Genomic DNA, 115,140 nt, shown 5'->3' on the forward strand with positions numbered 1-115,140 from the left:
TAGCAAATATGTTTATTTATAGGAAAAGGTGGGTGACAAACTTTCATTATGGGATTTTTCATTAATATAAAAAAACTACAATGTAGCTTGAAATCTCTCTGGGGGACTTCTATGACAACTACACTGATCTCTCAGAGATCAATGCAGTACATATGTATGGATCTATGAGATCAGTGCTCGATTACTATGGGTTGCTGGAGTGCCGAGCCGGGATGAGTGGCATTATGAAGGCTCGGCCACAAAAAACAGATTGCCCCTCCGTTATCGCATAGTAGGGGGCAATCCACCCACTAGACCACTGCATTTAAATTGTTAATTAGCTGGGTGCAGCAATTGGCCCATGGCTGCTGATAGCAGATGGAAGCAGGGTCATGGTGTAACCCCTCTTTGACCCCCCCCCCCCAAACGCAACCAGGACATATGGATAAGGGTTAAATATTTAAATGGGGAAAATAAAGGAAAAAAAAAAGATGTTCCAGGTACCCCCCCCCCCCCCTCTCAAAACACTGCCTCTGTCTGGGGGAAAAAAAAAGAAAGAAAAAAAGATTCAATCTTTGAAGGCGACAAACCTCATTTACCATAAGAACAGTAAGTCTGCGAAACAGTCTACCCCAGAATCTAGTCACAGCAAAACAGTGGAGGGCTTTAAAACAGGCTCACACAAGTTCCTAGACCAACATAACAGATACATATTCATAAAATGTAGAATTTATCCATCCCCTCCTTGATTGAAGTAGATTGACATGTGTCTTTTTTCAGCTGTACTATGCAACATGTCTTTCTAGTCCTTGCTTTAAAAGGATAATATCCCTGGATGAGGCTTCAGTAATCCAACTGAAAAACAGAACCCACCCTGAAAAGGATTTATCATGAATGTAAAGCAAATGTATCTCTTTGCTCGAAAAATTTTTTTTATTCTACCTGATCGGCACCGTAATGTACATCACAGTGGTCAATTATTGAAAATTCCACCTGGCTCCTGCGATCTGCGCAGCTTCATGTGCACTGCAAGCCGCTCTACACACTGGAGATGGGCCCAGCGCTCAGATATCCCCTTCCAGGGTTTTAAAAACTGCACTGCGCCACTTATGTAAGCACCGACGCCAAACAGGTAGTATAAATTAAAATTAAAGTATAAATTAAAAAAAAAAAAGTTATGTGGTACATTTGCATTAATGAGTACGAGCTACACAACCAAGACAAGGTTATTACATATTTATGTACAAGATTATATTAATAGCCCATATAACAATTTGCAAGACGGGTTGCTACCCCATTCTTACAGGTTTTGCGTTTCTGCAGTCACAGTGATGCTATTGAATACGAATCTGTTGTTGTATTGTATGCAAAAGTGTGCTACACAAGGCACAACTTGTCTGCAAAGTATAAAATCAGTCTTAAGTCCAATATAAAAATTAAACAGTTTTCTTCTTTTTCGATCCCTTTTTTGTTGATGCAGCCTCCACCCTAAGGTCCTGTCCATCTTTTCTCTTTTTGGAGCTACTTTTGTCTATGACAGTTTCCATGTTATTCCAGACCTCATCCTCTTCTTTTACATCCTCTACTTCAACTGGGGTCAAGCCTTCTTCCTGAAAATTTAAGAATAAAATAGATTAAAAATGTACACACAATCTCTATTCTGTAATAAAGAATGCATACTTTGTGAATTTCTTTCTACAGTAAGTGACATTTGCCGAAACCAGAGTACTCTTGTAAAAATTACTAAGAGTAGCGCATCAGTATCACATCAAAAATATCACTATTCCCACATTTACTAGGGGTACTCACACATATTGCAGGTACTTTTTTGCTTGTGCTACAGCCAAATGTCCAAGACGAAATGTGAGTTTATTGACCCAAACTCATAGCCTAGATACCTATGGTGCTATTAGTACTAAAGCAAGACTGGCCCAAATTTTTATGATTGCATAGATCAGTTGCTTCATAGACCTGCTTCTTTTCAACAAGCTCCTGTTTTAAAAATTTTAGAAAAAGATATTGCTATAACTAAAAAAAAAAAACAAGTAGTTAGGGGGGAACAGGGTTCACTAGATCATTTATAGTGCTAACCGCCGGCAGAACAGTCCAACTATTAGTGGACGGGATGGTATTGTTGGTATGCTTAGACAGCTAGTGGTTGTAGGGAATTCCCCAATTAAGACGACGCACAGAATAATTTGTCGCCAGGACTGCCTCAACATTCAGTTTGCTGTCTCCCTGGTGTCAGGGTTTGGCATGTGGTGGAAGGGCAGATTTTTTTATTGGACTACAATCTGTTTTCCACAGATAAACTGCACCTGAAAAGGAAGGGGGTCTGCTGTGCAGGGGGAGAGAATCCTAGAAGGGGTGGAAGGGTTTTTAAACTAGGGATGGACAAATCAAGCAATGTAGAAAACAAAGTAATAAAGTGGCTAATAAGAGCAGAGGGTAAGGATTTATTGCAGATGAAAATCATTGTACCCATAGCATTTCAATAAATCCCATTTTTGATATTGAAGGTGTTAAACTAGATGGCAATATAAAATGTATATTACTAATGCCAGAAGTCTAGCCAGCAAAATGGGGGAGCTAGAGTCCTTGGTTCTGGAGATATCCATTGATATAGTTAATGTGACTGGTGGCTAGACTCCTCACATGACTGGACTTTCAATATTCAGGGATTTACATTGTTCAGAAGGGACCGGGTGGGCAGAAAGGGAGGAGGAGTATATCTTTTTGTTAGAAATAATATTAAGGTGAGTCTAAAAGATGCAATAGCGGGTGATGACTGAGGATGTCGAATCATTGTGGGTAGAAATACAGAGGGAAGTAAATTATTCTCGGTGTAATCTATAGACCCCCTAACATTACTGAGGTGATTGATGGTCAGCTGCATACACAAATAGAACAGACTGCCCGGGAGGGGACAGTAGTGGTAATGGGTGACTTCAACCATCCAGATATAGATTGGGATCATGGTTCAGCTAAAACCACAAAGAGGAGAGAATTCCTGCAGGATAATTTTCTTGGCCAGTTAGTGGAGGAGCCAACAAGAAGTGATGCACTGTTGGATCTGGGTATTTCTAACAATGCAGAGCTGGTTGGTCACTGTCCATTAACACCTGGGTAATAGAGACCACAATATTAGTGACTTTTAGCTTGACGTGTAGAAAAAGGGCAAATTTTTCTGGGTTAAGGGCTGAACTTCAGGGCATAGCCAGAGAGCAGCTGCTGTCAAATACAGATAGATAATAAATGGGAAATATTCAAGTAACTGTACTGCTAAATTTATTTCTATGGGTAACAAATAAAACAATTAAAATCAAACCCTACATGGCTTACAACTGAGGTTAGAAGGGCTATAAGTGACAAAGAGGGGCATTCAAAAAATACAAATCTGAGGGGTCAGCTGTAGCCTTTTACGATTACAAAGAGGTGTGAAAAAAAAAAAATGTAAAAAGGGTAATAAAAAATTCACAATGAAGGTAGGTGGCCATAGATAGCAAAAGAAACCCCAAAGAACTCTTCAAATATATTAACGCAAAAAAAAACCTAGGTCAGAGCATGTAGGACCCCTAAATAATGGTGACGGGGAGTTAATAATTGCAGATCAGGAGAAAGATGAGTTACTTAAAGGGGTACTCCGGCCAAATTACATAATTTAACACTGCACTTACAAAGGAAAGTTATATAACATTGCCATTTACAAGTCCCACAGGAAGTTCTGTAGTTCAGATAGAAGGAAACACATCACGTCTCAATGCTGTTCCACAGGTGCCATATTGAGACGTGATTTATTTTCTGTCACAGTAAAACCCGCCCCACTCCTCCTCTGCCCGCCCCACTCCTCCTCTGCCCGCCCCACTCCTCCTCTGCCCGCCCAGTTTTACAATAGATACTATATTATCTGTCGGGCTCCCTCCTCTGCACGATCTCAGTCTCCTCTGCTTCTCAGTCATCCTGGAGATCGGCAGCTGCTTGCAGCATCAGATGTCACAGATCTAATAGGAGGCATTTGGCACCCTTTCAATGCCAGATGCCTGCTAGGAGATCACTGGTGTCTGATGCTACAGGATTCTCCTCCAGAATGACTGAGAAGCAGAGGAGACCTCGGACACCAGATTCAGCTATAACACATAGTCCATATATCTATTATATATAAAATCTATCTATCTCCTAATCTATCTATCTCCTATCTATCTATCTATCTCCTTCCTATCTATCTACAGCTTGCATAAGCACGACCACCATCATCAAGTATCAGCATGGCATGATGGTGGGGGTTGTATGTGTGCAAGCTGGAGTTGCACAGCTTTCAGAACTACCACCATCATTGTCTCTTGGACAAGATGTTGGTAGTAATTTTTCAAGCTGTGCAACTCCAGGTTGCAAAACCACAACCCTCAGCATCATGCCATATTAAAAGTAGACAATGGTGGCTGCAGTTTTTATTCACTGGACACCCAAATAAGGGGGCTGGGTTGTCTGAATTTACAATTACTGCTTGTGTAGGGACTAAGCTGTGCAGTGGGAGGGGAATAGATGGAGGGAGGCAGGGAATAGAGGAGCTAGGGATGGAGGGCAGGGTTGTGGGCATGTTTGTGGGTGGGAGGAGGAGGAGGTGGGAGGTTTACAGAGGCAGGTCAGGGAAACAAGGCATTGTGGGGACTGTAGGAATATGCAGCACACAGACACTGGTCCAAACAGGAAGCTGGAGATGTAATCAGCAGCAACAGAGAACAGTGCAGGGGGCAGCCAGAGCAGCCAGAGTGGGAAGAAATGTGACAGAGAGGAAGCCAGTAACCATCCGCCAGTGTTTGAGTAGTTTAGATTTTACAGGGGGTGCCTGGAGTACTCCTTTAATGATTCCTCAGCTCTGTATATGCAAAAGAATAGGATAGAGCTGTGGTAGGCAGGGTCAGTGCTGCTAAAATACTAAACTGAGTTACTATAGATATGGTCTAAGATAAGTTAAATAAACTGAATGCAACCAAAGCTCCAGGGCGTGATGGATTACACGCCCGAGTTCTTAGGGAACTCAGTTCTGTAATTTCTTTACCCTTGTATGAAATATTCAGTGATTCTTTTGTGACTGGTATTGTGCCGAGCGACTCGTGTAAGGCAAATGTAGTGTCATCTTCAAAAAGGGCTCTAGGTTTTCCCTAGGTAAGCTAAACATCTATTGTGTGGAAACTATTTGAGGGGCTTATAAGGGACTACATCCATGAATATGTAGTGGTAATAGTATTAAAGGTGATAACCAGCATTGTTTTACTAAGGATAGAAGCTGTCAAACCAACCTAATATGTTTCTATGAAGAGGTGAGTAGAAGCCTGGATAGGGGGGCAACTGTGGATATAGTGTACCTAGGATTTGCAAAGGCATTTGACACAGTCCCTCGTAGGTGTCTGATGGGTAAGTTACGGTCTATGGGTCTGGGAAGTTTAGTCTGTAACTGGATTGAAAACAGGCTTAATAATCGTACCCAGAGAGTGGTGGTGAATTATTCCTACTCTGAATGGTCCCCGGTTATAAGTGGTGTACCCCAAGGGTCAGTACTGGGCCCCCTTCTGTTTAAATTATAATAATAATATTGAAGAAGGAAATAACATTGTTTCTATCTTTGCAGATGACACCAAGCTTTGTAGTACATAGGGAAGATGTGAGGATGTTACAAGCTGACTTAAGACACATTGAGCGTTCGGGCGTCCACTTGACAAATGGGGTTCAACGTGGATAAATGTAAAGTTATGCACCTAACAACACAAATGCATATGTCTGAGGTGAAATTACACTGGGAGTGTCATTGGTAGAGAAGGATCTGGGTGTACTCTTAGAAAATACACTACAGAACCGCTGCTTCTAAAGCCCCTAAAGTCAGTCAGCTACTTCTAAAGCCCCAATTACACAGGGCGACACAGGAGCAAATGAGCGCTGTCAGCGTGGCGGCAGCGAGCGGGTAAGTGCAGGGGAAGCCGTGGGGAGCCGCCCGGGCGATCGCTAGATTGGCTGGGCGGCCCATAGAGGATAGCAGCAGTCTGCTGTTTCAGCTGCTATTCCGCGGAGCGACAGCAGCATATCACTGCTATCACAGTTGTTTGTCTTTCAACATGTTGAGAGACAAACAACAGCAACGATCAGCTAACATCGTCCATGTTGGCCGATAATAGTTTAGTGTAATAGGGCCTTAAGGCCAGCAGGATATTGTCATGCATTAAAACAGGCATGGACTTTCGGGACAGGGATATAATTTTAACGCTTTATAAAGCTTTGGTGTGGCCTGATCTGGAGTATGTTGTTCAGTTCTGGGCACCAATTCATAGAAAGGATATTCTAGAGCTGGAACAGGTACAAAAGGTGGTAACTAAACTAATAAGGGGAATAGAGCATTTTAGGGTCCATTTACACAGAAAAATTATCTTACAGATTATCTGCCAAAGATTTGAAGCCAAAGCCAGGAATTGATTAGAAAAGAGGCGAAATCTCAGGCTTTCCTTTATGATCTGATCTCTGTTTATAGTCTGTTCCTGGTTTTGGCTTCAAATCTTTGTCAGATAATCTGTCAGATAATCCTTCTGTGTAAATGGATCCTTAGTTGTGAGGATAGATTAAAAGAATTAAAATTGTTCAGTCTTGAGAAGAGCGGTTTGAGGGGAGATATGATTTATTTAAAAACTATATATAATGACCCCAACAAGAAATATGGGAAAAAGATGTTCCATGTAAACCCCCCCTTAAAATACAAGGGGGCACTGCCTCCGCAAGGAGGAAAAAAAAGGTTCAATCTCCAGAGGCAACACACCTTTACCATGAGAACAGTGTATCTGTCTACCCCAGTGAAACAGTATACTCCCAGATCTGGTCACAGCAAAAACAGTGGAGGGCTTCAGAATAGGTTTAGACAAGTTCTTAGAACAAAAGAGCATAAATGCATATGTATAGAATCTACCCATCATCCCTCCCCTCCTTGGTTGAACTTCATTGACATGTGTCTTTTTTTCAACCCTACTATGTAACTATATATAAAGTAACAAAATCTAAAACCATATCACTTTATTGTTTCACTCAATTTGTACAAATTGAAAAGCATACCTCCCACTTGTCTCGGGATGTTAACAGTAAACAGTTTAAGCGTGATTTTAGATACACCTAAAGAAAAAAAGAAAATTTCTGTGACAGAAGGCTTCAAGAAATAAAATGATGACCAAATATCCAGGACACAGTGTAGATTGAGATATGAATAACTTGCTGTATTTTTTTTAACAAACTATTTAATAATTTTTCAAATAAAATACATTACAAGAACATAAAAATTATCAAAAATGACAAGCCATTTGAATTGGAGCAAAAGTTCGCTCACATAAGAGTCAGTCTGCAGGTATCTAAATACAATCCACAAATGTAAAGAGGAGAACCCTACAGTTGTCCCTGAGAAGAAAGGACATGAAGCAGATGAAACAAATGAACCATAAACATGGAGAACAATCAGGAATAACCCAAGAAACAACAAAGGGAAGGGCAAAGATAAAAAGGGAAGAAAAAAGAAAAGGGAAGGGCTCATGTTGAACCCACTGATCCATTCCAAGGGTCCTCAACCACCTGAAATTTGTCCTTTTTTGAATTATGCGTTGCTGACATGTATTCCATCCACCTAACATCCCTAATTTTGTTGATTAATGCCTCTACTGGCAGAACATTCATGCTTTTCCAGTTAGCTGTGATCAAGTATTTGGTCGCCGAAAGAATATGGAAAAGCGGCTTAGCAGCTAGTTTACGCATACCCTTGGGTGGGACATTAAGCTCATAGGTGTATACATCCAACGGAGGTACCACATGTAGTACTCTAGAGATAAGAAATCTTGCTTTCAGTCCAGTACTATTTAGGCTTGAGGCAGTCCCAGAATATGTACTGTAAAGTGCCAGATGAGTGATTACACTCAAAGGAAACCGGAGGAAAGATGCGAAGAAGCGTGTCTGGTGTATGGTTCCAGTGCAACAATAGATTTTAAACTGATTTTCTTTATACGTTGTAGGATACACAAGCTGAGGACTTTGCTGCTCTGGACAAAATTGTCTGCCACACTTTATATGTCAACTCCCTTTCCAATGACTGAAACAGCGCGATTGCCACTTAATTGTGCAGACACCAGCTCAGTTCCTGAGCTTGTGTTATATTGATTCCCCCCTTCGGTGCAGTACATATACTGCGCAGACGGTTAAGGGCCACCTAATGTGGTGCATCTGACAATTGTCTCTTCACATTGAGCATGTTTGTTAGAAGAAATCTCTGAATCAGTTGCCCAGAACAATGTAAGTGATACATCATTCTGTACATCTTCTCTGTCACTAGTTTATGCTACCCTTAAATAGAACAGTATGAACCAACTGACAAGTCTCCAACATTGATTTCAGTAGGCAACTTGTGTTGCCTTTTAAACTTTTTGAAATAGTTTCTAAGCAAATTTTAGTGAAGCACTGAAATATTTGTGAAAATTTCTGTGTGAACATGTTCAAATACTATACTATTTCTGTATGTTTGTATTTTACGCACCTTATGTATCAGCTTCCTGTCATTTAAGCTATGAACTCTCATGAACCTGTCCAGGCCACAGGATGCCACAACAGGCATAGACTTGTGACACTGGATGGCACGCACAGAGCCAGCATTACCCTTGAGGGCATTTAACAGGCGACCTGGTGGTAAACAGAATAAAAATAAGCTAATAATATAGTTAATAAATATATAATTCATCAGGTTACTGCAACAAAAGAAAACAAATGTACCTGTCCTCAGATCAATCACACCCATATTACCGTGAGAGCTTCCAACCACCACAGACCTGCAGAGAAAAGGACATGGATGTTAAGAATGAAGCAGAAGAAGATTTAACACAGATGTGAACAAATGTAAAAAAAATTAATAGAAAATGGCACCAAGTGTTTATTTCACTGGAAAAACTATTTTAGCAAAACAATGATTATTAAATTAAATTTCATGATTGGTGGCAACCTTACATTTAAAAAAAAGTTTATCTAAATGATAGCACCATGACCTTTATTAATTTCCAATTTAAAAAAAAATTGTTTTACCGAAGCTGCTTTTTGACCTTTAATCAGAGTACACTGCAGCTGTCAGGGCATGATGGGAGTTAAAGTTCTGTAACAGGTGGATGGCTAACATGGAAGAAACTGCTATAGCCACAGACTTTAGTATACTACTGATGTAAAATTTTAACCCCTTGCCCCGAAATGACATCCTGGGACGTAATGAAACGTAAGTACTTAAAAGGAGAAGTCCGGCGAAATTTTTAATAAAGTATTGTATTGCCCCCAAAAGTTATACAAATCACCAATATACATTTATTACGGGAAATGCACAGAAAGCACTTTTCTCCCTGCACTTAACTACTGCATCAAGGCTTCACTTCCTGGATAAAATGGTGATGTCACGACCCGACTCCCAGAGGTGTGCGGGCTGTGACTGCTGGAGAAGATGATGGCAGGGGGACACTGAGGGACACAGGGCACTGGAGGGACACTGAGCATCCCTTTGCCATCATCCTCTCCAGCAGCCACAGCCCACACAGCTCTGGGAGTCTGGTCATGACATCACCATTTTATCCAGGAAGTGAAGCCTTGATGCAGTAGTAAGTGCAGGGAAAATAAATCATTTTATAAGCATTTCCCGTAATAAGCGTATATTGGTAATTTGTATAACTTTTGGGGGGGGGGGGGCAATACAATACTTTAATAAAAATTTTCACCAGACTTCTCCTTTAAAGAAGATGTACCATCAGGTACATCCTCTTTAATATGACCCATGGATAGAACAGAGCTGTCACAGGGAAGCCGGTGCCGCGGTTCGTTTTTTGAATCGCGGCCTGGTTCCAGTGTACGGCGCTGTTCTATTTATGGGTACGGGGCTGGGGCTGAAGCACTGGAGGTAGGCCGGCCTGCCCCCAGTGGGAGGAAACCCCCGTCCCTCTATGACACAGCTCCATTGATTCTAATGGAGCCGCATCATAGAGGGGAGGGAATTCCCTCCCACTGGGGGCTGGCCGGCCTGCCTCCAGTGCTTCAGCCGCGGCCCGGTACCCGTGTAAGAGAAATGCTTAACAGACCGGTGTATTACCTACAATTTGTTCAGCTATTCTCCTAATATTCAGGAGAATAGGATTTTTGCAACACCCCTCATGGAGAGGACTACTTATTGTCCATGTTCGTTAGAAGGAAATATCTGAATCAGTTGCACAGAACAATGTAAGTGATACATCTTCTCTGTCACTAGTCAAATTGCTAATTTGGTCATCTTAACCCTCAAAAAAACATAATAAAAAAAAAAAATAAAAAAAAAATAATGATCAAAAGATTACACGTATCACAAGTTTGGCATTAACAAAAAGTACAGCTCGTCCCTTAAAGGGAACCTGTCCCCCTGTGGCCCCAGGCAGAAACGGACAAACCCTGCAATAAAGCTCAATATACTTACCACATCGGTCCCGGTCCCGTCCCGGATCCAGCTGTTGACACGGAGAAAAATCGCTGAATCTTCTTCTCGCGCCCATTATGGTAATGAGCCGAGATGAGTCCAACGTCCATAGGAATTGACGAATGAGTCCAGCTTATTCATGAGGTTCTCTTCTCATTGCCGCCCATCCACACCTCCTGGAACTTGATTGACGTCTTCAGTCTTCTCACAAATTCCCGCGCAGGCGCCGTTGCGAAGGTCTCGTCACTTCTGCGCATGCACGGTAAACGGTGGAGCTGCTTCAATTGTGAACTGCGCATGCGCCGAGAACGTCCGTCATGGCGCCTGTGCGGGAATCCATCGAGAAGACAGAAGACGAGGAGGAAGACAAAAGGAGTCAATCAACTGTCGGAGGCGTGGAGAAGGCTGGACTTCGGGCCCGGCGGCGCTCATTACCATAATGGGCGCAAGACGGTTGTTCGGCAATTTCTCCATGTCAACAGTGGGATCCGGAACTGATGTGGTAAGTATATTGAGCATTATTGCAGGGTGTGTCCGTTTCTGCCTGGGGCCACAGGGTGACAGATTCCCTTTAAAAACAAGACCTCATACAACTATAAATTGGCCCAAAAAAAATAAAACAATTATAGCTGTCAGAATATGACAGCACAAAAGCATTTTTTTCTCTCAGGATTTTCCAAAAATTATGATTTATGACATTTCCACAGATAGATGACAAAATGATTGGTGGGGGTCTGACCACTGTGACCCTGACTGATCATGAAAGTGGGGGTCCTAAGTTCACCAGTGTGAACAGAACTGCTCAAGACAGCTTGATGCTGTATTCCGCCATCTTATCCACTATCTCGGTCAGACCCCTAGAGCTTGAATGGAGCAAAAAAGCGCATACAAGACTACCACTTCACTCATACAAGCATTCAGGCCACCAATACTTGTTCTCAGAAGGGTTCCAGTACAAAAATATATAAAAAAAATAAACATGTAATACATTTATAGAGAACCATATAAATCTGCCACCTCAAATAGTCCTAAATTTATGGGTTGCCCACATATCTGGTGGCACAAGTGGGGTGTAACATATGATGCACTGGAATGGCGTATCTGCAAGAACTGCAGCTTTCATTTTGTACCATATGACATGCAATAAGCTCAACTGTGGAGTCTAAATGCTCTGTCTATTCCTAGATCACGTTCTCTGAGAAGTTTAGTTTAAAAAAAAAAAAGGGGGTAATCTTTGGGGTGTTTCCACTGTACTAATACCATATGGGGCATTGTAAGTGTATATAGTACTCTAAAAACATTCCAGCAAAATCTGACCTAAATATGGCAACTCCTCTCATTCTGAGCCCTATCATATGGTCACATATGGGGTATTGCCGTATTCGGGAGAGACTAAGTAACACGCTTTGGCATATTTATACTCCTGTGTTCCTTAGGAAAATGAGAAATTATGAGCCAAAAGTGAATTTTATTGTAAAAAAAAAAAATTATATATAGATTTTAATTTCCATGGCAAAATGCTAAAGACTTTCCTCCAACATCTATTTTTCAGATATGGCCGGGGAGGGGGTGGTTATGGATGCCGGAGATCACTTAGCTCCCTGATTCCACTGGCGGGTCCCAGATCGCGGCGCCCCGTAACCTCGTCCCGCGGCAGATTCCTGGTCTGAGCTGCCACACGAGACGTGATGTCTCCAGTAGAGATGAGCGAACCGGGTTCGGGTTCGAGTCGATCCGAACCCAAACTTTCGGCATTTGATTAGCGGGGGCTGCTGAACTTGGATAAAGCTCCAAGGGCTTTATCCAAGTTCAGCAGCCGCCGCTAATCCAATGCCAAAAGTTCGGGTTCGGATAGACTCGAGCATGCTCGAGGTTCGCTCATCTCTAGTCTCCAGGCAGCTCAGCCATTCGGCCGCCGTAGCAGAGTCCCGCAGATACAAACGCACATGGTTCCCAAATAGAAAACCTGTGGTAAATAAGCAAAAAGGGCATCTTTCCCTTCAGACCCCAAATGGGGCACGCCATACGTTCTACAAACACCTGTAATGTTACAATGCTCACTATAACTAACTCTCTTCGAAAACCTTGAGGCGTGCAGTTTTTTTTGTTTGTTTTTTTTACACAAATTCGTTAGAAACTTTTTTAGAAGCAGAAATTCATACTCATGCAAGTTTTTCATAAAATTTTGCTTTTTGTTTTCCCCAAAACACCAAATATACTGACCAATTGAAGTACAATGTGTCACAAGAAAACAATCCCAGAATTGCGAGCATACATTAAAGCATTGCAGAGTTATAATGACCAAGAGAGGCCAGATTATGAAAAACAAGCTTGTCATTAAAGAAGTCCAGCAAAAATCTTTACTATAGTACTGTATTGCCCCGCAAAAGTTACACAAATAACCAATATACACTTATTATGGGAAATGCTTATAAAAGTGCTTTTTTCCCTGCACTTACTACTGCATGAATTCTTCACTTTCTGGGTAAAATGGTGATGTCACAACCCGACTCCCAGAGCAGTGTTGGCAGTGGCTGCTGGAGAGGATGATGGCAGTGGAATGCTCAGTGTCCCCCAAGTGCCCTGTGTCCCTCAGTGCCCCCCCTGCAATCATCCTCTCCAGCAGCCATAGCCCGCACAGCTCTGGGAGTCCACCCTGGTGGTTATTACCAGACCAGACATATATCTTGGACCAGGGTAATTGATTGTTTGCTGCCTCACACCTGTCTGATTAGGGCATTCATGACCCTCCTGTAAATACTCTGTTTATCCCCCATCATGCACCTCCTTACGAAGGGCATGACTTGAAACGTGCGTTGGGGTGTTCCTTGGGTAAGATCACTTCACTGCATCTCTAGTACTTTTTTATAACTATTCGCCCATTTCCAGCTCTAATGTCCACTTTGTGTGTCAAAACATTTCCTACATGCTGCATGCCCGGCCATTGTTAGAGAATCTTCCCTTGTATTTACCTGCACTTGTGGGGATGCTCTACCGGGTTTGTCAGCCATGTATACAAAGTCTTTTCCTTAGTTATATGTTTTGTACTGGATTTTATAGGATGTAAGGTTTCACACTTTGCCTATGAGTACTTTTATTCGTTGCACTAAGCACATGCAAATTGCTTATATGAATCTCTGGCTAAAGTGTGGATGAAATTTTGTTTTATTTTGATGCCGTGTAGTTCCTCTTTCCTTGCTGTGTACTTTGTCCTGCCTCCATATTATATTAAATACATGTATATGTACAACAATATCTTTTTGTCTCTAATAAACTTTGTTATAATTTTCAAAAAAATTATTGTTGTGGTTCATGTGTTTGTTTGTTGTTACAGGTTCACATGTAACGCATTACATTTCCCACTGCAAATTCCGCAGCAAAATCCGCTGCAATGCTCTGTAGTGTTATTTCCTATGAATCTACATTCTCGCATTCCACTGCAAGAATGTAACCCCTGCCCACCTAACCCACCACTGCCGGGCAAATGCATTACTGGTCTGCTTCTCCAGATCGTGGGTGTCCCATGATGTTCTATATTTGTGTTCTATATTTCTGACAACAGAGGTCCAGGGTTACCTATGGCCCTCTCTCCCAACATCACTGTGTGTGTCGGGAACTGCACAGCTGTCTAAGCCTGGACCCCTATTCTGATCAAGTGCTATATAAAGCAAGGCCCCATCTCTCCACCCATGCTATATGCTATCACCTCGCTCTACTTCCAGCATAGTAAGCAGTGACAGTAATCACTGTTCACTGTGAAGAGGCTGTTGGATACAGAGATTCATGTTTGCATGTTAGGTGCAGGAGCCCAATGTCAAAATGAGAAAAGGGGGGTTGTTGCAAAGACGGTCAGACAAGTATAGCTGGAAACCAAGAGCCAGTTAGGTGTTAGTCTCTTGGTTTCCCATAGGTGACAGCTCCTCTTAAAACATTACCTGCCATCCGGAGGGATGCTTACTGCAGTCAATGGATCCTCACCAAACAGGACCTCTAAAACTGGTCGCCTCTGTGGGGAGCAGGGATCATATACCCTTATCTGCAAAAAAAATGAAGTCAATATATAGTAGTACTGTACTAACCAGTACTGAAGTACCATCTAGATTTTCTTAGATTTTACTAATTGTACAAGTTCAACCAAGTAGGGGATGGATAAAGGGAAGGGGGATAGATAAATTCTACATCATATCAAGCCAGGACGCGAAACGTGCGTTGGAGGTGATTTCTACACATAGTGTCACAGGTAATACCGCCAGCCATTACTCTGCAATCCTTGCTTATGTTTTTCTATTTTGGACACTTGTACTTTGGATTGTAGGATATAGAGGAGGAAGTGTTGTTATTTTAAACCAGGGGCAGTGCAATAGATACCATGGTCTTTTATAGGTTATACCCACTGGGGTTTTCATGCCTGCCTGATTAATATATACCTTCCTGTAAACACATCATGTGGCTGTGATATCCTAAGTGAAGAATTTTTTACTTTGTTCTGTGCATAATTTTAATTGCTATATATTGTTGGATTATTTAATAAAACATTGGATTTTTGAATTATATGAGTGTTATAGCCCTCTGTTTTGGTGGGATATCATATAAAATATATATATATATATATATATATACATATACATATACACACACACACACACACATTAATGTTATTTTGGTCTAAGAACTTGTCTAAGGGCCCTATTCCACCAGACGATTATCATTCAGATTATCGTTAAATCGTTCGAATCTAAACGATAATCGTTCGGTTGAAATGCAGTTAACGATTAACGACCGAACGAGAAATCGTTGATCGCTTTATAAGACCTGGACCTATTTTTATCGTGGCTCATTCGCAAAACGTTCGCATTGAATAAGACATCGTTCGGTCGTTCGCAATAGATACGAACGCAATAGCGAATAAATAGCGAAGAAAAAAACTATCGCAATTACGATCATAAATAACGATTATCATTCCATGGAAATGAGTGAACGTTTTCAGGTCTTTCGCAATAACGGTCATTTGAGATCGGTAATCATTAACGATTATGCAAACGATCATCGTCCGGTGTAATAGGGCCCTAAGCCTGTTTTGAAGCCTCCACTGTTTTTGCTGTGACCAGATACTGGGGTAGACTGTTCCATTGATTTACTGTTCTTATGGTAAAGGCGGCTTGTCGCCTCCGGAGATTGAACCTTTTTTCCTCGAGGCGGAGGCAGAGCCCTCTTGTCTTTTAAGAGGGTTTTACCTGAAACATCTTTTTCCCATATTTCATATGGTTAAATAAATCATATCTTATCTTAAGGGTGCCTTCACACGTACCGGATGCGCAGCAGATTTCGCGCTGCGAGTTTGCAGCGAAATCCGCTGCAGATTCTGGTATAGTGAAGGCCTATGGGGTCAGATACCCGCAGCGGAATATTCATTCCGCTGCAGATGTGTGACCCAGCCCCTTTAACCCCTGGCCCGATGCATACATTACCTGCTCGGCGCCGTGGCTGTGTGAAGCTCCCCGCTCCTCATCAGCCAATCAGTGCTGCCGTGCACTAATTGGCTAATAAGGAGCGAGGGGAGCTGGGAGCTTCACAAAGCAGCGGCACTGAACAGGTAATGTATGTCCGGGCCGGGGGCAGCCCTGGAGCATACATCACCTGCTCCAGGCTCCTGCTTGTTTTGGAGCCTCCCGGCACCTCCAGGCGGTCAGCAAATCAGCTGGGAGATGCTGGGAGGCCCCGAAGCAAGCAGGAGCCTGGAGCAGGTGATGTATGCTCCGGGCCAGGGTTAAAGGGGCCATGTTACATATCCACAGTGGAATTTTCATAATTTTGTAACCCATAGACCTTCACACTACATGGATCTGCAGCGGCTTTTGTGCAAACCCGCAGCATGAAATCCGCTGAGGATCCGGTACGTGTGAAGGCACCCTTAATGTTTCTTCTCAAGACTAAACAGATTTAATTCTTTTAATCTATAACTCATAACCAAGATGCTCCATTCCCGTTAGTTTACTTGCCCTGTTCTGTCTGTGGTTATAAGAGGAGGTTGCTGTAAAATTATCTGTACAGCATTACAGCATCAGATGTTCTTTTATTCTAATCTGTTTCTATATTACTGTAATTTTATTTATTTAACTTTTTGCACATTGTTTTGGAGACTGCCATCTTGCCTGAGCTGTTTTTAACATGTGCTTTACAGCCAGGCTCATGGACATAGACGACTATAGACAGAGTCTGTCTCCTTGACATTAATGAAAGGTGAATCCACAGGGAGCTGCTATTGTATTGTATTGATTTTATCTACTGGCATCACCTGAGGCTGTAATGCTGTACATTTCACTTTACAGCAACCCCCTCTAATAACCACAGGCAGAACAGAAAATCTCAGCTTAGTTTTAGCCCCAGTGGAAAGAATGAAAACTGAAAGATTTTAGTATTATTTTAAAATATTAGATAGAAAAATGGGAAATTAAATTTCCTAAGGAAAATCGAAAGTAATTTTCTGATGACACATTCCATTTAAAGTACGAGCAATACTTAACACTCACCTGATGATGACTTGTGCATGTAACTACTTTTTCTGACTCTGGGATAAAATCCAGGTCCCGAATCCATACAGGCACCCGAAGATCTAGCCAGTCATTCCTCACCTGAAGAAAATAGGATTTTGTGAGTACTTACCATAAATTTCTTTTCTTTATTAGGGTACATAGGCAAAGTGGGTATAGGCTAGTTCTACTAGGAGGTGAAATTTTGCAAAAAAAAGAAGAAAAAAAAAGAATTGTTAGCCCTTCCAAAACAGGCTACACACTGGCTGCGGGAACTGCGCTAACCAGTATATTTGCAAGCAGTAAGAGCAACCACTGCTATTACACGCAGCAGGAGAGAGCGGGTGAGTGCAGGAGGGGCCGCAAGGAGCTGCGGTGGGCGGGAGGGTGCCTGGGTGATCGCTAGATCGTCCGGGCAGCCCATAGAGGATAGTGGCGGTATGCTGCCGCCGCCACTCCTATTCCACAGAGTGACAGCAGCAGATCGCTGCTATCACAGTCGTTTGTTTTTCGATATGGTTCAAAGACAAACGACTGCAACGGTCAGCCGACATGAATGATGTCGGCTGATCATTGCCTTCTATTCCACAAGACTATTATCGGCCACAACAGCCGATCGTTCCATGGAATTGGGCCTTAAGGTGAGCAGAGAAGATTAAAAAGCAGTTGGATGCACCTAAGCAATAGGAGACCTATGACAGATTGGCCATAAGGTTGTCAGGACTGGGGAGAGTGGGTGGCGAGAGGTAGCTGTCTGGAATGTGGCAAACTGGGCAAAAGGCCATCTGAAAGATGAAACTGTAGTCTTAAATGGACAAATTACTGACGGAGTCTGCTACTAGTTCTCCCCCACGTAAAAGATCAAGAATAATGGATATTTCTTCTTTCGACAGCCGTCATGAATCTGGTGCGGTTTCAAAGGCAGAGATCTCTAAAGAAGATACTGAAAGGAAGTATTTCTTTGAGTCTAGGGTGTTATAGATAGCTTTTAATAAAGTATCTGAAACACTAAACATTGAAGAAGTTAAATAGGCCAAGACAGTACGGGATGAACTGTCTGGTAGTTTGAGCTCTTAAATGAAAAGTCTTTCCAATTAATCCGAATCTGAAAGAAATGATTCTGGAAGAATGGAAAGATGCAGAAAAAAAGACTGTCTGCTACTAGAGAGTTTAAGAAAAGGCTCCCTTGATGAAGAGTCTAAATTTTGAAATGAGGTTCCTCGTGGGGATATTCAAGTGGTAAAAGTTGTTTAACGCACCTCTATTGCGTTTGAAAATGCGACCCAGCTTAAAGATCCAATGGATCGTAAAGCAGAGGGGCACCTTAAAAAGTTTGGGAAACTTCTGCCAATACAATATCCACTAACATAGCAGCGTCTTCCGTCGCCAGAGCTCAATTCAAATGGCTACAACAAGTAGAGAGCCATCTTGAGGGAAAAAAAAAAAAAAAATAAATTTAGAAGCCTATCCCCTGTTAAAAATGGCAACAAGGTTTTTGGAAGACACCTCAGCCGAATCGGTCAGGTTCGCAGCTAAAACTGAGGTTCTGTCTAACTCTGTTAGGAGACCACTCTGGATGAAACTATGGACTGGTGACACTTTGTCTAAAAATGAGTTATGTTCCATCAAGTTTCAGGAAGATCGTATCTTTGGTCCAGAGCTTGACAAGATACTAGAATGTGTGTCTGACAAGAAAAAAGAATTCCCAGTGAAGAAAAAAAATCCTAAAAAGACCCAGCTCTTTCAGAAGAATTCAGCCAATATGGCAATATGGACTACAAGGGCAAGGGTAAAGAGGGAAGATGGAGCTACCCAAAAGGAGGAAAAGGTAAAGGCTTCATCCTCAATTCCAAATGCAGCGCTAATAACGCCTCCACCTCTGATTAAAAAAAGACTCCTGAATTTTGCTGGGGTTTGGGAATCGGTAACTTCAAATCCCGAGGTACTCCAGCTAATAGCTGTGGGGTACTAGATGAGTCTTCCTCCTGACCGATTTCTCATCCTGAGACCCTCCTTAACATCGGATTTATCTATTTATTAATTCAACAGGGGGTTCTGGACCTCATCTCTCAAGGGGCAATAGTCCTGGTACCATCTCATCAGGTGGGGAAGGGACATTACTCCACATGGTTTCCTGTAAAGAAACCGAATGGATCTCACAGAACTATAATGAATCTAAAATATCTAAACCAATAAATCCTGTACAAAAGGTTCAAGATGAAGTCCATCAAGACCACCGTCCCCTTAGATGCATCGAACTCAAAAATGCCTATTACCATGTCCCCATCCATCAGTGGAATCAGAGGTTCCTGAGGATCGCGGTGGAGATATGGGGGGGGGGGGGGGGGTCATGAAACACTATCAGTTTCAATTTCTACCCTTCAAGAGCGTCGGAGGCACGCAAGCTCACCCATAGAGACGCAGTTTGTCACTGAGGCAGGCGGGATTCTGCGACTGAGAGAGCTCTGTCGCGGAATTCCACCGATTTTGCTCAGTGTGAACATACCCTTAAGGGAGAGAAGTGTCTGCCCCCTACAGACACAAAGCTAACATTGATTAGCTCACTTACACAAGTGTGGTATTGCTTGAGTAGGAGGCGCTAACACTTTTTTCTTTGCTTAGTGTCACCTCCTAGTAGCACTAGCCTATGTCTATTGCGCCTGTGTCCCCCAATGACTTGAGTGAGAACGAGGCATGCTTGTGTATTACTCTGGACAATATTTAGTATATGCAAACTAGAAATAAAATAAATAAAAATAGAGGATTTCGATTAGTGCTTTGACTACTGACCATATCAGAAGGAATAGATTAATAACAATTCCTTCCTGCTCCCCTACTGACCCTAAATCAAAATTCTACAAACTAAAAAGGAGCAAGTTCTAGCTGTACATTACCGTATTACTAAAACTTTGTTACGTTGATTGGCCCACATTTACTAATACTGTATTTCGAAGGGTCCTTTCACACAGACAGATTTATCAAAACAGATTATTTATGCCAAAGCGAGGTCATAAAGAAAAGGCTGAGATTTCTTCTCTTTTCAAATCCATTCCTGACTTTGGGTTCAAGAATCTGCCAGATAAATGTGTCTGAGTAAAAGGACCCTTAGATATAGACAGTATTAGTAAATGTGTGCCAATCACGTTACAGAGAGATTTATCTGACTCTGAATTCTCAGTCTTCCCTTTATGACCTATTCTCTTTTTATAGTCTGTTACTGGTTTTGGCTTTAATAATCTGTCAGATAAATCTGTGTGTAAGAGGACCCTTAGGGTGTGTTTAGACAGATTTATCTACCTAATTTTTGAAGCCAGAGTCAGGAACAGACTAGAAACAGAACAGGTCATAAAGGAAAGACCGAGATTTCTCCTTTTTTCAAATCGATTCCTGGCCTTGGCTTCAAAAAATCTCTCACCATTAGAACCAGTTCACACGGAGTAAAAGCAGCTGAACTCTCCGCTGCGGAATCCCGCCTGCCTCAGTGTCATACAGTCTGCCTATGAGAGGGCTTGCGTGCCTCCACTCTCTGCCCCTCTCCGCTCAAAGAGTTGATATTGAAGCGGAGTGTTCTGCCACGGAATTCCGCCCTTTTTATTCCGTGTGAACTGGCCCTTAAGACTGTGTAAACTTGGACTAGATAACCTAATTAGGTGCTTTATTTATCACATTGGCTCACGCTAAGGATTTGGTAAATATATTGAGACTTTGTCTAAGGGTGCTTTTACACGTGCCAATTTTCAGCAGACAGGAACAGTCATTGACAATAATAGGCCAATGTAAAAGGGCAAGTGATCCGCCAAACAAACAAAAAATCTAATTTGACAGCGAATCATATCTTGTCTTGGTATTTAAAGCATTGCCAGTCATCTGTACATTTTCCTGTGTAAATGGGACTGTGTGGGCCACTGACTATCATGAAGTTAATAGGCCTAAGGAATGATCTAGCGATTGTTTGTGCAGCCCAGATGAATGATTGATTGAGCCTTGTAGAGGCTCTGCAAAAGAGCATCGATCACACTGATGGCCATTGTAAAAGGGCCCCAAGTTTAGACCAACTATTAGTTGTCTTCCTGTACTCTAATGTGACGATAACCATGTAAGGTAAATTTTTGGACTAATTAATATCAGTTTTAGTGCATATGCTATAGTAAATCTGTCCCATTGTAATATGACAAAAGAAAGAGGAAGCTTTAAAATTAACAGCTGCGTGCCAGAGGGCAACTGCAAGGACAGGTCACCTTCCATCAATTTCTATTGAGGACTCTTGCCATTGACAATTTTTCTGGGACAGCGTTTCATAATGTTATTACTTATAGTTTAGTCCTTTCATGCTTCAAATTTGTATCCCACATTACATACATTCTTGGCTTTGAAGATTGGCTCTTCTGGTCTCTGTAAATCCCAGATCTTTAAGTCATTCTCTTTGCCTCCAGTCCCTACTTTGTGGCGCTGAGCATCGCAGAGTCGCATTTTCTCTACTCCAGGACCAACCTGCACTTCCACCTGGTACATATAAACACACAGATATTACAAAGACTTCAACATGTTACTACTGGACAGTAAATGTGTTTCTGGTACATTAATACAGTTTTGGAACAAGAAGCCCTAATCTTAAAGGTTTTCGCAAGATACATCTTTTAATACCTAATGGTGCTTAGAGTGGTAAAGAAATGAAATAACTACACATGTACTCACCTGATGCAAACCCACGCCAATGAAGTGTTGTACCTGGATGTGTGTCAGTGTGTCTGAATTCTCTCAGTGGCAGGGACAGCACTAAAAGTGGGGTTGGCAGCAGGAAAGGACATATGCATTTGTAATAAAAAAAAAAAAAAAAAAAAAAAAAAAAGGGGGTTCCAATGGGAAAAATGCTAAATATCCAAGAACTGTATGATGAAAGAAAAAGCACCTAGAGTCTAAGAGGTTATTCATGTGAAATAAATAATACACAGCTTCAACTCACATTTTCATTTGAGCCTTCTTTCCACACCTTCAGCAATCCTGACTCTACGCAAGTTACAAGAGCACTGGGGAGAGAAAGAAGGGGGGGAGAAATAGGATTACCCATGTGAAATTTCCAGTTACCTGCCACCAGAACTGCAAGACATGCCTTGACTTAAAGCGAGCCTGTACCAACAATCTGCCCCCCCCCCCCCCCCAAACCGCTTGTACATTCAGATAGCTGCTTTTCATCCAAGATCTGTCCTGCAGTACATTCAGCAGGTGATGCAGCTATTGTCCTAGAAAACAACTTTTAAACCGGCAGCCCCGTGCCCAACGGGCATGGCTTAGATTGTGTATGCATTAGGCTGGCACAACCTCTCTGTCCCTCCTCCCCACCCTCTGCACCATTAGGAATGCTCCAGGCAGATTGTCTCCTATTCCCCACCTGTGTCAGCCCAGCACATGGGCTGGATCATTAGGCCACTTGTGCAATGTTCAGCATAGAAAAAAAAGTTCCAGTGGCATTCCTAATGATGAAGAGGGTGGGGAGGAGGCACACAGGGGTGGTGCAAAGTTAGGGCACGGGGCTGCAAGTTTAAAAGTTGTTTTTTTAGGACAATAACTGCATCACTTGCTGAACGGACCCCAGGACAGATCTTGGATTAAAAGCAGCTATCCGATGGTACAAGTGGTTTGGGGGGGGGGGGGGAAGATTGTGGGTACAGAGTGGCTTTAAACTTTAATTACTATTAAAGTTAAGTTTTCTTATGAGCACCACTCGACATATTTTAAAATGGAGCAGAGTATGCAGTAACCATTTCCGCGCAGTTTTACTGCCTAATGTATTTATAGTGTATGAAGAACATAACTCCTGATATAAATTTTTCCCACTGTCCTTATTTCCTATTACTCAGTTGTAAGTCAGCACCCACAGAAATCTGTGGCTCTACTTTAACAGTTTCGTACAATTTATACTCACAAATATTGAAGTCTTTAAAATACTATAGATAACTTTAAAAAAAACACATTTTGTATAGCGGAGTCATATTAAAAAATCACAAGCAAAAGACTATCAAGAAGTGTGTGAGTGCCTGCAACTAAATAAAGGGTAAAAAAGTGGAAAGGGCGCCATAGGGTGATAACGTAAACAACAGATTGTAGGTCGAACAAGTTGATAATAAAACTGCTCACCTGATGGTGTTGTGCTAAGAACACAACACCTGTATGCAGGTATGCACCTGTATCAGTGAAGAAAGAGGTAGTAGCCGTAGCAGCCAGGCTCCAAGGGTAGATGCCGAGATCCCAAGCCAGTAGATCAGGGATTGGAGAATAGTAGACGAACTGTCGGATCCTCGGGGTAGGCAGGGACCACAGGAGCCAGAATGACGGCGCTTCACGGCTTCAGGTTTAATGAAGTAAAACAATGAATTTTAATGGTCTCATAAACAACGTGTTTAGAGGCATAAATTGCCCCTTTGTCAAGTAGGAGAGACATAGTGCTATGTCTCTCCTACTTGACAAAGGGGCAATTTATGCCTCTAAACGCATTGTTTATGAGACCATTAAAATTCATCGTTTTACTTCATTAAACCTGAAGCCGTGAAGTGCAGTCATTCTGGCTCCTGTCGTCCCCGCCTACACCGAGGATCTGACACTTCATCTGCAACTAAATAAAAACATCGTGACTAGAGTTGAGGGAGTCTACAGTATTAGTGAAGTGTCGGCTTGTCAGCAGGCTGCCTTTTAACTCCGGGTGCCTGAAAAACTTCTCCCAGGACTGCATCCAGCTTTTCCAGGCACCCGGAGAAGAGCAGAGTTCAAAGGCAGCCAGCTGACAAGCCGAAGCGCTTTGTTAACACTGTAGATTATTCGGGGCAGGGCGATAATCCACCAAAATTTAAAGCGGGCCCTACCACTGATGCTACAATGTGCTGTAGCTGCCAGTCCCCTTGTGAGCATTTCAGATCTCAGGTTTACTACTGTAATGAAGAGTCATAGGCGAGTTGTAGCTCAGCTTTTGTGCCGCAATCTAGCACACCTCACCCCTCCTTCTTTATGAATAATCAATGCTGTCCGGCCTCCTGCTCACTCAGCAAACAGTCAGTATAAAGACCTATATTAAATTTCCATCAAGGTACTTGAATCAAAGAAAGAACTGCTGCAAATCTCTAGACAAATGATGTACGAGGTAAGCCATGGGACGCCAAGGGGTTAAAGAAAAATGTTTAAAGAGGACCTGTCACCCCCCGTGCCGGGGTGACAGGCTCCCGATCCCGTTAGATCCCCCTATACTCACCTCATCGCGCCGGGTCCCGCTTCCTGATCCGGTTGGGTCACGGAGATTTCAGCGCCCGAAGCGGCGCGCGCTCACAGGAGAGTCCAATGTTCATAGAGAATGAAGGAGCATCGGACTCCCCATTCATTCTCTATAAGCGTCGGACTCACCTCTGAGCGCGCCGGGCTTCGGGCGCTGAAATCTCCGTGACCCGACCGGATCAGGAAATGGCGCTGACCCCGGCTCGGCACTTGGTTGTTTTCGGCTGCAGCAGCCAAAAGCAATCAAGTGCCGATCTCATCGATCTATGCTGTATAACTATATACAGCATAGATCAATGAGAGATCAGAGTGTATATACTAGTAGTCCCCCAGGGGGGCTTCTAGATATGTGTAAAAAAAAAAAAAGAAGAAAAAAAAAAAAGTGTTGTTGTTAGTAAAAAGCCCCCTCCTCTAATAAAAGTTTGAATCACCCCCCTTTCCCTATGTTATAAATAAAAATAAATAAACAAACATGTTTGGTATCGCCGCGTGTGTAATTGCCCGAACTATTAATCAATCACATTACTGATCTCGCACGGTAAACGGCGTAAGCGCCCAAAAAATCCCGAAGTGCAAAATTGCGCATTTTTGGTCGCATCAAATCCAGAAAAAAATTTATAAAAAAAAGTGATCAAAAAGTCGTATATGCGCAATCAAGGTACCGCTGGAAAGAACACATCATGGCACAAAAAAATTACACCTCACACAGCCCCATAGACCAATGGATAAAAGCGTTATAAGTATGGGAATTGAGCGATTTTAAGGAACATATATTTGTTAACAATGGTTTTAATTTTTTACAAGCCATCAGATAAAAGAAAAGTTATACATGTTATATATCGTTATAATCGTAACGACTTGAGGAACATGCATAACAAGCCAGGGCGAATGGCGCAAATAAAAGAAATGTGTATTTTTTTCAATTTCACCACACTTTGAATTTTTTCCTGGTTTCGCAGTGTACTTTATGCAAAAATTCAGCTTGTCATTGCAAAGTACAATTAGTGACGCAAAAAATAAGGGCTCATGTGGGTTCCTAGGTGAAAAACTGCAAGTGCTATGGCCTTTTAAACACAAGAAGAAAAAAACGAAAACGCAAAAACAAAAATTGGCCCCGTCCTTAAGGGGTTAAAGGGGTATTCCCCCCAAAAAATGTTTTGCATCATACGTTGCCCACCCGTAGCTTTCCATCTTTTCAATATCAATTTATTATGGATTCTGCACAGTTTTGCTGTTATCTAGGTGCATGAACCCCCACCCAAACACATAGAATCATCAGATCTCAGTCCAACCCGACACCACTCCCTGCTCCAGGCGCTCCCACCCTCCGTGTCGGTATCACGTGTCCTCAGTCTCTTTAATGGGCTGGCTTCTAACCCTGCCTATTGAAGTGAGGGAGGACACTGATCCCCCCAGGTCACCTGTGTGCCCACTCGCCCCCTGAGCTCACCTGTGGCCCCCACACTTAGCCCCCTGACGTTTCTGCCCCTCCCAGCTCACCTTGGCAAGCACCGCCCCCCTCCCCTCCCCCTCCGGGAATCACCTCCTCGGCACTCCCCCCCGTATCACCCTCCGCACCCTCCCCTTCCGTCTCACCCGCAGCACCTCGGCACACGCCCACCCCCGTTTCACCCTCGGCACCCCCCTCCCGTCTCGCCCACGGCAACTCTGCCTTCCACAACCCCCCCGCCTCACCTTCGGCACCAATCTCCCCCCATCACCTCCTCTCTCCCTTCTCCATCTCCCCCATCACTTCCTCTCTCCCTCCCTCCTCCATCTCCCCCATCACTTCCTCTCTCCCTCCCTCCTCCATCACCTCCTCTCTCCCCCCCTTCACCATCTCCCCCCATCACCTCCTCTCTCCCTCCTCCATCTCCCCCATCACTTCCTCTCTCCCTCCCTCCTCCATCACCTCTTCTCTTTCCCCCTCTTCACCTCCACCATCTCCCCCCCATCACCTCCTCCATCTCCCCCATCACCTCCTCTCTCCCTCCTCCATCTCCCCCCCTTCACCTCCTCTCCCCCCCCCCCCCCCTTTACCTCCTCTCTCCCCATATAGATATATAGGATCATTGTACTTCGCAACTCACCAGCTGCACTACACGCAACCCTCCAGCCTCCCCCGCAACTCAATCCACGGTCCGCCTCACGCTACACTCTCAACTCTGCTATGCTCTCAATTCTGCTACACTCTCGTAAGCATTGCATAATGGGAGATGTAGTTTTCTGGCCGGTGCCATATTGGATATAGATTGGCTTTCTAAAAAACTTGTAACTTAGGAACAGAAACAGCTGGAAAGACAGGAGACGGTCAAAATACTCAGGGGGATTTGGTGTGGTTTGGGAGCATTTTATTTTTTTTAGCTCTTGGGGGGGGGGGGGGGGGAATACCCCTTTAAACATACTGACTGGGTGCTGACAAAGTCTCTCTTTTCTTATAATCTTCTAATGACACATTCCCTTTAAGGCTGCTCTTACCTTCTGTAGTTGTCTGAAGTGAGTGTCTTAAAGCAAATGAACCATTAGGTAATTTTTTTTTTTACAGTAGCAGATCATTGCAGGCGTGGGGATCCTTGTGGCGCAATTCTTTATTTTTTTTCCTTCCCCAAACACTGCCAGGTTCCTGTTCTCTGTGCCATTCTTTGGCTGTGCACCAGCCTGGCTATATGTACTGGAGGCGGGCTCACCGCCCTCCACTACAACCATATCCCCTTCCCTCTATGGTGCTGCTCCCTTAGAATCAATGGAGCTGCACAAGAGCAAGAATAAATTAATGGGTACAAGAATGTCCCAACCTTGTGATTAGTGGGGTTCCCAGCAAGTTAGATCTGCATTGATCAGACCAGGGCTGTGGAGTTGGTATTTTGCAGCTCCAACTCCTGAATTTTATCAGGTACTCACTCCAAAAATGGCCCATCAGACACCAGGAGAATTATTAATTACACTGGCTCAGCAGAATTTCTTTGTAATGTCCTACGTGTTTCTGGGGCAACTTCTGAGTGAAGGCAAAGATATAAAGATAGGTGTGATGGTAGGGGATAGGGGTTACCTTCTGCTGCTTTCTCTTCAGTTGCCAACAGTCCCAGTAAGCCCCACCCCCTGGCGATAAGCCAAGCCCCCTGCAACACCTGCGGTCAGTACAGGAGAGAGGCATACCGTCGCAGGGGGGCGGGGCTTGCCTGGACATACTGCGACTGCTGGCAACTGCAGAGAAAGCAGCAGCAAGTAACCCCCAGACCCTACCACCACCCCTCTCCCCCCATGGAGAACTCACTGCATCTGCCCCAGCAAGGAAGAGGAGCATTTAACACCTTTCCTTGCTGGTGCAGTGCCAGAACAGTCTGGTCCTCAGGGGGTTAAAGGACAACTCCGGCACTGATTAAAAAAAAAATAAAAAAATAAAAAAAGAACTGAAACTCCAGTTGGTGTCTTAATTTTTTCTTCACTTCCTGGTTTGGGCTTTCCCATGATGACTCTATAGAACTGTTAGATGGCTTACAGCTTGCTCAGCCAATCAGAGCTGAGCAACCTGAGTCATCTGACAAAGAGAGGCTGACCTAACAGGACTTAGACCAGTTTCCATCTTGATGATGTCACTGATAATTCTCTTCTTGACCCCCTTCAGTCTGGTTTCCGTCCTCTTCACTCTACAGAAACTGTCCTTACTAAAGTCTCTAATGATCTCCTCTCCGCCAAATCTAAAGGCGACCATTCTCTGCTCATTCTCCTGAATCTATCTGCAGCTTTTGACACTGTAAACCACCAGCTCCTCCTTTCCATGCTCCGCTCTATTGACCTCAAGGACTCAGCTCTCTCTTGGTTTTCCTCCTATCTTTCTGACCGTTCCTTTAGTGTATCATTTGCTGGCTCTACCTCATCTTCTCTTCCTCTTACAGTTGGGGTTCCTCAGGGATCAGTCCTGGGCCCTCTCCTTTTCTCACTTTACCCATCGGACAAATCATCAGCAGGTTTGGTTTTCAGTACCATCTCTATGCTATCTATGATAATACCCATCTGTATACCTCCTCCCCTGATATCACCCCTGCACTTCTACAGAACACCCCTGCAATTCAATCTTGCTAAAACTGAGCTGCTTGTATTCCCTCCCTCTGCTAACCACTCTCCACGGGACATCTCCATATCTGTCTGTGATGTAACCATAACACCTACACAGCAAGCCTGATGCCTTGGGGTTATGTTTGACTCTGATCTGTCCTTTAATCCCCTATATTCAATCCCTTTCACGTTCGTGTTACCTGTATCTTAAAAACAACTCTAAAATCCATCCCTTCCTTAGGGTACGTGCACACTGTGGAATTTGGCCATATGACCCACGGCAGATTCCATCGCTCGTACCCGCACGCGGAGGCGTGCATCTCCGCCCATGCCGGCGTGCATCTCCACCCGTGCCATAGACACTATTCTATGCATGGGTGGATTCCGCCGAAAGAATTGACATGTAATGGAATGCATTACCCAAGACTGTTAGACTCATCTCCAATACACAAAACTTCAAATGTGCCTTTAAAACTTCTGCTCAAGCAGGCTTACCAGGTTCTGATCTGCTATGCTAAATCTGCTATGATTTGGAAGGTGAGGGAGACTTCCTGGGTCAGAGGACAGTGCTGTAGACCATGCCCTTCCCCCACTCGCGCTCCCACCCAGCACAGGGAGCTCTTAAAGTGACTGTACCACCAGGCCCAGACTGAAGCACTGGAGGCGGCCAACCCACCTTTAGTGGGAAGAAACCCCAGCCCCTCCGTGACGTGACTCCATTAGAATCAATGGAACCCTATTATAGAGGGGCTAGGGTTTCCTCCCACTAAGGGTGGGCCGGCCCACCTCCAGTGCTCCTGCCTGGGCCTGGTGGTACAGTCACTTTAAACCAAAGCAATGCTCTTAAACAAAGTCACAATTTTGAAAAACTGTGAGCTCTTAAACCAAAACACTCTTAGGGTATATTCACACGGGCGGGCTCGCAGCGAGATTCTCGCTGCGAGCCCGGCAGTTCCCATACACTACATACTTTCTGCGGTCTAAACGACCACAGCGAGTATGTAATTCTGCCGCCCTTAACCCCTTCTGCTCCCGGCCGGCTCCCCCGCTGTAAGCATACTTTACCTGTCCTTGCTGCACGGGTCCGGCGTCCTGCTCTCCCGTCCGGCCAATCAGTGGCTGCAGCTGGGCAACACACTAATTGGCCGGCCGGGAGAGCAGGACGCAGGACCCGTGCAGCAAGGACAGGTAAAGTATGCTTACAGCGGGTGAGCCGGCCGGGAGCAGAAGGGGTTAAGGGCGGCAGAATTACATACTCGCTGCGGTCGTTTAGACCGCAGCAAGTATGTAGTGTATGGGAACTGCCAGGACCTGCCGGGCTCGCAGCGAGAATCTCGCTGCGAGCCCGTTCGTGTGAATATACCCTTAGGGTGCCTTCACACCTACCGACTCGCAGCGTTAATAACGCTGCAAGTCGTCTAGGTCCTGGCAGATCACTGTCAGTACATACACGCAGCGGTCTGAACGACCGCTGCGTGTATGTAAATCTGCCGGCTGCTTAACCCCTTTTTTTTTTTTTTAAACATATTTTTATTGTTTTCATATATGAACAGAAACAAGAACATTGCCAGAGTTATAAGGTCACAGTAAGCACATCAGAAAGTGTTAAGACCCAGTAACACGCCCGCCCCCACTGTGTCCCTGTTCCGAAGGAGAATTACCAGAATCTGAAGGCAGGAATGAGATCCAGTTGCTTGGCATTCAAGCTGTGGTTAAAAAGTCTCGAGCTCTACTAACGAAGAGCATGTTGCAAGGCCATCCTGACGCGCACGGCATGTGGCAATAGCCGAAGTTAGCAAGTCAATACCAGGACCGACCTTCGCTGCTGAGTATTGTGCGGTCATGGTTTAGAATAAATCGCAAACAGGTGCTTAATCTATCAACAAAACATCTTTTTTTTTTTTTTTGGACCAGAATGTAATTGGAACCCCATAATAGAACAACCCCTCCCCCGGCAGTCACCCAGCTCTCTGTATCTCTAAAATTCCCAATGTGCCTTTCAGTGCCTCTGTGTTATACCAGCCAGTGCTTCTAAAGTTGTGCATTAAGTCATCAAGTTCCGTACGCGAGAAGTGGTGACAAATAAAAGCTTTCCATTTATGAAAAAATTTCTTCGTCTCCGCTTCTTTGTGTTTCAGTGTCATAATCTGCTTAACCCCTTCTGATGCCGGCCGGCCGCCTCCCGCTCAGCTCTGTATACATTACCTCCTCGCTCCACGGGGTCCCGGCGTCCTGCTCTCCCGCCCGGCCAGTCAGTGGCTGCGGCAGGGCAAAACACTGATTGGCCGGGCGCGAGAGCAGGACGCCGGGACCCCGTGGAGCCAGGAGGTATGTATACAGAGTGGAGCGGGAGGCGGCCGGCATCAGAAGGGGTTAAGCAGCCGGCAGATTTACATACACGCAGCAGTCGTTCAGACCGCTGTGTGTATGTACTGACAGTGATCTGCCAGGACCTAGCCGACTTGCAGCATTATTAACGCTGCGAGTCGGTAGGTGTGAAGGCACCCTTAAACCAAGGTACCATTGTAATGAGGAACATTCATAAAATTCATATGAAAGTTCAGCCCTGAATCAGACATTCAGTACCCATACTGTGGAAAGGTGATGAGCTGCCATTATAGGCAAAACAATGCAGTTACTTACTTGTCTAGTACACCGAGTCCCCGAAACACACCCTCTCCTCCTCGACACTCATGAAATTCTGTAAATTTGGCTTTTTCAGTGTTGAAGACTCTCACAATGCCATCTCGGCACCCTAACAGCACCTAAATATACAAGAAGGGTATAAGACAGTAAGAGAAAGCTACATCACAACCAACAACATAACCCATACAGCACCACCAAGGACTGTCACACAGCTTTCTAACAATCCTGCATGGCAAATCAGTCTGCAGACAGCTATACATCCCTGGACCCTTCCAGATCGCCAAAAAGTGAACAGCCACAAAGTGGGGAACACAAACCAGCAACAGAGTACTGTATACCCAAATCATGAGACAGCAGCTCCCCTACCTCAGACTCCTGGGGGTCTCCAAAGCACATGACGTGGACCTCCTGGTCTCGGTTGAGAGAAGACACCTCTGTGTAGTTAGCGGCCTGCTTCTTTACCAGGTCTATGCCTGTAAATGTGCAGAGTGAGATACAGCCGGCATGAGCCCACACACACTATACACGGTAATACCGCTCCACATACAACCACTCACTACTCGTATCTCTCTAGGACAAAACAAACGTCTCCTCTCCTCACCCTTAAGGATCCCGGTTTCGGTAGCGACCCACACGTGGTTCCGTACAGGCGCCGCCATTTTCACTGATCTGGTATGAAAACACACACACGTCCGCTCCGCAACTTCCTGCCTCGCCGAGGAGGCTGGTGGGAAGTGTCATTCGCCTTCTTCGCCTTAGCGGCCACGTCTAGCAAAAATATCTGTTCGCGTGTTTGTTTGTTTGTTTGTTTTGTTTGTTTCAATAAAGCAGAGAGTTCTGAGCATGTGGGAGATCAGGGAACAAGGAAAGGAACAACAGCGGGAACTTAGGCATTCATTCTGTAGGGTGTCACTGTCGGGGCAGCACATAGCCCTGTCTCTAGGTATAGCTGTAGTCATAATACTTCCACATTATAGAAGGTAGAAGGGCATTTACATGAGAAAACTGGAAGTGTCTGAAAACAATAGTGACTTTCAGAGTGGCCCTTTAAGAGAAACGTTAACCTTTTGACAACCCATGACAAGTCTAGGAAATAATATTCGTTATAGTATGCTGTATTACGTTTGGGAAGAGAACAATTTATTCATGAGGAGTCACTGACAATGATTGGCAAGTTTCCCTCTATTTCTATATAAGAAGAAACCTGCCAATCAAGTGAGTGGGCCTAGAGACTCCTCATGAATTTTGGGGAATGGACTGTACCACCAGGCCCAGGCTGAAGCACTGGAGGCGGCCGACCCACCCTTAGTGGGAAGAAACCCCAGCCCCTCCATCACGTGACTCCATTAGAATGAATGGAACCCTATCATAGAGGGGCTAGGGTTTCCTCCCACTAAGGGTGGGTTCACACCGGGCAAACACGGTGTTTGTCCGCTCCCTCTCCTCTCCGCTCAAAGAATGAACACGTCCATTCTTTGAGCGGCGACAGCGGACAGGCGCGCACTCTCCCATTCACTCAAAGCAGCACACTGAGCACGGCGGGAATTGCGCTGTGTTTGCTCAGTGTGAAGCGGCCCTTAGGGTGGGTCAGCCCGCCTCCAGTGCTTCAGCCTGGGCCTGGTGGTACAGTCACTTTAAAAGTATATAGTAATCTCTGCATAAATCCACTCCTACATGTAGCGACAGCTGCAAGTGTCTATGCCATGTATTACTATGTAGGACTGGTGTTGGTATGCGTTATATTCTGGACGTTTAAGAGAAACTTTGCTAACAGGCCTCTAAGAGGACCTTTTTGCTGGTTCTTTAAGAGCAACTGTAGTTGGTAAATTCACACGGGCGGATCTGCCGCAATATTTACGCTCAAAATCTGCAGCTAATCCGCAATACACGTAAGTGCGTGTTTGATTGGGGGTAAATCGCATGTAGATAGATTTAGATTTACATGTAGATTTACCCGCAATCAAACACGCACTTACGTGTATTGCAGATTAGCTGCGGATTTTGAGCGTGAGACTCGCGGCAAATCCGCCCATGTGAATTTACCCTTAGGGTAGCTTCACACGTACCGGATCCGCAGAGGATTTCATGCTGCGATTCGGATCCATGTAGTGTGAATGTCTATGGGGTTACATATCTGCAGCGGAATATTCATTTCACTGCGGATATGTAATCCGGCCCCTTTAAACCCCCCCCCCCAGCCCAGAGCATACATTACCTGCCCGGCACCGCGGCTGTGTGTGAGGCTCCTGACGGTCCCCATCAGCCAATCTGACGTGCACTGATTGGCTGATGGGGAGCAAAGGGAGCTTCACACACAGCCGCGGTGCCGAGCTGGTGATGTATGCTCCGGGCTGGGGGCAGTTAAAGAGGCCAGGTCACATACTGGCAGCGGAATGAAAATTCTGCTGCGGGTATGTGACCCATTCAACTTCACACTACCAGGATCCACAGTGGATTTGGCTGCAAACTCGCAGCTTGAAATCCGCTGCAGATCCGGTGAAACTACCCTGAGGGTGACTTTGGAGCACCTTTAGTACCGTCTCTTTAAGAACAACTTTGCATAAAATCTGTATTTATGTCAGTAAGGCACAATCATAAGGACCCAGTGTCGGACTGGGGTACCTTGGCCCACCAGGGAAATTGATTCTTGGGGCCCACCCAACATATAAAGACATAATCAGCGCCAAACCTTTCACGTTAGTACAGCGACTTTGCATAGAGCTGTGTATGTGACCAGCAACGCTAGTGCACTGCCAGTCACTTATACAGTTGTTACTGATTCATGCATTTGTGGTAAAACTGCACCATTTATGTAGAAACTTTAATGAAATTCCAACAATATTGCTGTAAAAACACATAAAAAATGTCATGTGTGAACACAGCCTCAGAAGATGAAGGAAAAAAAGACCATCTAGTCTGCTCCTCTATTACAATCTCCAGCAGAGGAGACCCATGACGGTTTTGCCTCACCATAAGCTGTTGGGCTGGAATAAGACTTTAAAGGACCATCATGAAAGGCATATCAGTGGTCATTAAAGCGTTAAAGAGGTACTCTGGTAAAAAAAAATATTTTTTTTTAAAATCTGATGTCAGAAGTTACAGATTAGTAAATTACTTCTAATTGAAAATCTTCAGTCTTCCAGTACTTATCAGCTGCTGTATGTCCTGCAGGAAGTGGTGTATTCTCTCCAGTCTGACACAGTGCTCTCTGCTGCCACCTCTGTCCATGTCAGGAACTGTCCAGAGCAGCAGCAAATCCCCATAGAAAACCTCTCCTGCTTTGGACAGTTCCTGACATGGAGAGAGGTGGCAGCAGAAAGCACTGTGTCAGACTGGAGAGAATACACCACTTCCTGCAGGACATACAGCAGTTGAAAAGTACTGGAAGACTGGAGATTTTTTAATTAGAAGTAATAAACAAATTTGTATAACTTCCTCACACCAGTTAGTTTGAAAAAATATTTTTCACTGGAGTACCCCTTTAAGGTCAATACAAAATGTCAGACTGATTAAAAGATTAATCTGTCTCAGGGGTGAGACACCCAACAATGGCCAGAATGTCACTCAGTCCATCATAATGCAAGTGAGGGGCTGAGCACTCATTATAGGAGATGGGTTCCATTATAGTCTATGGGCCCGTCATGTGTAACATGACTGATGGAGTGATGATCTAGCCACCACAGGAGGTCTCAGCACTGACACTGACTGATCAAAACATTTTACATGTCTGCATGATGTCAAAAGTTTTTATCATTGCAGTGGAAAGAAAGCGGTAAGCATGGTGTCACACCGCTAGGTTCACACAGTAGTTTGGCCAAAACCGGGAGTGGATTTGAAGCACAGAAAGGCTCTGTTCACACACTGTTAAAATTTAAAATAACGCCAATTATTTGCCATTAAATGGCGGTTGTGCAGGAGATCCGTGAGGCTTGGGCGCTGATCAGCTGATTCAGGATTCTCACATCAAAGATGATAGGTGTTGTAGTAGACGTAGGAGTAAGATTTAAATCAATGGATAATGTGTTTCTAAGGGAATCCTCAATAGATCTGATGATCTCATTTGATGAAACCCGTCATCCATTGATTAAAGTCTTACTGTTATATCTACTACAACACCTATCATCTTCGATGTGAGAATCCTCAGCTGATCAGAGCCCAAGCCTCACGGATCTCCGGCACAACTGGGACCTCCAGAGTGTGAACTTCTCATCACATACATACAGTATACATATATACACAAATAGACATACTGCAGACATACACACAGTATACATATATACACAAATAGACATACTGCAGACATACACACTGTATACATATATACACAAATAGACATACTGCAGACATACACACTGTATATATATATACACAAATAGACATACTGCAGACATACACACTGTATACATATATACACAAATAGACATACTGCAGACATACACACTGTATACATATATACACAAATAGACATACTGCAGCCATACACACTGTTTACATATATACATAAATAGACATACTGCAGCCATACACACTGTATACATATATACACAAATAGACCTACTGCAGCCATACATACTGTATACATATATACACAAATAGACATACTGCAGACATATATACTCAAATAGACATACTGCAGCCATACACACTGTATACATATATACACAAATAGACATACTGCAGCCATACACACTGTATACATATATACACAAATAGACCTACTGCAGACATACATACAGTATACATATATACACAAATAGACATACTGCAGACATACACACTGTATACATATATACACAGACATACTGCAGCCATACATACTGTATACATATATACACAAATAGACATACTACAGACATACATACAGTATACATATATACACATAGACATACTGCAGACATACACAAACATGCAGACACAACACACCTTACATATATACATCTAATCATACTAACACACACACAGACTCACCAACATGGATACACAGATACAAAAGCATGCAGATTACACATAATATATACACTATATACATGATAGAAAACACACACACATATATATCACTCACATGCATAAACACATGACACATGTACAGACACACACTGATGACAGATAGACAAGTATATACACACACACTCACATGTTCAGCAGGGCAGGAGGCTTCAGTCTTCTTGTCTCCATCTTCTCTTCTCCCAGCCAGGCCGGGCAGCCTGCAGCCTCTCCCCATCTCCTGTGCACCGACTGCACACATAGCAACAGGAGAGTCACGTGATTGCAGAGGGGAGGGGGATGGAGGAGGCCCTGCTGCTGCACAGGCAGGAAGAGGGCAGCGCTGAGGCCCAGAGCTGATGTAAGGAGCCAGGTGAGCAGGGGGGAGGGGAGGGCCAATGATTATAGAAAGAACAGGCCCTGATGCCGTGCTGAACTCACCCCAGCAGTGTGGGAGCCAGCAGGGGGCCCCCTTGAGCTCCCGACACTAGGCAGCTTCCAAACGGGAGGCCCCTCTCTGGCTTAGGGGAAGGGCCCTGCAAGAGGGAGGAGGGGGAAGGGCCCTGCAAGAGGGAGGAGGGGGTGGGGCCCACCGGGGGATTCCCCGGCTCCCTGGTGGCCCAGTCCGACCCTGTAAGGACCTGTCATCTTCTATTATCCAAAAGGGGACATATGACTGCATGGATGTTGTCATGCATTGAGTAAATGACCTGCGAGATTCTATTGGCTGCTAGATTTCAGCTATTTGCATGTGTGCTGCTATTGACTGGTTAGTGCTGTGCTATGCTATGTGATATTTTTGCATTTCTGAATATTCCAACAATCATTTCCATGGGGAATTTTTGGTCTTTAAATGTAGATTTCTTAAAAAAAGACAAATCCAATAGAATCCAAAAATACATAGCACACCTGTCAGCGCCTAGGGCTTCGTAACACAGTTTGACCGTAGTACTGTTATTGTAGTCGCCTATCTGTTGGAGCACTGTTATTGTAGTGACCTATCTATTGGAGCACTGTTATTGGAGTCGCCTGTCTGTTGGAGGACTGTTATTGGAGTCGCCTGTCTGTCGAGGAATGGTTAATTGGGACCCTTCCCCATAATTTAAAGAATTTCTAAAATGTCATACTTTACAATCTTCCTCAATTCTCCAGAAGTATTCAAAATATATAAAAAAAAAGTTTATTTAAGTTTTAGATGACAGTCTTTAGTATCAGGAAGGGAAAGTACATTTTGTTCACGCATTGTTACTGGAGTCACTTTTCTGCTAGGGTGCTGTTATTGGGCTCACTATTCTGCAAGGGTGCTGTTATTGGGGTCACTTTTCTGCTAGGGGGCTGTTAATAAGGTCACTTTTCTGCTAGGGGGCTGTTATTAGGGGTCACTTCTGCTAGGGGCTGTTATTTGGGTCACTTTTCTTCTAGGAGCTGTTATTGAGGTCACTTTTCTGCTAGCGGCTGTTATTGGGGTCACTTTTCTGCTAGGGTGCTGTTATTGGGCTCACTATTCCGCTAGGGTGCTGTTATTGAGGTCACTTTTGTGCTAGGGTGCTGTTTTTGGGGTCACTTTCCTGCTAGGGCAATTTTTATTGGGGTCACTTATCTCATGGGGGGCTGTAATTGGGGTCACTTTTCTGCTAGGGTGCTGTTATTGGGGTCACTTTTCTGCTAGGGGGCTGTTATTGAGGTCACTTTTCTGCTAGGGGGCTGTTATTAGGGGTCACTTCTGCTAGGGGCTGTTATTTGGGTCAGTTTTCTTCTAGGAGCTGTTATTGAGGTCACTTTTCTGCTAGGGGCTGTTACTGGGGTCACTTTTCTGCTAGGGGGCTGTTATTAAGGCCAGTTTTCTGCTAGGGGGCTGTTATTGAGGTCACTTTTCTGCTAGGGGCTGTTATTGGGGTCACCTTTCTGCTAGGGGGCTGTTATTGAGGTCAATTTTCTGCTAGGGGGCTGTTATTGAGGTCAATTTTCTGCTAGGGGCTGTTATTTGGGTCACTTTTCTGCTAGGGGGCTGTTATTGAGGTCACTTTTCTGCTAGGGGGCTGTTATTGAGGTCACTTTTCTGCTAGGGGCTGTTACTGGGGTCACTTTTCTGCTAGGGGGCTGTTATTAAGGCCAGTTTTCTGCTAGGGGGCTGTTATTGAGGTCACTTTTCTGCTAGGGGCTGTTATTGGGGTCACCTTTCTGCTAGGGGGCTGTTATTGAGGTCAATTTTCTGCTAGGGGGCTGTTATTGAGGTCACTTTTCTGCTAGGGGGCTGTTATTGAGGTCACTTTTCTGCTAGGGGGGCTGTTATTGGGGGTCACTTTTCTGCTAGGGGGCTGTTATTGGGGGTCACTTTTCTGCTAGGGGGCTGTTATTGGGGGTCACTTTTCTGCTAGGGGGATGTTATTGGGGTCACTTTTCTGCTAGGGGGATGTTATTGGGGTCACTTTTCTGCTAGGGGGATGTTATTGAGGTCACTTTCCAGCTAGGGCACTTTTATTGGGGTCACTTTTCTGCTAGGGGGCTGTTATTGGGGTCACTTTTCTGCTAGGGGGCTGTTATTGGGGTCACTTTTCTGCTAGGGGGCTGTTATTGGGGTCACTTTTCTGCTAGGGGGATGTTATTGGGGTCACTTTTCTGCTAGGGGGGCTGTTATTGGAGTCATTCACAGTCTGTCACAAACATAAGAAAACAGCATGTATGCAGTTATAATGCACAGCTAGATGTTATCAGCCTTTCAGTCCATGCAACGCCGCCATCTTACTACTCCCAGCCTCAGCTGCGCTTGCACCAAAAGAGACTCCGCCCACTTAGACGCCTTTTCTCTGCGCCTTAGAGTCAGCGTTGTACTGGGGCGGGATATTGGAATCAGTATGGTGGTTCTGTGGTTGCTAAGAGACGTTCGGTTCTTCAGGAAACCTCTATCTTTTAGGATCACTCGTTTTTTCCAAGCAGATCCGGTGCCCCGAGACGTAGTACTGTTCCAGCACAGCAGACCGCGCTTCTTCCGCCTGCTCGGCATATTTTGTGTGGCGCAGGCCGGCTTCTGGGCATACCTGGCTCACTTTGGTTACACATCATTGCGGGATATAAGACAGAGCGACCCCGGGGAAGAAAGGGAAAACAAGGGAAGGAACATGGGCTCCCCCTTGTGGAGGACGACGTTCACGCTCAGCTGCCTGTCAGTCGGTACGTGTACAGTGACCTCTATGGAGACTCCGAGGTCACCGGGAAGAAGGGTCAGGACGAGGAGACAAAGCAGCTCATATGAGGGCCTAAGGCCACATCACAGCAGAGCCTAGTAGTATAATCTGCATGTGATTTCTTTATGTATATTTGGGGAAAGGATCTGCCCCTATCAGCCCACCATTATTACAAAGCTTCAGGGTCTCCAGGAGACACCATAAGATTTATTTTTTTTTTGCTTAAGGAAGGGATCACTTAGCACATAACAAACCACTCCATTCAGTAATGTGGAAGACTGTCCATAGTCTATAGAATTTTTTTTTTTTTTATCCATACAGACATCACCCAGGCTACTGTATTGCACTGATAATCTGCAGATTAAAAATTAAAGACTATGGGGGACATTTATTAAGTCCGACGTTTTCTGTACCAGACTTAAAAATGTCCCCGCAGCTCCGGCACTACGGATATTTATGTAGAGGCAGACTGCCTCTACATAAATCCTGTGCGCACGGCAGGAAACCTACGCCAGCTGAGAGCTGGAGTAGGTTTTCTGCGTACCTTTAGGCAGAAACAATAATGAATCGCGCAGACTCTGAGTCCGCGCCCTTCGTTACATCCCCTCCCCGGCGTATGCGGTGGAAAATGCTGATTTGTGAATATTTTATTCGCAAATGGCTGTTTTGTGAATAAAATATTTGCAAATCAGCACTTTCTGCAAAAAAAGTATGCCTTTTCTTCTTGATACATGTCCCCCATTGTCTCAACAAAAGAAAAAATCTCTATGGTTGAGAATCCTGTGAAAAAAAGAAAAAAATGTAACTATGTGCCCATATTACAATTTTAAAAAGAGATGTTCACAGACGGCGGCCGTGTCACAGAACAGCCACTGTCTTACAGTGTCTTAGCGCGGCCTAAACATGATTACTTTCTTCCACATGGAAGAAAACAGAAAAATTTGCGTACACTATAATTATGCCCAACACTGTTCTGTGTAGCATACCTTTCAGTCATGGGTTCATCTTGGATTGTGCATAGGAACACCTGGAGACCTTCAGGTTGCCAAATGGAAAAGAAAAAGGAGAAAGTCCAGCACGAAATCCATAACTGAATTTGTAAAATTACATGTAGTAAAATAAAAATACAGCTAGACACATTTCAGCCGTTGGCCTTTGTCACAGCAAAGGCCAACGGCCGAAACGTGTCTAGCATGTGTATTTTCATTTTGGACTTTTACTTTCTTCCACAAGCAGCACCACCCTCATTCCATCCGTTTGGGTGGGGTTTTGCAGCTCTGTTCCATTGAAGTAAATGGAGCTAAATTATAATAATATACACACAACCTGGGGACATGTCGATGGTGCTGTTTTTGCTGGTAGCTGTGCTTAATCAAATCCTGGATTTCTCCTTAATGGTGCGTTCACACCTACAGGATCTGCAGCTGATTTTCTGCAGCAGATTTGATGCGGTGTTCAGTTATTTAAATGAAATCTGCTGCAGAAAATCAGCTGCAGATCCTGTAGGTGTGAACGCACCATTAAGGAGAAATCCAGGATTTGATTAAGCACAGCTACCAGCAAAAACAGCACCATCGACATGTCCCCAGGTTGTGTGTATATTATTATGCTTAATCAATAATAATAATGCTTAATAATGCTGTGCTTAATCAAATCCTGGATTTCTCCTTAATGGTGCGTTCACACCTACAGGATCTGCAGCTGATTTTCTGCAGCAGATTTGATGCGGTGTTCAGTTATTTAAATGAAATCTGCTGCAGAAAATCAGCTGCAGATCCTGTAGGTGTGAACGCACCATTAAGGAGAAATCCAGGATTTGATTAAGCACAGCTACCAGCAAAAACAGCACCATCGACATGTCCCCAGGTTGTGTGTATATTATTATGCTTAATCAATAATAATAATGCTTAATAATGCTGTGCTTAATCAAATCCTGGATTTCTCCTTAATGGTGCGTTCACACCTAAAGGATCTGCAGCTGATTTTCTGCAGCAGATTTGATGCGGTGTTCAGTTATTTAAATGAAATCTGCTGCAGAAAATCAGCTGCAGATCCTGTAGGTGTGAACGCACCATTAAGGAGAAATCCAGGATTTGATTAAGCACAGCTACCAGCAAAAACAGCACCATCGACATGTCCCCAGGTTGTGTGTATATTATTATGCTTAATCAATAATAATAATGCTTAATAATGCTGTGCTTAATCAAATCCTGGATTTCTCCTTAATGGTGCGTTCACACCTACAGGATCTGCAGCTGATTTTCTGCAGCAGATTTCATTTAAATAACTGAACACCGCATCAAATCTGCTGCAGATCCTGTAGGTGTGAACGCACCCTAACAGTACTTTCACACATAACGACTTGCAGCGGAAATCTCGCTGTGCCCGTTATCCCCTCGCTGTCCCCTTAACCCCTTCATCGGCTCCTGGGGCGGCATTTACATACATATGTCTTCTCATTCAAAATAACTAACAAGGGATCCACAATAGATTTCACAGCGTAAAATCCACTGCAAATCCGGTATGTGTGAAGCCACCCTTAGGGCTGTCGTAGCACATATTAGTTTTTCCCCCTTGCCTTATGATGGCACCTGTGGAGAGTTCCAACTCCCGCTCCATTGGACAGAAAACAGCAGGTGGATCCATAAAAAAAGAGATCGCCCCATCATTGCAAGTTCTGTGTCCGATCCGTTAAGGAAAAAGGGAACTGGGGTAACCACTTACGTTAGTGCCGGCATTCCTGCTGCAAAAGTCTCCTATAGGAACCACCACTGTGCCAGGGGCGAATGGCTGTGCGCTGCTTAGTGTACCCCCCCCCCCCTTTCCCCAATTCTGTAACTGTGGCAGCAAGAAAGTTGCGTTCACAGCACAGGAGAAATAATGCTATGTATAAAGTTTACCTGTAAAGGTTTAAAAATTTAAATCAGCCAGGGATGTGAAATAAAGCAAGTTTGCATTATACATTCATTATTTTTTGTTGTTATCTTGCTATAAACCAAAGCTGAACTACCAGAAACCCAGGTCCAGTCTCCTGAAGGCAGATTTTTTGACTTATACTGGTTGGAAAAAAACAGACTAAACACAGGAATTCCGGCCAGTACAGAGAGTCACAGCTCAAAGTGTCCATCAGTCACATGACTGCCTTCTCTCTGTGAGCGCTCAGATGACCTGGAAATCACTGAACTTCCTGTTTTCTTAGGGTAGCTTCACATGTACTGTATCGCTGCATATTTATCGCTGCGTTTTTATCGCTGAGATTTTTACATGCGAGTTTCATGTGAAAATCAAAACTCGCATGTAAAAATCGCACCAAACACGCAGCGATAAATACGCAGCGATATGGTACGTGTAAAGGCACCCTTACTCTGAGTATATATATAAAAAAAAAAAGTCAGAAAACAGGAAGTGCTCCATAACTAAAAAAATTAAAATAAAATAATGAATGTAAATTGCAAACTTGCTTTATATCACATCTACTATTGATTTAGATTGTGAAAGTTATAACGACAGTGACACTTTAAGAATAATAATGCAGCTCTGTGCACAAGTGTCATGTTTCCCCCATTTTGAATTTGGTACTCCCCATAACCACGCACGACACCCAGGGCCATAGAATCACATTAAACTGGGTCTTGTGCTGGGGACAGGTGCTGTAGAGATGGAGCAGGGAGAATGGTATCTCTATTAAAGGGGCCACTCTCTTCCAGAGATAGCACCACATTTGTCTCTAGTTTGGGTGCGCTTTTGCAACTCTGTTCCATTGAAGTGAATGGAGCTTAATTGCAAACCACACCTGAACTGGAGACAAGAGTTGTATTGTCTCTGGAAGAAAGTGGCCATGGTTTTCTGACACTGAATAACCCTCTTGAAGGTATTAAGTTGCCAGATTCAAAATGAAAGTAGTTTATTAAAGGGAATCAGTCAGCATGATTGTGTTGATATGGTTCACAGCTACACAGTATAGATCTACTGTGCAGCTCCCCTAGGCTACCAGGGAAAAAGAAGCTTTATTTTGGCACATGAAGCCGGGAGAGGGGTGGCATCTAGTCATCTGGGTGGAGAGCCACCCATGACTAGTCACGGCTCTCTGCCCTGTCAGGATGATTGACAGGCAGACAGACCCGTTAGTGGCCTCTCTGCCTGCCAATCATCCCAGCAGAGTGCGCTAACAGGCAGAGAGCCTTGACAAGTCAAGGACGCCTCTCCGCCCAGATGACTAGTTGCTGCCCCTCCTGCGGCCTTGCACGTGCAAAATAAAACTCCTTTTTTCCCTGATGCAAAGCTGCTATTGCATACGTGGCTGGTAGACTCAGGTAGCTGCACAGTAGATTTATACTGCTTGATAATGGGTCCTTTCATTTTTGAGGAATGAAGCGTTGCATGGTATACTTCTTTAGGCTAAGGCCTTTTTTTTTTTTTTTACATGTTACTTAATTTTCCCCTGATCATTGTGTGTGGACAACACTCATGTTAATATATTAACAATTCTTGACTTTCTTACTAGGCTCCCTTATAATGGCTGCAGGTTTGCTGTTCTCCCGTCGATCTGTCAGTGCTGTTACTCTGCACGTAGGAGGGGACCAAGTGACTATTTTCACAGCAGGAGTCTTTGGCCTTGGTTCATCCTTCACCATCCCTTTGAGGCACGTTTCTTGCATGGCTCACCGTTCAGAGGTTCCAGCTTTTATACCCTTGAAGGTTAAAGGTCGACCTCTCTACTATTTGCTAGACAAGCAAGGACAAGTTTCTAATGCCAAGCTGTTTGATCTCACAGTAGGAGCATACCGTACTCTTTGAGATTGCGTCCATAAAGCTTATGTATATATGTTTAAATAAAACACTTATTCTGTATGTACAGGATGGACAGCTAGGACTCCAGCAGCAAAATCTTTAATAACCAAAACAACACAGTTACAAAAATATAATATGTACAAAATCAAATAAACTGTATTGTTTTTAATAAGCTTGTTGGTCAAAACAAAAAACTGTGACAGATTAGGTTTTATTCACTTTTTTTCTATTTTTGCTAGGGTGCAGTTAATCTAGCAGAAGGTTAGACAGACCAAACCTGCTACTAGATACTAATAGGGCATTTTTTTTCCCCCAAATGTAAATTCAGTGCACCATGGGGCAGTCCTGTAGCCCCCTGATCTGCCCCCGACTCCTGCTCACATGTCCATATGAAGGTGATAAGGTAGAGTAATAAAAAGGACAGAGTAATAAAAAGGAAAAATAAAGTGTAGCCAACCTTAGAAGTATGGCCATACTATGTGGCCCCTGCTCTTTTAGAATTTGGAAAAAAAGATGTTTTCAAATCAACTGGTGCCACAAAGTTATACAGATTTGTAAATTACTTCCATTTAAAAATCCTAGTCTTCCAGTACTTATTAGCTGCTGTATGCCCTGCAGAAAAATATCACCATCTCTGACCAGCCATTCCAGCCTTCCAGGTAACTAATGCCCCTATTCCACTGGTCGTCAGAGGAGCAAACGAGCGCTCTCAGCGCTCGTTTGCTCCTCGTTCCCCGCTCGCTGCCGCCGCTATTCAGCGCGGCAGCAGCGAGCGGGTGAGTGTGGGAGGGGCGGCGGGGAGCTGCGGGGGGGCTGTCCGGGGGATCGCTAGATCGTCCGGGCAGCCCATAGGATATAGCAGCATCTGCTGCCGACGCTCCTATTTAACGGAGCGACGGCAGCAGATCGCTGCTATATCAGTCGCTTGTTTTTCAACATGTTGAAAAACAAGCGATTGTAACGATCAGCCGACATGAACGATGTCGGCTGATCGTTGCACTCTATTCCACGGGACGATTATTGTCCGTAGCGGCCGATATCGGCCGAATACGAACGATAATCGTTCCGTGGAATAGGGCCTTAAGCAAAATGCTTAGTTATCTCTGAAATATGCTAATTAGCCTGCTTCCATTTAACTGACTGATACTCCCTGTCGCTCCTCCTGGGGTGCTGGGAAAAGCTCAGTTTCCAAGGACTAGATCCAGCTTTTTCCAGCGCCCTGGGAGCAGCGACAGTTTGCTTTATTACTGTAAATTCACTCATCTCTAATATACAACTATATTTTTATTGGGACTTTTCAATGTGCTACCTTGTACCAAATGATGTTCCAGGAAAAAGTAGACAGGGAGTAGACATTTTAACAGATTTTTTTAAGCCAAAGCCAGGAATGGATTGGAAAAGAGGAGAAATCTCAGTCTTTCCTTTATGACCGGTTCTGTTTATTGCCTGTTCCTGGTCTTGGCATCAAAAATCTGTCAGATAAATCTCTCTGTGTAAACGCACCCTAATACTATGCAGTGAAATAGATTTTTCTACAACAGCTTTGGGTTAGGAACTCCCAGAGCTGTGCGGGCTGTGGCTGCTGGAGAGGATGATGGCAGAGGGATGCTCAGTGTCCGTCCAGTGCCCTGTGTCCCCCTACCATCATCCTCTCCAGCAGCCACAGCCCGCACAGCTCTGGGAGTCGGGTCATGACATCAATGCTGAACCATGAAGTACAACCTCCAAATCAACAACAAATTTATTTTTGGTGGTTTTAGAACTAGCTGATAGGTGAGGTGCAGCACTCCAATCTAAAGCCATGGCTTTTTAAAGCACTACAAGATTGGTTTTAACTAGAGATGAGCACAACCAGAGCGTGCAGCATTTGATTACCAGCAGCTGAGGTAGTTGGATGGAGCCCTAGAAAACATGGCTGTATCCATGCTTTCTAGGCAGAAAGTTGCATCCAACTTCTGCCGCACGCTTGGGATTGGATGGACCTGATCATGCTCAAGTGAAACCCTAGCCTAATATTAATGATCTAGTCTAAGGATAGGCCGTCTATATTGAAGTTCTTGTATTTTAGCAATTCATTTCATTACACAAAATACTCAGTGATCTGTTTTCTACCATGTTGAGTAATATGTGAAGCTGGCAGTACAGGTCAGGTAAGGCAGCAAATTTTTCAGATGTAGAGATCTGAACAAGACTTCAGCCATGAGCTCAGGTTTTACCTGTGCACTAAGCTTAGGTTGTTCGCCTGACTGTCTTCCTGTAGATAGTACTTTAGCTCAGGGTTTAAAAAAGGGTATAAAGAATTAGAAAAACAAGGTTGCTTTCTTACAGAAACTGCACCACTCTTGTCCTCAGTTTTAAGCAGTATTGCAACTAATTTCTATTCGGAGTGAATGGTGCAGAGCTGAAATACCACACACAGCCTGATGATAGGAGTGGAACTGTTTTTCTGAGAAAGCAGAAGTGTTTATTTTTTTTAATCTTGGGTAATCCCTTTAATGCAAAGGTCCACTTTGCTTAATCCACAAGTGTAACCTCTATCATAATGGTAAATAAAGTGAAAGTTCTGCCTGGGCACCTCTGCGTCCAGGCTTTGTCATTCTTCCAATCATTGGCAATTTTTGGGCATAGCGACTAGCTGTGGCTGTTGGACCAGTGTGGAGCTGAAAGACACTCTGAAATTTCCGTCCATTGCCCCCACGACCTGCTTGTCTACCTCCAATAAGGAAGGTAAAACAGGGAGAACCACGCGGTGCCAGTCTACTCCTTTGAAATGCCTCTCTTACTCCCTGTCCCCTCTGCCCCTGCCGAGAAGCTCCACGAGGACGTGATGATGATGATGCTAGAGAAATCTGAGGAGGGCGTTGAGGTTGTCTGCCAGGGTTTGTCATTTCTTCCTCTCCATGGGCTGTCAGCTGTGGCATTTTCCTTGCCCCATCCACTGAACAATCCTTTTTTGGCTCCTGTTGACATCTAGAAATTGTTACTGATTGTTGTGATGGAGTTCCTCCAGTCCCAAAGCGAACAGCTAAGCTGTCTCCGAAAAAACAATAGAGCTCATTGTACATCTCCAATAAAGACACAGTCTGGGCAGGTTGGAGTGTTGAATATGAACCATGGGGCAAGGGACTTGCATCCTTCTCACAGTATCTAGCTTTCATTTTCAGAAGACGTTCTACAGCAACCTAAAAGGTATAACAAAGCTCCATTAGTTTTACATAACAATATATTCATTTATGTTACCACTGCTCTTCTGCTTCATATGTGTGTCAGCACCATGTGCATATTAATAAGGCAGGGGGAGTGAGCACCTCTGACACTGTCCTAAAGAATAAAAAAGTTTGGCCAGGAAAGATCCATTATGTGGATTTCTTTGGGACAGCTCCTAACTGAGGGTCTCACAGCTGCCGCAAACACACTTTGGCTGCAAAGACTAATATTTTGAAGGGAAAAAAAGAGGCATTCCAGAAAAAAAAGCAACTTTTCCTCTATCCACAGGATCAGTGAAAAGTAAGATCGCAGGAGGTTCGACTTCAATACCCCCCGCCGATCTCCTTATTGGGCCCCCAGCTTCTGTATTATGAATAGAGCTGCGGGTACAGCACATGACCTGTGGCTCTATTCATTCCTATGGAGCCAACCGAAAGAGCAGAGTACAGTGCTCTTCTGGCTTACTCGGCTCTTTCTGTTGAGTCATAAGAATGAATAAAGCCACGGTTTACGTGCCGTACCCGGAACTCTATTCATAATACAGAAGCCTGGGGCCCGATACGGAGGTCGGACCCCCTTTGATCTCTTACTTTTCCCTTATCCTGTGGAAGGGGAAAAGTAGATTTTTTCTAAAACACCTCTTTAAACTTGTGTAATGATTCAGCCATGAAAACACCAAGTAACAATAACTGCTCTTAGAGCAAGTCCTTTAACCTTTTGATGACCAGGCAAATTTTTGTTTTTGCGCTTGCTTTCCTTCTTGTGTTTAAAAGGCCATGGAGCTTGCATTTTTTCACCTACAGACCCACACGAGCCCTTATTTTTTGCGACACCAATTGTACTTTGTAGTGACAGACTCAATTTTTCCATTTTAAAGTTTTATTGTTTTCAATTAACAAATATACATAAGGAAATGATCTGTCATTTCTATTGGTAGCTTGCTTGCGTATTTGCAACATCGCTTTTTATTAAAAAATTTCTGATGTGATTTAATGTGACCAAAAATCAGCAATTTTGGTCTTGGGCTTTTTTTTGGCGCTTACGCCATTTACCATGCCAGATAAGGAATGCCATAATTTAATAGTTTGGGCAGTGATAAAAATAAATAAATATTTGGTATCTATAAAATGGGGAAAGGGGGAGATATAAACTTTTATTATGGGATGGCATTTTTTTTTTTTTTTTTTTTATGAAAAAACTTTTTTTTCTAATAGTAACTTGGAAGTCCACCTTGGGTATTTCTATAATAACTTCTCTCTCATAGAGATTAATGCAGTACTGTACTGCATTGATTAATGAGATTGCTGTGATGGGATCAGCATCATTGCATGCTGAGGCCTGGCCTGAAGCAGGGATCGCCTCTCCGTGATCTCATAGCGGGGGTGGTGGTGCGGCCTGGGTTGTCAAGGTGTTAATAATATTTCCTTAATTTATATACCAAAGTAAATAGAGAAAACCCACACAAACACATACAAACTCCTTGCAGATGTTGCCCTTGGTGGGATTTGAACCCAGGGCCCTAGCTCTGAAAGGCTATAGTGCTTACTAGAGATGAGCGAACCTCAAGCATGCTCGAGTCCATCCGAACCCGATCATTCGGCATTTGATTAGTGGTGGCTGCTGAAGTTGAATAAAGCCCGAACGCTATCTGGAAAACATGGATATATAGTCATTGGCTGTATCCATGTTTTCCAGGCAACCTTAAAACTTTATCCAACTTCAGCAGCCACCGCTAATCAAATGCCGAACGATCTGTTTCGGATGGACACGAGCATGCTCGAGGTTCGCTCATCTATAGTGCTAACCAGTGTGCTGCCCTGTACAGTAAAGAATCTCAATCTGTGATAATGGTAAAATTATCTTTTCCCTTAAAGCAAATATATATTATATAATATATCCTCATAGAGGATGCCCCTTGTAATGGTTACAGGCCTTGGTATAAAAAGATTACTGTACTGTCCTATTAGCATAACTTTACATTTATTCACATTAAACATAATTTGCCATTTTTCTGCCCAAGCCTTCAGCTTTCCCAAATCCTTCTGTAATATATTACCTCTGTGGTGATTACCCAGTTTAGGGTCATCAGAAAATATTGAAATTCTACTCTGTAGCCCCTTTACAAGGTGATTACTAAATCTATTTAAAGGAGTGAACCCTGTGGCACCCCACTTGTAACTGTGACCCAATGTTAGTATGTATTTACATACGTTTTCTCCTTGTCTCTGCATCCCCATATTATGGAACAACCTTTTATGTGGCACAGAATCAAATGCCTTTGTCCAGACACAATGTCCACAGCCTCACCCAGGTCTACTCTATGGGTGGGTTCACACTACGGAATTCTCGCGGATAAACTCTGCGGAATATCGTCGTGTGTCCGTGCGCACGGGAGCGCGCCTTTCTGCCGGCCTCATAGATACCATTCTATGGGCCGGCGTATTCCGCTATGCGCTGAAAGAAGTGACATGACACTTCTTTCAGCGTATAGCAGATTACGCCGGCCCACAGAATGGTGTCTATGGGGCCGGCGGAAAGGCGCCCAGATCGGGCAGACAGCTGACTGAATTCCGCTGACATTTTCCGCGAGAATTCCTCAGTCTGAACCCACCCTATAACTGATCTCCTCATAGAAGATGATCAGATTAGATGCTAAACTGACAGGCCTTTAGTCCAGGATCACATTTTGAATAAAATGGTACCACATTTGCTAAATGCAGAAAAATCTTGAGAAACAATAATAGAATCAAGAAATCAGGAATAAGGGTCCGTCTAGCACAGTAATACTTTGAACAGAAAATAAGCAGGTCACCTGTACCTGTACGACCAGCAGGTTTCTTGGTCTGCATATAAAATGTATAAGAAACTGGAGGAAGTCAGCACTGGACTGCCTCTAGTTTATTCTACTCTGTCTAGCACAGTACTTTCCTGCAGAACTGGAATAGATGCCAGCTTGGCCTGATGATTTATAAAATTTGAATATTTTTAAGGTGATACCAAACTTCTTGTTGGGTTAAACAGGTGAATTTTAATGTTGAATATATGTATGTAAATATATATATGTAAATATGCCATCTAGCCCATTTATGCAATCATGTAAAGAGCTAAGTTTAAAGCTCTGAGGCCACCTTATTGTGGTGGGGTGGTTTACACTTTTTGCAAATTGTAACCAAGAGCCTCATTATTTTTGTGGGAATTTTTTTAAGTTGGGGGGCTGCTTTTTTTTTTTTTTTTCCAAACATCATTTTTATTCAAGTTTTCCAGTTTTACATAATAAAGAATTGAGAATAGAAAGAAACAATGTGTCTCTATCTTTGTCGGCATACACAACAAAGTGTCATATAAACAATCAACAAACCCCCTCCCCCCCTTCCCTTCCCTAGCTCGCCATGAAGGACCTCCCCACTCCAATTATACTACTCCAGTGCTCTAATCAGGTAGGTGTAGGTCGCCCAAGGTGCCAGCGATATCCGCCGTAAGGTACCATTTAGTGTTGCGGAAAGGCCTGACAACCTTTTGGCATTCAGTGGAATCTAGAAAAGAGGTTATGAACCTTTTCCATTTTTTAAAAAAGGGCTTAGCCCTCTTTTTTCTAGATGGCTCGGCTTCCAATTGTTCCATGAGTAGGTAATATTTAACCTGTTGTATCACTTGTCCAACAGTAGGCATGTCCTGAATCAGCTATCTAGACAAAAGACAGCGTTTCGCCACCACAAGAAAAGTATGTACCAATAAAGACAACCTGCTCCCATCAGGAGGGATGTGCAGTATCATCAGATGGGGGTCCACAGGGATAACTACATGCAACTTCTCTTGGAGTAAGGAAACAAATTCTCCCCAGAACGTTCGGAACAAAGGGCAGGTAAATAGCCCATGATACAGATCTGCCTTGGGTTTGCCACAATTTGGGCACGCTATAATCAGGTCCGGATGTTCTGGGGTTCTCGGGAATGTAAACCCATAAGTAGCGTGGTGCAGAATACGGAACTGAGATTCCCTCCATTGTTCACAAATAACAGCCTTTCGCACCGTGGTCCATCCCTTAAGGATTTGAGCTGACAGCTCGGGGAGAGGCAGTTTGTCTCCCCAATAATTAAACAAGGAAGATTAGACCCCTTTAAGAGTGGCATGGCGTAGAGTAATATGCAAGAAAGAGACAGAATGAGTGGACATAGAGGTGGGTATATAGACAGATATTGGATTAGATCAGCTCATTCTGTAAATTTCGCAGTCTGGAAAGTAAAAACCCATGAATCTGTTGGAAGGCGAGAAAGTGGCTAGGTGGGAGGGCAAACGCCTCCTGTACTTCTGTAAATGACAAATCTCCGTTCCGGAACATTCATGAGATCTGAAGCCTCTTTTACCCCCTTTGTTCTCCACCCTCGGAACATAGGGTTTTGCTGGCCTTGAGAGAATTCTGGGTGTCTCCAAAGTTCCATATGCGCACTAACCAGAAATGGGAGACCCAGAAGTTTCCGACTATGTTGCCAGGCCTTAACCGTATCCCTCAAGAGAAGGCTTTGTTTAACCATAGCAGGTAAGGCCCCATATTTTGTATGGAGTAAACTGTTCAATGACCAAGGAGCTACCAATTGGGATTCTAGATCATAATTAGAGTAAGAGCTTGTACATTTCACCCAATCTATCCCATGCCGTAGCATGCAGGCCAAATTGTAAAGACGTACATCAGGGAAGTTAAAGAGTCACTGTCGTATTTTTTTTTTTTTTGCAGAAATCAATAGTCCAGGCGATTTTAAGAAACTTTGTAATTGGGTTTATTAGCCAAATCTGCCATTATCTGCATGTAAAAAGCCTTTTCCCAGGTCCCCCCCCTCCTTCCTCTTTTTCATCCACTCTGAAAAATCTGAAAATTGTGACTTGTTGCAGGAGACGTACCCTGTCTGCTCTAGGGAGAGGGGAGGGGGGAGGAGGAAGGAGGGAGTTAGCCGGCAGCAGAAAGCAGATAACAGAGGATTACAGGCACGGAGCTGGGTGACAGCTGTAATCTGAGCTCAGACAGGTCACTGGTGACTGTCACAGGAGATATCCCGTGAGGGATTTGTAGATTAACTCTTTGTTGTCCTGTTTTGGTCTTTTCTTTAGCTCTCTCCATAGGAGAACAATGAAGACAGGGGGGAGAGCTTCAAACTGCTTTTTCATGATAAAAATGCATTTTTCGGATAATAAACCCAATTACAAAGTTTCTTAAAATCGCCTGGACTATTGATTTCTGCAAAAAAAAAATTCACGACAGTGACACTTTAAGGCCTCCCTTTTCTTTGGGAAGAGTTAGTTTTTTCTGTGATATTCGTGTTTTTTTCGAGGCCCATATGAAAGAGCTGAACGCCTTGGACAGTAATGTAACATCGGTATGTTTAAGAAGTAGCGGGACTGTCTGCAACGGGTACAAGAGTTTAGCAAAGCCCATCATTTTCAACAAAGAAACACATGCCAATAACGAGAGTGGTAGTTTTGACCATTTCTGAAGATCTTCGTGGATTTTCCTAATTATTGAGGGAAAGTTCATAGTGTAGAGGGAGCCCGCTTCCCTACCTACCTTAATTCCTAAATAAGTAATTGAGGAAGATGCTCACTTAAAGGAGAAGTCCGGCCAAAATTAATTTTTGATATGTTGTTACTTATGAAAAGTTATACAAATTTCTAATGTACATTAATTATGGGAAATGCACATATAGAGCTATTTCCCTTAATTTAGTAGATCAGGAAGTGTTAGAAATATCTCTGAAGAAGTGACGTCACGACCCAGGGTGTAATTCCTATGGAGTGTCCAGCAGGGGGCGCTCTCTATATAGAAGTCTATGGGACTTTATTGTTTCTATGGGTTTCTATGTAATGTAATGTAATGTAGTGTACAGTGCTTTATTGAATGAATACATCTATGGAATACTTTGGGGAGCAAGTGTCCTTGCTCCCCAAAGTATTGCATAAATGTATTCATTCAATACATTCAATACACAGTAAGCCTGCCGATCCGCCGAATTTCCGCCGCATTCCCGCCGATCCGCCACACGCTGATCCGCCGCATTCCCGCCGATCCGGACCATATACATTGAACTACAGCTCCCATCATCTGCTTCTAGTATGAACAGGTGATGGGAGCTGTAGTTGGGTAATGGATATGACATGCCGCCGGGCGCAGGGGGGAGCCGCTCAGTACACAGGAGCGCTCCCCCCTCCTCCTCCTTCCGTGATAACTTCCGCCTATACCAATGCTGACTCCCTGCCTGGCCGCCGCTCTCCGCTCTCCCCCCCATACATACCGGCTCCCGATGCATCCTGGTGTCCGCGCTGATGCCGGGAGTCGGTATATGTGAGCGGAGAGCGGCGGCCAGGCAGGGAGTCAGCATTGGTATAGGCGGAAGTTATCACGGAAGGAGGAGGAGGAGGGGGGAGAGCTGCTGTGTACTGAGCGGCTCCCCCCTGCGCCCGGCGGCATGTCATATCCATTACCCAGCTACAGCTCCCATCACCTGTTCATACTAGAAGCAGATGATGGGAGCTGTAGTTCAATGTATATGGTCCGGATCGGCGGGAATGCGGCGGATCAGCGTGTGGCGGATCGGCGGGAATGCGGCGGAAATTCGGCGGATCGGCAGGCTTACTGTGTATTGAATGTATTGAATGAATACATTTATGCAATACTTGCTCCCCAAAGTATTCCATAGATGTATTCATTCAATAAAGCACTGTACACTACATTACATTACATTACATAGAAACCCATAGAAACAATAAAGTCCCATAGACTTCTATATAGAGAGCGCCCCCTGCTGGACACTCCATAGGAATTACACCCTGGGTCGTGACGTCACTTCTTCAGAGATATTTCTAACACTTCCTGATCTACTAAATCAAGGGAAATAGCAGTATATGTGCATTTCCCATAATTAATGTACATTAGAAATTTGTATAACTTTTCATAAGTAACAACATATCAAAAATTAATTTTGGCCGGACTTCTCCTTTAACTGACAGGTTTCTGGTAGGTGCCGACCCGGCCAACAACCTGGAGGACAGGGACAATATTTCGCTTTTGTCAACATTGACTTTAAAGCCAGAATGACTACCAAATTGTTCTAAATATCTGAGCACCTTGTCCGTGTCCCTCATGTAGTCGTCCAGGAAAACGAGAAGATCGTCAGCAAATAGAGCCACACGTACCTCACCTGCACCTATCCTCACTCCCGCTATGTCTGAAGCCATTTGCAGTCTTCTAGAGAGGGGCTCTATAGCCAAGTTGAAAAGTAATGGGGACAGCGGGCACCCCTGGCGTGTTCCCCGGAAAAGGGGAAAGGATGGAGAAAGGAAGCCAGAGATACTGGGGGAGATATATCAAACATGGTGTAAAGTGAAACTGGCTCAGTTGCCCCTAGCAACCAATCAGATCCCACCTTTTATTTTCTCAAGAGTCTGTGAGGAATGAAAGGAGGAATCTGATTGGTTGCTAGGGGCAACTGAGCCAGTTTCACCTTACACCATGTTTGATAAATCTCCCACATGGATTCACTTTTTTTAAATTCATGACTGCTGCCCTGCCCTTAATGAAGCCTACTTGGGCTGTTGATATAAGTTCCGGCATAACCAGAGATAACCGATCTGCCATAACCTTAGAGATTATTTTTAAATCTAAGTTCAATAAAGATACAGGGCGATAAGATCCCGGCAGTTTGGGGTCCTTGCCTGGTTTTAAAAGCACCTTAATGTGTGCTGTATTAGATGAGCCAGGTATCGGGGTGCCTTCTAGATAGGTTTTGTAGAGTGCCAGCAAGGTAGGGGAAATTTCCTGGTTGAGGATTTTATAAAAATCCATCAGGACCTGGTGCCTTGTGAGATTTTAGGTGTTTAATGACCCTTGATAATTCTTCTAGTGACAGCGGGGAGTTAAGAAAGGAAACTTGTTCCTCTGACAGGGAGGGCAGATTGCAGTTCAACCAGGAGGCCTTGTTCCCATCAGGGGGAGAGTTGGGATCGGTATAGAGATTTTGATAAAAACCTTGGAGGATAGATACTACTTCTTTGGGATGGCTATGTATTGTTCCCCTTGTGTCTTGTAGTGCTGTAATACGTTGTAGAGGAAGGGGGCCCTTAGCAAATCTGGCCAAGATACGGCCTGCCTTATTGCAGTATCTAAAAAGAAGAGCATCAAAGTATGATCTGTTCAGTGCCTCCTTCCTCTCCATCCATTGTTCATAGTCAGTACGTGTCTGTTGCCAATTTTTCCTTGTTCGTTCGGATGGGGCTGTCTGAAAGTGAGTGTATGCCTCCCTAAGTGCTGTGCTATATTTGCTGATGTTAACCGCAAGCTTTTTCTGGAGCGAGTATTTATATGCCATAATACGGCCCCGCAAAACAGATTTTGATGCATCCCAGAATAACTGGGGTTGGTCAGCGTGGGACACATTATGGGTAGTGTACTCCATCCACCAGCCTTTGAGTAAAACTTTAAATTCAACGTCCTTAGCCAACCTAATCGGGAACCTCCAGAGAAAATCACTACCACGAGGCATATCTGTTACAAAAGTACTTAGCAGGGGAACATGGTCAGAGATGACCAGTTCCTCTATAGTGTGGAACAGTAGTTTGGGTGGGGGGCTGCTTTTAACTATTTTCATGTCTGTAGTGGGTCTGTATCTTGCCATTGTGGTGAGCTGTTGTATTTTTCTGTGTTTTTGAGTGTTTGCAATTTTAGCCATAGCAACCTGCCTAGTGAATGGTGTTCTAGGAGAGCTGACTAAATTTGTCTTTTTTTTTTCTGTGTTCCAAATAGGGGTCGTGCACTCCACCCGTCCCACTCAGTTGATGTAATTTTGCCGGTATAAGATGGATCTTGCATGCCCAGAGCATAGGCGTATTACATGCCATGGAGAGACCATAGTAAAGTGTAAGGTCTGCCCCGTCATGAGGCCACTTTATCGTGGTTTACACTGTTTGCAAATGGTAACCAAGAGCCTCATTATTTTTGTAGGTATTTTTTAAAGCAGTTGTTTTTAACTATTTTCATGTCTGTAGAGGGTCTGTATCTTGCTATTGGGGTGAGCTGTTGCATTTTTCTGTGTTTTTGTGTGTTTGCAATTTAAGCCATAGCAACCTGCTCTTGCCTAGTGTGAATGGTGTTCTAGGAGAGCTGACCAAATTTGTCTTTTTTTTCTGTGTTTAAAAGAGCTAGGTTTGCATTAAAAATAATGTCCGTCTTTCAAAACAGCCGTCATTATGCAAATAACATCCGTTATTAAAAAAAATAATGGATGTTGTTATGAAAGAGGGCCATCATTTTAACATAGTGGGAACCTAGCCCTAAAGTGTAACATTTTGTAAAATATGCCTACAAATTCTTGTTTGTGGCTAAAAGGAGATCCAATCCGCACCTGGATGGACACATTACCTCCTTAAAGTTAAAAGAAACCTTTCACCCCGGCACTCAGGGCAGAAGTGCCGCTCCAGAAGCTGGTCCCACCGCCCAACGATCTGCGTACGCAATATGTAAATGACCAGAGAGGAGTCCGACATCCATAGGAAATCACTACTGCAGTGATTTCCTATGGACGTTGGACTCATCTCTTGTCACCTACATAACACATGTGCAGACCGCTGGGCGGCGATTTCTCTGTGACGGGACCGGATTCTGAAGCGGGACTTGCAGGATGGGGTAAGTATCCAGGGCTCTACCCCAGGTGCTGGGGTGAAAGGTTTCCTTTAAGTTCAAGATGTGCAGAGTTCATACATCCCACCTAATTCTGTCCACATGCAAACATGTAAAGCCAAAGAAACCAAAAAGCTTTGTGACATAGATGCAAGTATACTTTAGAGTCATAGTGCAAACAATAGACCTGAACAGATGCAGAGGGTGATGAGTGATAAAAAAAGTTGTTCAACTATTGACAGCATTATCAAACTGCATTCTGTTAGACCCGTCATTTAGATGAAGAGGAGTGGGCTAAACAGTTTTGTATTCTCCTGCCTCACCTCACCTCCTCCTTTGTTTATGGCCAAGAAAGCCACCGCGATGATACGGATTGACCCGTCAACCTACCCTTGCTACGTGGAAGCAACTATTAACTCCTTCAGGGCGATCCGATACCAGGCCATCCTCTGTGCTAGCAATTTAATAATTTAAATGCCGTTAAATGGCATTTCATAGGTGGCACTGGTGGTCTAGTGGCTGGATCGCCCCCAGCCCCCTCCCCCCGAGATCACAGGGAGCCGATCCGTTATACAAGCAGCCCGCGTTGGGCCGACTGTATTCAGCGATTGTTAGAGGCTGCGTTCACCTGAACTATTAAATTATTACATTCCTGATCACGCACAGTACTTGGTGTAAGCACAAAGACCCGCAAAATTGCTGATTTTTTATCACATCCTAGAGAAACTTGAATAAAAAGTGATCAAAATGTCACATATAAGCAAGTGTGGTACCGATAAAAAGTACAGATCATGGCGCAAAAAATGACAGTCAGCCCTTTAGACCAAAAAATAAAAGCATTATAAGAGCTAGGGCTGGGCGATATTGACCTAAATCAATATCGCGGTTTATCGCACATGTAGCCGCGGTAACGATAATTCAACGATAATTATGACACGCCCCTTTTTGCAAACCACACCCACTTGCCGTGCCAAACTGACGACATTTTGATTAAAAAAAGTAAAAAAGAACTCACTGAGCAGCAACCCGTGGTTAGTCTATTATCATTATTATTAGTCATTATTAGGGGACCTGGACATGTATATACAGGTATACAGCCTCTACAGGATGTGTATACACAGGGGGTCACATAGGGATTGTTGTGTATGACTATACGGGGGTGGGAGGGGGGGGTGGCTAGGGGTGTATTACTATACAGGAGGTACATAGGGATGGGGGTACGGGTCTATACATGGGAGTGCATATGGATAGAGATGTATGACTATACAGGGGGGGATAGGGGATGTATGACTATACAGGGGGGGCATAGGGATAAGGGTGTATGACTATACAGGGGGGGCACATAGGGATAGGGGTGTATGACTATACAGGGGGGGCATAGGGATAGGGGTGTATGACTATACAGGAGGTACATAGGGATGGGGGTACGGGTCTATACATGGGAGTGCATATGGATAGAGATGTATGACTATACAGGGGGGGGGATAGGGATAGGGGTGTATGACTATACAGGGGGGGGGGATAGGGGTGTATGACTATACAGGGGGGGCACATAGGGATAGGGGTGTATGACTATACAGGGGGGGACGGATAGGGGTGTATGACTATACAGGGGGGGACGGATTGGGGTGTATGACTATATAGGGGGGGACGGATTGGGGTGTATGACTATATAGGGGGGGACGGATTGGGGTGTATGACTATATAGGGGGGGACGGATTGGGGTGTATGACTATATAGGGGTGTATTACTGTACAGGGAGCACAGGGAGGTGTATGCTGGGACCTGTAGTCCCCTCAGTACAGGGCTGTAACATAGGAGGAATAATGGGCTGCAGCAGGCAGGATGCCACACACAGCAATGTCTCCTATAACTTATCCTGCCTGCTGCAGCCCATTATTCCTCCTATGTTACAGTCCTGTACTGTACTACAGGAAAGCCGCTGCCAAGTGCTGCTGTGACATGGCCGCGTCCCTGCACACACAGGACAACATGTGCAGCGCTCGCCGGCCGGGTGTGTGTGTGTCCCGGACCAGTCCGATCCGATCGCCCCCACGCCCGGCCGGCGCGGCCATGTCACAGCAGCACTTGGCGGCGGCTTTCCTGTAGTCACCTCAGTGTGCAGGGACGCCGGACCGGACGGGTGGTGGGCGCTTTGGCAGGACAGGTGCGGTGGGACGGAGCCTCGGACCGGACGGGTGGGTAGGGCGGACAGGTGCGCGGACCGGACGGGCGGTCGCTTGGGGAGGGGAGGGGGGAGGGGGGAGGGGAGGGGAGGGGGGAGCATTCTCACCTGGACCCTGCTGCTGCTCCTCCACCACCTCCCGCTGATACCAGCGCTAGTGCCGGGCCGCTCGTGTGTGTGCGGGGGGCACTGACAGGACGGGCGCAGGGACACAGAAATACAAAAATACCGCAAATACCGTCCTGGCCAAGTTGAAGTCGGTTAACCGACGCCAGTGACGGTATCGGTATTTTTGCGGTATACCGCCCAGCCCTAATAAGAGCAATTATTATTATAGAGCAACTTTAAACACATTTAGTTTTTTTTAAAAAAAAGGTTTTAATTTTTTAAAGGCAATAAATCAAAACAAAATATCATTGTAATCCAACTGCTTTGAGGAACATAGATAACACACAGCACATGGCATAAACGTAAAACGCCCAGAAAATAAAAAAAAATAGCTTTTCTTTTTAATTTCCCATCATAAAGTATGTCACTACAACGCACAATTGGTGTTGCAAAAAATATGTGCTGAATAAATTAAAGCACTATGGGCGACATGTATCATCCGGCGTACGGATGATTCTCGGCGGAAAGTGCCGATTTGCGTATTTTTTTATTCGCAAATGGCCGATTTGTGAATAAAATATTCGCATATCGGCACTTTCCGCCGAGTACGCCGGGGGCGGGGAGGGGGTGTGGAGGGGGCGTTACGGGGGGCGCGGACTCAGAGTCCGCGCGATTTATCATTTTTTCCGCACAAAGATACGCCGAAATCCTACTCCACCTTTCAGGTGGCGTAGGTTTTCGGCTGTGCGCACCGACGCGCACGGGATTTATGTAGAGGCAGTCCGCCTCTACATAAATCTCCGTAGCGCCGGAGATGCGGGGACATTTATAAGTCCGGCGTAAAAAACGCCAGACTTAATAAATGTCCCCCTATGTGTTTTTTAAACACGAGGAGGAAAAATTAAAATTGTCTGTGAGATGAAGTGGTTATATGGAATCATACCTTATGAGAAAGCTGTTTATTTTATGTCCAAAAAAGTTTGGGACATTTAAAATTAAACTCCACTTATTGCTTCAACTACTTTTATGTGATGACAACTGTAGACATAAGAAATGTGGTGTAGACTCTGTAGTCAGGGGCGCCGCAATCATGAGGCGACCTGAGTCGTCTGCCTCAGGCGGCGCCACCAGCTGTCTTCATGGGGGCGGCATTCAGTGGCAGATTATAATATGAGCGGTTCGGGCGGCCGCCCACATTATAATCCGCCACTGATTGTACCATGTACCGGAGTCCCCCCGCGCCCGGACAGCATCTGTAATGAGATGCTGTGAGCGGGGGAGACTGTATTCATAAGCGCCGCGCTGTAATGAATCAGCCGCGCGGTGCTGTTACTACAGCGCGGCGCTTATGAATACAGTCTCCCCCGCTCACAGCATCTCATTACAGATGCTGTCCGGGCGTGGGGGGACTCCGGTAAATGCATTCCACGTCCGTGATCCGTCAGGATCACGGAACGTGGGAATGCAGCCTTAGTCCCCCGGCTGATGTGCGGCTGCCGGAGGTGTCCCATCCTGTCTCCGGCAGCGCGCGCATCAGAGAGATCCCCGTGCGCCGGAAGTCACAGCCACAGGCACACGGGGAGCTCTCTGATGCGCGCGCTGCCGGGAACAGGACGGGACACCCCGGGCAGCCGCACATCAGCCGGGACCAGACCAGAGAGGCTCGACGGGGGAACGGATGGCAGGTGAGTTGTGTGCTGTTTTTTGTTTTTGTTTTATCTGCTGAGGGGGACCATCTATAAGGTAGGGGGGGAAGGGGACCATCTATAAGGGAGGGGGGAAAGAGGGGGACGATCTATAAGGTAGGGGGGGAAGAGGGGGACGATCTATAAGGTAGGGGGGGAAGAGGGGGACGATCTATAAGGGGGGACCATCTATAAGGGAGGGGGAGAGGGAAGAGGGGGACGATCTATAAGGGGGGACCATCTATAAGGGAGGGGGAGAGGGAAGAGGGGGACCATCTATAGGGGGGGAAGGGGACCATCTATAAGGGAGGGGGGAAAGAGGGGGACCATCTATAAGGGAGGGGGAGAGGGAAGAGGGGGACCATCTATGGGGGGGGAAGGGGACCATCTATAAGGGAGGGGGGAAAGAGGGGGACCATCTATAAGGGAGGGGGAGAGGGAAGAGGGGGACCATCTATGGGGGGGGAAGGGGACCATCTATAAGGGAGGGGGGAAAGAGGGGGACCATCTATAAGGGAGGGGGAGAGGGAAGAGGGGGACCATCTATTGGGGGGGAAGGGGACCATCTATAAGGGAGGGGGGAAAGAGGGGGACCATCTATAAGGGAGGGGGAGAGGGAAGAGGGGGACCATCTATAGGGGGGGGAAGGGGACCATCTATAAGGGAGGGGGGAAAGAGGGGGACCATCTATAAGGGGGGGACCATCTATAAGGGAGGGGGGAAAGAGGGGGACCATCTATAAGGGAGGGGCGGGAGGGGGACTGTCTATAAGGGGGGGGGGGAGAGGGGGACCATCTATAAGGGAGGGGGAAAGAGGGGGACCATCTATAAGGGGGCATCTATAAGGGAGGGGGGAGAGGGGGACCATGTATAAGGGGGGGAGGGGGACCATCTATAAGGGAGAGGGGACCATCTATAAGGGGGGGGAAGAGGGGGACCATCTATAAGGGGGGGGGAGAGGGGGACCATCTATAAGGGGGGGGGGAGAGGGAAGAGGGGGACCATCTATAAGGGGGGGGAGAGGGGGACCATCTATAAGGGGGGGGAGAGAGGGAAGAGGGGGACCATCTATAAGGGAGGGGAAAGAGGGGGACCATCTATAAGGGAGGGGGGAGAGGGGGACCATCTATAAGGGAGGGGGGAGAGGGGGACCATCTATAAGGGAGGGGGGAGAGGGGGACCATCTATAAGGGGGGGGGGGACCATCTATAAGGGGGGGAAGAGGGGGACCATCTATAAGGGGGGAAGAGGGGGACCATCTCCTAAAAGATCAGCACCCTCCTCTCCTGACATCCTCTGTGCTGCTGGGACTTCTCCTATAGGATTAGCACCCTCCTCTCCTGACATCCTCTGTGCTGCTGGGACCTCTCCTATAGGATTAGCCCCCTCCTCTCCTGACATCCTCTGTGCTGCTGGGACCTCTCCTATAGGATTAGCCCCCTCCTCTCCTGACATCCTCTGTGCTGCTGGGACCTCTCCTATAAAGTCAGCCCCCTCCTCTCCTGACATCCTCTGTGCAGAAAGGGACCAAACATTATGTTTATTGGGGACAGCAGTGGATTATAATGTGGGCGGATTGACGGAGGGGGGGGGGGGCGTCATTCTATAGTTCGCCTCGGGCAGCAGAGAGGCTAGAATCACCCCTGTCTGTAGTAAATACTTATCCATGGACTACCAGGTGGATGGGAATCTCTAAATGGTGACCTGCGTGTGTTATGTATTAGTTTGATGTTCACTATTAGACAGGATTTTACATATACACACACCTGTAAAAAGTAACTGAAAGTAGTATCTCAAACAGTTGCCATGCTGTTTAAGGCTATGTTCACACAACGTTAAAACACCGGCCGCAGAAAACTGACTAGGGATCCGGGCCGGAGTGTATACTATGTGTATAAACTCCGTCCGGGATTCCTTAGAAGGCAGCACTATGTTGTTACAACAGCCGTGATTACTACAGTACTTACGTAATGTGAACATAGCCTTATACTTTATGTCATTCTTATATGAACACTTTTCTAAAAAAAAAAAAAAAGCAGCTAGGGGTCCAGAAAAGCCCCCCTCAGGCCTTTCACTGTAGTACAGCTCGTACATCTTTCCAAAGGCAGAACGGTATTGTAGCAGTCAGACAATAGTAACAGTACACTTACCAGGATGGCTCCATAGACTTTATGACCATCAGCCTTGACCTGTGCATTGGACATAGAGTGATCATCTAGCACTGTTTGCAGTCCAGCCCAGTAAGTTGGAAGCAAAGGATACAACACTTGTTCCACTGCCTGAATGACAGAAAATATGGTTGAAGCTGTGACTAGTTTGTTCTCTTACTTTTATATTATACAAATATCATAAGCTACGCCTGAATCACTTACCTTCCAGCCTAGGGCATGAAGACCAACAACAGCACCATAATGGGAACAGAGCGGGCGGACTGGGTCACCCAAAACTTTCTGCAGAGACTGCAAAACCTGTATATACAGTGACCCTTCCAAGTCCCGATGTGTCCTGAAGAGTAGAAAATTTTAGCCGACTAGGATTTATAGACAAAGCAAAAGCTACATACACACAGTTGTTGTTGATGGAAGTAGTCATTTAGGGCCGTATTAGCCAGCCAATAATTAATGTAAACAAGCGCCGATCTACTAGATCAGCGCATGTTTACTGACCCTATTACACGGCTTGACTATCGTGCAGCAAGGGCTGCATAGACATCATTAGTGATGTCCATGCAGCCCTTGCCTTTAGTGTAAAATAATACGATTCATACATACCTGATCACGCTGCCCAGTGCCACAGCTGCTGCGAGAACTGCAGAGCCAGCCTCTGAAGTGACAGGCTTTGAAGTTCCAGTGGCGGCTGTGAGCAGTAAGCAGAAGCCAGGAAGATACTGGGAAACGGGCAGAAGCACCAGAAAGCGGGTTTAGGTATGTATAAACTTTATTAATCTTTTTACACATTCTTTAGCCGTGCATCGCTATTACACATTACACAATGCTCGATCAGCAACTGGCAATTTTAGGTCAGGCCCAAAAGACATAATCAGCCAATGATCATCGTCATCAGCCGATCTTTGATTTTGTAACAGAGAGCTATGATCTGCCGAATCGCCCTCAGCAGATTATCGCTCTGTGTTGGTGCCTTTCAGTTTACCTCCATTGTTCACCATACTATTAAAGGTTCTTGAGCGGTATAAAAATGGTCTTATAATTAATGTATTTTCCTATATTTGTACTCAATTTTTAAATCTGGCACAGTTGTTCACAGCTTTGTTCTTAACTCAGTTCACAATGACCTTAAAGACAAATGCATAAATGTGTACCACTGCACTATTTACGCAGTGACCATTAAAGAAACACATCCTACAGTGAGATCCAAATAGCGCAGTACGACCGGAATGAAGCCGCACCGCAGGTCCCAGAGGCAGGACTTGCATCTATCAGGCTTTAAAGGCCTACCCACATGGAAATACTTCTTTACATTTTTATTTCTCACCATATGCAGCTCAGTATTCCTGCTCCATAGTCTCTCAAAGTCCAGTGATCATTGAGGGGGTTTATGGATGCGGCAAGTGGCTCTGTTACACAGTACAATACACTTTGCATAAGGCTGCATCCATAACTACCCAAATACAAATAGGGATTTGACAGCAGAGACCGGACCAGCTGCAAGAGACGACTCAACTGCTCCAGATCATGACTCACAGACTTGACCTAGACAAAAGGAAAAGAAAGGTGTAATGCGGTGCAAAGGAATATTTAGGGCAGGTTTCTTCTGTTATACATGAGCATTTTGTCACGTCTCATAGTTTTGTATAATCATCAAAACCTGCTTTTAGGGTGGGTTCACATATAACAGATCCGCAGTGGATTTCAAGCTGCAAATTTGCTGCAAAATCCGCTGCAGATCCTTAACTGCGATTTTGAAGGAGATTCCATACACGGGTCCGGCGTCCTGCTCTCCCGCCCGGCCAATCAGTGGATGCGGCTGGGCAACACACTGATTGGCCGGACAGGAGAGCAGGACGCCGGACCCGTGCAGCAAGGACATGTAAAGTATGCTTACAGCGGGGGAGCAGAAGGGGTTAAGGGCGGTATAATTACATACTACCTGCGGTCGTTTAGACCGCAGCAAGTATGTAGTGTATGGGAACTGCTAGGACCTGCCGGGCTCGCAGCGAGAATCTTGCTGCGAGCCCGCCCGTGTGAATATACCCTCAAAGGGGTTTTCCAGTGCTTCAAAAACATGGCCACTTTCTGCAGAGACAGCACCACTTTTGTCTCCAGATCAGGTGTGGTTTGCGATTAAGCTCCAGTCATTTCAATGGAACTAAGTTGAAAAACTCCACCCAAGCTGGAGGTGCTATATCTGCAGAAAGTGGCCATGTTTTTGTAGCACTGGATAACCCCTTTAAGGATCCGCAGCGGATTTTGCTGCAAATTCACAGCGTAAAATCCACTGCGGATCCGTTATGTGTGAACCCACCCTTAAATCGGTTTTGCAGAAAACAAAACCTTTAGAACATCAATTGGTTTAAAAAAAATAAATCTATTGGAGGAATTTATCACTACTTTAAGAGTTATTAAGTCTCAGTTTTAAAGCGACTCTGCGCCCACAATCTGCCCCCCCCCCCCCCCAAACCGCTTGTACCGTGGGATAGCTGCTTTTAATCCAAGATCTGTCCCTGGGTCCGTTTAGCAGGTGATGCAGTTATTGTCCTAAAAACAACTTTTAAACTTGCAGCCCTATGTCAAATAGGCGTGGCCTAGAGTTCCCATGCCCTAGGATTGCGACGCCCCTCCGTCCCTCCTCCTCATTAGGAATGCCCCTAGAACAATTTCTCCTATTCATCTCTCGTCTGAACACTGCACATGTGCTGGATCGTTAAGGCCCATGTGCAGTGTTAAGACAGGTGATGAATAGGAGAAATCCAGCCTGGGGCATTCCTAATGGTGAGGAGGGTAGGGAGGAGGGACAGAGAGGCGGTGCAGGCCTAGGGCACAGACACTCTAGGCCACGACAATTTGACACAGGGCTGCAAGTTTAAAAGTAGTTTGTTTTTTTTTTAAGCACAATAACTGCACCATCTGCCGAACAGACCCCAGGACAGATCTTAGATTCAAAGCAACTATCCGACAGTACAAACGGTTTGGGGGAGGAAGGGGTGTCAGATTGTGGGTACAGAGTGGCATTAAGAATAACCTAGTTACACAGGGGCACACATGGACAAAAAAAAAAATAAGTCTGATAAGATATACAAGCTAAATGTAGGTGGTACTCTTCCATACAAATTACCGCTAACTTCTATGGGCCCTATTACATGGAAAGATTATCGTGCAAAAAATTGTTATAGCGTTCAAATTTAAAGGGCAACTCCATCGAAATAAAAATTCTTTCAAATCAACTGATTTCAGAAAGTGCCAGAGATTTGTAATTTACTTTTATTAAAAAATCTCAAGTCTTCCAGTACGTATCAGCTGCCCTACATATCTATGTCTATGACATACAGCTGCTAATAAGTACTGGAAGACTTGAGATTTTTTAACCCCTTCCCGCACTAGGGCGTAACTGTACGTCCTGATGCAGGAGGGGGAGTTCTGAACCGCCGCGATCCCGGGTGCCATGTGTAGCCTGGGACCGCGGCTATTAATGGGAGCAGTCTGATCGCCACGCCCGTTAATTATACTTTTAAATGCTGCTGTCAAAACTGACAGCTGCATTTAAAAGTATTACTGGCCCTTATTCCCTGGTGTCTAGTGGGGGATCCCCCCGCCGCGATGCAATTGCGGAGGGGAGATCCCTTTTGTTTACCGAGCCAGGGCTCAGCGTCGCTCTGACGCTGATCCCGACTCGGCATTCGATTCCTCTGGTCTGCTGCACAACAGAGTAATACAGTAATGATCTGATCGATCATCGCTGTATAAAGTATACTGCAGTGATGTCTATGGGAGATCACTGCAGTAATACTGAAAGTCCCCCAGTGTACAGTAAAAAAAAAAAAAAGAAAAAAGAAAAAAAAAAGTGTATTAATAAAAAATACCCTCCCCTAATAAAAGTCTGAATCACCCCCCTTTTCCCATTTTATAAATAAAAATAAATAAACATTTGGTACTGTCGCGTGCGTAATCGAACTATTAAATTATCACATTCCTGATTTCGCACAGCAAACGGCGAAAGCGCAAAAACCCGCCAAAATGCAAAATTGCGCATTTTTTGTTACAACAAATCCAGAAAAATTGTAATAAAAAGTGATCAAAAAGTCACATATACGCAAGTAAGCTACCAAAGAATAAAAGCGTTATAAGGCTGGGAATAGAGTAATTTTAAACACATTTAGTTTTTTTTTTAAAAGGTTTTAATTTTTTAAAAGCTGTCAGATAAAATAACATTCATACAAGTTACATATCATTGTAATCGTAGTGACTTGAGGAACATGCATAACATGTCAGTTTTACCATAGGGCGATTGGCTTAAACACAAAGCCCCCCAAAATTAAAACAAATTCCTTTTTTTTTTTTTCCTTCAATTTCACTGCACAAATAATTTTTTTCTGGTTTCACAGAATATTATATGGAAAAATTAAGTCTGCCATTGCAAAGTACAATTAGTCGCGCAAAAAACAAAGGCTCATGTGGGTCTGTAGGTGATAAAATGCAAGCGCTATGGCCTTTTGAACACAAGGAGTAAAAAAAGGGGTTAAAAGAAGTAAATTACAAATCTCTGGCACTTTCACCACCATAACCTTTCCGTATGTATGCAGGCAACGTTAAAACAACTAACAAATAATTAGATCTTATGTTGTTAATCGCATCTTTTGCGCAGAGCATAAAATTATCGCAAATCTTTCGGTGTATGTACACATTGTTCATTTGCAATTACAATCGTTCATATACTAGAGTATACAAATTATTATAAGCGATCATAACTAACGACTATTGTTCCATGTATTATGGTGAATGATTGCAGGTCATTCCCAAAAATAATTGTTTGCAATCGTTTCTGGTTACTCAGTGAAAACTAAAAATTGCTTTGTCTAATAAGACTCAAGGCTGAAATCAATAACTAAAACCACAAAATAGCAAGGGTGGGGGTCAACTCACATCTATATAAAGCACGTAAAAGGTTCTCATTTAGACCATGTGGTGTCTTAGATAGGAGCCTGTATATCCAGTTAGATTTCTTGCATAAAATACGTCTGTTCCAATCTCCCTGGCAGGGAGTAGGTTTGACTAGTTTAATGCATGGCTTTATTAAAATAAGCTGCGGTAAGCACGTGTCCCGACTCCCGACCATGCTTAATGTCACTAATGTGTTCTAACACTTGTCTCCACAATTTCCTGCAGGTTTTCCCTATGTAATTGTGAGGGCACGCACAGACAACTCATGAAATTAATTATATTGTATTGGATGCCTGTCTATGCAGATTCAAAGTGTTTGGTTACTTGGGTGAATCTGCAGGCTTTACACTTCCCACATCTTAAACATCAAACAGATCTATTATCTAATCAGGTTCCTTGACTTTTGAGACATACAACGTTATTAAATCATTAAAGGGGTTATCCAGCAACTTTTTTTCTTTCAAATCAACTGGTTTGATGCTACCTTTACACGGGGCGATAATTCGCCCAATCGATCGTTTAATGATTTTGAAGCAACAATTTGGTTTTTGTAACGATCAGCATTTAGACAAATAAATCGTTAGAATTGGTTTGTTAATTACTTCTATTTAAAAATCTCCAGTCTTCCAGTACTTATCAGCTGCTGTCAGGGGCGTAGCTAAAGGCTGATGGGCCCTGGTGCAAAATTTTAGCTTGGGCCCCCCCCCCCATCTCACCCGATCAGGCAAAGTCATATCTAACGTTATATCTAATTACTCTAATGTGCCACCATGTTCTAATGCACTGTCACTGCCTCCACCTCATGTACTGCACTATTGCCCCCTATAATTAATGGACTGTACGGTGTCATTGTCTAATCATTGTATTCCAATCTTTGACTCTCCAGCTGAAAAACTACAACTCTCATCATGAACTGCCAGTTGGAAACGATGGGGGTTGTAGTGCTGCAACCTGAAGAGCCGCATGCTGCAAAACTACAACTCCCATAATAAACTGTCAGCAGGGCACGATGAAGTTTGAACTTCTGCAACCTGGATAAGTCACCTGATGTCACCTGCAGTCCTATGTAACACCACAGATAACACAGTGATATCCCTCTGAGTACAGATAATGTAGTAGATGTCCTCAGCAGTCCTATGTAACACCACAGATAACACAGTGATATCTCTGAGTACAGATAATGTAGTCACCTGCAGTCCTATGTAACAGCACAGATAACACAGTGATATCTCTGAGTACAGATAATGTAGTAGTCACCTGCAGTCCTATGTAACAGCACAGATAACACAGTGATATCCCTCTGAGTACAGATAATGTAGTAGATGTCCTCAGCAGTCCTATGTAACACCACAGATAACACAGTGATATTTCTGAGTACAGATAATGTAGTCACCTGCAGTCCTATGTAACACCACAGATAACACAGTGATATCAGAGTACAGATAATGTAGATGTCACCTGCAGTCCACTTTTCTCCTCAGTGGTGTAAGTGGTTCCCGCAGGGTTGAGGCTCCTCCCTCACCGGATCACAACATTGCTGTACTCTCTGATGTTACTTGCCGGCTGTACAGTGATGTCATCTGACCTGGGGGAGGGGCCTCAACGCTGAGGAGAGGTGGATTGCAGCACAAGCTGGAGCTCAAAGCCATAAAGGTACGGCCATAGGACACAGCTTGGGCCGCCAACGCAGATGTCTGAAGAAGGGGGTGCTGGTACTTGGCCCAATCAGATGACAGCATGTGCCAGCAGGCGCAGCGGGACAGTCTAGTGCAGTGCTTCCCAACCTTTTCCACCTCGGGGCACCCCTTGGAAAAAAAATTAGCTCGGGGCACCCCTACTAAATGATGTTCTATAAAATAAGAAAACTGTCATACAGTGACTCACAGGTGACGTCTTCTTTGATCTGAGGCGTCACTTTCCCTTTCCCTCTCCATCCAGTCCAGTCCTCCATGATGATTCCTTCCAGATACGTTTCATCTTTTCAGAACCTGCCAGACAAACAATTTAGGCTCCGCACATTTCTAGCAACTTCCTTTCTTTTCTCCCTCCTGTAGGCTCCCAAAGTAACTGCGCTGTTTGGTGTTATGTGCAGTAAAGCGAGTAGGAATGTGGGATGCCCCATGTATGTAGGATCCCCTGCTGTGCCCCCATGAACTAATAATGCCCCCAGAGGTGCCCCCATGAACTACTAATGCCCCCAGAGGTCCCCCCATGAACTTATAATGCCCCCAGAGGTGCCCCCATGAACTAATAATGCCCCCAGAGGTGCCCCCATGAACTAATAATGCCCGCAGAGGTGCCCCCATAAACTAATAATGCCCCCAGAGGTGCCCCCATGAGCTAATAATGCCCCCAGAGGTGCCCCTAAAAAAAAACAAAAACATCCTATTCACCTAATCCACGCTGTGTGGCTGCAGGGAGCAGCTCTCCTCCTCTTCTGGCTCCATCTTGCGAGCCGCAGGGAAGGGACCTCCGGCAGGCATGATGACGTCACATCATCACACCTGCCGGAGAGGTCACGTCCCGACGTCCCATAGGCTGCTGGTATAAAGTGCCGGCAGCTTATGGGAGGGAATGCAGGAGCAGGACGCTGACAGGTCCTGCTCCTGCATTCTGCTCGCTTTAATGTTCTGCCCGTTCACTGTGCGGGCGGAACATCAAAGCGATCTGTGCATCCCGAGAAGCTGCGCGGCCGCAGCTTCTGAGGATGCTTAAAGAGACAAGTGGCAAGGGGGCCGTGCGGGCTGCTGTATGTTCTGCAGGAAGTGGTGGATTCTTTCCAGTCTGACACAGTGCTCTCTTCTGACATCTCTGTCTGAGACAGGAACTGTCCAGAGCAGAAGCAAATCCCCATAGAGAACCTCTTTTTCTCTGAACAGTTCCTGTCTCGGACAGGGGTAGCAGCAGAGAGCACTGTGTTAGACTGAAATGAATTCACCACTTCCTGCAGTACATACAGAAGTGTGCAAAACAAGAGTCCGTGGAGCCTCAGTTACAAGTCTCAAAACACGGGATAGCCAGATATCTCTAGCCTGTTGCCAACGGGGTGCCTCCATGATGGGGAGAGCACAACACCACCCTGATAAATAACCCCTTAAGTCCCACTCGGTTGCGAGTATTGGAACATAGACAGGGAAACAACATGGTGGCCCCTTTTGTCAATGTCTAACTCAAGATGCGAGTATTGCGATCATAACAAGGGCTTTACAAAGGCAGGCCTCCACCCACAGACAGCTGTTTCGGGGTATTTGCCCCTCGTCAGTGTGGGGTTAGGATTCTGGCTAGTTGGGGCAATTACAAATGGAACCAAAAAAACACAGTAATCACTGAACTCAAGGAGAACAGCGAAAAAAAATTCCAATGAAGTACTCAATCAAGAGTCTCCACTGAGGCCCCCAAAAATTTAAATATGCAAAACAAGAGTCCGTGGAGCCTCAGTACGAGTCTCAAAACACGGGATAGCCAGATATCTCTAGCCTGTTGCCAACGGGGTGCCTCCATGATGGGGAGAGCACCACACCACCCTGATAAATAACCCCTTAAGTCCCACTCGGTTGCGAGTAATTGGAACATAGACAGGGAAACAACACACAGTACATACAGAAGCTAATAAGTACTGTAAGAGTTGAGATTTTTAAATAGAAGTAAATTACAATCCTATCTAACTTTCTGACACCAGTTGATTTGAAATAAAAAATTTTTTTGCCAGAGTACCCCTTCAAGGAGAAGTCCTGCAAAACTCATAAAAGCAAGAAAGCAGGTGGGTGTGCGCGGGAAATAATAAACAAAGTAAATTTACCCATCCTTGTGCCAAGTAGCACCGCTCCTGGGACCAGCTGACAGCTACTGTTGTCCTGCAGCTCATCCAGCCGCAATGTCACGTACCCCGCTGAGTAATTGCCCGCTCAGCCAATCAGTGACTAGGGACGGGACACCCGAGTGGGCACTCGCTCAGCTAGGCCGTGACATTGCAGCTGGGAGAGCTGAGTATGTGACTTTAAGACTTTCTAAAGGTGATACTGGGGTATATAATGAATCACCCCCGAAATATTCGTATTGAGTTTTTAAAAAGGCTAGAATCTATCAAGTATCCCCCTAATTTCAAACACTTTGTTGTCATTAGTCTCTATTAGTCAGTTCAAAACGTGCATTCTTGGTGCCGGGTTCGTGGTGAGTAATTGTTCCATTGGTTGCGACTGGAAATACTGAAATGCATCCCTCAGGATGTTTTGGGATTAGCCATCTCAAGGAATCTAGTCTGTAGGATCTGAACCTCACTCTGAGATATTGCCCCCTTAGTTAACCCTTTTAGAGACAGAGGATGGTGACTTCCCCAGTGAAGGGGATTATTTGTTCATGTTAGTTTACAATATAATGAGAAAATCAATCTATTGCCTTGTCTGGAAATTGTCCCAAGAAGTTCATGGAGGTCTCCCGAATCTCATTGGTGAATGTGAAACCAATGGAGTTGACATTCAGAGTCTCCATAAACTTCTGAAAATTATTTATTGTACCAGCCCAGAGAAGGAGCACATCATCAATATAATGTGTTTTAGAATGAGATTTTAAGCACCCAGCAGATATCTCTCCCCACCAACCCAGAACAAGGGTGGCATAGGTAGGGGCACATGGGCTCCCTACTGCCGTGTTGGAGCTAGTATTTTTGGTCAAACAAAACATAATGATAAGAATATGACATAAGAATACATTTTATTAATTTTAAATCAGACTTGTTATGTTTGACCTAATGACTTCCTCTCAGATATTAATCTACTGCCTGTAGACCCTGTTGATGTGGGATCGAGCCATAGAGGGACTCTACATCGATGCCTGCCAATAACATTGTTGGTTTAAGGTCAATATATTTAATTTACTTAAAAAATCTATACTGTGCCTTTGTACTGTGCTCACTCTCTGCGTATATAGTCAATGCCGAATTCTATTGATTTAGCACACAAAGGGCGTAGACCTTTATGGATTTTTTGGCCAGGCATAAAAGATAGATGTGTCAGTAGCATATACAGATATTTCTCTTTATTGATAAATTTGTCCCATACTCCCTCCAGAATGCTCCTAAAGGCAACTCCGGCCCCAAACTTATCAGGGAGACTTCAGATTCTCTGAAAACTGTGATGTCACGAACGGGTGTGTAATTACAATGGAGTTGTTAGCAGGGGGCGCACTATATATAGAAGTCAATGAGTACCAATGACTTCTATATATAGTGCGCCCCTGCTGGACACTCCATTGGAATTACAATGGATGTGTATGTAAATGTAATATACAGTATGTTTTTTGATTGAACAGTGAAAATAAGTAATCAGGACACTCATATCTTCAGAAATTTCCTTACTTACTTTTTTTCTTTTTTTCTTTTTGCTTATGCGATTATAACAAATCTTCTATACAAAAATATAACAAAATAAATCACCCACAGTGCGCAGGATTCAGGAGTTTCAGATGTTCATGCCAAGTCTCTGGCCGGCTCCATTCCTCCTCTGAGACTCCACTCTCTTCAGATAGTATGATGACGACTGAGCGTGCACACACAGTGCGATTAGGCACATGATTTTTTAGTTTTTTCTGTTTTTGATTGAATACATTTATGGAATACTTTGGGGAGCAAGTGGTCCTTGCTCCCCAAAGTAACCCATAAATGTATTTAACCCAGTACATTTGGAGGGCACCGAGCAGGGAGGCAGAGATGTGCCTATGCATCTACCTCCCCCCTCCCTCCCTGCACGGTGCGGGCTGCTGCCACATATACACAGTACTACCCCTCCCATTATCTGCTCATAGTTAGAGCAGATAATGGAGGAGTAGTACCTGTGCTATCCCCATAACACCGCCGCCGCACAGCTGCTCCTCCACAGGGCTTCAGCATGCCCCCTCCACCTCTTCCCCTCCTAGCTAACGATTTCTAACTATCCCGCTGCTTACCGCCTCTCTCCGCCGCCGCTCTCTGCTCCCACATACCGCCTCCCGGTCCGCACTGCATGCCGGCCGGGGACAGGAAGCACCATGAGCGCCTGAGAGAGGTGGCGAGCGGCTGGATAGTTAGAAATCGTTAGCTAGGAGGGGGAGCGCCAGAGGGGGCACGCTGAAGCCCTTGTGAGGAGCAGTTGTGCGGCGGCGTTATGGGGATAGCACAGGTACTACTCCCCCATCTTCTGCTCATACTATGAGCAGAGGATGGGAGGAGTAGTACTGTGTATATGTGGCAGCAGCAGCACCGAGCAGGAAGGGAGGGGGGAGGTAGATGCATAGGCACATCTCGGCTGCCCTGCTCGGTGCCCTCCAAATGTACTGGTTAAATACATTTATGGATTACTTTGGGGAGAAAGGACACTTGCTCCCCAAAGTATTCCATAAATGTATTCATTCAAAAACATACTGTATATTACATTTACATACACATCCATTGTAATTCCAATGGAGTGTTCCAGCAGGGGCGCACTATATATAGAAGTCAATGGAACTCATTGACTTCTATATATAGTGCGCCCCCTGCTAGACACTCCATTGTAATTACACCCCCGGTTCGTGACGTCACAGTATTTCAGAGAATCTGAAGTCTCCCTGATCTACTAAATTAAGGGAAATAGCCCTATATGTGCATTTCCCATAATTAATGTACATTAGAAATTTATCTAACTTTCCATAAGTAATAACATATTAAAAAATAGTTTTGCCCGGACTTCCAGGAAGTCCGGGAAAAATAATGTAAAGATATGTTATTGCCCAACTGCACTTACTACAGCATGGAGTGTTCAGGCCTCTGTAAAGTTGGTGATGTCACGTCACGTAAACTGCTGACTCCTGCTGCTCCATAATAAGTGTCTATTAGTAATTTTCATACTTTTGTTGGGCGATAACATATCTTTACATTATTTTGCCCGGACTTCCCTTTAAAGAGGCTGTCTAGAAAAAATACTTTTTCCCCTATCCACAGGATAGGGGGAAGATAGGAGATCGCGGGAGGCCGACCTCTGCCTGCCATACCCATGGCTCTTTACATAACAGAGCAAGAAGGGCCCGATATAGAGAGTAGCAGGAGTTACAGAGATTGGATCCCTGCAATCTCCTACTTTTTCCCTATACTATTTCTGGGCAACCTCTTTAATTTCTCAACAAAGGCACAGATGGATCCTCCAAAAGTACCTGGTAACATTCACTGTCATTCAGCATCCTCAGGCACAGTGTCCTTTATTTAGTATAATGAACAACTCATTGCTTTCCAGATCTAACAATGATTTAATATCTTCCCTGGATAAATTTGTTAGTAGGCCAGAGTAAGCATCTAGCTTTTCCAATTTTTCTTGTCACTAAATTCAGAAAAGTATCAATAGGGACAGCTAGGGATCACCTGGCACTGTCTGACAGCAGCCCCCCCCCCCCTCTCCCAGCAGACGGATCTCCCAGCAGGTGCAGTGATGATGTCATCATGCCTGCTGGGGGATCCCTCCAGTGACTGACAGGCTAGAGAGGAGAGAGCAGAAGAGAGGATTTTAGGGGAGTATAATGTTTTTTTGTGTTGGGGCACAGAACAGGGGAACATTACTACTATGGGGGCAATGCAGGGAGACATTATTACTATGATGGCTATGCAGGGAGTATTATTACTATAGGGACACAGCACAGGGGGACATTATTACTATGGTAGGGAATCTTTTATCAAGAACTGCCCTGTTGCCAAAAATACCTAGAAACTGCCCTGATTGGCAATCTAGTGCTCTGTTAATGTAGCTGGGTTAATGGAGTCCGCCTCTGGCTGTCCTTGACCTTGCACAAATAAACCAATTCAATTCTTCCTGAGATACTGATACAAAAATATGGGCTGCATTACACCCCTTTCATGTTAGGAGGTTCTAACCTTAGTTTACTGCAAATTAGCATATTGCATAGTCCCCTGTTAACGAATCCTTTAATGCCTATAATATTAACAACAAGGATAGGATATTTTTTTTCACAAATATCCTTTAATTATTTGATGGGGATGAGTTTTAAGGGGCATACCAGCCCCTAAACTCATATCCCTTATCCACAGAGTAGGGCATAAGTGTCTGATCATTGGGGAGAGGTACCATCTGCGATCTCTGGGACCTTTTACAATCTCGTGAATAGGCCCCAACTTTGGAATCTTCAGTGTTCTCATAGACAATGCAATGGAGCATGTGCCAGCCTAGTGGTAAGAGTCAACGCCCCATTCTGGACATCGCAGGGAATCCTCAGAGGTCGGAACACCCCACAATCAGACATGTATCCCCAATTTTCTAAGTATTTTGGGAAAACCCCTTTAACTAAAAAACAGAAATGAAGGAGTCTTGGAATTCATGGAATAGATGACATGACTAGAACAAGTTATCCATTTGATATAATGGTGAATTTACATGTGGCAGAATTTTCTGAAATTTTTTTTGGTTACTATCTCATTCATTTGAAAGGGGCTTGCCAGAAGCCTTGTACATTCTGATGAATGGAATTAATTTTAAATTACAGAAATTCTGCAACAAAACTACTGACAGATCACTAGAATATTGGTAGGTATATACTCACCCCACTCACAACATACACAAAATAGGGCAACAATGCAGCAATCTTCGAGTTTATCTGCAAATCCTGAAGTGCCACCTGGAATGGATTGAACATAGAAAAAATAAACTATTATGAATAAAGGAGTTTAAATAAAAAGTAAAATGCTAACAAATCCCTAGTGAATTACTGGTAGATGTTCTCTACTGTTGGATACATGACATTGAAGCGTACCTTCATAAGGTGCAAATCATCGCCTAGCACGGCTCTTGTCACACGCTGATAATATTTCAAAAGGTCATCTGTTAGCATTGAGACTGCAGCAGGAACTGAAGGGAGATTATAAGAAAAAGTACTATCCAAAAACATACATAGGGAATAATATATCTACACTTACCTGTCCCCTGTGGCTCCAGGTTTCCTTTACTGTCTAGGTAAGATACGTGAACTGGAAAAGGCAAAGACAACTTATCAAAGTAAAGAAACAAACTATTACAAATTAGCTGACCAGGTAACCTCAAGGTTAACTATAGGTCTTAAAATTCTTAAAACAAGGGTTTTATAATAAATAATTTATTATTATGGGAGGTGCAGGGGTGCATTCATGCATGTTTGAACAGTCGGGGATAAGGATGGTCCGAACCTGCCGAGTTTCGGGTTCGTACGACCCGGACTCTCGGCAATCATTCCAGGACCGCTTTATCCACCCTCTCCACGGAGGTTTAAGACAGCAAGAATCATTGTCCGGGTTCGTACGAACCCAAACCTCGGCAGGTTCGGACCATCCTTAGTCGGGGGTGTGAACCCAGAGGTGCTTGGATGGATTCATCATGGATAAGTGCTTTTTCATTGAGCCACAGTAACTACATGGTTTTAGCTGGAGGTGCAGATCATGTTAGAGTCATAATAAGGGGCTTTTAATGAGTTTAATGCCTTCACACCTACCGGATCCGCAGCGGATCTCACTTCTGTGAATTCGAAGCGAGAACCACTGCGGATCCGGTACCATTCACCCCTATGATAGCACATACTCGCAGCGGGATTGACATCCCGCTGTGAATATGTGCTTTAACCCCCCGCTGTCCGCAGCCCCGCCGCCGCATCCCCCTATCCCCAGCCACATTCTGCAGCCCGCATGCCCCAATCCCCGGCCGCATCCTGCAGCCCGCCGCCGAGAGCATACAATTACCTGCTCGGCAGAGCGGCTGAAGTGAGGCTCCCGGCTCCAGTCCCACTCAGCTGATCTGAGCGGGACCGGGAGCTGGCAGCCTCACTGCAGCCGCGCCACCGAGCAGGTACTGTAAGCTCTCGGCGGCAGGCTGCAGGATGCGGCCGGGGATGGGGGGGATGCGCCGGGGATGGGGGATGCGGGATGCTGGATGCGGCCGGGGGATGGGCTGATGCGGCGGGGCTGCGGACAGCGGGGGGTTAATGCACATATTCACAGCGGGATGTCAATCCCCGCTGCGAGTATGTGCTATCATAGGGGTGAATGATACTGGATCCGCAGCTAATTCTCGCTGCGAATCCGCAGAAGTGAGATCCGCTGCGGATCCGGTAGGTGTGAAGGCACCCTTAGAATGAAACTTGAACAAGTTAATCCTTTTAGATTATCCTATATATCTCTTATATTGATATTGTTTTTACTACTTTATATCAGCAAGATGTATTACTGTTTTTAAATGAGAACAATGTTTTTAACGAGATGAATGTTTTAAAGAGATGAATGGAGGGTGATGTCATGTGACCTCCAGGGTCAGTGATTCTGTTCCGGGTCATTCAATTATGCTGTACATAAAAGCATGGAGGTAAAGGAAGATGTTATGTCTGATGAAGGGGGCGGTGGACCCCCGAAACGAGTCACATTTAAACAATAAAGAAGATTTCTAATCTGACAGCGTCTTCTTCTGAATTCGGAGATCTGAACCTGGCTTTCAAAAAGGGTTTTGGTGCCTACGTTTGATCCACCATTATTCTACAAAATTGTGAAGTTAGCTCACTGAAGGAAAGATGACTTCTTACCTCTTACAGCGGTTTCTGCAGTTCCTTTGGGAATGTTTGTAGCTAATGCCAGTTCCACCAAATTTACATCACAATCCTCAGCACAGTGACAGTCACCATCTCTAACAGTGCGGAATGAAACTGGGTCTGGGGATCCATGACCATATATTGGCTAAAATACAGAGGCACAATGCTCATAGATAATAACCCAGGAAACAACATTGCTTCTCATATGTATGATAAAGCGGACACTCTTCTGGTAACCAATATGGTTAGCTAACTATAATATCTGAATGTATGATGGATGCTTGCTGCTGTCACGGGTTACTTATCCCCTATTTTGTGGATACAGAATAACTTTTAATCTTGGGATAAGCCATTTAAAAGGAATTTTAGCGGTGCTTCTGTCTGCCCGCTCACCTTGACTGATAGAGCTCTATATTTCTGGCAGATCTATCAATCAAGTTTGGTAGAACTGGGAGGAAGGACCATCCTGATGGATTCTAATTTAGACAGCTTTAAAGGGGTACTACTTTTTCTTTTAAATCAACTAGTGTCAGAAAGTTATATAGATTTGTAATTTACTTCTATTAAAAAATCTTAAGTCTTCCCATATTTATTAGCTGCTGTATGTCATGTAGGAAATGCTGTTTTATTTTCAGTCTGACAGTGCTCTCTGCTGACATCTCTGGCCGAGACAGGGACTGTACAGGGCAGGAGAGGTTTTCTATGGGGATTCATAGAAAACCGAGACAGAAATCCTCTTTAGTGAGAAATCCAGAGAAGGGACTGATTCCACAGCAGAACAGTGCTCAACAGAGAGAGTTCTAATGCCAGAGCAGCACAGTGCCCAGCAGAGAGGGGACTGATGATACAGTAGAACAGTGCTCAGCAGAGAGAGTTCTAATGCCACAACAGCACAGTGCCCAGCAGAGAGGGGACTGCTGCCACAGCAGAACAGTGCTCAGCAGAGAGTGTTCTAATGCCACAACAGCACAGTGCCCAGCAGAGAGGGGACTGCTGCCACAGCAGAACAGTGCTCAGCAGAGAGTGTTCTAATGCCACAACAGCACAGTGCCCAGTAGCCAGAAAGGGGACTGATGCCACAGCACCACAGTGCCCAGAAGAGAGTGTTCTAATGCCACAGCAGTGCAGTGCCCAGCAGTCAGAAAGGGGAGTGATGCCACAGCACCACAGTGCCCAGGAGAGAGTGTTCTAATGCCACAGCAGTGCAGTGCCCCGCAGTCAGAAAGGGGACTGATGCCACAGCACCACAGTGCCCAGAAGAGAGTGTTCTAATGCCACAGCAGTGCAGTGCCCAGCAGTCAGAAAGGGGACTGATGCCACAGCACCACAGTGCCCAGCAGAGATAGGTGTAATAGCACAGAAGCACAGTACTCAGCACCCAGAGAGAAGCCTAATGCCACAGAAGCACAGTGCCCAGCAGTCAGAGACTGATCAGCACAGTGTCCAGAACAGCCCCCCACTACTCCCCAGTCTCCTCAGGCCTAGCGCCAGCACGCCACAGGCAGCACACACAAAACGCTCACACCCGGAGCCCCCCAAACACAGCACACTCACCACATTATGAGGGTCTCCCTCCCCCAAGTTGGCAGTAGAGGGGACACTTTGTGCTCCTCCTAACCGAGGACAGAGGGGGATGAACGGAGGTGAAAGGGATGAAGGGGCGGAGAGGGAAGGAGACGCAAGGGAAAGTGGACGCAGAGGGAAGGGGACCACATACAAACCCAGAGAAATGATTAGGCACTTAGATCATGTTTCTTATGTCTCTGTAGTGGGCCCGGTTAAAATTACAACCCAGAACACTGCACAGATGGAGAAAATGTAGTCACAAAAACTCTGCTCAGCTTCCTGAAGGCATGGCCCACTGAACATGTCCTCCATCTCTTCAATGGGCAGGGTTATACTCGCTAACCCAGCTCAGATTATTGGTGGAATACCCCTTTAAAGTGATGATAGGTTCCTTTTCAAGTCTTTAACTAAGATTCATTTGATTCTCAGTATATTACATTATCACAGTACCTCAACATTACTCCAGCGCAGTGCTCGGTTGAAGTCCTCCACAGTAAGCCGCCGCCTCCGAGAGTGTCTGAGCGATTGGGCACTGAACTAAGGATAAAAAAAAGTATACAGATTAGACATGATGTGTACAAGGTAAAGGATTGTACAAAATGTATTTTTTACAAATACAGTGACAGGGAAATCGAAGAAGAGTGCACAACAGCTCAGTGAAAGCTTATATTGCTGTTAATGACAACTCTAAAGCAGAGTTGAGCAGCAAGAGAGTACAGTTGGTCTATTGAGCTGTCCCATCATTCCAGACTGAGGCTGCGTTCACACTACGTATATTTCAGTCAGTATTGTGGTCCTCATATTGCAACCAAAAACAGGAGTGGATTAAAAACACAGAAAGGCTCTGTCCACACAATGTTGAAATTGAGTGGATGGCCGCCATATAACAGTAAATAACTGCTATTATTTCAATATAACAGCCGCTGTTTTGAAATAACAGCAAATATTTGACATTAAATGGCGGCGTAACAATAACAGATGACAGAGGGTTATAGAACATAAACCAGCAGGAAGTAGTTGAAGGCTGGCTACACTTTAAGATGTTTCCCTGTTAAGAAAAATTGCTTAAATTCTAAGTTATTCTAAATACTTTTTCTTAGCTCTCTGTATAAGTAATGTTTTTAGTATGTAGTCACATAAGCATAATAGTATTATGGTTGGAAGACCTGGCCCAACTGCAGGTCTAAACGGACAGCCTTTTTAATTACTTTGGTGATTACTTCCGAGGCTGAAACTTGCAGCCATAACATGGGCACAAATGTGTGCATGTGTAAAACCATAAAACCACAATGTTGTGTGCCAGCAACACAAATTACCATGCTGCAGACTTCACTCAGTCCAGGAGGAGCATGTAGGGGTGTAGGAACTCCACCGTGCAGCACCATCATAATAATAATTTTGTTGGAACTTTGTATGTAACAGGAACAAGGATGAGAGGCAGCTGAGGAAGACGAGATGATGAGCCACATGAAGGAGGGATCAGGGAGTCGAGCAGGAGCTGTCGAAAGTGTGGGGACCATGAGGAGGGACGGAGCTGTTTATCGGGTGCCATAAGATGGATGTCAAGGATGGAAGCCAGGTGAAAGGCAAGAGGTTGCCAGGTCCAACGATTTAGTTTCTGTAAGAGAGGGACTGCTGAGTTGCCGACAGGACATCGGAGTCAGTGTGAAAAGGGAGTGGGTGTTTAAAGATAAAACTGCTTTAGGGGGGTCAGGTTAAGTGGAACTTTCGTGAGGTAGGAGTGGTAGAAGAATTACAAGGAAAAAAAAAAAAAGAAAACAGTCCAGGCTTGGGCTGAAGAGTGGTGAAAGTCTGTTTATTCTTAAGGGTACTTTGGTCCCAAACTCTGAAGCTCAACCTCTGGTGAAATAAGTGGTATTCGTTTGTAACATATTATATTTGGTCCTTTAACATATTTATAAGTCGGTGGACTTATCTGCCTTAGGAGTCGTTGCATAGCTTTGCTGCCAATTACTATTGAACCTGTAACTTTTGTTTCACTATTATATACTCGTACATTGCTGTACATAGCACTTTAGTGTTTCAGTGATAGAAATATTCTTAGATTTGTTCGGCATATTAAACATCACGCTGTTCTAACTGCTGCTCATTTATGCTTTGCCCTGCACTTTAGTGAGAATTAACTTTGCTAATTCTTGCTCTGCCTTGTACATTAGTGAGAGATAAGAGTCACTCACAATTGTCCTGCCCTGCACTTTTAGTGAGAAATAACTGTTGTTCATTACCGTTCTGCCCTGCACTTTAGTGAGAAATACCTGTTGCTCATCATTGTTCTGCTCGGCATTTTATTGAGAATTAGCCATTGCTTATTACTGCTCGGCCTTGCAATTTTTTTTTTGGTCCTGCACTTTAGTGAGAAATAATCGTTACTCGTTACTGTTCCCTTTGCACTGTAGTGGGTAATTATTGTTTTCTACTGTTCTTATTGTTTACTGTTCTTGAGAAATTATAGTCACTACTTACTGTATTGCACTAAAGGGAAAAATACCCGTTTCTCATTTCCTGTTTGGTAAAAAAAAAATTGTGAATAGTGAAAAATATCTGTCGCCCATTACCGTTTCGTCTTTTAATTTAGTGAGAAATGACTACAACTAATAACTATAACTTTTTTTATAGGCTGGTCCTGTACTTCAGTGATAAATTACAGTTGTTCCCTATAACAGCTTGGACTTTATTGAGAAATAACTGTTACTCATTGTCAGTTTCGGACGGGCCCACCACAGGACTGTAGCATCCTCCGATGGGCCCCCAGCTTTAGAACCTGCACAAACACTGACTGACATGCCATTTCTCACTGGGTCTTTATTGGTGAGCCCCCAGGATCATTTCCTATTGTGGCCCCCAGATACCCCAGTCCGACACTGCTCATTGTTTGGTCTTGTTCTTTTGTGAGAAATAGTTGTTGCTCGGTACTATTTTGGTTTGCAATTAAGGCCTCATTCACACATCCAGTGATTTTTTTAAGGGCTCTGATTTGCTAGATACGTGATCCGTGGAAAACCATCTGTGATTGAATCCGTGTTCATGTTTTCCATGGATCTGTGCAAATTATACAGTGCTAGTTTATAATAGTGTTAATTTCAATGATACATTCCATTAGCTGCACTGACTCAAATCTGCTAATATAGCATGCTATGGCCAGCAAGGGAACATACTGTAGATGTAGTGGGACTATAAATACCAGCATACATCACTACTGAGATGACACCTAGAAGGATCTGACTTGGGACTTGTAACTCCCTACCTGCTGTGTGGCGCTGGCTTAAATATGTCGGTATAAAAGTAACAAGGCCCGGTAGGGGGGCCCTCCAGGCTGCTGTCTTCACCCAGTGGGGGCTCTGGCTTCTGGACACCCCAATATACTGCTCCCCCACATATCCTGCACAGGGACCATGTGTTGGGAGCTGGGGGAACAAGGCAATTGGGGACACGTGCGGGGCCAAATTAGCTGCCGAGATCCCTCTTTTTCACAGATTCCACAGATGTGGCATGCGTAGAATCAGTTAAAACACGAATCCCATAGACTTCTACTAGGCAGTTCATATCACATTCCACCCTCCGCACTAGGACATGTTCTATTTTCTGCAGCGTGGATCACGGGGCAAATCGTGGCAATCTGAATTGTGGATCATCTGAATAGAGTTCGATGTCCCCTAAAATAGTCTGTGGTCGCGGATCTATACAGCTGTGTAAATAGCTGAGTGTAAGTGCAGGCACATTATAGCAGGAATGGAGAGGATGGGAAACACGAGGGCTGACAGACTGCAGGGAGCATGAAGGAATGAGGGCACATACATGAAGCACTCTCTGTCCAGGAAGAGAGGAGCTATAGCTATGAAGAGCTATTTACCTCTACAGTCCTGTCCCCTGATCCAAGACCCAGCATGAAGTGGATCTGCCACGATTTGGAAGGTGAGGAAGACCTCCTGGGTCAGAATACAGTGCTGCAGACCATCCCCCTTGCCTACCCAGTACATTGAGCTCTTAAACCAAAGCAGTGCTCTTACACCAAGTTACAATTTTGAAAAACTGTGAGCTCTTCTTGCAAAACGTTCTCAATCAAAGTTACTCTTAAACCGAAGTACCACTGTATTTATGATTAAAAGTGCCCATAGGATACCATCTAAACCATTAGCTTCAGGTTCTAATACTCAATCTATTACAGTGGTACCTTGGTTTAAAAGTAACTTGGATTAAGAGCGTTTTGCAAGAAGAGCTCACAGGTTTTGAAAATTGTAACTTGGTTTAAGAGCATTGCTTTGGTTTAAGAGCTCACTGTACAGGTTGGGAGGGGGAGGGGGGGAGGGGCATGGTCTGCATAGTGTGGTCTACAGCACTATACTCTGAGCCAGGAAGTCTCCCTCAACTTCCAAATCATGGCAGATCCACCTCTGGCAGAGCTGTCACCCCCCTCACAGAGAGTTCTGTATTATGTGCCCACATATGTCCTGCTCATTCCTTCATCCTCCCTGCAGGCTCTGTCCGCCCTTGTGTTTCCTATCCTCTCCATTCCTGCTATAATGTGCCTGCACTCACACTTAGCCATTCACACTGCTGTATAGAAAAGTTTCTGTCACTGTCTTCCTGCACAGCTCTGTGATTATCACTTCCTCATTGGTCTATGCTGAACACACCCCCTTCCTCACTGCTGTCATGTGACCACCCAGACCTCTGACAGCAGCCCTGCTTCTAGCCTGTTGTACTACGCTACTGCATTATGGGGATCTGCAGTTCCATCCTGTATCTACAAACTGCGGCTGTATTTTCAGCTCTGTGCACTTCCTAGACATTATACTGTACAGTAACTTATAATATGAGATATTCAGCTGTTTCTGAATGTTTGTTTCATTTGTTTTACATGTTATTCAGAATAAATCATTATTTTTGGGGTGGGGAACCAATTTTCTGCATTTCAATGTTTTGTTATGGGAAAATTTGCTTTGGTTTAAGAGTGATTTGAATTACAAACACAGTCCCAGAACAAGTTATGCTGGTAATCCAATGCACCACCCATAAATTGCCCATTGAATTATTCTAAAGTAAGTTTCTCTCCAATGCTCGTTTATCACACAGGCTCTCATTTTTGCTAACCCCCCAAAATTTTACCAGCTATTTCTGGATCTCCCACTATATGCTCCCATTTCGAAAAGGTTTGTAATGAGGACACTTTTAAAAACGTATCCCTCAACACCCCATAAAGATAGCATATTTGTCTGGGACCAGACAAAGATGTCATAAAAATCTGACACGGGGGGAACGGGGGAATACTATAAGCGACCTTTAGTAGTCATACACCTTTTTAGGGCACTTGCATAAGTTGATGGCCTTATTGATCCCCTTAGCTTAAGAATAATTAGAGCCGCACGTCACATGCTGTACCAGCACACAATCCTAAATTCTAGTATAAGGGTGCGTTCACACCTACATGATCCGCAATTATTTAAATGAAATCCGCCAGCGGATCCGCAGCAGAAAATACGCTGCGGATCCGGTAAGTGTGAACGTACCCTAAGAGTCCTCGATTATCAGGCAGGTGGGGGTCACTAGAATCACTCCAGTGCACTGTCCCAGTACAGAAGATTTCTTTTTGTGTTTCTCCATCTCTCTATGTGTCTCTGTGTATATCAGTATTTCACTTGTGCCTGTACTGGAAAGAGTTAATGGCCACTGCAAACTAGTTGTGTTATGTCGCCCCCAGTGTTCAAGTCTGGTATTTCTCATATTTCTCTATGCATATACATTTGCCTGTTATTTAATGGTGTGATGATGCAACTGGCCAGTGTCATGTGACTCCCCGGGTGCCATAGTAACCCCAATAGCTGTGGAGCTTTTGGCTGGGGTCAGTTAGTCACTTCCCTTCTACCTCGGTCGTCTTCTCTCTACCCTCAAGAGAGGAGGTAGTGTTGTTCTCTCCTCCACCTTTAGGGGGGAGAACAATGGCGGATTATAATGTGGGCGGTTTGGGCGGCCGCCCGGGGCCCAAGGCTCCGGGGGGGCCCGCGCCGCCCACATTAAGATCTTGCATAGCAGCGCCAGCAGCACATCACTTTCGGGGCCCAATGGGCCCCCGAGTGATGTTCTGCTGTGGCGTGCTGTCGTCGGAGTCCGCCGCGGCACCGCCCCCTCTCTCCTTGCCGTCTTTGCGGTGCCCGTACTTCTCTCCTGGCGGCGTGATGACGTCACATCCTGCGCGCCGCCAAGCAGAGAAGTTCGGGCACCGCGGGGCTGCACTGTGAGCTTCCGGCCTGCTCTCTCTGCCGGAAGCTCACCCTGGCTCCCTGCCGCCCGAATATACCCCCTGCCACCCGGCTGTACCCCTTGCCCCTTAGCTGCTCTCCATGCCGCCCCATCTTCTCCCCCTGCTGCTACCCCCATCATCTTCTCCCCCTGCTGCTACCCCCATCATCTTCTCCCCCTGCTGATACCCCCATCATCTTCTCCCCTGCTGCTACCCTATCATCTTCTCTCCCTGCTGATACCCCCATCATCTTCTTCCCCTGCTGCCACCCCCATCATCTTCTCCCCCCTGCTGCCACCCCCATCATCTTCTCCCCCTTCTGCTACCCCCCATCATCTTCTCCTCCTGCTGATACCCCCATCATCTTCTCCCCCTTCTGCTACCCCCATCATCTTCTCCCCCTGCTGATACCCCCATCATCTTCTCCCCCTGCTGATACCCCCATCATCTTCTCCCCCTGCTGCTACCCCATCATCTTCTCCCCCTGCTGATACCCCCATCATCTTCTCCCTCTGCTGCTACCCCCCCATCATCTTCTCCCCCTGCTGCCACCCCCATCATCTTCTCCCCCTGCTGCTACCCCCATCATCTTCTCCCCCTGCTGATACCCCCATTATCTCCCCCTGTTGCCACCCCCATCATCTTCTCCCCCTGCTGCTACCCCCATCATCTCCCCCTGCTGCCACCCCCATCATCTTCTCCCCCTGCTGCTACCCCCATCATCTTCTCCCCTGCTGATACCCCCATCATCTTCTCCCCCTGCTGCTACCCCCATCATCTTCTCCCCCTGCTGCTACCCCCATCATCTTCTCCCCCTGCTGCTACCCCCATCATCTTCTCCCCCTGCTGCTACCCCCATCATCTTCTCCCCCTGCTGCTACCCCCATCATCTTCTCCCCCTGCTGCTAACCCCATCATCTTCTCCCCCTGCTGCCACCCCCATCATCTTCTCCCCCTGCTGCCACCCCCATCATCTTCTCCCCCTGCTGCCACCCCCATCATCTTCTACTCCTGCTGCTACCCCCATCATCTTCTCCCCCTGCTGCCACCCCCATCATCTTCTCCCCTGCTGCCACCCCCATCATCTTCTCCCCCTGCTGCTACCCTTCATCATCTGCTGCCACCCCCATCATCTTCTCCCCCTGCTGCTACCCTTCATCATCTTCTCCCCCTGCTGCTACCCTTCATCATCTTCTCCTCCTGCTGCCACCCCCATCATCTTCTCCCCCTGCTGCTACCCCCATCATCTTTTCCCCCTGCTGCTACCCTTCATCATCTTCTCCTCCCGCTGCTACCCTTCATCATCTTTTCCCCCTGCTGCTACCCCCATCATCTTCTCCCCCTGCTGCTACCCCCATCATGTTCACCCCCTGCTGCTTCCCTGCCTTCCCAGCTTCCCCCCCCCCCTCCCCGGCCTCATTTGCCCCAGCTTCTCCCCCTGTCGCCCCAGCTGCCTCCCTTCCCCAGTCACCCCCAGCTCCCCGCCTGCAGTTGAGTTGGGGCCGGAGAAGTCTTCATGATGCTGCGCCAAATAGAGAGGAAAGGAAAAAGTGAGCGGACGGCAATCGGAGAAGACGTCACCTGTGAGTCATTAGTAACTGCACTGTAATCACTTATAGGCTGGGCTCACACACAGTATATTTCAGTCAGTATTGTGGTCCTCATAGCAACCAAAACCAGGAGTGGATAGAAAACACAGAAAGGCTCTGTTCACACAATGTTGTAATTGAGTGGATGGCCGCCATTTAATGGCAAATATTTGCTGTTATTTTAAAACAATGGCTGTTATATTGAAATAATGGACGTTATTTACTGTTATATGACGGCCATCCACTCAATTACAACATTGTGTCAACAGAGCCTTTCTGTGTTTTCTATCCACTCCTGGTTTTGGTTGCTATGAGGACCACAATACTGACTGAAATATACATAGTGTGAACCCAGCCCTATAGTGTGCAGAGCCTGTGTACCATTGGGGTCTAAATGGGTCAGTGTTTTGTTTGCGGTAGTGTACTGACACAGCCCCGGGGTCACTACAGTACACTAGCGAAAACTTTTAAACTAGAACCCAACTACAAACTGCAGGCACTACAACTCCCAGCATATTATGAGGGCTGCAGACTGTCAGTACATGCTGGGAGTTGTAGTGCATGTAGCTGTTGTAGTTTGGTCCTAGGTGCATCATACACTGGATTCTTTGTGGCATATAAGAATACATAGATCTGTGGGGGCTCAGTGCAGGGAAGTGACCCCAGAACATCACTAATAGGGGATAGAACAAAAACACCCCCCCTATCCCCTATTAGTGATGTTCTGGGGTCACTTCTATATACTGATCCCCTCAGACCTATGTATTCTTATATACCCCACACAGCCTGCTGGGGTGGCTGGGGGGGGGGGCCCAGGTTGGGTGGACAGCCCGGGGCCCAGGGTACATTTAATCCGCCACTGGGGAGAACATGCTCTGCTGCTTCCAAGCAAGGCCGCAACTCAGGGTGATTCGCTCCCCTGTTCTAGAGACAGATTCCGGTCCACTCCTGTTTATTCAAGATCTGGGTGTAGTTCTTCAGTCACTACTTCTCTCATCATCACCAACAGCAAGTATTCTATTCAGTCTATTCCGCCCAGCATCATTCTCAGGGAACTACTACCCTCATTTTCCGTTAAGATTCCTCTCATCCAAAGTAACTCTGTCACACCACGGCCTACAGGGCCGGCCTTTGGGGTGTGCGACCTGTGCGCTTGCACAGGGCGCCTCACTCCCGGCCAGCTAGGGGGCGCTCCGGCAGAGAGCTGCACAGCACATCTAACAACAAATAGAAGTTAGATGTGCTGTGTTTCTGCCAGAGGACACTACAGAGATGCTGCGTGGAGGAGACCTCGTATTCCCGCCATCACCTCCTCCCTATTGGCTGCTACACATTACAGCTGCAGGTGACATATCACTCCGCACAGCTCCTGGACTCGGGTCTCTGTGTCAGAAGCTGCAGTGGGTGTCCTCCACCACAGGGGGGCAGTGTGTGGCAGGCCGGGGGCGGCACCATGTCTCTCTCATCCTCCTGTGAGGAGGCAGGAGGAGGGGATCAGCGCTCCATACTCACAGCCTGGGCTCCTAACAACGGACCACTGTGCCCAGCACTGCACAGCTCAGCACCAAGTACACCGTCCGCAGTGGGGGAGGAGCCTCGGGCCGGCAGGGACGCTCTTACAGTCATGTTCTGGAGGGAGGAGATGGAGCTCATCCTGGTAGGGCTGCAGCATGAGGAAGCTGAGATACAGAGTGCTGCAGGCATGAGTAGGCTGAGATACAGGCTGCTGCAGGCATGAGGAAGCTGAGATACAGGCTGCTGCAGGCATGAGGAAGCTGAGATACAGGCTGCTGCAGGCATGAGGAAGCTGAGATACTGGCTGCTGCAGGCATGAGGAAGCTAAGATACAGGCTGCTGCAGGCATGAGGAAGCTGAGATACAGGCTGCTGCAGGCACGAGGAAGCGGAGATACAGGCTGCTGCAGGCCTGAGGAAGCTGAGATACAGGCTGCTGCAGAAATGCTGAGATATGAGTAGGAAATATGAAATCCATTGCTAGTAATTACTATACTGTGTTTTCTCTTTGGTCTGCTGACCACTACTGCCGGTCACCCAGCTTTCCTAGTGTTCTGTATGGCCATTCTGTTGTTCCTTTCTTACTAAACAACCGGGCAGAGTGTAAATAGGAGGATATTGGCTGATCATTACCTGTCACCCAGCTTTCCCAGCCTCCAGAATCTGATGCAGCAGTGCTCCCCTTACCCCCTGAGGAGGATGCTGGGGACAGTGTTATGTATGATGTGTGTGTGGACATCACTGGGATGGAGGGCAGCCATGATGTGCGTGATGTGAGCTTCCTCTCATAGATGAGGCAGAGCTGTGCCTGGCTGGATGGAGGGGAGAGGCCCAGCAACAGGGGTATGGGGAGGCCTGGGGCCTTTTATACAAGCCTGGCCTCTACACACATCATGTATATACTGTATGTATGTGTATATACTGTATGTGTGTGTGTATATATACTGTGTGTATATATTTATTAGAGATGAGCCAATCGCTGGCGCAGCGCTCTGTTCATCAAGCCAATTGCCTTTCAGCGCTGCTCCACTCCCCGTTGCTTCACCCTGGGTTGCCAGGGAAAAGCTGGATCCAATCCTGAAAAACTAAGAGAATTTTCCCAGGATTGGATCCAGCTTTTCCTGGGAGGGGTGGCAGGGAGCAGAGCAGCGCTGACAGGCAAATGGCTTGATGAGCAGAGTGCTAAGCAAGCCAAGAACTTAGCTTTGTTGAGATGAGCGTTTCGCTCTCTTTCTCTCTCTCATATATATATATATATATATATATATATATATATATATATATACACACACACACACACCGGCCACTTTATTAGGTACACCATGCTAGTAACGGGTTGGACCCCCTTTTGCCTTCAGAACTGCCTCAATTCTTCGTGGCATAGATTCAACAAGGTGCTGGAAGCATTCCTCAGAGATTTTGGTCCATATTGACATGATGGCATCACACAGTTGCCGCAGATTTGTCGGCTGCACATCCATGATGCAAATCTCCCGTTCCACCACATCCCAAAGATGCTCTATTGGATTGAGATCTGGTGACTGTGGAGGCCATTTGAGTACAGTGAACTTATTGTCATGTTCAAGATACCAGTCTGAGATGATTCTAGCTTTATGACAGGGCGCATTATCCTGCTGAAAGTAGCCATCAGATGTTGGGTACATTGTGGTCATAAAGGGATGGACATGGTCAGCAACAATACTCAGGTAGGCTGTGGCGTTGCAACGATGCTCAATTGGTACCAAGGGGCCCAAAGAGTGCCAAGAAAATATTCCCCACACCATGACACCACCACCACCAGCCTGAACCGTTGATACAAGGCAGGATGGATCCATGCTTTCATGTTGTTGACGCCAAATTCTGACCCTACCATCCGAATGTCGCAGCAGAAATCGAGACTCATCAGACCAGGGCAACGTTTTTCCAATCTTCTACTGTCCAATTTCGATGAGCTTGTGCAAATTGTAGCCTCAGTTTCCTGTTCTTAGCTGAAAGGAGTGGCACCCGGTGTGGTCTTCTGCTGCTGTAGCCCATCTGCCTCAAAGTTCGACGTACTGTGCGTTCAGAGATGCTCTTCTGCCTACCTTGGTTGTAACGGTTGGCTATTTGAGTCACTGTTGCCTTTCTATCAGCTCGAAACAGTCTGCCCATTCTCCTCTGACCTCTGGCATCAACAAGGCATTTCCGCCCACAGAACTGCCGCTCACTGGATGTTTTTTATTTTTCGGACCATTCTCTGTAAACCCTAGAGATGGTTGTGCGTGAAAATCCCAGTAGATCAGCAGTTTCTGAAATACTCAGACCAGCCCTTCTGGCACCAACAACCATGCCATGTTCAAAAGCACTCAAATCACCTTTCTTCCCCATACTGATGCTCGGTTTGAACTGCAGGAGATTGTCTTGACTATGTCTACATGCCTAAATGCACTGAGTTGCCGCCATGTGATTGGCTGATTAGAAATTAAGTGGTAACGTGCAGTTGGACAGGTGTACCTAATAAAGTGGCCGGTGAGTGTGTGTATATATGTGTGTATATATATATATATATATATATATATATATATGTACACACACACACACACACACACACACCGGGATAGATGAGCTGAAATGAAACCAGAGGTTGTCACGCAGCTTTCCTAGTCTGCACTGCTCCTACAGAGGTATTCACCCAGCTTTCCTAGTCTGCACTGCTCCTACAGAGGTTGTCACTCAGCTTTCCTAGTCTGCACTGCTCCTACAGAGGTAGTCACGCAGCTTTCCTAGTCTGCACTGCTCTTACAGAGGTAGTCACCCAGCTTTCCTAGTCTGCACTGCATTTACAGAGGTAGTCACCCAGCTTTCCTAGTCTGCACTGCTCCTACAGAAGTAGCCACGCAGCTTTCCTAGTCTACACTGCTCCTACAGGGGTTGTCACACAGCTTTCCTAGTCTGCACTGCTCCTACAGAGGTAGTCACGCAGCTTTCCTAGTCTACACTGCTCTTACAGAGGTAGTCACGCAGCTTTCCTAGTCTGCACTGCTCCTACAGGGGTTGTCACGCAGCTTTCCTAGTCTGCACTGCTCCTACAGAGGTAGTCACCCAGCTTTTCTAGTCTGCACTGCTCTTACAGAGGTAGTCACCCAGCTTTCCTAGTCTGCACTGCTCCTACAGAGGTAGTCACCCAGCTTTCCTAGTCTGCACTGCTCCTACAGGGGTTGTCACACAGCTTTCCTAGTCTGCACTGCTCCTACAGAGGTAGTCACGCAGCTTTCCTAGTCTGCACTGCTTTACAGAGGTAGTCACGCAGCTTTCATAGTCTGCACTGCTCTTACAGAGGTAGTCACCCAGCTTTCCTAGTCTGCACTGCATTTACAGAGGTAGTCACCCAGCTTTCCTAGTCTGCACTGCTCCTACAGAAGTAGCCACGCAGCTTTCCTAGTCTACACTGCTCCTACAGGGGTTGTCACACAGCTTTCCTAGTCTGCACTGCTCCTACAGAGGTAGTCACGCAGCTTTCCTAGTCTGCACTGCTCCTACAGAGGTAGACACTCAGCTTTCCTAGTCTGCACTGCTCCTACAGAGATAGTCACGCAGCTTTCCTAGTCTGCACTGCTCCTACAGCTGTAGTGTGTACATGGGTGTATACATGTAAATACTCATCTTGTAGTGTGTACACTACAGGATGTGTACATATACGTATACAGCTATGTACACACTACAGGACTTGTATGTAGAGGTATACAGCTATGTACTGCATAACTGTATCACGTCCTGTAGTGGCTGTATACCTGTATATACATGTACTGTAGTGGATGTATACCTGTATATATATGGGGGGGCTGGGGGTGGTAGTTGTGTGAATGGCGGGGGGGGGAGGAGGAGGCTGAAGGAGCTTTATGTTACATTAACCCCTTAACGACATCGGGCGTAAATTTACGCCCTTGCGCCCTGGTACTTGGCGCATCAGGGCGTAAATTTACGCCCCGATGTTTCCCCGATCGCTGCGTGTTCGCACACAGCGATCGGGGAAGATGGCCTGCTATAAATCATAGCAGGCCATCTTAGCTTCTCGGCACGGGGGGTGGTTAACACCCCCCGTGCTTACGATCGCCGCTATTTGCTGATCAATTCAGATCAGCCAATAGCGGCGATCGGAACCTTTCCGGGTCATCGGGGAAAAAAATGGCGGTCGGTGCTGTCCGAGGACGGCACCGACCGCCATTACTGTAAAAAGTAATGGTGGTCACTGTGCCACCGGCCCGATCGCCGTGAACGGCCGGCCGATACCGGCTGGCCGTTCACGGCGATCGGGCCGGTGGCACGGCGATCAGAGTACAGTAAAATAGTAAATACCTGCCCTGGACCCCTCAGCTAGGTAGCCGAGGGGTCCAGAGCAGGTATTTGTACATTACTCACCTGTCCCGGGGTCCTGATCGGCGTCTTCCGGGTTCGCGGCGTCCTCAGTCATTCCGTTCGGTCTTCGGGTCTTTCCGGCGGTCCCCGTCGTCTTCTTTCGGCTATTTTCGGCTCCAGCCTCGTCATTTTCCGGATTCTGCGCTCTGCTGCCCCCTAGCGGCTGATATGTGTAATACACTTATCAGCAGCTACAGGGATGTTCAGAATGTAGAAAAAGGTTGTTTTTTTTTTTTTCCAAATTTTTTTTTTTTCTATTTTCCGCACCCTATCGCCACTGAGTGTTGATCAGCATCGCACGAAAGTGCGCTGCTAATCAGCAACTCCTCCTTTTTGGCGTAGGGTGTTTTTTTTCTATATTCTACTGCCACGGTCTGCTGATAAGTGCCGCACATAAGTGCGGCATTTATCAGCAACTCCTTTGTTGGCGTAGTTTTTTTTTTATACTTACTGTAAAAAAAAAAACACGTAAAAAACACTACATTACACCACACTACATTGAATAAAGTTTGACACTACACCACTACATACCCCATATACCAATCCCCGTATAAAGATGACCCCCAGGGTGTTTTCGGCGTCAGAGGGATACGTTATTATTGCCTCCGACACCGAAACAGCCAGTGAGGATGAATGGGGGGATCCTTCTTTCCTCCATTCATCCTCATCATCCTCATCATCCAGTGACGTGTCTGGGGGTAGCGTAGCGTACGCTGCCTCCCAGACACGTCTTTTCCGCCAGTACCGTCCCAATAAGAGATGACGGTATGGTGGGAAATTCTACAAACTCTGTGACAGTACCTCAGGGTACTCTTACAGATTTAGGGTACATGCACACTGCGGAATGGCGAAGGATAACCCTTTGTGCATTCCGCAGCTGGCACCCGCCGGCGGACTGATGCCGGCGCGCGTCTCCACCCGTGTCATAGACTCCATTCTATGCACGGGCGGATTCCGTCGTCCATCCAAAGAATGAATACGTTGGACGGAGAGCGGAATCCGCCCGTGCATAGAATGGAGTCTATGACACGTGTGGAGACGTGCGCCTGCATCACTCCGCCGGCGGGTGCCAACTGCGGAATGCACGAAGGGTTATCTGTCGCCATTCCGCAGTGTGCACGTACCCTTAGAGTGTATGTAGGAAGGGACACCCGAATGCAGCCCCCAGATGCCCCCTCCCCCCCAATCCTCGGAACAAGTGGAAAGATCGTCCAGGAACTGATCTTCCCACTGCTGGATAAAGGTTACAACCTGTACGGGGATAACTTTTATACCAGCACCCCCTCTTCCTGTCCCTCGCTGCCCGAGCTACTGTAGCTTGCGGCACGATCCGTAAATATCCGAAGCAGTAATAGAGCCCTAATATTTAGCAGCCATGGAGCGGACCCAGCGCTTCTGGATATGAAGGGCTCCGTATCGCACCAGGACAACATTTTCCAGGTGACGTCCCCCACACTGGAGAAAGGGAGACCCCAGAAGAAGTGCAGAGTGTGGCGTAACAGGGGTATCAGGAAGGACACCATTTTCCCGTGTGACGCCTGTCCTGATCACCCCGGCCTCTGCATACTGGATCGCTTCAAGGCGTACCACACGTCACTGGGGTTCTACATTATCTAAATTCTGTCCCTTATTCCTATTTCAGGGGTCACGTTGGTCCAGGGATTATTCTGATCGCCATTATGGAGTCAGGAAGGAATTTTCCCCTGTGATGAGGCTACTGTCGTCTGCCTCACGAGGGGTTTTTGCCTTCCTCTGGATCAACACAGGTTGAATTTGATGGACACCTGTCATTTCCAACCTTATAAACTAATAATTGGCCCAATACCCCCAAATAAATTAGAATTGTCCCTTTTCCCCAGCTAAGTAGGTATGGCCGCCATTCCCATTAGAGGATGCCATGATGCAATTACAAAGCCTCTGTGCGGCCAGGACAGTAGAAACCCCCCACAAGTGACCCCATTCTGGAAACTACACCCCATAAGGAATCTAACAAGGGGGGCAGCGGGGATATGGCCCCCTGGTGACGGCCACATTTGGGACGTGAAAATGAAAAAAATGGTATTTTTTATTTTCTCGGCACATGTTCTACGTAAGTGCCCGTCACCAGTGGGGTCCATATGCTCACTGCACCCCTTGTTAGATTCCTTATGGGGTGTAGTTTCAAGAATGGGGTCACTTGTCGGGGGTTTCTACTGACCTGGCAGCACAGGAGCTTTGTAATTGCGACATGGCCTCCATCCTCCATTCCAGCCTCTAAATGGCGCTCTGTCCCTTTGGTGGCATGCCCTGTGCCCATATGGCACATTATGCCCACATGTGGGGTATTTTCGTACTCAGGGGAAACTACCCTACACGTTTTGTGTTCATTTTCTTTTTTAACCCCTTGTGGAAATGGAAAAAATCAAGGCAAGACCAACATTTAGTGTAATTTTTGTAAAATTTTTACTCTAAATCATTAATCTTGTCATGATTTTTTCATTTTCACAAGGGGCTAAAAGATAAAAAAAAAAACTAAATGTGTAGAGCAATTTCCCCTGAGTAGGGAAATACCCCACATGTGGACATAAAGCGCCATGCGGGTGCAGGGTAAGCCTCCGAAGGGAAGGAGCGCCATTTGGTTTTTGAAGGCTGGATTTGGATGGAATGGATTTCGAGGGGCCATGTTGCATTCAAAAGGACTCTGTGTTGCCAAGACAGTTGAAACCCCCCACAAGTGACCCCATTATGGAAACTACACCCCTTAGGGAATGTAACAAGGGGTGTAGTGAGCATATGGACCCCACTGGTGACGGGCACAAATGTGGAACAATGTGGCGTGAAAATGAAATATTACATTTTTTACACTATAATGTTGGTTTAGCCTTGAATTTATCATTTTCACAAGGGGTTAAAAGAGAAAAAAAACACACAATATGTGTAGAGCAATTTCCCCCGAGTCCGTAAATACCCCACATGTGGACATAAAGCACCATGTGGGCGCAGGGCAAGCCTCCGAAGAGAAGGAGCGCCATTTGGATTTTGGAGGTTGGATTTGGCTAGAAAGGATGATGAACGCCATGTCGCATTTACAGAGTCCTCGTGCTGCCAAAACACTGGAAACCCCCCACAAGTGACCCCATTCTGGAAACTGCACCCCTCAGGGAATCTAACAAGGGGTGCAGTGAGGATATGGACCCCTTGATGACGGGCACATTTGTGCCATGAAAGGGAAAAAATGAAATTTTTTACTTTTAAGTCACATTGTTCCACATTTGTGCCCGTCACCAGTGGGGTCCATATGCTCACTGCCCCCCTTGTTAGATTCCTTGAGGGGTGCAGTTTCCAGAATGGGGTCACTTGTGGGGGGTTTCCAGTGTCTTGGCAGCACGAGGGCTCTGTAAATGCGACATGGCCCTTGAAATCCTTTCCAGTGAAATTCAGCTTCCAAAAGCCAATTGGCGCTCCTTCCCTTTGGAGGCTCGTCCTGCGCCCCCTTGCCACTTTATCGCCACATGTGGGGTATTTCCGTACTCGGGAGAAACTGCGCTACACATTTTGTGTCTTTTTTTTCCTCTTATCCCTTTAAGAAAATGAAAAATTGAAGGCTAGAACAACGTTTTAGTGTAAAAAATAAATTTTTCTTTTTTCACGCCATATTGTTCGGAAAATCTGTGAAGCACCTGTGGGGTCCAAATGCTCACCGCACCCCTTGTTACATTCCTTGAGGGGTGTAGTTTTCTAAATGGTGTCCCTTTAGGGGTGTTTTTTAGGTTTTGGCACCCCAGAGCCTCTGCCAACCTGAAGTGGTACAGTCAGAAATGACCAAATATAACGGAGGCATTGAAATTCACTAGGCGCTCCATTGTATCTGAGGCTTGTGGTTGCGTCAAATAGCGCAATAGGGCCACATATGGGGTATTTCTATAAACTGCAGAAACGGGGCAATTATTATTGGGGTGCATTTCTCTGGTAATATGTTTATAATTATGAAAAATATTGGATTACAATAAAATCTCTGCACAGAAAATTAAAATTTTCAAATTTCTTACACACTTAGCTTTTATTTCTGTGACTCCCCTAAAGGGTTAAAACACTTTCTGGATATGCTTTTGCAGAGTGTGGGGGGTGCAGTTTCTGAAATGGGGTGCTTTGTGGGGCTTTCTAACATACAGGCCCCTCAAATACACTTTAAGGCTGGGTTCACACTACGTATATTTCAGGCTGTATTTGGTCCTCAAGTCAGGTCCTCATAGCAACCAAAACCAGGAGTGGATTGAAAACCCAGAAAGGCTCTGTTCACACAATGTTGAAATTGAGTGGATGGCCGCCATATAACAGTAAATAACTGCCATTATTTCAATATAACAGCCGTTGTTTTAAAATAACAGCAAAAAATTGCCATTAAATGATGGCCATCCACTCAATTACAACATTATGTGAACAGATCCTTTCTGTGTTTTCAATCCACTCCTGGTTTTGGTTGCTATACAGCCTCACAAATACAGCCTCAAATATACTGTGTGTGAACCCAGCCTTAGTAAACCTGAACAGGTCCCTAAAAATATCTGATTTTGAAATTTTACTGAAAATTTGGAAATTTGCTGCTAATGTTTTAAGCTTCCTATTGTCTAAAAAAATGAAAGATCGTTTAATAAATGCCGCCAACATAAAGTAGACATGTTGCTAATGCTATTTAATATATAATTTATGTGGTATAACCACTTTCTGTATCCGCAAAAAAGTTTCAAAGTTGGAAAAATGCAGTTTTTCACATTTTTTCACATTATTTGGTTTTTTTTCATAAAGATTCGTTATGAGTATCGACTCCAATTTACCAGAAATGTAAAGTACAATATGTCACAAGAAAACAATCTCAGAATCAGCCGGATAGGTAAAAGTATCCCGAAGTTATTAATGAATAAAGTGACACTGGTCATATTCATAAAATTTGTCTCTGTCATTAAGGCCATTTCAGGCTCTGTCCTTAAGGGGTTAAGGGGGGGGGGGGGCCCAAAAAAAGGTTTTGCACAGGGCGCCATTTACACTAAGTCCGGCCCTGATGGCCTATTGCAGCATCACCCATCTGCTTAGCTATATTCAAGTTTGCCTATTCCTGGTTGCATCCAGAGAGACTGTTGCTATTGACAATCACCGTGTTAATAAACGCACAACCACCGTTGTTTCTGAACCCTGGCATTGGTCTAGTTATTGGTGCCTTGACTAAGGGCAATGAAGAATTGTTGGGGCCCCGCATGGTTAGGTTCCCGTGGGTTAGTCAGCTCCCCTCGTGCCAATACCGTGACCTAACATCTGGCAACTGGCTACCCGGGTCCTACCTACCATCGCTGAAAACTACTACTCCCAGCGGATCACCCCATCACACCAGCAGCCAATAATTGGCCAGTATAAAGTGACAGCGATCAGCCCAATTATCGTCTAATTGCATCTTTTATGTCTGCTTTAAAATTTTTCTTTATGGGCCGCACATCTCCCTGAGTAAACAGGTTTCTGCAACCGAAAAAAAAATAAAAGGAAAACTTTTCCTGTCTCCCCCGTAATGATTGACAGCCAGAGAAGGCAGATCCTGAGGATACAGCCGGCGCGAGGACCGGAGATTCAGATACCGGATCACAATCACCGTGGCTGGTAGGTATAAACTGCTTGTGATCTAAAAACCGACTGTTGTCCGTTTCCAGGGCTGCAGGAATGATAAAAGGATCGTTCATGCAGCACATCTGCTCGATTTCTCGTGCATGTGCAGCCCCTAAAAGGATCGTAAGATGCTCCAGCATTATTATCTTCAGTAGAATAGATGTCTTTACAAGAACAGAGCTGACAGAATCTCTACATTGTGAAGACTGTAATGCTTTGCTGCTGCTACAATTCCAAATAATTATTGTTATAATTATAGTATGTGGAACCAGCTAGCAACTAATGTGTCAAAGTCACAGATAAACAGATCACTGATTTCAGGGAGACCAGCCAAAGAAAACACTGTCAGCTGCTGACTCAATACAGTGAAATCCTAGGTGCATTGCCCCCTGGGAAACATCAATATGCAAAAAGATCAGCGGAGCCTCAGTTACGAGTCTCAAAACACAGGACTAGCCACATATCCCTCCAGGGAAGGACCTAGTAAAGGGATGGCTCCTGAAAGACATTGCTCCCACCTAGCCATAATCCTACTCCACATTGATGAAGGGGCAACACTCCAAAACAACTGTTTGTGGATGATACTTGGCTTTGGTTTCCCCTAGTCTTGTCCTTAGACTCGTAAATTGAGTTTGATATTGACTGAAGGGGCCACTTAAAGGAAACCGGTCACCCCCGTGCCGGGGTGTAGGACGCCCGACCCCCCGCTAGAGACCCTTATACTTACCCCTTCTCTCCAAGTCCCGTGCCTGGAGCTGATCCCGGGACGGATATATCCCCGTCGGAGGCCCGACTCCCATAGAAAATGAGTGGCTCCGTTAAAGTCCCTGGCTCCAGGCACAGGACTTGGAGAGAAGGGGTGAGTATAAGGTTCTCTCAGGGGGTCGGGCGGCCTTCACCCCGGCATGGGGGGGTGACAGATCTCCTTTTAAAGGGGTAGTGCGGTGTTAAACATTTTTTCACTAAATAACACACATTACAAAGTTATACAACATTCTAATGTGGAAGAAAAAAAGGAAACATTCGCTTACACCATAATTAGCGTGTGTATTTTTTTATTTTACTACATGTAATTTTACGGATTCAACCCTAATAAAAAACAAGTCTTTTATGGACATCGTGCTGGACTTTTTCCTCTAACATTCTAATGTGTGTTATTTAAGTAATTGGTCCCCTTCCCTATATTTCCACCCCCCGATGCTTAACCCAGAAGTGTAATACTGTATACTCACAGAATCACTGTCGACCCCCTTCTGTCCTGGCCGCCATCTTGGGACTATCACATCACTCTTCAGGAGGCCAGCCTGACTGCTCCAGCGCTCCCTCATGCAGGCGTCTGGGGCTTCTATTATGCTCAGCCAATCGCGGCTAAGCAGCTGATGACGCGCTGGAGGGGGGCCGGCAAAAGGGAGGGCTGGAGCAGTCAGGCCAGCCTCCTGAAGAGTGACGTAATCGTCCCAAGATGGCGGCCGGGATGGAAGGGGGGCGACCGGAATTCTGTGAGTATACAGTATCACACTTCCGGGTTAAGCATCAGGTGGTGGAAACATGGGGAAGGGGGCCATTCACTTAAATAACACACATTACAATCTTGTGTAACTTTGTAATGTCTGCTATTTAGTGAAAAAATGTTTTACACTGCACTACCCCTTTAATATGGTGGTTTTGGTGGTCTCCTTCCAGGAGCCACCCCTTGGCTAGGTCCTTCCTTGGAGGGATATCTGGCTAACTCCATGTTTTGAGACTCTTAAATTAGGCTCCGTGGACTCTTTTTACATACACTTTCCAGAACGCCACATGACCACATTATTTATCATAAGTTGCAATGCAGCAACACTGAGATCTTAAAACAAAACACAAACAGAAGGGTGCTTCCTGGTGCAATATAGTCAATTTCAAAGAAGGAAAGAGCAGTAGAGACACCCAAGAAGAGTAGACTGTACACTCACCTACTAGGGTTGTGCGAACAGGCACAACGCTAGTTAACGCATAAAGTGCATCACCACAGCACACTGGAGGGACCACAACAGACGTTGAGTGGAAGTAACCAAAGGGTAGTTCACTGCCAGGACCCAGCAGATAGCAAATTGTCCTCTCACAAACGGGCGCAGGTAATCAATAGCGGCAATCTATAACTGGGCCAAAACCATTAGGAGCATGGAGTTACATGAATGAATGCCGTCCGTGGTAAACCATAAAGTGCATAAGAGTAGTTTTATTGATGGCAACGCGTTTCTGCCCTCTAATCTGAGAGGGCCTTTCTCAAGCTCTAACAAACATATTGTGAGTGTCACCTTATATAGCAACCAATCAAAAAGAGACGTGTACTTCCGGCCAGTACACACACATCAGAGACACATAAATCTATTGCAGACAAGTCATAAAAGTACATTACATACCAGATTTCATTTGCATGTGGAGTCGCGCGCCTGCGTCGCACGCCAAACACCGGTCTGAGTGTACACGGAAAACCGGAAGTGACATCTCGGCACTGGATTACGCAAACTCCGTAAGCATACGCTAAAAGATAAGTAAATAACGTAGTGAATCTAAAAAAAAAACAAATATATCTAGAATATATTTAGAACTAGTGTAACATGATATATAAAGATTAACTAAATATGCAGGGTGCGGTAAATTAACCGGACCAAGTGGATATAGAATTGATTATAAGGATACAACATGTAACATATAAATGTGTGATTAAACATATAAAAATATTCCAGACTAACACCATGCGGTCAATAAGCCGGACCATGTGAATGCGGAAATAGATGCAAAAATGAAAATAATTCACCATCTATCATGGAAATACAAAAATGAATGAATGAATACATGAATTAAAATGCATAAAACGAATTAGCACACAACAAAAATAATAATAGCATCTGAAGCTGGATAAATAAATGAATAAACAAGTGCAACATTAATTAAAACGTTACACATGTTCAATCATTTCATTAAGACCTTCTGGGGACAAGCACCGCAATTTATATATCCAATAGGACTCTCTTCTATTTAACCGGATTATTTTATCGTCTACATTGGATTTTATCTGTTCTATTGGTATGATAGAGATTTTGCTAAAATCTCACGCGTGTGATAGGGTGAGATGGCGAGAGACACTATGTTTTAAAAACCCTTTGGGTGTATTATGACGGTGGGAATTTAATCTCTTATGAAGAGGTTGTGTGGTCCGACCTATATATTGGACCCCACACTGACAGTTCAATAAATAAATTACAAACTGGGAAGAACAAGTGAGATGCTGATCAATTTTTCTTCCGTGACGTTCGACTTGAACTCGTTAGCACCATGTTGTATATTATCACAACATTTACACATGTTCTTCTCACATTTCCAAACTCCTAATTTACCACTAGAGGCATTATTAGTGTTTCTGTTATGTTTATTGCTATCATCTTCTTTTCTTTTAGGGTTCCTCACTCTACTAGGGGCAACTAGATTCCTCAAGGTTTTTCCTCTCCGAAAGGTAAGTTTAGGGTTTTTAGGTATCAATTTTTTTAGGACCGGACAATTCAATAATAAATGCCAGTGTTTCTCCAAGGTTTTCCTTATCAATTGATTGCTGTTATTGAAAGAAGTAACAAAATTGGATCTTATATCTATTTTCTTAAACTCTTCATTAGTTTTTTCTTTAGACACCAGCAGATCCTTCTGTTTTGTTTTTGCTAATTTCTGAAAGGCTCCTTTGATCAATTTTTTGGGGAAGCCTTTTTCTAAAAAACGTTCATTTAAAATTTCTGCTTGAGCATTAAAATCTTCTTTAAAAGTGCAATTTTTTCGTATTCTATGAAATTGACTGAACGGTATATTATGTAACCACTTCTTAAAGTGTGTGCTTTTGAAATTTGAGAAGCTGTTTGAGTCCAGTTTTAAAGTGTGTTTTAGTGCATAAGGTGCCCTCTTTATGAAAAACAAAAAACAGTTCTTGTTGTATCAATGTTTGGGGTAAACTGTAGACCCCAATCATTTCTGTTTAAAAATTCTACAAACAATGATGCTGATTCTCTGGTGCCTCTCCAAATTAAAAACAAGTCGTCTATGTACCGTTTGTAAAAATTTTACAAACGGTTAAAGAAGATTTTAATGCTCAAGCAGAAATTTTAAATTAACGTTTTTTAGAAAAAGGCTTCCCCAAAAAATTGATCAAAGGAGCCTTTCAGAAATTAGCAAAAACAAAAACAGAAGGATCTGCTGGTGTCTAAAGAAAAAACAAATGAAGAGTTTAAGAAAATAGATATAAGATCCAATTTTGTTACTTCTTTCAATAACAGCAATCAATTGATAAGAAAAACTTTGGAGAAACACTGGCATTTAATATTGAATGATCCGGTCCTAAAAAAAATTGATACCTAAAAACCCTAAACTTACCTTTCGGAGAGAAAAACCTTGAGGAATCTAGTTGCCCCTAGTAGAGTGAGGAACCCTTAAAGAAAAGAAGATGATAGCAATAAAAATAACAGAAACACTAATAATGCCTCTAGTGGTAAATTAGGAGTTTGGAAATGTGTGAAGAACATGTGTAAATGTTGTAATAATATACAACATGGTGCTAACGAGTTCAAGTCGAACGTCACGGAAGAAAAATTTAAAATTGATCAGCTTCTCACTTGTAATTTATTTATTGAACTGTCAGTGTGGGGTCCAATATATAGGTCGGACCACACAACCTCTTCATAAGAGATTAAATTCCCACCGTCATAGTCTCTCGCCATCTCACCCTATCACACATGCAAGATTTTAGCAAAATCTCTATCATACCAATAGAACAGATAAAATCCAATGTAGACGATAAAATAATCCGGTTAAATAGAAGAGTGTCCTATTGGATATATAAATTGCGGTGCTTGTCCCCAGAAGGTCTTAATGAAATGATTGAACATGTGTAACGTTATAATTAATGTTGCACTTATTTATTCATTTATTTATCCAGCTTCAGCTGCTATTATTATTTTTGTTGTGTGCTAATTCGTTTTATGCATTTTAATTCATGTATTCATTTGTGTATTTCCATGATAGATGTAATATTGATGAGTTGGTGAATTATTTTCGTTTTTGCATCTATTTCCGCATTCACACGGTCCGGCTTATTGACCGTATGGTGTGAGTCTGGAATATTTTTATATGTTTAATCACACATTTACATGTTACATGTTGTATCCTTATAGTCAATTCTATATCCGCTTGGTCCGGTTAATTTACCGCATCCTGCATGTTTAGTGGATCTTTATATATCATGTTACACTAGTTCTAAATTCTTTCCGTAGATATATTTGGGTTTTTTTAGATTCACTACGTTATTTACTTATCTTTTAGCGTATGCTTATGGAGTTTGCGTAATCCAGTGCCGAGACGTCACTTCCGGTTTTCAGTGTACACTCAGAGACCGGTGTTTGGCATGCGACGCAGGCGCACGACTCCACATGCAAATGAAATCTGGTATGTAATGTACTTTTATGACTTGTCTGCAATAGATTTATGTGTCTCTGATGTGTGTGTACTGGCCGGAAGTACACGTCTCTTTTTGATTAGTTGCTATATAAGGTTACACTCACAATATGCTTGTTAGAGCTTGAGAAAGGCCCTCTCAGAATAGAGGGCAGAAACGCGTTGCCATCAATAAAACTACTCTTTATGGTTTACCACGGACGGCATTCATTCATGTAACTCCATGCTCCTAATGGTTTTGGCCCAGTTATAGATTGCCGCTATTGATCACCTGTGCCCGTTTGTGAGAGGACAATTTGCTATCTGCTGGGTCCTGGCAGTGAACTACCCTTTGGACACTGAGATCTTATATCACATGCCAAAAAGTCTTATACCTGTGTGATTTCACGGAGACGGTAACACACATCCTCCGCCAACAGAGCGGCCACTTCATCGGTGATCTCTAGACCCACACTTTCTGCAGTTAGACGGACTGAATCCTGACACAGCTCCACATAGCGCCGATCCTCCGTGTGAGACATCCCAGAGCTGCAAACACAAGGTGACTATAAGCGTCATTTTAGTTTTTTATTGTTTAAAAAGTAACTGTAATTTAAAATATTTTTGCAGAAATCAATAGTACAAGCAATTTTAAGAAACTCTGGGTTATTAGGTTTTATTAGGCAAAAAAAGACTCTTTCTGTAGTCAAAAAGCTGTTTTACAACAATCCCCCCCCCCACCTTTAACACTTCTTATGTGATCATTATCAGGCAGAGTCATCTACATTAGGGTATGTTCACACTGAGTAAAAGCAGCGGAATTCCTTGGTGGAGAGCCCACCTGCCTCAGTGTCCCACAGCATCTCCATGGGAGGGCTCCCGCGCATCCGCTCCCGCCGCTCTCCACGCAAAGAACTGACAAGAGTGGAGAGCAATGGAAGCAGAAGCGTGCAAGCCCTCCCACAGAGACACTGTGGGACACTGAGGCAGGCGGGGTTCCGCGGTAGAGAGCCTGCCTCATTGTCTCTATGGGAGGGCTCTCTGCGAAAAGAGCCATGTCAATTCTTTGAGCGGAGAGTGAGGAAAGCGGAGGCACGTGAGCCCTCCCATAGAGACACTGTGGGAATTCTGTCAACATACCCTTACAGAGGAGTGAAGTGAAGAAGACAGATTTGCTGTGTCCATTATAACCTATGGAGGGGCCGAGGAGGATGAGTGAGCAGGAAGACGAGACAAACAGCCTGTGCAGTTTGGAGACTGTCTGGACACCCCTTGATAAATTTGGGCCGATTAGATTAGTCACGTCTAGAGATAAACGAACCCGAGCATTCGGCATAGGGGGGGCTGCTGAAGTTGGATAAAGCTCTTAAGCTGTCTGGAAAACATTAATACATGGATATGTTTTCCACATAGCCTTAGGGCTTTATCCAAGTTCAGCAGCCCCCGCTATGCCGAATGCTCGGGTCTGGATAGACTCAAGAATGCTCGAGGTTCGCTCATCTCTAGTCACGTCAAACTAGTTCTGCTTTCAAAGAGCTCTGGTTGGCTGGAAAAGTCTGCAGAGGTAGCTTTACATGGGGAAAAGTGGGTTTTATAAAACTCCTTTTTCCCCCATGTAAAGCTACTGTTGCAGACGCAGCTGGTTGCCTCAGGGGCTGCACAGTAGATCAATACTGTGCAGCTGACAAATTCCCTTTAAGGGTCCTATTCCACGGGCTGAGCAGGGCCCGATCAACGATGTAAACAAGCGCCGATCTGCTAGATTGCCGCTCGTTTACCGGGCCTGTTCCACAGCCCAATGATCATTGAGCGAGGGCTGCAGCCCTTGCAGCATACATTACCTGGCAGGACTTCTCCTCCGCTCCATCTTCCTTCCCGGGTCCCGCGGCGCAGCATCAACTCCGGTGCGGCCTGACTGAGCTGTCAGACCGCTCAGCCAATCACTGGCCGCGGCGGTCCTGGCCAGTAATTGGCTGAGCGGTCTGACAGCTCAGACAGGCCGCTCCGGAGCTGCTGATGCTGTGCATGGGACCCGAGGAGGAAGACGGAGCAGAGGAAAAGTCCTGCCAGGTAATGTATGCTGCTACTCAAATCGTTGGTCGCCCGCCGCTATTCCACTGTAGGTGGGGGACCAATGATTTTAGGTCTGGCCCTAAATAAACGATCAGCCGATGACACGATCATCGGCTGATCATTTTCTCTATTCCACCAAATGATAATCGGCCGAATCGACCAATTATCGCTCCCGTGGAATAGGCCCCTAAGGGTATGTGCAGATTATGGAACTGCGACAGAAAATCCATCATGGATTTCACAGTCTCGCACCTGCTCGCGGACTCTGGCCGGTGCGGGCGTCTATGCCCGTGTTATAGACTCCATTCTATGCACAAGCGGATTCAGTCTTCTGTCCAAAGAATGAACCTGGAATCCACCCGTGCATAGAATCGAGCCTGCCAGAGTCCGCGAGCGGGTACAAGACGGATTTTCTGTCGCAATTCCATAGTGTGCACATACCCTAAGAGATCGATATATAAATGGTGGTGGTCCAGCACCCCTGCCTATCATCTGTTTACCAGAAAAGCCATGCCTGCCTATACAGAGAAAAGAGCCAGAAGCAGACAGCTCCATACTTCACATAATGGCTCTGCTGGCTTACTGAAGCTCAGCTTCCATCAGCTTCAATAACGTATCCCTGCACAGCAACTACACAATGTATAGTGAGTCTGCTCCCAGTATGCCAGCACCGCAGCTCTAACTGTTGATCCAAAAGGTGCTGTATATTAGACCCCCACCAAAATGATACTGATAGCTTGTGCTAATGAAAGTCCTAAAAAGCCCCTTTAAATAATGTATGCATACACAGATTCCCTTTAAAAACAATAACACTCAGACATTGAATTCAATTATGTGACCATGCTCTTACATGCGTCCACATCTGTTCTGACATCCAGAATTATCTTTGCATATGTTTTAGCCTGTACATTCCCCCAGTTTACACGTATCCCCTATAAGAGGTGGACACCTTCACTAGCCGGGTACCAGTAAGTACATTTATAGTTTGCCTATTTATGACGTCACGTCCCAGAATGCACCGCGACCTGTGTTCTTCGCAGTGTGCCTTTTTTGTCATTCAGGAGTACTACAACTCCTTGCCCCCGGTGACGAGATATGACCGTCAACCATACGCCTGAACTACACGGGTAGCCGGATTAGACACTCACCGAGCCAGCGCCACACAATGGAGCCCACTTTCCTCGCCACCGTATATCTAGTCACCCTACGGCCGGCTGGGCGGGGAGTCCTCTGGTTGGTTGACGTAACCGTCAATCATATGCGCTTGTCCTGGCCCTTGGTCACGTGGGGTTCGGAGCTCTGGGGACTTGTGTGACGAGTGACTACCCTGGCGTCCGGGATCTGCATTACTAACGCAATACTGAACTTCTTCCCAACTCATTGCATTAGTTTCTACGCAGAACACCTTATGGGCCCTGTCAGTCCTCATGTTGCTGTCCTCGTTAGTCCTGTCGCCATTTCTCCCGAAAGGCCCCACCAGTCTCAACCATTATATTTAGGTGTTGATTCGGTCCCATTTCAACAGGCTATCATAGGGCAAGATAGGGTTAAGAGCTCCCTGGGAGCAGGGTTGGCCCTGTAATGGGATGCATTGCTGCAGTAAGTCAGAGCATTAACCCCTTAAGGTCAAAGCCTATTTTCGTTTTTGCGCTTTTGCTTATTCCATTTTAAGTTTAAAAGTCCATAGCGCTTGCATTTTTTCACCTAGAGACGTATATGAGCGCTTATTTTTTGCAAAACCAATTGTACTTTGCAATGACAGGCATTATTTTTCCATAAAATATGCTGCGAAACCGGAAAAAAATCATTTGCGCTGTCAAATTGAAAAAAAAAAACGAATTTGTTTTGATTTCGGGGAGTTTTGCATTTACGCCATCCATCCTATGGTAAAACTGACTTGTTATGCATGTTCCTCAAGTTGTTACGATTACTATGATATATAACATGTATAACTTATATTGTATCGGATGGCCTGTAAAAAATTCAAACCATTGTTAACAAATATACGTTCCTTAAAATCGCTCCATTCCCAGGCTTATAGCGCTTTTATCCTTTGGTCTATGGGGCTGTGTGAGGTGTCAGTTTTTGCGCCATGATGTGTTCTTTCTATCGGTACCTTGATTGCGCATATACGACTTTTTGATCTTTTTTTATTAAATTTTTTCTGGATTTGATGCGACCAAAAATGCGCAATTTTGCACTTTGGAATTTTTTTGCGCTGACGCCGTTTACCGTGCGAGATCAGGAATGTGATTAATTAATAGTTCGGGCGATTACGCGCGCGGCGATACTAAATATGTTTATTTATTTATTCATTTATATTTATAAAATGGGAAAAGGGGGGTGATTTGGACTTTTATTAGGGGAGGGGATTTTTTATTAATAAAAACACTTTTTTACTTTTTTTTTTACTGTAACTAGAAGCCCCCCTGGGGGACTTGTATATAGACAGCACTGATCTCTCATAGAGATCAATGCTGTGTATATACACAGCAAAGATCGATTAGATCGGTCATAGATTACTATGGCCTGCTGCAGGCCATAGCAATCTATTGCCGAGCCGGGATCAGCGTCATTCCGACGCTGAGGCCCGGCACGGGCAGAAGAACGGATCTCCCCCCCCCCGCGATCGCATCGCGGGGGGGAGATCCGTCCCACTAGACACCAGACGTGAGGTCTGAAGCCTCTAAGTGCAGCTGTCAGGTTTGACAGCTGCAATTAGAGGCTTAATTAGCCGGCGTGGCAACGGGACCCGCGCCGGCTAATAGAGGCACTGCCCGGCTGCACGTGTCAGCCGGGATCAGCGCCGTTCAGAGCGGGGTCCCGGCGGGACCCCGCTATGAACACCCCGAGCGGCACCATGACGTATCAGATACGTCATGGGTCGCTAAGGGGTTAAAGGGGTACTCCAGCGAAAACATTTTTTTATGTCAACTGGTTTCTGAGTTATATAGATTTGTAATTTACTTCTATTTAAAAATCTCTAGTCTTCCAGTACTTATCAGCTGCTGTATGTCCTGCAGAAAATTAAATTGTGTTTTCTTTTTAGTCTAATGCCCCTATTCCACGAGTCGTGTGGAGGAGCAAACGAGCGCTATTAGCGCTCGTTTGCTCCTCGTTCCCCGCTCGCTGCCGCCGCTATTCAACGCGGCGTCAGCGAGTGGGTGAGTGCGGGAGGGGCGGCGGGGAGCTGCTGGGGGGGGGCAGCCCGGGGGATCGCTGATCGTCCGGGCAGCCCATAGGATATAGCAGCATCTGCTGCCGACGGTCCTATTCAACGGAGCGACGGCAGCAGATCGCTGCTATATCAGTCGCTTGTTTTTCAGCATGTTGAAAAACAAGCAACTGCAACGATCAGCCGACATGAACGATGTCGGCTGATCGTTGCACTCTATTCCACGGGACGAATATCGTTCGTAGCGGCCGTTATCGGCCGAATACGAACGATATTGCTCCTCTAAACGACCCGTGGAATAGGGCCTTAACACAGTGCTTTCTCCTGCCACCTCTGTCTGCCAGAGCAGCAGTAAATTCCCATAGAAAATCTCTCCTGCTCTGAACAGTTTTAGTCATAAACAAAGGTGGCAGCAGAGAGCACTGTCAGGCTGAAAAGAATACACCACTTCCTGCAGGACATACAGCAGGTGATGTTTCAGTAGACGTTAATTACAAAAAACTTTCTAGAACCAGTTGATTTAAAAGAAAAAGATTTTCACTTGAGTACCCCTTTAAAGGGAACCTGTCACAAAGCCCGCCCGACCCTCCGGTGCAGCCCCCGGATACTTACCCTTTCCGGAGAGCCCCGCTTCTGGAGCTGGTCCCGGGACGAAGATATCAGCGCCCACGCCCATAGAGAATGACGGCTCCATTGGACTCATCTCTGCAGCGCACGCACGGCTGCTGATATTTTCGTCCCGGGACCGGCTCCAGGAGCGGAACTCGCCGGAAAGGTTAAGTATCTGGGGGCTGCACCAGGTGGTCGGGCAGGCTCTGTGCCCGCGTCCCCGGTGACAGGTTCCCTTTAAGGGGAACGTGTCAGCCAAAGTTCTGACTGGTCAGTGTCTTGCTGCTGAGACCCTCACCAATCAGGAGAACAAGCAGGGAGGGGAAAAGTGGTAGTGCACTTCCTTGCTGTCAGTGATCTCAGTCCAGCAGCCCCTTAGACTATTAGGGTGGGTTCACACTACGGAATTCTCGCGGATAAACTCCGCGGAATTCCGTCGGCTGTCCACGCACACGGCCGCACGCCTCTCCGTCGGCTCCATAGACACCATTCTATGGGCCGGCGTATTCCTCTATCCGCCGAAAGAAGTGACATGTCAGGGGAGGGGAGGGAAAGCAAAGCTTTCTGGGAAACACCCCCCCAAACAAATGGATTTTTGGTCATTTCAAAACTGGGATAGATGGTCTAATGAAGGGTGTGACTTGTTCAGGGTAAGGTTTGAAGGTGGACAGGGTTGGCCAGAAGTAACTCCTCAAGAATCTTTCTTGTGGGGTCAGGAGCGAGCTCATTTACCCCCCCCCCCCCCCCCCCCCCCCTGATTTTTTGTTCTTTACCCTGCTCTAGATCACTCAGCAGTGACTTTTCAGGTTCATGCCCAGCTGGGGCCAGAGGATCTGTAGGCTCCATTATTTAATAGAATACAGAACCTCTTCCCATCACAAAGAGGTCTACTAGAAGGGCATTAGTGAACAAAGCACATAGGCTAAATTCACATTTTGCCCCTTCATTGCTGTACTGAATCATTTTTGTGAGGACGCTGCAGAATGGCGATGGTACTGCAATAAAACGATGTTTGTGGACAGGTCCTTAGTGATTGCAACATACACCTTTTTATGTTCACACTATGTATATTTCAGTCAGTATTGCAACCAAAACCAGGAGTGGATTGAAAACACAGAAAGGATCTGTTCACATAATGTTGTAATTGAGTGGATGGCCGCCATTTAATGGCAAATATGTGCTGTTATTTTAAAACAACGGCTGTTATATTGAAATAATGAAAGTTATTTACCGTTATATGGCGGCCATCCACTCAATTACAACATTATGTGAACAGAGCCTTTCTGTGTTTTCAATCCACTTCTGGTTTTGGTTGCTATGAGGACCTGACATGGGGACCAAATACAGCCTCAAATATACATAGTGTGAACCCAGCCTCATGGTGCAAGCATAGGTAAAATGCAGCTAATGCTCCAAAAAACTCTTTCTAATAAGGTTCTTTGATAAGCCTGTTTCTAGAATTATTTCATTATATTGGAGTCACCATAGCTGTCCTGGGGTTGTATCTCGTATTGCAGCTCAGCAACTTTAAACTTACAACTCAAAAAAATATCAAATGTATTTTCTAGGTCACTACGGTTACAGCTATACAATATTTGTATAGTTTTTTTTTTAACTTTTGCCAACTTTGGCACAATAGAAACTATCGGCCAAACAAAAACTGTCGTCACATTGCAAGATCCATAGCGGTCTTATCTTTTGCACGACAGAGCTGGTTTTTGGCTAATATTTTGCGGGAAGATGTGTAGTTTTTATTAATACCAACGTGGCAACAGTTTTTGTTTGGCCGATAGTTTCTATTGTGCCAAAGTTATATACAGTGGTGCCTTGGAATACGAGCATAATTAGTTCCGGGACTGTGCTTGTAATTCAAATCCATTCTTAGGGTGCCTTCACACCTACCGGATCTGCAGCGGTTTTCACGCTGTGAGTATGCGAGTTAACCCCCCGCTGCCCGAAGCCGAGAGCATACATTACCTGCTTGTTGACGCGGCTGCATGTGAGGCTCCCATGCAGCCGCGTTGCAGAGCAGGTAATGTATGCTCTCGGCGGCGAGCTGCGGGCGGCTAATCCCGCTGCGTGTATGTGCTCTCATAGGCATGAATGGCACTGGATCCGCAGCAGATCTCGCTGTGAATCCGCAGCGGATCCGGTAGGCGTGAAGGCACCCTTAATTCAAAGCAAATTCAACAGGTTATATTACCCGGAGCGGAGGATTCGTTCCTTATATGTCTGTTCTTTTTTTAATCTGCTCCTGGCTTTGACTCTATTTCATTTGTGCAACGTATAATAGACAAAACAAATGAAAAAAAAAAAAAACCAACTATAATATGCATCATATCCCCTTGGGTAACTGTCCCTTGTTTTAGGGAACCAATGACCACATTTGTGATGACTGGGCTCCCAGAACAGCTACACGCAACTGGCTTTTCCAGCAGTGTAGGAACATCCAGCACCATGTGTAGGAAAATGCATTTTATTGGTTATGTTTACAAACATTTTTTTTTTTAATGACAAGAGCAGTTGTTGGCAATTAAACTCATAAAATAATGCACTGCATTAGTGGCTGCTAACTGGCCTCCTAGTCTGTCAATCAACCCACAGAATGCACTGACAGGACAGAGCCATGACTAGCCATAGTCCAGATGACTAGTTCCCAGGTAACTGGCAGCCTGTTGTAGCCAGTGATTGGCTGAGCAGACTGTTAGTGAGCCAGGACCCCAAAAAAGCAGACAGGAGCACACACCAGAGAAAGAGTTAAGCATAGTGTCATTTTTACTGGCCCAGCGTAGAAGTAGTTTAAGTTACAACTACTTGAAATCCGCTGCAAGAAAGGGACTTGTCAACTCTTTTGGGGGGCTAGCAGAATTCACCAGCAAATATCATTGAGTCTATAATACAGAGCAGTCACATCATTGAGTCTATAGGACAGGAGAAACTTCAAGGGGAGGCTGTACAGCAGAGACAGCTTGAAGTCTCTGTGCCTATTCCGTAGTGGAAACATACCCTAAGGGTACACAAACACACACCGTATACGCAGCAGATTTGATGCTGTTTTCAGTTATTTAGATCTAATCTGCTGCGTATCGCAGCAGTAAATACGCTGCATATATGGTGTGTGTTTGTACCCTAATGGTATCATGGTCACAACTAGTGGGAATGTAACCATCACCCAGGTTAAAGGGGTAGTGCGGCGGTAAAAAATTATTCACAGAATAACACACATTACAAAGTTATACAACTTTGTAATGTATGTTATGTCGGTGAATGGCCCCCTTCCCCGTGTCCCCCCCCCACCCGTGTACCCGGAAGTGTAGTGCATTATACATACCTGATCCGTGCCGACACGCGTCCGCCATCTTGTGCCAAACGTCATCTTCGGCCGGCCGGCCCGAACACCTTCGATCTTCCCGAGTGCCGGCCGCGTCATCAGCTGCGATTGGCTGAGCATAACTGTGCTCGGCCAATCGCGGCTCAGCGGCTGATGACGCGGCCGCGTTGTATAACTTTGTAATGTGTGTTATTCTGTGAATAATTTTTCACCGCCGCACTACCCCTTTAAGACACTTAGAGGAGTTATCCAGTGCTACAAAACAAACACATGGCCCCTAAGGTTTGGTTTGAAACTCAGCCCCATTGAAGTAAATAGAGCTTAATTGCAAACCACACCTGACCTGGAGACAAGAGTGGGGGGGAAAAGGGGCCATATTTTTGGATTATAGCGCTGCATAATCCTTTTAACCCCTTGCCTCTTCAGCCTGTTTTGGCCATAATGCCCAGGGCCTATTTTTCAAATCTGACCTGTTTCTCTTTATGTAGTGATAACTCTGCGGTGCTTTTAACTACCGTGGTTATTTGGAGATTGATTGTTTTTTCGTGATATATTCCTCTTTGTGGTATGCTTTGGTTGATACACCCAGTAGTTTGTAAAAAAAAAAACACTGCCCCATGGACCAAAGCACCTATGGGGTTACCTGCACGGGGGTAACACCGCTCCCTTCCGGGCAGTGGGAGGAGGCTGTGTGGCACAGTCTCCTCCCACTGCCAGATCGTCATTAGGGACAGTGGGACATGGATTTTTTTTTGACCCGCCGCCCAGTTCCTGCAGACAGCGCCAGTCTATTACCGAGCACTGGTGCAGGCCCCCAATGAAGCAATATCCCCTCCCTCAGAGAAACAACTCCATTGATTCTAATGGCGCAGCGTCACAGAGAGGGTTTCTTCACACTGGAAGTTGGTGGGCGGGCTTCCTGCCCAGCCCGTGCCGTGCATGGGAACCGGGTGACTGTTAAGAAAGAACCTACAGTACTGGTATCCCCACAAAGTGCAGATATTGAAGTTGTAGATTTTCTTTGAATCTAATCTGGGCCATCAAATCTGCTGCAGATCCTGTATGTGAACATACCCCAACACTGATTTGCAAGGTGCTTTATTAAAG

The 115,140-nt window shown here is 45.2% G+C and overlaps 3 protein-coding genes across 3 annotated transcripts; 1 reads left to right on the top strand and 2 right to left on the bottom strand.

Annotated features, from left to right (window-relative positions):
* Window positions 1–1,200: 1,200 nt before the first annotated feature.
* Window positions 1,201–31,709, bottom strand: WDR74 (WD repeat domain 74). The gene is made up of 11 exons (XM_069965423.1): window positions 31,562–31,709; window positions 31,327–31,433; window positions 30,958–31,079; window positions 21,962–22,025; window positions 21,358–21,501; window positions 16,999–17,100; window positions 14,404–14,504; window positions 8,764–8,819; window positions 8,531–8,673; window positions 7,072–7,128; window positions 1,201–1,589 (listed from the first exon to the last, which is right to left on the bottom strand). Exons 1-11 carry the CDS (start codon window positions 31,617–31,619, stop codon window positions 1,416–1,418), a joined length of 1,128 nt encoding a protein of 375 aa, XP_069821524.1. The 5' UTR covers window positions 31,620–31,709; the 3' UTR covers window positions 1,201–1,415.
* A 7,033-nt stretch (window positions 31,710–38,742) lies between these two features.
* TMEM223 (transmembrane protein 223) lies at window positions 38,743–44,283 on the top strand. The gene is made up of 2 exons (XM_069965425.1): window positions 38,743–39,114; window positions 43,633–44,283. The coding sequence occupies exons 1-2, from the start codon at window positions 38,799–38,801 to the stop codon at window positions 43,923–43,925; spliced, it is 609 nt and encodes a 202-aa protein (XP_069821526.1). The 5' UTR covers window positions 38,743–38,798; the 3' UTR covers window positions 43,926–44,283.
* TAF6L (TATA-box binding protein associated factor 6 like) lies at window positions 44,003–108,143 on the bottom strand. Its single transcript, XM_069965419.1, has 11 exons — window positions 108,067–108,143; window positions 105,241–105,394; window positions 80,457–80,543; window positions 78,435–78,585; window positions 76,810–76,860; window positions 76,647–76,741; window positions 76,437–76,511; window positions 64,258–64,475; window positions 63,138–63,270; window positions 62,916–63,044; window positions 44,003–47,101 (listed from the first exon to the last, which is right to left on the bottom strand). Exons 2-11 carry the CDS (start codon window positions 105,385–105,387, stop codon window positions 46,457–46,459), a joined length of 1,731 nt encoding a protein of 576 aa, XP_069821520.1. The 5' UTR covers window positions 105,388–105,394; window positions 108,067–108,143; the 3' UTR covers window positions 44,003–46,456.
* Window positions 108,144–115,140: the final 6,997 nt, after the last annotated feature.

The sequence above is a fragment of the Dendropsophus ebraccatus genome, chromosome 4 (assembly GCF_027789765.1).
Source record: "Dendropsophus ebraccatus isolate aDenEbr1 chromosome 4, aDenEbr1.pat, whole genome shotgun sequence".
Classification (NCBI taxonomy): domain Eukaryota; kingdom Metazoa; phylum Chordata; class Amphibia; order Anura; family Hylidae; genus Dendropsophus; species Dendropsophus ebraccatus.

What these genes read in the sequence shown, in the direction of transcription:
- TAF6L (XM_069965419.1), bottom strand. Translation starts at nt 105,387, where the DNA reads ATGTCTCACACGGAGGATCGGCGCTATGTGGAGCTGTGTCAGGATTCA. An exon ending in TGCGCTGGAGTAATGTTGAG is followed by an intron (nt 78,586 to 80,456) that starts GTACTGTGATAA and finishes TCTGTATTTTAG; the next exon opens with CCAATATATGGTCATGGATC. An exon ending in TTGTGTATGTTGTGAGTGGG is followed by an intron (nt 64,476 to 76,436) that starts GTGAGTATATAC and finishes CCTTTTGTCTAG; the next exon opens with GTCAAGTCTGTGAGTCATGA.
- TMEM223 (XM_069965425.1), top strand. Translation starts at nt 38,799, where the DNA reads ATGGTGGTTCTGTGGTTGCTAAGAGACGTTCGGTTCTTCAGGAAACCT. An exon ending in GCTCAGCTGCCTGTCAGTCG is followed by an intron (nt 39,115 to 43,632) that starts GTACGTGTACAG and finishes CTTTCTTACTAG; the next exon opens with GCTCCCTTATAATGGCTGCA.
- WDR74 (XM_069965423.1), bottom strand. Translation starts at nt 31,619, where the DNA reads ATGGCGGCGCCTGTACGGAACCACGTGTGGGTCGCTACCGAAACCGGG. An exon ending in CATGCACAAGTCATCATCAG is followed by an intron (nt 14,505 to 16,998) that starts GTGAGTGTTAAG and finishes TTTTTTTTGCAG; the next exon opens with ATAAGGGTATATGATCCCTG. An exon ending in AGCATCCCTCCGGATGGCAG is followed by an intron (nt 8,820 to 14,403) that starts GTAATGTTTTAA and finishes TTTTCTCTGCAG; the next exon opens with GTCTGTGGTGGTTGGAAGCT.